At 36.2% G+C, this 118,855-nt stretch overlaps 1 protein-coding gene across 3 annotated transcripts; it reads right to left on the bottom strand.

The window, feature by feature from the left end:
- Nucleotides 1–2,121: 2,121 nt before the first annotated feature.
- GLS (glutaminase) lies at nucleotides 2,122–83,025 on the bottom strand (the record flags this gene model as incomplete). Of its 3 annotated transcripts, XM_081243255.1 has the most annotated exons (18): nucleotides 2,122–4,852; nucleotides 7,605–7,668; nucleotides 7,757–7,833; nucleotides 8,962–9,023; nucleotides 36,503–36,595; nucleotides 37,614–37,745; nucleotides 39,919–40,095; nucleotides 42,561–42,611; nucleotides 43,194–43,260; nucleotides 46,388–46,446; nucleotides 46,538–46,570; nucleotides 54,285–54,343; nucleotides 59,446–59,609; nucleotides 62,444–62,523; nucleotides 63,248–63,377; nucleotides 67,880–68,001; nucleotides 68,357–68,453; nucleotides 82,607–83,025. In XM_081243255.1, 18 exons carry the CDS (start codon nucleotides 83,023–83,025, stop codon nucleotides 4,696–4,698), a joined length of 2,043 nt encoding a protein of 680 aa, XP_081099381.1. In that variant the 3' UTR covers nucleotides 2,122–4,695. The 3 variants fall into 3 exon arrangements, with proteins under 3 accessions (XP_081099381.1, XP_081099382.1, XP_081099383.1); XM_081243256.1 differs by lacking the exons at nucleotides 2,122–4,852; nucleotides 7,605–7,668; nucleotides 7,757–7,833; nucleotides 8,962–9,023 and adding an exon at nucleotides 32,849–35,457; XM_081243257.1 differs by lacking the exons at nucleotides 2,122–4,852; nucleotides 7,605–7,668; nucleotides 7,757–7,833; nucleotides 8,962–9,023 and adding an exon at nucleotides 35,428–35,516.
- Nucleotides 83,026–118,855: the final 35,830 nt, after the last annotated feature.

Below are 118,855 nucleotides of genomic sequence, written 5' to 3'. Positions count from 1 at the left end.
ACAAATAATATTTAGTATATTTTAAAAGTTACTGGCATTATGTGTAGGTTTGATGTTTTTCTCATCTTTTCTTATGATTAAGCATAAAAATATATCAGTCCTTATTTTTAAATATGATTAATACCTTTTTCTAAGTGTTACCCTTTCTTACCCAGATTAAGATAGGTTGGTGGAAGAGATCAGAGGAAACATTATTGAAACAAGCTATAATGAGTACCATAAATAGCAAACAAACGAAAGTCCTTTGGTCTTGGTGACCACCAAAGCTGCCTCCAAATGCAGAAATAATTTGGCATTTATTCTAAAATGAATTTCAGTACTGCTATAATGCAAGTTTTTAATTTTAAAATACATGTAAAATGGGACTCTGTATTGTGTCCATAGCAGCATCTAAACTCCACACCTCCTTGATGAGGTGTGAGGTATTACTTTCTGAGAAGTTAACTACACCCACACAAAAAGCTGCCATTTTTTTCTCGAAAAATGTTATAAGCTAGAAAGCTGTGCCCTTCTCAAAGTAAAAGGCAGTGTGTGCTGGAAAAAAATAGTAAAATAAAAGAATTGCCAAGTTAGATGCAGGTCTGGCAGGTTAGACGCAACTGTTGTTTGATGAGCTATCAGGGAATAGTGGTATAAGCTTGAATTCTGGCCTCACAGCAAATATGACTGTTCTCACCTCCCTATCTGTAGTATTTACATCTAAGAAATATAAAGTTTCTTCATAACGAACATGAAGAGTTGCATTTCTCCAGGGAGCGAAGTAGATACTGCCCTGCCTAGCCGGTATGTTTGTATTTCTATATAATTGATCATTGTAAGAAGTCACCAAATAGATTCTGGCTAAGGGATGTTTGTGTGTTTTAAGAGTATTTCTGGTTTGGGGTTTTATAAGCCCTAGGACTCTTATGCACCACTCAGGACAAATTTCTTCCTTTTCAGGAAAGTGTCTTCTGAGATGGCAATAAATAGATTTTGCTATTTAGTTAGCATTCAGTGATGGAAGTCTATTTGTTGCCTGTAAGCTGAAATGGAATGTTAAGTCTTAACTGAACAAAGCACTCCTTTCACATCTGACTATCCCAGGAAAAAACTGGAGGTTGTTTTGAAAGCTCTGGTACCTACTTTTTGAACTGGGATGCTGTGCCCAGAGTAAGGGGTCCTTACTCAAGTGGCTTCTTTGGTTAGTTAACATTCATTCATTTATTAGTTCACAGATATATATTGAGCACCTGCCATGAGCCAGGCACTATTCTAGATGGTTGGGAAACGAAGTCGGTAAACTAAAACAGACAAAGATCTCTGCTTTGGTGGAACTTAAGATGTTCTGAGATACTGGATCATATGTTCTGGTACAAACATCTTACCTATTAAAACTTAAGAAAGCTTTTGTGAAGCAAACATAGCCAAAAGCTACAAATAATTTAAAGGGTATACAAAAATATACACAATTTCAAAGTAATGGCATTCATCTATGAAAGGGTGAGAAGATTAGAGATTTCAGATATCTCTTCCAGTTCTAAAATGTCAGTGATACAGACAAATAAACACATTTGACTGCTATAGCAAAGCAAATTACTTTGTGACAAACAACTTTGTTGAAAATGGACAGCCATGGTATACGTGGTGTTCGTGTACCTGCTCTGTGGTTAGAAAAACGTATGCTAACCCTAAACCAGAGGTTTCTGGCATTGGGAGTGAATGCCATTTCACACACCCATGGACCAGGTGGAAGCTGCCATTACTAGCTTGTCCTACGCAGACCCCAGTGTGGCAGCTCCACAAATAGATGTCAAGACTTTTGTGAAAATACCTTCTCTTCTCATTAAAGGAGGTTAGAACCCTCCTAGTGAAAGATTCAATGCAGCAAATATTTACTGAGCACCTCCTAACTGTAAGAGGATAGTGTTAGCTTCTAAGAGGACTAGACACATGCCTGCCTGTCTTCTCACCTTCAGGGATGAACTGCTTACAGAATTTTCATCTTAGTCATTGCGGTAGCCCCACTGGACACTGTGCATAGTACCTGGCCCACAGAAGGCATTAAAAATGCCTCGACATAGTCCCTGTGTTCAGTGGAGTTCCCAACCCAGTGATATAAGAGAAAACCTTAAAAAACATTTCCAGTTTTTTTTTGGATACATGTATTTATTAAGCTGTAAAAAGCAACACTACATAATTTCATTTAAAATAAATATTTTCCAATTTCAGAATACTTACAACTTACAGTTTTAAGATTAGATTCACTTTGGGAGGTTCTGGAAGCAAATACATTCATAGCTGTACAATCCCCAGGAAGAATCTAAATCCAACATCAGGTCATTCAGTCCCTGCCAGGCAGGTAACAGCATTAAATGGTTGATAGCTAATCCAGCTCTGCAGCTAAAGGGCAGTGTGGGGGCAGCAGTGGGGTACAGCACATTACACTCAAAGATGAGATGATAATTAGAACTGAGACCAGCAAAAACAACAGTGTATACAAAGCTTTAAATAAACACCACCATTATAGAGCTCTGTGGTACAGAAAAAGCACATATGATCCTGAAGCCAAAACAAAAAGGTCTTTGGAGTATACTGATGGCAGCAGTTAACAGCACAGTTAAAAGCATTTAAATCAAATGTTCTCATTATTATCTGCAGCCAACAGCAAACAGCCGGAACAGGAACCAGTGTGCAGTCATAACTAACCTCATGGGTAAATAAGGGCACATTTAACTAAACCACAAAGATTTCACAAAATAGTTATGATCTGAGAAAAGGTGAAAACTCTTTGTTCCCAAATAACAGTTAGAACCTCTTTTTATTAGAGAAAAGCCTCAAAATCATTGGTAATCTTTAAGCTGTGTAACTGAACCATCTTAATGTTTCATTTAAATCACACAGAGCAAGCTGCTGTTTGAGCAGTTATTTCAGTTGATTTCTATTAAAGAGTGTCTACCCCATAATATCTTTGGGAATAATGCTGTTCCTCTGCAGCGTTTTACAGATACCACCTGTCCACATGTCTTGGTAGATCCATGAGGCAGGAACACAGCAGCAGGGCTGGACACCCACCCACCATACTCCCCACAGAAGCACACACACGAGAATGGCTTCATGCCTGATGCAGCTCAGTTAAGGAACACCGGCCGTGTTCCACCAAAAGAACATGTCTAGGTTAATAAGGGGGCAATGGCTGAAGTCACTGATTTAGACTGGAAGCAATAATCAAAACACTTGGAGGCTGCTGGAGTGGGAAAGGAGCCATTAGGCATGATAAAGCTTGGAAGCAGAGTGTGTGCTGATAGAAAAGGGAAAAAAAAAAAGGAATTTGCTATATTAATGAAACAACCAGCATTCATGTAGTTGAGGATTCTGCACATTTCACTAAACACAGCTTCAAAGAAGTCCATTTGTGTGTGTATGTGCCTGTGTGTGTGCTTAATATCAGAAGTCCTTATTAACATACCCTTTTACCTCTGAGGTATGACAGGATAACGTATGTGTGCAGTTCCCCTCCAAGACAAACGACGGGTCTCGATTTAAAATGAAATGGCCTTTTCTTATTATTAAGCTCTAAAGTCCACAAAAAATATGTGGTAGGAAATCAGGAGAAAACTGGAGTGATCTAGTGATCCCTCAAATAGAACAAATATCTTGATGCAGACTTTTAATGACAGGTTTAAAAACAAATGTTATTTGTAGCAGTTCCCATACCTTCATAATAACTTTGGTAGCTTAGAGCACTTCTGAATTTATCTTTATCCTGAAAGCTGAAAAATATCTTCTTAAAGAGCTGAAGTAGCACATCCCTTCCTTTTATTGGCCGACAAATTTGACTAATTTGTACTTAGCTTAGTAATTTGTCTCTGGTTCATCTCCTATAGACAAATGGCATAGTTACAGCTCGGATGCCAGGTACTTGAGGCGTTTTCTGATTTATTGTGGAAAACATGAAAACTGCATAGTATGCCAGCACCCACTTTCCCAGCTAAAGGAAAGAGGCAAATAGCTAAACATCTGGGAAGAGAGGCTGGTCTACGGGGATACAGAAAAAGGAAATTATTTCAAAATTATTTTAACTACATTCACACATATGTTTTGATCACCAAACAAACATATCTTAAACAGATTCCCTGATAAAATCTAGTCAGAATTGGTCTATCCTACTAATAGTTATTAACTATTATAATTTTTAAAGTCACATCATGAAGCTAGGGTGATAGGAGATATTTCAGACACATAACAATAAGTGCATATAACTGTTGAAACACTCAAATAATATGTGAAGTCATGAAAATCACACTGCTTTGCTTCTAAAGGCAGCCTTGACCCATTTGGACAGACTGTACAACAGAGTTTTTAATTTATAAATGCATATCAGCAGATCATCACCATAAATTGAAAATTCACAAAATACACAAAAATAAATCACGAAGACCACACAGTTAAGCTAGCATTGGTAACTGTTTCTTTTACATCAAATTATACAATGTGCGAGGTAAATATTGCTCACATTATGGAGGGAGATTGTTTTATTTCTATTTTTTTCCCAAAGAGATCAGATTTGTCCTGTTGCACAATGAAGAAAACGCCAGTAACACTGACATGACAAACGTTGTAAAATATACATCACTACCAGATAGAAATACACATGTTCTTCATAATCATGTTCCACAATTAAATAGGTAAGTGATTTAAATCTTGGGCTTAAGACCATTATAACAGTCCATCAAGATTCTTATGGACGGTTTGGTTCTCCTTTCCATTGTCGGAATCTCCTTGAGGCGTGTACTGGACTTGGTATTCCTGCAGGATTTTAAATACATCATGGTGTCCGAAGTGCAGCGCTTCATCCATGGGAGTATTATTCCACCTAAACAAGTAGCACAGCATGGACTGGGTCATTAGATAATTTCTGTACAAAGATGATAATCCAGCATTCTTAGATTTTAAATGCCAGTTAAAGGGCCATTCAAATTTAGCTATTTAAGCAATATTACAAGTAATATGGAGAAATGCAGAAAGGGATTTATAATCCAAAAAGTGGTCTTGGAGACAACTTGGGATATGGGAAGGAAGAGAAAACTACCTTCTGCAAAAGGGTCTTGTTCACATTATCTAAGTGCTTATGAATGGGAAGCTCTAGTGTTGACAGATAAGATAGACTCGAGTATTTCTAAATTTTAATTTCATGGAAAGCCCAAAAGATCATTCTTTAAATAGAATGTTCAAAGAAAAGTCAGCTCTATAGCATCTATCACCCCAGCCTTTGGTAGAAAATTGGTGTTCTTGTCAATGTAAAATCACGGTAAATCTCCGAAGTCTGGTAATAACCACAATCTTATTAGGGCTCAGATATACTTTGGAGGAGCAAGACCGGCCTCAGAGGAACTGACATTTTCCTCATCTCTGGTAAGGATGGGACTCTAGGGGCTCCGCTGGACCACTGCACAACCGGAAGAACAACTGCCCTTTCCCTAGGAAGTGTGTCTCTGAGCTGTGCTCTTTCGAGTCATATAGATGAAGAAGACTGGAGATAAGAAGAAAGGAAGAGTTGCCAGCAGTGGTTGATCAGCTAATTAGCCTTTTGAAAGAGGAGCTGACACTGTAAATCACAACCCAAGTAAATGACAGAGCATGGTAATTAGTACTTCACAAACTATTAAGCTCTTCCCATCCACTCTATATCACTTAACTTCTCCATGGCTACCAGGCTCTCTGACTCCACTTTTTCACATGCCACTCTCACCAGCTTCTGGTTTTCCTTCTTTCTTTGTTCTTAACCTTTTACCTTCTCAGTGGGGCCCCAATATGGAACTCAAAGGTTTTTAAAACAATCTCATTTAAAAAATATTTTTGAATAAAGTTTGGTAACCTGTTCTTAATTTTTAAAATCAGGTAAGTAACATTTTACATGTTTCTCTGTGCTTCTCAAAAGACTGCTGAATTAAGTTGCTTTTTACTTCTACATTGGCCTTCATTAAGTTAGGGAGTCAGTGGCCTGAAACCGGGAGGTGGGGTGACTTTTCAATCATCTACAGCATATAATTATCTGTCTTTCTGGAAAAACTGAATGTTAACTGCAAGTTATCTTTTTTTTTTTACAACTCTTCTTTTCCGTGAAGTAATGCAAAATATCAGCTCTAAAGTATACACTAAATCTGCTCAAGGCTATTTTACAATTTGAGGTGACACTGATTCTATGAAATAGAGAAAGAAGACGCGTTGGTCTAGTTTACATTCTCAAATCATGAATACTCAGTTACCAAGTTAGTTACTGAGCTAACTTTTGCCTCTCAGATGGCTGTTTCTGCTTTCACATTCCTAGGGGCCAGTTTAAGGCAAAAACCAAAACAAAACATTTTGATCCTTAAACATGCAAAGCACAGTAAATATTTCCAGCCTGTAATAGCGTTTTACTTGGGATTATAAATACTGGGGGCAGGGGAAAACACTCTCTTCAGTTTCTTGCTCTAGAAAGAGCTGGTATGGGCATTGCATTTGAGGATAAAAGGGAGAATTGTCACCCTAACATGAGGTTTTAGAATATTGCCAATAAAGATCATGATTTTAGGTAATCAGAGTGTTACCATACTTACAAAATTGCTAACAGTTTTCAGACACTGATGTCATAACTTTTCTGCATATCTTGCAAGCTGAGCTAATAAAACCCAAACCAATAATTTAAAAAACAGTAAAACCTTACTAAAACAGAAAGATCTAATAGCTAGGGAATAATCAACTTGCTCCAAACTTAACTTCGTATAGTCCTCAAATACCCAAACTCCTAATCATAAATATCAAACCTCTCCCACCAAGTATTTTTTTTCCATTCTTCTAAACCTTTATTCTCATTACTCACTGACTCATCCAGTTATGTAACTCCAGTTATATAACATGCCAGTATATTAGTACAGGCTTTACTTTAAGCATATGTATATATGTAAGCTGCACTCTTACCCGCCCCCCCTTGACTATCCACTTTGTGAACAGTATTTTACCGCAGGATGAATGTCAGTTAGCCGTGTGGACCAGAAGGGAGAGGAGAGGAGACCATATTCCAGGCATATTTCTCCCACTCTATCTGGAGTGCCCTTCTCTTCTTTCTGTGCCCTCAAATCTCATCTCTTCCCCAAAGCACTGGTTAAAATTCAGCTTCCATGAAGCTTTCTAAAACTGACTCCAACCAAATCCAGGAATTTCAACAAACTCCAATATATTCATTTTAGAGGTCTGTAACAGTAATCTCCTTACACATATTTAATATGCCCCTGCAAATGTTTATCTTGTCTACCCTGTGTAGTCAAAAGGCCCATGAGGATAAAATTCCTATTTTATCTTTCCAGACACCAAGAATTGTTTGCTTCATACAATACAATGACAGACTAACCAAGAAAATTCTAAGAGAACTTCCTTAGGTAAGAAAGAGGATATAGGAGAGAGAATGATCTACTGAACAGAAACAAGGTTTTGTTGGTTGCCTTTATAAGGCTCCATAGCAAGTTTAATAACGACTCCAACATATACATAGTGAATTTAAATATACCACCATATAACTATTATAGCCCTGTATGATAAAACACTGGCTTGCCAATTATATGTTAGAAAGTAACTTAAGGGCCCACCTGTCCTTGGGAAAAGGATTTACTTTGCAGGCTTCCAGCAAAAATTTAACAACTTCAACATGACCTACATCGAAAACAAAACAAGCAGGTTTTAGTATTAAGTAGAAACTAAGTCTGAAAAAAAATAAATAAATGAGTGGTTCATATATTACCCTCTGCAGCAGCTACATGGAGTGCTGTTCTAGAATCGTAGTCTCGCTGTTCCATGTCCATGGCTGACAAAGCAAATCTGAAAATTTGTTAAGTATAGCTATTCATTATATAAAAAATTTAATTCACTCTTGTAACATTTCCTCCATCAGTTCAGTCTAAGGTCCTGTGAGAAATGTGTCATCCTTCACCAGGCTCACTAATGGGACACCCTGTTCAACCAGTACACAGGCACCTTGAGTAAATGCCACTTCACCGTTCTTCCTTAGCTTTGCTCTTTTTGGGTAAGAGGAAGTGTTCACCATCTCTCACAGAATTAAGCTTCATTACATTATTGTCCAAAACTCAAGAATGGTGGCACAACGATACCCTAAATTTGTGCCTTGGAAGGGCAAGAAACTAACAACTATACTAAAGTTAAATGTTTTCACTAAGGCTCCCATTCTTTAACATTTTACAGTCTACAGATTACAAGTACTAATCAGACTTTAAAATTTAAAAAATAAAGTGCACATTTTTATTGAAATAAAGGTATGTGAGTTTAAGGTATACAACATGTTGATTTGATCCATTTATGTATTGCAAGACGATTACCACTGTAGTGTTGGCAAACATTCATGTGACATAATTTTCATTTCTTTTTTGTCGTGAGAACAATTAAGATCTAGTCTCTTAACAGCTTTGAAGTTTATAATACAATACTGCTGATGCAAGTACTAATCACACTTTAAAATGAAGGTGGAAATTAAGCATAGACATTTTTCCACCTTAAAGTTCAGTTGCAACTCTCTACAAGAGACCTTATGTTAAGTATACAGTCCTATATGACCTTTCCAACACTGGGGATCTGCAGAACACCAAATACCCCTATTGCCCACTCCCCTCACCTCCAAAGATGGAGAGTGGTGGGTAGATGGGGATTGAAAAGTCATTGTCCAGTTCCAGTAAAACACTAATACCAATTAGCCACGTTAATTGAACAGTTACCACTTGGGAAAACAGAGGACTGGGCTTTTATAGGAGGTTGAAAAGGAAGGACTGTACAGCAAGACTAAGGCACTGGAAGTGGGAACTTAATATTACTTCGGATCATTTTTATTAGAGGGAAATGGAAGTGAGACTTTATTTAGCTTTAAAGTGGCCCTTTGCCCAGAAGCAACTTCATAAACATCTGTAAGCCATATGCTAACCCACCCTGCTAACATACCTTCGAAGTGCAGATACATCTCCAGTATACGCAGCAAACAAAAGGTTTATCACCGACTTTACCTGTGAAGAAAAGGAAGTTGAGGTATCCACAGGGGAAAATAAATACATAGAATGTACAACTGTCACCAGGTAAGTGATTTCCATGTGCTTTGAACACTTCAGCTGGGCCACACACACAAATTTATCGTAAGTATACTGCTGTAACCACAAAGAACAGGCGTGTGTGTTTTTCTTTTTAAATAGAGGATTATGAGGGGAAATCCAACAATAAAGAGACATGAGGGAAGGAATGGAATGGTATCAATTGGCACAAAAGAATGGAAACTTCTGACCTGTGAGACACACATAGTTGGGGCAACTGAAAATTGGAACCTTTCTCATTTAGTATGTCTCAGTGGTGGGAGCTGACTTGTATACTCATAAAATTCACATCATTTCATTATTAAAAACTAAGTCATGCTATATAAATGTCTAATCCCTGCCAACAATCCCTGTCCTCACCAATCACTGGCTTCTTTGGAAATCTTCAGAGACAACATTCAGTATTAATCATCTCAAACTAACTATACTTCAGTGAACTATACTTCACTGGAAAGGCAGTCTTCAGTTCAATGGCCAGGCAGTACAAACGGGGGCATTCTCAGAGCCTGTGACACTGCCTCGGCCCAAAAGGTGGATAAGCTCCCAAAATATTACGTCACTGACATTGAGTGCTCCAAGAATTCAAAGTGTATCTTCTTTTGGTATTATCCACTTTCTTGTCATTAATTAAGGAAGAGGCTAGTTACCCTAAAGGCCACTGGATTTTGGTCGGGTTTCATAAAGACTATCCAACCCTGTTTTTGAGAAACCAAACTATTGAACATACACTGTTTGTAAATACTTCATAAATCCCCACTTTTGTCTTAAACTTTGCAACTTCAACATTCATATTGATGATCCAACTGATATTGGACTCAATGGTAGAAAACAGTTTACCTGGAGGGATGGAAAGTAACCCAGCTATCCACAAACAAAGCCACAGCCCTGGAAGATCTAGATCTTAACCTGGACATTCTACCTTTCCACTACAGCTTCCCTTTCCCACAACCTGTGAACTTTTAAATGGAACTGGAACTAACCATTGCTGGACTTCCCTAATTCAGCATTTTCAGAATGTGTTCTGCAGAAACTAGTCTACAAAGGCGCCATGAAAAAAAGGGTTCCGTGGTCAGCTATTTTCTTAAAATATTAAATCCCCTTCTTGGAGATACAGAGCCTTTCGTGTGCACATGAAAAGTTCTGCAGTACAGGAACTTAACCAGCTGAGCACACCCCCCAAAGTTTACTGCTACTTACTCTTATTTTTGAGATCACTCCAAAGAGCCTTACTCTTAATCTTTCAGTCCATTAGCTTCCCTTTGGGCTACGCTTTACTACTCCTGCCCTGCACTCTGTCAATCTCCTACTAACCCCAAGTCAAGAACAGTTTTCTCAATGTGGGTAGGAGTTTAACAGAATCACCCAGAATGTTTTAAAAGTATATGTAAGCATCTCTCCTCCCATTTCTAGTCGTCCTAGTCCCACACCTCAGTTTGACACATTTTAGGGGATACAATATTTTGAAAAAAGTCTCCAGGTGATTTTGATATGCACTCTTCTGGGTTATGAACCATGGTTTCAGGTGCCCTTAACGTTTAAAAATTGGATAAATTTGGAATTCTCAATTCCCTTGTGCTCTTGGGCCCACAGAAAAACACGATGGGCTATTACAAATTATTCTCCATATTTGCAACTGGTCTCTCATCACGGCTTGACAACTTTTTCTCTTATTGGTTCCCTTTTATACTTTATTCAGACCTTTAATACCCCAAACATATGACCCCTCACCACAACTTACTAAGATGATAAATTGATTCCATCTCTCCTTCCTCCCATGCAAAATATCGGCTTCGAATACCTATTCTCTCTTCCTTTCCTCCTTTACTGGTTCCCTCATCTCTGCCTTAATACAGACACAACCATCCTATTTTGAAAAAATATATAACCCCATTGTTACCCCCTTTCAGTGCATGTTTTCTGACAGTAGTTTATATTTTTAATTCCCTGGAAGTTACCTTCATACCCACTATTACCTCTCAGTAGTACAAGAGCTTCAGCAGCCTTCCTTAGCCCTGATCCTTTCCGACCTCTCCACATGCCCCGCCCTCACTCCTTGTCTTCCATAATGCCGATTACCAGGGTCTTCCTCCTGTTGACTGCTTTGCAGAGTCATTTCCCACTTTCCACTGCCTGATGATACCCCAAAGGCAGTCTCCGTACTTCTTGTTTTTCAACATAATTTCCCTCAAAGGTTTCATATATCCCTTTGGGCAGAATGGCTTCCCAGTACACATCTTTAATCGACATCTATTCCTAGACCCTAATTCTGCGGCTCCACTTGCTTGTCATGCTGTCACTTCAAACTCAAACCACAGAGCGCAAACCTGTCTGTAGCCCCAGTGGCCTGGCCTCCAAAGATCATGTCCATCTGCCTACCTGACACTGCTCGAGTTAGAATGTGACTTCCAGCACCTTCCCTCACCCCAAGGTAGCTCCTCTTGCACAGTCCCTCATTCTGGGATGACACTACAGTTTATCCAGTTGCTGAGGCCAAAAACAGTCATGATCCAGGGCTGCTGCCTTTGATGGCACAGACTGAGCCCCCCACCAGGATGCCTGGCCAAGTAGGGGTGCTCAGCCCGTGCTCCTCTCACCTACCTCTGGTGCCCAGCGCCCAGGTGTGTCTACGGGAGGAAGGGAGCCCTCTTCACAGAAACGTGCTGAGAGGGTCTGCTTACACCAAGAGGCAGAACTAGCTTTTTCTAATTCACGCAAACCGACCGTCTAGACTCGGGGAGGATCCCTGCATTCTATTTCATACAACCCACATCTAGCTCAACACATTTGCTCCACCTCCAAAATATATTTGGAATCCCACCACTTACCACCTCCATTACTATCACCCTAGGCTCTGAGTCACCACCTTATCTCACCTGGCAGACTGCCTCCTAACTGTTCCACCTGTTCAACCCTGCTGCCACAGGGGTCTTTTGAAAACATAGACTGTGGCACTCCCAGTGACTTTCTGTGAAACCTAGAATAAAATCCAAGCTCCTTACCATGGCTCGCAGGACACTAAATGCTCTGTTCCCTGGCATCTCATTCCCCACCACTCTGCCCCTTGCGGCTCTCTCCAGGCAGGTGTGTCTTCTTGCTGGTCCTCGGGGCACTCAGGGCCTACACCTGCTGTGCTGCTGCCTGGGATGCTCTCTCCCCAGGTGGTGGGGAGGCTCCACTCCTCACTTCATTCAGGTCTCTACTCAAACGTAAGCTCACTGACTCTAAAACATTGCCCTCTTTTTCATTACTCCTCATCCCTTATCTTGCTTTTCTCTTCAGAGGACTTATCATTATCTGACATATATACACACACACACACACACACACACACACACACACGTTTCTTGTCTCCCCCACTAAACGTAAGGTCCAAGTGGGAAGAGACCTTGTCTTTTCTCTTCCCCACTATAGCCACAGTGCCTACCACACATAAGTACTCATTAAATATAGGTTGACTCAAATCAACACACTGTACAAGTTAAACTTACACACTGTTATATGTCAATTATATTTCAGTTAACAAGTGTTGACTAAATCAATATTCTCTCCAGAAGCATCAAATATTCAAATTGCTACCAGCATTTGGGGATTAAATTGTAATCATTATTAATTCTTCTACCTCCCTTGACTTTTACTTCTTCAAATATCATTACCACATTTATTCAATCCTCCTAACTGGTGCCTCTGCTTCTAGTCCTTCTTCCACCCTCCAAAACCTTCCCACATATGTCTAAGCATCTTCTCAAAACCTGATAAAATTTAAATTCATTAGCCTTGCATTCAAGATTCTTCAGTGTAAACCTCAACTTCAACAGAGTAAAAACTGGTCTCTCTCACTACCCTTGTTTTGTTTTTATCTTAGTACCTATGCTCCTTTCTTTGGAACATCTAGATTCCTAATCTAATCCTTCCCTTCCCGCAAGGGCTAGCTTGAAAGCCCCTTCCCCCAAGCATCCCATCCAGCATTCACTATCCACGTAGCTTGTTGTCAGTTACCCACATAGTGCTTTGTGGCAGCATGTGCCAAGGAGTCGTCAGTTACATACCTCCTGCTCCTACTAAACCACAGTGCATACTATTTATTTCCTGAAAGTACCTTTTCTCCACCCATTTCTCACGGCAGTGTTATTCTTAATCCCTTCTTTGTGAGCCCTACACCAATCTCTTAAATCAGAAGTCATCTCTATTACATTTGCCCCACTATGGCACTATCACATATGGTATATTTACTTGTGTTTCTTATCTCCCCGACTACTCAGGAGAAATCCAGAATTCTTATGTGCAAACCATTGATATATTAAGTACCCGTAGTTCTTACTCTTTAAAGTATATTATCCTTCTAAGCAATAAATCCTTGACCTATTTCAGTTACTGTATGCATGAACTACATCCCTTTTTAAAATTCTGTATTTAGACCAAGCAAGTTTGAAGATATTTTATTATATATCATATATACCACTTAGTCACTTAATTATTCAATATTTCCAAAGCTCTAAAAGAAAATTCCTTATTAATGAGACCCAAGAAAGGCTGATTTTAGGGTATAATCAATTTCTTGAGGGTATACTAACACTTTATTCACAAGCATGTTTCAGCTCACAGAGAAATATAAAATGTGTCATTCACTCCAAGACAGAAAAACACTAGGAGGCCAGCACACGCACAAAGCACCATTTAAAACTAAAACTACGAATGCCTCTTTACTCTAGCAAATAGCCACCTATATTTTTAAGGTTTGCATAAATCAAGAAATGAGCTATGAGTAGAATGCCAAGAAAGACAATGGAACAGTTGAACAGTTTGAGACAGCAGATGGAGTGTTATTTCACTTAGGGACAGTCCACTTCGTGGCCTGTTAAAAGAGTTCCATAAATACTCCTCACACTCACACACCCTCTGGAATGACTGCTATGACAAACCAAACTGAAGGAGAGGACAACCTATAAGATGACTCATCCAACTCCAAGCCAGCTGTTGCAAAGGATGTAGGTGTGCTAGCCACTGATCAAGCCTCATTCTCCTAATTTCCCAATGGATACTTGAGTTATATTAATTTTGAAATACCTGTCAAGAAGGCCAGGGTCCAGCAAACAGTGAGTTAACTAACAGTAGCTGCCAGAGGCATGGAGCCTGTGTTTTGATGAATCATTCCTCAGTACAAAGAAACAGAGCTTATACAGCAGAACAGTAGCCCATGTAAATCAAGGACTCTGAGGTTTAATGTATGTCTCTGCCTAGCAAAAAGAAACTTCACTTGGGCAGGTAGCCACTAAAAATTTATAAATTAAATGTTAAGTTCTCCTTTTATTTGCAGATTTTCCAGTACTACTAGATTTTCCTTATCAAATATCTTTATCGGAACCTGCCAGAACCAGACAACCTTATCTTAGTTTATTTGTACAAAGTTATGACAACAGTGGAACAAAAATCTAACAGTTCATATGAGTTCATTTAACGCTGGCATGCTTGGCATATCAAAATCATACTTGTTTTCCCAAAAAAGCTAGAAGCAGTTATAGATTCTACCAATTTTACAAGTCTAAAACATGACATTCCTCTCCAATCCTATCATTCTATTTATTTTGAGCCTGTTTAAAAGTTGAATTGTGTATCTTATGTATCTTTTGTATCTTCCTCCCAAATACCCCAATCCTGTACAAGTAGGAATTTTTAGAATTACATAAGCATATTACTTTGTATTTATAGTAATTTATAGTGATTGACCTTGAAAAATTCAACATAAAAAATTATATCTGTTTTTAAACATCTTTGACAGGCTTGCTGTAAAATATATTTATTACTACCACTAAGGTTAAAGGCCTTGGCTCAAGGTCATATAGCATATGAATTAGTAATGTAGCTGGGATACATTTCCAATTCTTAATAGATCTCAGACTGTATCCAAAGGATAGAAGTAAACTAAAAGACTAAATAGCAATTTAACTTTAATCCATAAAGATCCTTTGCCAAAATACTGGAAGGAAGGAAGGAAATATGGGAGGACAGGAGTGGAGAAGGTAGAGGAGGAGAGAGATGAGGGAGGGAGGGAGGGAGAGAGAGAGGGAGGGAAGATGGATATGTTGGCTTGACACTTTACTCCAAGTATTTTATTTCCAATTCTATTACCAGCTGCAAAACTGTGGTTTCCCTTGTTTTTCATCATTAGTTTCTGTCTTAGTACAAAGACTAATTCGTCCTTTTGGAAAGGCTTTAACGAAGAAGAGCAGGTAACTGAAAGCCATCCTTCTGTTCCTACCACGTCCAGTTTGACGTAAGCTGCTCTCTCATTTCTAGCTTCACCACAGTATCTGTTGCTGTGGAACGGATACTCTTCTCCATCTGTTAAATAAACCAGCATCACTCCAGATCCAATTCTGTTTTAAATGCTTACCTCCAACTTGGCCTTTTATAGCCTTTTAATGAAAATAACTTTTCAGCCTTCTTTCATAAATATTTTTCTTAAGGTCAGGTTAAAAAATACAAGCCTGTATAGTGTAGCTAAAGCAAAACTTTGAATTTCCAGCAAATGTAAATTAATCACTTGCCAACAAGGTTAGAAATATAAACCTGTACAACGTGTATGTGATCAAAGATATTCTCTCTTTCCCTTACTACTGAGTTTAACATTTGTATGGGTGTATAAAACAAAGTTATGATGAGACAGCCTGAGTATGAGGCCACATGTTCCTAAGCTTTCCAATGACTTATTCAGACACAATTATTAATATATGGTTGTCCTTCCATATCCGTGGTTTCCGCATATGGAATACAGAGGGCTGACTGTAAGCATCCTCGGATTTTAATATCTGTGGTAGGATAAGGAGGAATCCTGGAATCAATCTCCAAGGATACCGAGGGACGACTCTTGCTATATATAGACAAAACTAATCCAACTGACATGATCAGAGGATTAGAGAAAATCCTTTATAGGAGTAACAGTTCAGCAATTTCATGACCACATTTCCAAATTTCTACACAAATGCAGGAGGTTCTCATACTATAATTTTAGTAGAGAAGAATAAATCAAACAGTAAATTTTACTCTAAAAAGAGAGTATAGAAATTTCACTTACAAAACACAACCTCAAAATGGCAGCTCCAAACACTGCATTTTGCTCTCCGTCAGCTGTGATAAACTCTTAAGCATACCATTTTCAAAATTTCTCAATGAGTAGACTAATTTGTAATAAATTTACTTACTCTTAAACTAAGAAGTCACATATCAAAGAAATCTAACAACCCATGAAGACAAAATAATTAGGATTATATATCTTTTACAACAAAATAGCTAATATATAGCACCTACTCTCCCTGGACTGAACTAAGTGCTTTAAGTGTTGTTGTCCCTGTTATTATTCAAAGGAACCTGAGCAAGGTAATAGTGCTGCTAAGTGGCAGAATGAGGGCTCAGGCACAGTCTGTCTGACGCCAGGGTCAGTGTTCTTTCAACCTCTACTCAGTATCCACTGGGCCAAGAGATTTTAACAAAACCTGAGATGAGATTTCCTCACCAATATGGTACCAAGACTAAAATATGTTGTGATAGAAAATCAGAAAATAGCAATTAAGAAACAATTTATAGGGAAATCAGAGATACTAATTTTCCATTGAGGTGCTTTTTTTAATTGAAGAGAAAATAAGGGAACAAAACAAATCATTCAATTCAGCATATCAATACCAAAAAGGATAAAAAGAAAGTATCTTCATTCTTTATGTTTAAGTCTCTAAAAATGAAATACGAGTTTTGGGTTAATGTGAATAGAGCAAGTATGACTGCTACAGCATTGGCAGCAAATAAACTTCTTATCTCAGTGGCTCATATTATATCTGGTAAATGCCAATGAATGGTCTAAAGATACCAATGGGCTCATAAGCAACCCTCCTTTTATATCCGAGTATAAAAGTAGCTAACAACATATCTTTGTGTGGGCTGACAAACAGCACTCTAATTAAGAAGCAAGCAGCAAACAGGAGAAAAACAGAAATGAGCAGGGCAAAGGCAGCTATTCCTTTGAAGAACAAAAGTGCCTTTTCCATGTGGCAGACCTAAGAGTATTTGTACTGCACTGACAACTATCAAAGTTTTATTTATATTCACTATCTTCCTGGTTCTCTTCCTCTCTTATGCAAATAAATATTTATAAAACTCTATGAAGATCAGTTAACATTCGTGTTCAGATAGAAAACAAGGTGCCACACTTCTGGCACGATAAAGTGTCATGCTTATTTACAATTATTATTAACGAAAAAGACAAGTACACAAAACTCCAAAGAGTCAAAGAAACTAAAAGCAAAGAGTAAGAAGACAGGAAAAAAAATTGGTCACAAAATGCTTGTACATACTACTTTAAAAAAAATCAGGATCAGGGCCACTGGAATTACAAGATGCTATGCTGTGTGGTATAAATTAAAAATAAGGAAATACAAACAAGTTCCCTGAAAGAGATAGGGTGCTCTTTCTGATGAGAAACAAAACAAAGTTTTGGCAGCAATAGAGACAGAATTATTTCAATTTAAAGGACCCGTCTCTCCTTTGCACGCCCTGAATACTGCTACCACAACAAAGCAAGGCACATGTACATGACTATTCTACAGTTATTCCAACCACAATACATCCTTACTGATTGCTTTTAGGAAAAAAAAATCCCTTATTTTCATCGGTCTCCAGAGAGCCATACTTAAGTCTCTACCTTCTTTAATGTTCATTTCACAGTTCTACTGTGAAAACTCCAACATGTGTGCTTTATGGACAACACACAGAGAACAGGTACATTAACGATATGTTTCTCTAGTGCTATGTACTTTTCAAAACGCTTTCAAAGACGTTCTAATTTGATTACTATTCAAGTTATGAGAACATATTCCTCCCGCATATAATACAGGAAGCTGCTGGAGAATAGGATGTTTTTAAGACCCTCAAAAATAAAGCAACAGGGAATCCCCTGGCGGTCCAGTGGTTAAGAATCTGCGCTTCCACTGCAGGGGGCACGGGTTCGATCCCTGGTTAGGGAACTAGGATCCCACATGCTGTGTGGCGCAGACAAGAAAATAAAATAATAAAACACAACAATGGAAGAATTAAACAACAGAAAAAATATTTTTTAAAAAGTTAAAAAGTAAAGCAACATAACATTTTATATATACATAATTAGGCCTTATCATGAGACTGCTTACACCTATCTATATTTAAACATTTATAATTCTTATCAGTAATACTTTATTCTGTGAAGCAAGGAGGATGGACATGACAAAATTATACCCAAAATGCACTTGTTAGTGTAATCTGTATTAGTTGAAAATTCTTTAAGTAGAACCAGCTTCTAAAAGGGAAAAAGACCTTCTAGGTCTAAAAGACCCTAAAAGCATGCCTTCTATGTAGGAAGGGTCTAAAGTACATTCGAAAGCCTACTGTTAAAATCAATTTCTGGTAAATGCTCTAAAACCTCTTGCCTGACCTTCTGCAGTTCCTAAGCCCAAATTTGGGATACAGCCATAGGATACAGGGTGGGGTGGGAGTGGGAGGTACAACAGAACAGACTGCCAGGACCATAAATCTGTGGTTACCAACCTCAGTAGTATTCTAACCATGTCACCATGTTTCCCTCAGCTCTCTCTCCCACCCTCCAAGAACCAACATTTCCTATCTTCTCTATGCGCTGAAACCTCAGAGCCTCACTCCAACCCAACTCATTCTTAGCAGAAAGCCTTCTTTCATATTCTTCAGGAAAATGGAAACCAATGGACAGAAACTCTCTCAACCTCCTCCTACCATGTCTGCAAATCTACCTACCTGCCTGCTTGCCTCTCAATGACCTACTTTATTGGAGGAGATGCTCTTCCTTCTACCAAACCTAATCTTCCACTGTGCTGAGCTCCAGCTCTTCCCAGGGATCTCACTTTACTGGCCTTTCCTTCTTTACTTCTCTATCAGCTGCCCAACCTGCTCTACTCCAAATAGTTCTCTGACCTTTACATCTCAAAGCCAATAAAATATTCTTAGAAGGTGGGGAGGAAGTTACCAATACGGGCCACCAATATTGTATTTTCTGAGTGCAAACAATAAAAACAATCCTACCATCTACTATTATCATTTACGAAATAAAAAGACATTGTAACACCAAAAGAAAGAAAATTAGGAAGGACATCATGTAAATGGACACTCCTCATCTTACTTAACACTTATCTGCTTTGGTACAGATGACTGCTCAAAAATTCTTAAAATACTTTTTCTTTGACTTCTGATACTACACTATGCTGGATTTTCTCTTCTCTGGCCACTTTCCCCAAACAGAGCCCTACTACTCTATCTTACTTTCAAAATGGGAGTTCCTTAGGGTTCCTTCTCATTTCACACTGTCTCCTGGAGCAACCTCACATACCTCTCCACAGCTCTGAATCTACTCTTCCATGAGGACCACTCACACAATTCTATCTCCAGCTTGGACCAACCTCCTAAATCCTAGGCCTGTATCTGACACTTACTCAACATCACTACTTGGATATCTCACAAATACAGACATGCCAAAAGACGTTAGCTTTCACACACTGCTAATTGCCTACCCATTATCCATTTCCTACCCTGTTAGTATGGACTAACAGAATTTCTATTTGTTAGGGGTAGCAATAAGCCCAATTAAAAAATAGTTCCCTAGATTCCCTTCCATCTAGTCTGGCCAGTGTCAGATGGGTGTCTGGGAAACTTCTTCTACCTGATTTAGGTGTCACTCTTTCTTCAACTTTGACCATACAAGTGAGGCCAAAAGTGAAAAACCTATCTGGCAACTATAAGGTGGCAGGCATGAAGTCTAACATCCACACACTAAGGTTGGTCAGAGTAGAAAGCATACCTTACTGAGAGTACTAGTCCTGTATTATCTACCCCCAGACTTGTTATATTAGAAAAATAACCCCATTTGTCTAAACCACTGTCGATCAACCTCCTGATATCTAGAGTCAAACAGATCCCTAATTGTTACAACCAAAATTAATTTTTCTGTACTTCCAAAGTTTGCAGGAACAAACTGCCCTATTGTTCCTACTAAAAACATGGTAGTCAACTTGGTATCTCATTCTTTTTCACCCACCAAATACTATCAACAAGTGCTGCCAATTTCATCTCTTAAACACATATCTGTCTACTTTTCCCACCTCTAAATACCCTATTCTAAGCCACTACCACATCTCATTTCGGGCCCAGAACTTCAACTTTTGTCTCTAATCTGTTCCCACAGAGCAGTGTTTAAAGACCAAATCATGTCATTCCTCTTCTTAAAAGTCTTCAAGTTTCCAACTGCACTTTGAATTGTCCAGAACTCTTAATATGGCATATAAAACCCTACATAAATGTTTGCCAAACTGTGTTCAGAGAAGTACCTGCAGCAGAAACAACCTGGGATGCTTAATAAAAATGCAGATTTTAAAATCAATCTTCGGGGTTGGGCTTTAGGAATCTCCATTTTAAAATTAGGACACTAACAATTCAGATGTACATTAAAATATGAGAAGGCCTACCCTTACATAATGTGATCTTATCTCTAAGACTCATCCAGGGCCAATCTCTGTTCACCTTGCCTCACATTTGCTTTCTTTCACCTTCTGAAATGTACTAAACTCCTTCCTGTCCTGGTGCCTTTAAAACCAGACTATCCTATTAATCCTACTCTGCCCTTCCTCTAACTCATTCTAAATTTAACTATCCCCTTTCATGGAAAACTAACCATACCTCTTCATCCAGGTAAAATGAGGTCTTCGTGTTATACCCTCTCCTAGCACTCTACTCTGTACTTTTCATTTATTACCATCATATTTGATTAGTATTTTTTAAAGAGATAAAATATTAAAGATACAGTTAACTATTTCCCCTGCATCCACTCCCTTTCCTCCCAGAGGTAAACTTTACTGAAGACTGGAGTGCATGTTCTTATACTTTTAACTACATTGTGTATTTGTCTCAAAAAGTCTGTTATGGGTATATAAAGTGTCATATGGTATATATCATTTCACTTCCTTTATAGCAGTTAAAATGAACTAGATAGATCTACATGTATCAGTATGAGCAAATTACTTATCACCTTTTAATTATTTTAGTAATGATTTATTCCATATCTGCAACCCCCTCTAGAATGCAAACACCAGGAGCTGGATCATACTTGTCTCATTAACCACTGCATACATTAAGCACTCTGCAGTTTCTAGCACATAATAGGCAATAAATAAATAAACACTAGTTGAATGAAGAATTCATGAATGAATAATAAACAAGATAATGCTAAGGTTAGTTTATATAAAATCTGACTCTCTGCCAAATTAAATTAGCTAAATATCTTGAATTAATTCTGTTACATGCTGTTTAAACAAAAACTAATAAATACTGAGGGATAACTGGTTCTTAATAGAAAGAAAGAAAAATAATTTTAAAGGTTATATGTATTAACTTATATAAAAGGATCTAATTTTGGACATTCGTGGGGACCTACACATAGCAACAGAAAAGGAGAAAACACACACAAGAGGAAAACAAAATTCTTGGTATACAGAAGAGATGAAAAATTGTTTGGTAACTAAGTAAAACAGGGACTAACAATATTGAAGAGGAAACCTAGAGACTAGAAGAGTCTTAGCCACTTTCTTACAGCTACATAAGTGGGAAAGCAACTTCATAGAAAAAATGGACTACTTGACCACTTTTGTACTGTACTACATTATTATAAACGCAATTCTGGAAGAAAGGAGAACAGATGGAAAATGCGTACATTTACCACTCACCACCAGAATACAGACATTGGGAAAGGCAGAAGTTATTTTTAAAATAAACTTTAATAGCAAAATTCTTTTTTTTTTTTTTTTTTTTTTTTTTTTTGCGGTACGCAGGCCTCTCACTGTGGTGGCCTCTCCAGTTGCGGAGCACAGGCTCCGGACGCGCAGGCTCAGTGGCCATGGCTCACGGGCCCAGCCGCTCTGCAGCATGTGGGATCTTCCCAGACCGGGGCACGAACCCGTGTCCCCTGCATCGGCAGGCAGACTCTCAACCACTGCGCCACCAGGGAAGCCCCAGAATTGTTTCTTCATAGTCTAGTATACATGGCATATTTTTGTGATTTTTGCTTATATTTAAGTCAAACTAAAAATCAGATGTATAGAAGGACAACTGTAAATGTCTCTAAATGAGGACAGAATATTTCATTATTTCATCTTTTCATCACTGAATCATTCTAGTTTTGTTGGTTTCAAAAAAAAATGTATACTAAAAACAAGCGCAGGGGCTTCCCTGGTAGCACAGTAAGAATACACCTGCCAATGCAGGGGGACACGCGTTCGATCCCTGGCCTGGGAAGATCCCACATGCTGCAGAGCAACTAAGCCCATGTGCCACAACTACTGAGCCTGCACTCTAGACACTGTAAGCCACAACTAGTGAGCCCGCATGCCACAACTACTGAAGCCCGTGTGCCTAGAGCCCATGCTCTGCAACAAGAGAAGCCATGACAATGAGAAGCCCGAGCACCGCAAAGAAGAGTAGCCCCTGCTTGCCGCAACTAGAGAAAGCCTGTGTGCAGCAACAAAGACCCGACACAGCCAAAAATAAAAACAAATAAATTAATTAATTTTTTAAAAAGTGCAGATGTGAATAAAGACACATTCATTTTTGGATAATGAAGTTCCAGATCATAGAACTTTTATACATAAATAGGATTAATGAAAACCCCTAACTTTGAGTTCTGTGAAAAGTAAGGATTTATAAAGGTATTAATAAATTGAGTTTAGCTAATAGACATTTAGAGGAGACAAACAAAAGGACTGAAAAATGCATCTTCTGAATCTGGAAGGGGGGGAACTCTTCCAAACTCATTTTACAAGGCCACCATCACCCTGATACCAAAACCGGACAGATATCACAAAAAAAAGACAATCACATGTCAATATTCCTGATGAACATAGATGCAAAAATCCTCAACAAAATATCAGCAAAGCAAATTCAGCAATTCATTAAAAGGATCATACACCATGATCAAGTAGGATTTATTGCAGGGATGCAAGGATGGTTCAACATCCACAAATCAGTAAATGTGTTCCACCAAATTAACAAAATAAAGCATAAAAATCATATGATCATCTCAATAGATGCAGAAAAAGCATCTGACAAAATTCAACATCCATTTAGGATAAAAACTCTCAACAAAGTGGGCATAGAGGGAATGTATCTCAACATAATAAAGGCCATATATGACAAGTCCACAGCTAACACCACACTCAACAGTGAAAAGCTAAAAGCTTTTCTTCTAAGATCAGGAACAAAATAAGGATGCCCACTCACCATTTTTATTCAACATAGTATTGGAAGTCCTAGATAAAGCAATCAAGACAAGAAATAAAAGAAATCCAATTGGAAAGGAAAAAGTCAAACTGTCACTATTTGCAGATGACATGACATTATATATAGAAATTTAAAGGCTCCATCAGAAAACTGTTAGAATAACCGAATTCAGTAAAGTTGTAGGATACAAAATCAATATACAATAAGTCTGTTGCATTTATATACACTAATAACAAACTATCAAAAAAGAGAAATTAAGAAAACAATCTCATTTGCAATTGCATCAAAAAGAATAAAACACCTAGGAATAACTTTAACCAAGGAGGTGAAAGACCTGTATTGAAAACTACAAGGCATTAATGAAAGAAACTGAAGACAACACAAATAAACAAAAAAATATTCTGTGTTCATGAACTGGAATACTGTTAAAATGTCCATACTGCCCAAATTAATATACAGATTCAATGCAAGCCCTATAAAAATTACAATGGTATTTTTCACAGAAATAGAAAAAAAACCTAAAATTTGTACAGAACCACAAAAGACCCCAAATAACCACAGCAATCTTGAGAAAGAAAAACAACGCTGGAGGCATCACACTCCCTGATGTGAAATCATATTACAAAGCTACAGTAATTAAAACAGATGGTATTGGCATAAAAACAGATACAGAGATCAATGGACCAGAATAGCACCCAGATATAAACCCAAACATATATGGTCAATTAATTTACAACAAAGGAATCAAATACATACAATGGAGAAAGGACAGTCTCTTCAATAAAGTGTTGGGGAAACTGGACAGCCACATGCAAAAGAATGACACTGGACCACTATCATACACCATACACAAAAATTAACTAAAAATGGATTAAAAAACTTGAACCTAAGACCTAAAATCATAAAACTCCTAGAAAAAACATAAGCAGTAAGCTCCTTGACACAGATCTTGTGATGATATTTTTGAATCTGACACCAAAAGCAAAAGCAAAAATAAACAAGCAGGACTATATCAAACTAAAAAGCTTCTACACAGCAAAGGAAACCATCAACAAAATGAAAAGGCAACCTACTTAATGGGAGAAAACATTTGCAAATCATATGTCTGATAAGGGGCTAATATCCAAAATATGTAAAGAATTCATACAACTCAGCAACACAAAAAATAGTCCAATTAAAGAATGAGATCTAAATAGACATTTTTCCAGACATTCAGGCGGCCAACAGGTGCATGAAAATATGCTCTACATCATTATCGGGGAAATGCAAATCAAAACCACAGTGAGATATCATACCTGTTAGAATGGTTATTATCAAAAAGACTAGAAACAACAGGTGTTGGCAAGGATGCAGAGAAAAGGGAACACTTGTACACCGTTGGTGGGAATGTAAATTGGTGCAGCACTATGGAAAACAGTACGGAAGTTACTCAAAAAATTAAAAACAGAACTAACATATGATCCAGCAATTCCACTTCTGGGCATTTATTGAAGAAAATGAAAACACTAACTTGAAAAGATATATGCACCCCCATTTTCACTGCAGCATTATTTATAATAGTCAACATACAGAAACAAGGTGTCCCTCAATGGATGAACGGATAAAAAGTTGTGAGATACACACACAGGAATATTACTGAGCCATAAAAAAGAATGAAATCTTGCCATTAAGACAACATGGATGGACTTCAAGGGCATTGTACTACATGAAGTAAGGCACACAGAGAAAGACAAATACTATATGATCTCTCTCATATTTGGAATCTAAAAACAAGCTCATAGATACAGAGGACAGATTGGTGGCTGTAAGAGGTGGGAGTGGAGGGTGGGGAAAATGGGTGAAGAGCCACCAAACTGACTTCTAGAGCATTGAAGAGCCTACTCAGAATCAGGGAGAAACTTTGCAAATGGGCTATTATCACCAGTATCAGTTCTTAAAGAAGTTCTTTATTGTTTCCTATACTTAAAATATTGGCAAATTTAACATTCCAAAAAGATACACACTATTCTGTCAAGTGGTCCAGGTGGACCAAGAATCCAGCTAAAGAAGGCTTTTTCTTGGTTCGACAATTAGCTATGTAATGATACAGACTAAGTACCTAATTAGCCTTTTTTGGGGGTGCCTGCTTAACAAAGTTGGAGATTTCAAAATTATTAAGATAGAACAGTGACATAAGTTCATTTTTTGTAGATATAACACTATTTGAAATTATCTTATGTAGTTACTTATCTAGGCTGTTATTTTCTGTATTGACTCCTGGTATTTATGGCCTATGAGATCATGTCTCATGTGACCTTGCCCAGAACATAGAGTAGTTCCTGTCTTGTAGGTGCTCCAAATTGCTGCATAAAGGCAAATGAACAAATGAATAAACTTTTGCACCTATTTTGCACGTTATTTGTAAAACACTTTTAAACTTCTCTAGTAGTACTGCCTTCCTCCCTTTTCCTTGCATCTCTACAAAGGAAGTTGTCTAGGGCAAAATAAATTACAACACAGTCACTGGATTTGGCCCCAAGTCCTGTAAAACCTGTTTGTTTTTGTGCATTTGGTCCAGCAGCCAGCAAATACTTAATGAAGACAGCTAATTGTAGTTTTCTAATCAGGAGGGTGGCACACTATTACTTCATAGTCTGAACCAGACCTTTCTCTTTTCTCCTTTCTGCTGAAGATTTACAGTCAACATGCAGTTTAATGAGATGCTTTTAAAGTGAGCTTTAAAAAAAATTCATGTGTTTATGGACTCTTAGGCTTATATTTAGTCATCTATTTGGTAGGAGTGAGTGAACAGATAATTTTACTTTAATGTCAGGATTTGAAGGGCGAATTTTATTAACTTACCAAATTGGAAATATTTCTTTGAGATTATAAGAATTATAGTGAAAAATCAGTGGTAGATAGAGTCACTGTACAAAATTTCCTTTATCAATATTAGACTTGAGCCTTAAAACTTTATGTCAAACTCACTTGGCATTATGTACATCTACAGACAAGTGTCTATTATTGTTACTTACTGAAGAAAAGCTGACAGTGACATAAAAATGTTGGCTATTATTTTTTCTCTTGGTACATATTTAAAGACTTTTTGGTTACCACCCTTCATTTTATCCCTTCAACCTTCCAGGGATTGCTTAGTCAGTTATCAAACACCTGGCATTTTTTTCAAGCTTTATATCCTAAAGTTTTCTAGATGAGAAATGAAAAAAAGTAACTCACTGATTTACCATATTGAGTTGGCACAGGGTAACAAATTTGTGCCAATACTAAAGAATGGCATATTTCTGAACCTCTAGCTGAGTGGAATTAAGTGAGCCAAACATACAATTGATGAAACTGAAATTTTATCTAGGAGTCCCAAGGATGTTTAGATGCCAGTGTTACATATGGCACAGAAAACTCAGCCCCGTCAATCCTAGAGTTAGAGAATTGAGGCAGCTTCCGTTTCTACAGATTGTAACCATCACAGGGGGAGGAACCTTGCCTCTTAGAGCAGTGCAGCATCTCCAACACCTAACATACTGCCTGAACAGTGTGTGTGTGTGTGTGTGTGTGTGTGTGTGTGTGTGTGTAAATAGAAAAATAAAAAGAAAAGCAAAACAAAACTCAGAAATTCATGCCCACAGTATATCACACCAGGCTACCCACTCAGATCCTATGCCCAACGGCCAGCACTCATTGATGCTATGTAAGTCCAAAAAATACTAGGTAAACCAAAAGTTTCAATCTATTAAAAACTTCTGCAGAAGATCCCAAATTCTTAACTAACACAAAATTCTAAACCTCTCAATGGCAATGAACAAGAACTTTCACAAAGCAAAAACGGTAAAACACAATATGCAAACAGCAGCAGCTCTCTATCCAAAAGCCCCATATGTACAAGGTAAATGTACTAACATGCCAGTAAGTAGATCATTACATGACAAAGCCCAACATGTAAGGGATACCAAATAAACAACAGTGATGGTTCTGTGGCAGACATATATGGTGGATGTAAAATAAAATTGCACAACAGAGACAAAATAAAAATGAAAGCTTCTCCAGTTTTTATTACTTGGCTAAAAACACAGCAATTCGTTTTTTCTCCTTTGTTTCTCCTTTAGGTGAAAAAGAAAAAATGTCATACAATGACTGTTGTAACAGCATATTTTAGTTGAAACACTTCACAAATAGGTAATAGAAAGTTAAGCTCTACTTCCCTCCTTCTGAAAACCATTCTCTAAAGTTTCTCTTTTGGGTAAAAAGAGGAAACATTAAGGCAGAAATATTTTATTGGTTGATTAAAGAGGGTTAATAGTATCAGTCACCACAAGAATTTTAACAAAATCACTTGTCCTGCAACTTCAAAGGATGTCAATGAAGTTCCACTTTGCAGAAAATGTAACATTTATTCATTTCAATTCAAAGTAGAAACAGTATTATTTAGTTCATTTCTTTATTTAAGTTATAAATCTTGTGTATAGACCTGGACCCACAGATGCATGTATTCAAAGTTGATTGTAAAATAAATTACCAACAATAAGCTATATCATATTGAAAAAAAGTTTATACTTTAACACTTACGGATTTAAAAAAATATTTTAAATAGAAGTAGTGGCAAATGTCAACAACATTAAAAGATTTGGAAATGAACATATCAGCAATGTGAAGATTTGAAAATGAAAACCCATTTTACGAGCAACTTTGATATAATTTTTAAAGTTACCTCATTTTCAGCCAAAAATTAATTATGATAGCAAAGGGTGAAAAAGAAAGAATACTCAAGATTAACAGGTTTTGAGTTTTTCAATTAGGATCTTTAATTTTGAGGGACTATAAGAAAGAACAAAAAACAGACCTTGGATTGAGTTCAATAAATAATTTATATCACATCATTCATCTCTTTTAAATGGAAACAAGACTAAAGTTTTATGTTATCCCCTCAAAGGATGAATTGTAATGATCCTTAGCGATGATTCGTGAAAGGCATACACAAAATAATGAAAACTAATAATTCTAAGCTAAGGAAGAGTTTAACAAGAGGCTGAAGATCATGATTTTAATTTGGATCTTACAATGGAATGGCCCAAACATGAATAGTTATATTTGCATAACTGATGCTACTATTTCAGCATCATTCTAATTTTAATAGATACAAGGTGAAAGCAAGCAGAGCTTATTTGAACAAGAGCCAGTCACTTAAAAGTTCAGGTTCTCACCTATACAAACTTGTGGGGAGAAGAGCTTCTTAGGCAAGTTTAAGTTTTGAGAAGAAACTGGTACTTTTTTTAAAGAGTAAAAATATTTAAGTTTTAACATTTAAGTCAACTAAGTCTTTTAAAAATTAATGCATTTCAAGAACAGCAATATACATTTACTTCATGAATAAAAAATAAAAATCCCAGAACTATGAAAAAGATGGATGCTAAGGACAAGACACAATAGAGTAATAGACAAATACAGAGCCTTATTCTGAAGCCACTCAAAGATCCAAACATCTAAAATAAAAACAATGTGCTGGGAAAAGCTAACCTGAAAAGAAAAAAAAAAAAAATTTTTTTTTTGTTTTTTTTTGTTTAGAACTCCAATAATCTTTTGGTTACTTAAAATCTTTTTACTTATATATTTAGCCTAATCCCAAAGGAATTTAATTTAAAAAGCCAGTGGTGCAACATCTATTTTTAGAGTCACATTTCTGCTACTCTTCACTTTCTTTCAAAGGTTCTGGGGTAATGTTTTGGTTTTAGAACTACTGTATAATTGTGACATTCACTTCTAACTTTACTAGTCTTTATAAACATGGCATATAACTATATACTAGAAAAATACAATTAAGTAGTTTTAATAAACACTGATGGGATAATCAGTTTGCCAAATAACTTACAGTCATATTAACCAGTACTGCTAGTTATGCTTCTCAATAAAAAACCAACAAATAACTGTCCCCAAAAACATAAAATAAACCAACCCCATCAAAAAAGAGAAAATAAAAGTAAATACGTTAATTGAGAAAGCAAGGTGCTACCTGGAAAAGAGGGCTGGGAGGAATGGGAGTTTGCACCAGATAACCTTTAAGATTACTTCCCAGCTCAACCATGTGATTCTAATAAATTACAAGATTACGGTAAATGAAAGAACATCAAAGATCTAGAAAGCATGAACTATGTTTTAAAAATAAAACAAATTCTTCAACTGTTTACAGGATATGAATTAAAATTATAACTAAGGGTTCCAAGTGGAATTGCTAGGCCAAAGAGATTTTCATTATATAAACAAAAATCACCAGAAATATGAAACAGACATTTAAAACTGTCTCAGGTAAGAATTTTTCCTTTTAAAAGCTAAGCCCTCCAAATAGATAATTTTAATCATCTGATACATTAGGACTGAAAATATTTCAGCAAGGTAAATACTTGATGAAATAAAAATCATTATTTTTTATAATACTATATCCAGAAAAATCAGGTCCTCAGATATTAAAATTTGGCCTAAAAATAAGTATACCAAATTGTTCTCTACCACTGAGATTTTAACTAAAATGATTTCGAATTAGTAGATGAAATTTAGAGTTAGAAGTCTAATAATAACAACCACAGTGTTACGAGATCAACTGCCAGAATTTGTCATTTCATTACTCTTTTCTATGAGCCTCCATACTGGACTGCTTTCAGAATTCATCAAAGTACTTGGAATCAAGGATCATCACTTGTTCACTTTTTAATTTAACCAAAATGTAACAGTTCCCAATAAGAAGTGTTTTGTAATTTATGCCAAAAATACCACGGACACCACCAGAAAAGCAATGTGCTAAGTGCTAATTAGTAGCCTATTCATTTTAATTAAAGGTCAATGGATCAGGAAGCCATTATACAAGTTTTGATCAGTGCTGGTTTTACACATTTTACATATCTTAAAAATCTCTATAGCTACAACTTATTAAAATTACTAACAGATCTACAATCTACAAAACAGGTAAGGTTAACTAAGTCAACCTTAAAATAAATTTCCTTCCTTTCGTATGCTCACAATATAAATTTAGAAAGGAATGTTTTAAAACCACAGTAATAAAATCAGTTCATTAAATAAAGATTTATCAGTCTATTTAACTTTTTTTTTTTTTTGCGGTTCGTGGGCCTCTCACTGTTGTGGCCTCTCCCGTTGCGGAGCACAGGCTCCAGACGCGCAGGCCCAGCGGCCATGGCTCACGGGCCCATCCGCTCCACGTAATGTGGGATCCTCCTGGACCGGGGCATGAACCCATGTCCCCTGCATCGGCAGGCGGACTCCCAACCACTGCGCCACCAGGGAAGCCCTATTTAACAATTTAAAAAAAAGAAAAAAAAGGTACCTTTTCTATGACTATTTAAGTAGTTAAGGACTCTAAAAAAAGTCAAGTTTTGCCAGCTCTCTTTTATATTGGATAGATTTTTGCCCTAGATGACCTTATAGTAGTTTTAAAAGCAAAAAGTCCAGACTAAGTGTAATTTCTAAATTTCTTCAATGTGCATTGTATGGTATTCCCATTAATAAACTACTACTGGGTCAGAAAGAGGGAGAAGAGGAGAAAAAGAATCTCTCCTAGTCCAGTTAAATTCTTTCCATTTCTAAACAGTGTAGAAAACAAATGTTTTAACTGTGTTACAATCTGAAATAAAAGTGGTTGAATTTGACATACTTGAATGTATGTTCATGTGTAATTTTGGGCTTGAATTCCATGACAGTGAATGGACTAAAGTAACCTGAATAAATGTGAGTAAAAATCTGAGGGATGGGCCATGATGAATCATAACAAGCCCCATCTCCAACATCTAGTTTTAATTAAATATTATATTTAATATAAAATGGTAAAGAAGGAACTGAACAGAAAGCATGTTACTTTAAAAAAATAAAGCATTCTATCATTTTCAAGACCATCATGGAGAAAAACAAATTTTTACAAATGAATAGCGAAGACTCTTAAAACTAAAAATTGTGCACAATTTTTAGAATAAAACTATTCCATAAAGTAAACTGTTCAAACTAAGAAGTACATTATTTTAAGTTGAATACAATCCTTCAATATAAAAATTTTGGACACTACTTTAAAGTCAGCTTCCACATGAAATTTGATGTTCTTGCTTTCCCTTTTGTGGAGTTCTCCAATATCATTATTCTATTCTGACAGTGCTAGTAGTGAATGGGAGCAAAACAGAAACCACAAATCTTTAAAGGTAAATTGAACAAGTAAAATATGTTGTATTTTATAAATTCTGGGGCAGCAAAAATATTCAAAGTTCTCTTACGACAAAACCTGGAATAGATCGATGAACCATTTACACATGACATACTATGTAAAAATAATTGCTGTTGATTTTTAGGCTATGGATAATGGACACAGATAAATATAAAGATAGATAGATATCTATTAGATAAACACATAAACACATACAATGTATATAAATTATCAGGATACCGACTGACAATATCAGTCTATATCAGTGGTTCTTTCCACATACGTACATGCCTATGAAACTACACTGTCAGATCAAGCTCTGAGTTACCTCTCTGTTTCAAATGGATTAAAAACATCAACAACAAAAACAACCCCAAATGTGTCTTTAATAGCAAGTGATCACAAACTTACATATTGAATATACCATGACAATGGAACTGCCTATTTACTAATCCCAAAAGAACTTTATGAAAAAAGCCCACAGATAAATACAAATTCCTGTAAACAACAGTATTTCCCCTTCAAAGAGTTTTTAAAACTTCTACAGTATATTTGGGATGTCTTCTCTGGATATGAATGGAAGATTTCATCAAACAAAAACTTAAAGTACTGTATCTGACCTACAATGCATGTAACCTCATTATAATTTGGATCATGCTATGGAAATATACTAAGTTCCTTCTGAAAGTTAAATTCCTTAAAAAGTAGTTAGGGTGGATTTCAATATTACAGTTATTCTACTCAATATAGATTCTACTGAGAATGACAGTTCTATTCTAAAGCAATAATACTCCTTATTTGATTTTAGCAACATGTTATTCCTACTCTGGACAACAGGTAAAACAACAATTGCACAGTCAATCACTGATATTCTTCCTCAGAAAGCAGAAAGAACCTGCAAATGGGGTAGTGGGTTTTTTGGGGTTTTTTTAAGTTGTCAAATGGAAAAACAACGAAAAAAATTGGGAGAAAAGTCTTTATTCAAATACTTCTAGTACAACCAATAGAAAATGTCCTCCCCGCAAAAAAAAAACAAAACCCACCAACGCTATACTGCCTTAAAAAAAAAGAATCAAATGAAGCCCTTGAGTATTTCTATACTTTCTCTTCACAGCAGCCTCAGAATTAGCTAAAAATATAAAGCATTTAAATAATATCTTCACAAAGGATGACTTTTTAAGTTAAAATTTCAACTACTGTACTTAAACTGCTGAAGTTGCTTTCATAAAAAAAACCAATAAAATCAGCTTAAAATAAATTTATTGTACAATACAAAAAGTAGGTGTACTGGAAAATAAAAGGTACATTAATATACAAAGCAAATAAAAGAAAGCTAAATAACACAAATGGTTTAATCCAAACACTAAGATAAAATGCACAACATTTATGCTAAAAATAAAGTATTTCAGAAAGGATATGCATTTCAAATGAAATGTTAATGATGGAAAAAAAGGAAAAACAAATATGCTAACTTCAAAATGCTTGAATATCAAGAATCAGTAATGGCATAAAACATTAAATCCAACAATACTGGGTACTTTTCAAGAACTTTATTTGAAAAGATATTTAAAATACTGAAAGAATCAAAATAATGTCTTTCAATCTGGCAAAGGTTTTCCTTTTTTTTTTTTTTTAAATAAAGTTTGGGGGCCTATTCACAATATCTTCCCTCTTCTTCCATTTATACCTTCCTACAAAAATTTCTGGATGCTCACCCTTAACAAGATTCTATAAACAAAGTAGCTTAGGTAACCCTACTTCATTGGTAAGTGTGTATTTAAGCCTTACCAACATAGTAAGTGGCACAAATTAACATAATTTTGAAATCTATACAAATATGGACACAATATGACACATTAAGTTTCCATTTTATAAAGTAAAACCTACCTCCAAATGAAACAGTAAAATGTAACAATTAGAGCACAGGGGGGAAAAAAATAAAGCCTGTTTTGCAAACTATAAATTTAGACATTCAGTTCTCCAAAGCACAATAGCTCTGTGAAACTAATTCGAATGACACTGTTCAAAGGTATAGCAGAGGTAAGGCCTTCAGCCACACCATTCTCATGTAAATGGACAAACCAGAAGCATCCAGTTAGGATATGCATCTGTACATCAGAGGAACACTGAATTAGCCATAAAATCCTTGGTAATATCCTCTAAAACCTAACGTATAATTATTTAAATATATGTTTAATACTTCAGTTAGGCCAAAAGACTTTTGACCAAGTTTGGAAAGGAATTTCTTTTCCTAATATCATAGTTCCCAAACTCATATAATCAAGACTTTCTATATCTGTATTTGCACTAGCATCTAAATCATCCAGGAAAAAACTTTTTGCTACACTACAATTACTTTTATAGACTTTACCCTACCACATGTATGCCATGATACTAAGAAACTATCAAGTTCTCCTTCTGACCTCACTCCTGCTCTCCAAAATCTTGAAGCTGTGGGGGAACTGTGGGGAGAACCAGAGAGGTATACAGAGGAAGGAAGAAGTGTGAATAGGTCCTACACAATTTTACAATCACTTTGCCAAGACTGACTTTAAACATTGTGAAATATTTGAAATTAGGTTCTGTAGGTTGAACCTATAGTCCTTTTCTTAAAAACAAGTTTTGATTCTCAATATTGCATTTATATAACCGAACAAAAGGATTCAGATCTAACAGGCATTTTAGTAGCATACTAACTACCTTCAGACTGAATTCATTTCCTAAATACTCTAAACGAATTCAAATAAAACAAACTTTATGAGATGTTATTATAATTTATCATAAAAGATTCATTAGCATTTGTGAAATTATTAAAACCTAAAAACCAAGATTCACCATTCATACTTAAATATAACATGGAAAAAGTTACGTGGATATTATGAAAATAAAATTGTTCAGGTAAACATTTCACTTGAAGACACTCCCTGTTGCTCCTTCTGAGTAACCATTATAGCTTTTTAACAATGAAACATGTCATATTACATCTGAAATTCTTTGGCTGGAATGCTTTAATAACATAAGACACTCCTGTACATGACAATTCTGACAGAACAAAGGAGTTGCAAAGTGAAAAAGCAAAGACATTTTGAAGTGTTTTATAAAATTTTAAATAAATTTTTAAAACTTTAAAGCCAAAAAAAAAGTTAAAGCTAATCTATTACTAAAAATAGCATAATATCTTAAGCTAATTTTGTAATCTACTGCTATATTAAATAATTTGGATTTTATTATTAAGTCTTTTTATTTTTGTATTTAGCACAGAAATACTTTCTATTGCTACTAGAGACATCATGTCAGTTTTAAAACTGGAAAAGAAAAAAACAAAATGGATGAAATTTATGAGTTCAGTATGTGGGTTTCAGAACCAAGAAATTACAAATTTCTGTTACTATTTTAAAATGGGATTATCTGACTGCATATATAGTTAAAATTTTAATTACACTAAGAAAAAGTTTTAAGAAATTTTTCCTTTCATTTTTTAAAAATAAAGCAAATTTGCTTTATTTACTTATAAATACTTTTTAAAAGACTGACAAATTGACCTTTTTATCTATTAACTTTACACAAAGATTAAAAAAAAAAAGCTTTATGGCTCCAGCACCCAAGGTTGAGAACACAAAAAACTCAAATAAATATAGTATGCCAGAAAACTAAAGATGTTTGAAAGGTTAAATGAAGAACATTCTGAAACTAGAACCCATTTCTTTAGCTTTTCTCTCCCAGACTTTCCATTCTATATACTACAGTTGTAGAGATGTCCTCATTTGACTCAGGTGACACTTTTTTCCATACTGTCTCTTTTAAAGCAAGTTCTTGTTGGAGACTTTCATAGTCCAATGGTCCAAAGGAATGCTAGTTGTTCAAGCAACATACATAATTTATTAGTGCACTTGAGTGAAGAAAGGTCCAAGCTATAAAACGGTATTTTTCAATGAATGTTATTAAATCTGTTAACATTTTCACCCACCACCATCTGATGTTTTGCTCCATGTTACTCATGTTGATGCCCACGGAAATTTCTATTCTGTCGGCTTTGCATAATTCTCATATATTATCAGAAGTTACTTTGATTGGAACTAACGATAGGAAAATTTACTTAGTATGTGTTAAAATTTTTTTCTACTTAGAAGTGCTTCATACATATTAGTTTCAAGTCTAGTTAGGTAATTTTACTCTAAACATTTTCCATTTGGGATGCAAAGAAATTTAGATTCAAAACAAGTCCTTTACTGCAGTGAACAACAACGAAGACAAAAAAAAATCTTGTTCCTGGAATGTGAGCCCTGACTCCTTTAAAAAGGAGTATATATGTGCAAAAATATGAAGCCAAACACACTGATAATAAACAAATATTACCTTAAAATAACAGTGTCAGGAATATTGCATTAAATATTGCATTTCTACAGAAAAATCTTCATCTATGGTGACCTATAAAACTTACTATGAAGCTTTGTCAGGTCTCTCACTAATACTATAATCCTTTCCCATTTACATATCCATCCACATCAAAATAAACTTCAATTTAAGACTATAACTGACAAATATTAAGGGTAAAAACAGGCTTTCTCTTTATAGCATGTAGCACTTTCCAATTTGTCTTCTTTTAACAGAATCAATTTTTAAAAATATTGCTTAAAATAGCAGAAAAATGGGGGAAGGGAGAAACCCCTGCTCCTAGGCTAACCAGTTCCAATTTAAATAAAACAATAATATTTAATATCTATGTACTATCGGTCCAGGATGATAATGTCAACAATTTTTTCACACTCATTTGTTATTAGTAAAGATATGAGGCCACTAACAAACTAAACTAAGTTTTACTTAAACTGGTGAACCTCATTTTCTCTCTCTTAAAAAAAATTACATAGTAATCTAAATAAGAATTTTGCTTACTTACCCTTTGATCACCACCTTCTCTCCGAGGATCAAGTTTTTTTGCAAAGTGTCTCAAATTATCATAGTTATGGAAATTACACAGAGAAACAAGATCCTATAATTAAACAAAACAGGTATAAGAAACTGGCTAGTCACTGGCTATTGTTTTTTCACATTTTAATAAATTACACTAATACTGTCCAACTTAACTACTATCTCATGGAAAGGACCACTGCATGTTAATAAAGCAGCATGATGCGTCAAGAAGAGAACTGAAATCAGAATAAGAAGACGTGGGTTACAGATCTTGAAAACACTGCTTACTAGCCTGACCCTAGGGCTCCGCCACTCAAATTGTTTAACTGTCGTTTCCTGTAAAATGGGCATTATAATAATAGGCCACATGAAATAATTTTTCTATCAAATAACTATAAAGCTGCACAAAAATATAAAGAAATATTCTGGTTATAATCTATTTTAATCTATAAGGAAACCAATGTCACTCTCTAGTTTTTGTAAAATATGTAAAACTGAAAAATAAATTGGAATTTTAATTGAGAAAGTCTGCCGAAAAAATTATACTTAGTGCAGACTATAGGAAGTAGTAAATGTAAATAAAACCAGAAGATAAAATATTAGCAAGACTTGGGTAACAACAAAAAATACTGAACTAGTTAAGAGTAGTAATAATTTTAAATTGCAGTACTTATGTCCTCAAAAAAAAAAAAAAAGACTTTTAAAGGTAGTTTATGGATAAAGATATTCAACCATGCAGATTAAAGATGACAGTGTAAACTATAATAATCTTTCATTTATGTTGGGATTTAAATGACTTCTCCAAGTTTAGTATCTTTTGCTGAGCTTTCGGAAACTGAAAACTAATTATAACTATGAAAATTAAAATATGAGCATCAAACAAATGTAATTTGTAATTAGTGACGATGATTATATGGGAGCTGTGTGGTGGAGGCAATTTAAAGCTCCTTTATGAACATGTCCATGGCTACCGAGTAACTGACAGACTGGCAATGAGAGTGCCAACAATCAATAAACTCTGGAAATGAGTAAAAAAGTAGAATCATCAGATGGCTCAACTTACATGATCATTATTTTCATTAAGAAAATATGCTTACGTGACAGAAGTGAATTCCCTTAACACTGTTGCCCATCTTGTCCAGGGGAGGAGACCAGCACATCATGCCCATGACATTGGGGACAACTAAAAGAATGCCCCCAGCAACTCCAGATTTTGCAGGAAGACCAACCTGAAAATAATTTGAAAAAAATGGACATTCATGTTAACATTTTAAAATAAGAAAAGTTATGTCCAACAATAAGGGAACTGGTTAAAATATTATGGTATATACATCCATATAGAATTCCAACATGAAAAATGTTGTAGATATGTATTTATCAACATGTTTATAATATAGTAAATGAAAAGAGTTATAAAACAGTTGGGATATATTTAAATATAGGAAAAAATTTGAAAGATATACTCTAAGGAATTAAAGTAGATTACATCTAAATTGTGGGGCTATGCACATTTTTATTTTATTCTTTTTGACTATATTTTCTTATTGGTTTATAATAAACATGTATTGCTTTTAAGTATGAAGTGATTTTCAAAAAATATTTTATGACTAAAACAATGAGAAATTATCTCTTCTTAGAAGATTCTCTATTGTATACTGGCAGGGAAATTCTGAAGAATAGAAATAAGATGGTACTAATTCAAATTAATCCTCTTCAAAACATTTAAGCCTACATTATGTAAAATTTGACAACAATTATGATAAAAGACAAAATTAATGTCATCAGGGCAGTGTTCATTAATGGCTTACTAACCATTCAGACCTCTTACTAGTAAGAAGTAATCTTGCACAAAACAAAACAAAATAATCATCTGAATGGGACCTACCAATTTACAGGGAATACCAGGGACAAAGGAAGGGACGTAATAAGCAAAATCAAAACTCTAAGAAACTGTACAGGAAAAAATGACAAGAAAAAAGAGGTTAAGGGGGAGACTAAAGATTTAAAAAATAATAATAGAGACACAACCAACCACACTGTATGGCCCTTATTTATAACCCAAGTGAAACAAATTGTAAAATAATAATTAAGATAATACAGATAATCTGAATATTGACTAAATATTTTTTAAAATGTATTTTATTGAAGTACAGTTGATTTACAACGTTGTGTTATTTTCTGCTGTGCAGCAAAGTGATTCAATTATACATATATTCTTTTTCATATTCTTTTCCATTATTGACTAAATATTTTGATGATATTAAAGATTAAAATTCTTTTCAGATTTTTATACATAACAATGGTGCTGTGTATTTTTTAGAGTCCTTATCATTTAGAATTACATACTGAACTATGAAAAGGGTGGGGGAAGTAGATGTAATATAGATGAAACAAGATTGGTCATGTATTGATAATTACTGAAGTTGAGCGACGGGTAACTATTTATTTACTTTTATTGAAGTATAGTTAATTTACAATGTTGTGTTAGTTTCAGGTATACAGCAAAGTGATTCAGTTATACATACATATATATTTTTTTTATTTTTTAGATTCTTTTCCCTTATATGTTATTACAAAATATTGAGTAGAGTTCCCTGTGCTATATACAGTAGGTCCTGTTTGTTATCTATTTTAAATATAGTAGTGTGTATATGTTAATCCCAAACTCCTAATTTATGCCTCACCTCCTTCCCCTCTGGTAACCATAAGTTTGTTTTCTATGTCTGTGGATCTATTTCTGTTCTGTATATAACTTTTTCTTATATCATTTTTCTTTTAGATTCCACACATAAGTGATATCATATGATACTTGTCTTTCTCTAACTTTAAATGCATCTATTTTTCTATTTTTAAAATTTTCAAAATAAATTTTTAGGGCATTATGACTAGACTAGACATAGAATGAAACAAGAAAAGTCTATAACATTTCACAAGTGGCAAATGCAAAACAGAGCTTAAAGGAGTATATTTTTGTTAAGTTTTAACTTTAATATACTTTAAGTCCTTTAAAACACCTGTGGCTGTAACCAAAGATGTTAAACATCACAGTTATGCACTCCTGAATTTAAAGAATTCCTGAGGTATGTAATCACCATAATATTAAACATTAGCAACTAAAAGTAAAGTCTGTACTAAGCCTGTACAATGAAATGCCTTAAAAATAAGTGATAAGGTTCTATAAATTAAACTTCAAGTTCTTAAGAACATGTCGTAGACTGCTTAACTCTATTTCTTACCAATTCTGTAACAAATTAACCTTGAAAACAAGCCTCTCTCTCAAAAATTAATGTACAGCTCTAGAAGCAAAGTTCAAACTGTATTTTTTTTTTCAAACTGTATTTTTAAAGGAACTAGTCCAGACTAGTTTCCTGCCAGAGAAATTAAGATTAAACAATTACTTACATGGAAAGCAAACTGCCCCGAGAAATCATACATGCCACAGGAATGCATCAAACTGAGTGTATTTCGAACTGCTTCAGGACTCAGTACTCTTTCACCACTAATTGGGCAGAAGCCACCATTAGCCAATGTTGCCGCCATCACACTAGCTGATTCACAAGTTACTTCAATGGAGCATAGCTAAAAGGAAGAAAAAACTAAATTCTGAAAATTTAGGCTCACATTATTTTTAGTAGTACAGTTGACCTCTAAGATAATCTGTGTCATCTGGTATTTCATACAGATCTGAAATATTTCTTCCAAAGGGATAACTTGATGACATAGAAAGATTTAAATGTGAACAATGTTCTAGCCCCTTTAAGGTTTATCCTAATTTGCCCAGTTTTTCAGTCTTTTAATGGCAGACCTAAGATAGGAAGAGCCAGCTCCTAAGCACTAGGATTTGTAATTGCCTCATGTGATATTAATGTGATATTCAAATTTGCTTAAATAGTAATGCTTTCTGTAGGATAGACAAACATAATTATTTTTAACTCAACAGGGAAAAAAGAGCCGAGATCTATTTTTAAAATAAAGCAACGTTCATTAGTATTATGATAGCTAGCATCTACATGAGAAACTGTTACTTTAAGAAAAAATTTACTGACATCTTGCCTGTAACAAAGCTCAGCATCCCCATACGGCAACATGCAAAGGACTAAAGGAAAAAAATCTAAGACAGTTCTAGCCTACATGCTCTGTGTGCCTAAAACCAAAATGTTATATTTGAAACCATTTATTAACATTCAAATAGTTATTTGATATTGACTATGGGTGCTAGATATACTATAATGAATGAAAAAAGCGAAGTCCAGGTACACTGTAGGGTGAAATTTTTGCATTTCAATATAATCAAAATAATGGAAATAGTTTACCACACCAAACCCAAATTTACCCATAAAACTAAAACAATAAATAAATGCTCTGTTTTACTGTTCACTAACAGTAACCAAAACTGAGAGGAAAGTGGAAGAGAAGGAGAAGGTAGGAAGTAGGAAGAAAAAGACATGACAGTTCTCAACTTATAATTTCCTCTCTCATACCAAGATCTTTAAGAGGCACAAAGGGGGTTGGAAATAGCACTAAGGAACCTAACTAACTGCAGTGAATTTGAAAACTGATTAGGAGCCACTTTCTGACTGACTTCCACTTTTGCCTCTTTATGTTAAAACCCCTTCCCTATTCCTTCAAAACTACAGAATCTACTTATTATATGGACCCACATAGCAAAGACTTATAGTACAGGTGATTTAATTATAAAAGGCTTTCTAAGAGAAGTAAGATTTAAACTCCAATGACCAATTCCTACTTTATAATTAGTATTAACAGAAATTTTGTTTGTCATAAGGTGACACACTTCCAATTTGACAAATCGCAACTTAAGAGTACCCTCCTGGTAGCCTGACAGATGTTCAGTGAGATGCAGCCCTTCTCCAAAAGAGCAAGTACGTTTTCTATGGCTGTCTCTTGATTTTTGCCCTGAAGTATAGAAATTTCACAGTAGATTAGTAGCACCTAAGCTATGACAGCCAAAGTTAAATACGTGTACCAAAGGAAAAGAAACATTAACATATGGAAGAAATCCATATAGGCTAGGGAAAAAATAAGGGACACTGGATAAAAAGTAAATATGACACTGTATTTCATATAACATTTTATAGGTTCAAAGGAATTTCACATACATCTCATGTACTTGTCCAATGTAATGCAGGAAGTTAGGCCAAGCATATGCTACAGATAATGAAACCAGGGTTCAGTAACTGAAACTAAGTCACATGGCTAAAACGTAGCCAGGTTAGACTGATTTTCTATTGATAGTCTGGATTCCCAATTCATAGTTCTTCACAATGGGCAGGTGACAAACTGTGACCTAGACTTCCATCAAATCTACTCATTATCAACTTTCCTTATATATCCTTTACAATTACTAAAAGGTTACCTTAAAAAGTAAAGGCAGGCAATGTAAGGTAAAACAGAAATTAACAGTAATTAATTTTTTACTACGTAGCTTCACATTACAAACTCATCAGAAGCACCAATGGCATTAAATCTGTAAGAATGAATTGAACTGAAAATATGGGGGGAAAGGAGGGATGTCCAGGAAGGCTATCTTGAGTTCTATACCACAGAAGATTATGTAAATGGACCCCTCCCCCACGAATATGGAAAGCTACTCTAACTTTTTAGAAAATCCATTATGTGACATTGTAGAAATGAACTAAACAAACTGAGAAAATGCCACTTTAGAATGCTGAATATGAACCTTCTGATAAAGAAACAAGTAACTCCTTCAAACAAAATTTTAAAACTAAGAAAACAGAGCTCGGTTTATAATAAAGAGAAGCCAATTGCTGGAGCTGTACATTATTTTTCATACTTCTTAAATATAATATTTTTATAGAAAAAAACATTTTCCTGTTACATTCTGAGAGATCACTTTTTAGGAGATACAGACATGAGACTGCCTTTAACAAGGACATTTTTTCGAAAGTCAACGGGAAATGTATTTTCTCTCTGCCTAAAGCCAAGATTTCAGAGACATCTATATTCTGCAAAATGTGACACACCCATTTATGTACATAATTCATACAGTTAAAATAAATTACCTGGAAATAGAAGTCTAATATACCAACCATGTCTGTGCCTTCTGGAAAACACTGAAAAAATAGAAAGGCAATTAAAAATATAGGCACACAGCGAAAAAAAAATGCACACAAGTAAAAGATACATGGAGATTAAATTTAAAATATACACACGTTTCATTCTAATTGAGAACAAAATAGCACACAACCTATAAAAGGGTGCAAACATGAAATAATGAAGAATAAATCAAAATTACACCACATAATTATCTAGATTTCTAGATACTAGTTTAACTGGCAATGATAAACTGATTCATCATTCATGAACCAAGTTATTAGACCAGCCACTTAAAATTTAAAAATCAAGTGTAACCAGCAATAGCCAAGCATTATGCTTTTGAAAAATGGGCCAATCCTTAAGCAAAATTTGCATTACTATAACTAGTCAAATATTTGAATACTACCAAATACAAATTGCTTGAATATTAACACTTTGATGGTATTAACTCAAGAGTGTTTTGCAAAAACCTCTACACCTTAGTCATAGGTAGCTGCTTAAAAGCTATTGTTGAGTTTTATTATACTTCATGTACTTTAATAAAATTTTTTATTTAATAAATAAAAGAATAATTTGAAATAGAAACAGAATTTAAAAACCTTTTTTTCTTTTAAGTAATATCCTATTGCAAAATTTCGATCTCCACTTTCTCTTTCAGACTGAAACCTAAAAGAAAAAAAAACATTTGCTCCATTTATTTACTTTCTGTAAAAGCATGATTGTTCTGTAGGTTAATTTGTATAGCAAAGTGCAGTATAAAGAACACTGACCTAAGAGTCAAGGCTGCTGGGTTCCAGTCCCAGTTCTGTCAACAGGTTAGCTATGTGGCCTTGGGCAAGTCATTTAAGTAACAATTCTTTCTGCCTTAATTTTCTCAGCTGTAAAAGGACTGAAATGAACTAGGTCCTTCCTAGTCTTCATATTTTGTGAATAAAGAAGCTAATTTTTAAATTATCAAATATTCAACTGTTAAAATTTACTACTAATTACAGACTCTACTGACTCCCCCCAAAAGTACACTAAATCGTCAATTCCAACTGAGAGAATCTATGGAAATTTCACTGAGAGAGACATGAAATGGACCTTACAGCATTTGCTGGATTAATAAATTTCTGGGGGAAGCCTAGGAAGTGAAAAATATTATACAGCATGAACAAAGTTATAAAAAACAGGACTTCATTAAAGAATGGCAAATATTCTGATGTATCTCAGAAAACAGTTTCATGGAGAAGAGTGGAGAAATACCAAACCAACAAAGGAGACTAGGACCAAATTATCAAGACTGATAAATGCTAAAAAATGTAATGGCTACTGATTACCTACAAAATGAAAGCTTGAAGGCTTTCAAACAAGTTACCTTATCAGATCTACATTTTAGAAGGATAACTCTGACATCAGTTTGGGAAAAGGGAAAAAGAAAGGATGAATGATATTATTAGAAGACTACTGTAATGAGAGCTATAGGAAGCCTTAACTTAGGTAGTGATGACAGGAATGGAAGGAGCGGTATGATCAAACATGAGAGCAGTGGACAAGTCTTCCGACCTAATAGGAAAGAGGAGAAACGGGGTAAAGTTTGGTACAAAGCCTAGATTTCTAACGTAGTCTACAGAAAGGATGGCAATATCAACTGACATTGGGATCCTTAGGGCAACGAGCAGTTTAGTAAGGAAGAGAATGAGTTTTGATTTAGACAGATTTTATCTGTGGTACATTTGAGAGCTCAACCTATAAGAGTTCAGAAGGGGGACTTCCCTGGTGGCACAGTGGTTAAGAATCCGCCTACCAATGCAGGGGACATGGGTTTGAGCCCTGGTCCAGGAAGATCCCACATGCCGCAGAGCAACTAAGCCCATGCGCCACAATTACTGAGGCTGTGCTCTAGGGCCCGCGAGCCACAACTACTGAAGCCCAAATGCCTAGAGCCCATGCTCCACAACAAGAGAAGCCACCACAGTGAGAAGCCTGCACACTGGAACAAAGAGTAGCCCCTGTTCGCCACAACTAGAGAAAGCCTGCGCGCAGCAACAAAGACCCAACACAGCCAAAAATAAATAAATTTTAAAAAAAAGAGTTCAGAAGGCTGCTGCTAAAAGAGGAACTGTGTGTGACACTCTTCTTATTATTGATCAGGGGCGGACAGCTCCTTCTAACTGCACATTTTAATATTTCTATGGTCGGAAAAAAAATGCTGGATATGGAAAAGTTCTTGGAAATGAACTTGTCATACTTTAAAAAAAATCAATATAGTATAGATAAAGTACTAACAATTCAGCAGTGATCACAGTGCCTACCACATAGTTCTGTTCATCAAACACTGTGTTCAGTACTTACTATCCACTAGATAACAGGAATACAGAAATGAATTGGAAGATACTCTATCCAGGTCTTAAGGAAGTCAGAGTCTAATGGTGATGACGAGGCAAAAAGAGACAGAGAATCATAGAATAATTTCAATAAAATATGGTAATATGAGAGCACAGAAGGAAGGTGAGATGAGATTCATAAAAAACTTCCTGGAAAAGATCCTTAAGCTGATGAATAAAAGCTGGTAAGGCAGACAACGTGAAATACAAAGCATCACCTAGTTTAGTTTTCATGCCAAAACTGCTTAAGCTTTATCTAATCACAAGGAAACAATCAGACCTACTCAAAATAAGGAATGTCTACTACAGCCCATGGGCCAGATGTGGCCCATGCTTTTATAAATAAAGTTTTTTGGAACACAGCCTCATAGTGTTTATTGCTTGCTTTCCTACTGAAACAGTGGAATTGAATAGTTGCCACGGAGAACATATGGCCTCCAAGTACAAAATATTTACTATCTGGTCCTTCACAGAAAAAGTTAATTCCTGTTCTATAAGACAAATGGTTGGTACTCTTCGAAAAAAGCCAGTTAGTAAAATTTTAAAAAGGGTCTATCTAGGGTAGGGGGACTGTTCTATTTTAAAAAGACAAAAAAGACATAACAAACGTTATGCATGACACTGATTTGTTCCTGAAAAAAATAAAGGCCATAAAAGGCATTTATAGGACAGTTGAGGACACTTATATATTGATTAATATATTTTAAAATTAATGTTAATGTTCTTAATAAATGTGCTGCTGGCATTGTGATTATCAAGGAGAATGTCCTTATTCTTAGCATACACATGCTGAGTAATTTAAGGGTGAAGTAGCATGAGGTCTACAAGTTAATTTCAAACAGTTCAGGGAAAAAAAACCCCACATACATGTATATTTACACATATGTACATGTGTATGTATGTAGAGATACACACTTGTTTTAAACTGTCCATCTAAAGAGAGACAGGTTGAGAAAAAGCAAATGAGATAAAATATTAACCAGAAAATATAAGTGAAAGATATCCAGATTTTCATATTTTGTCTTTCAACTTTTCTGTAGATTTGCAAATTTCAAAATAAAAAGTCAGGGTAAAAATCAAGTTAGCCAGGCACAGAGAGATTATGAGAGGTAAGACAGTATTATAGGCAGAGAGAAAATTGAAAAAATGCCAGTCACTTAAGGTAAACTTAGGGTCTCTTCTAATTCTATTATTTCCCACAAGAAGTTTATCAAAACTAGTTAAAGCATTTTAAGTGTCCTCCCTCAGGTAATTTAGAAATCATACATTTCTCTCTAATGACCAAATTCTAATTATTTATTCACTGAAGTATACATACATGGAGTCACAAAACAGTATTTAAAATAAAATTCTATAATCTAGATTTTTAAAATTAATTTCAAGAGATCTGACCTATCATAAAAACCTAAATCATAAATCAGACTCACGTTGCATTACTGAATCCAACGTACTCATTACCAGCCATCTTATTCAAAAACTGCATTACCTATAAACCAAAATTAGAAAGTATTTTTAGTAATCAAAAAAAACAAACATAAAAAATGTAGCATGAAAACTGAATTCTATATTGTACTTACATAGTCAAATTTTTCAGCATTATTCACTCCTTGCTGCAAAGAAATGAGACATAAATATGTTAATATAGGGCCCCACCCCAGTTAAGCTTTAAGTGAATATAATATCAAAATTCCAAACTGCTATCATTATAATTAATATACTGCACATTAGTACTTTTAAATCTAGGAAATACTTCTAAGGTAATTTAATATTTACATAAGCTTTTTTTATATGTTCTTACATTAACACCCATATGTTGAGAATGGATCTGAATTACAAAGGGAATGCTTTATTTTAAGTATAACTTTTCCCAACCCAAAGTTACAGAAGTTTAAATATAAGCTCCTCAAACCCCCTTATCCTTCATAACACCACATAATCTGCTAGAATGTATGTTATTTATTTAATTTCACATTTTAAAAAAACTTAAAATAAAGTTTTACCCTTAGCAAAGAATTAGGTATATATAAATTATGGTTTTCAATTAAGAACAATCTACTTATATTTCTAAAATAAACTTAAACCAGTATCAGAGTTAGAAAATGAGTTATGTTGCAAAGCTATCTTTTACAATTCTAGTATATGTAAACATTCTGGATACATTTTACAAATGTAGAGAAAGCTCTACCTTTAATATCTCACTTGTTACAACAATACTTGAACTAAAAAAATTATATTTCATAGTCTAAAAAAATCAGCTACATTTGTATTTAGCATTATGCCAATTCAGAATATGGAAGATGTATTGTTTCATCACTTCTATTTCTGACATGTTAGCTACTGCAAATGTCAATAGGAAAAACCTATGTAATGTAGATCAGTTCAAGTAGCCAAATGGTTTCATTTTACCTCGGCGAAGTTTACAAAGCAGTAAGTTGTAGATCTGAAATCAAACGTATTAATTGGTGATATGCACCCAAAAGAAACAATACATCTCTAATTTTTAAAACAAGTTTAAAATGAAGTAATTTGACAACTAAAATTGTAAAAACGAAAATTTTTAACTTTACCCTCAAAAAACCCAAAACAATACACTTTAAAATTTTATTTGGTGGGGGGGGAACTTGTACCAGAGTATTATTTAATTGAATAAAGCCAGGTTCATTATCCACTTTACAAGTGGATTAGGATGTGGCTGATAATCTGTGAAATCCTACAAATCAACTTATTTGAGAAAGAATGTGCAATCATATACACAATCAGTAGCTGGAAAGAACACACTATTTCATCAAAATCAGGCATTAACAAAGTTTAAACAAGTTAAGAATAATTTAGCTACAACCATATAGTAATCACTATCTATGTATTTTCTCTAAAGCGTCCTCTGACATATTTTTAAGTTTTCTCTCTTTATAATACACCAGAAATCAAAATGTAGAAATGTAACTCCAAAGCTGTTCAATGAAAAATAATTAAAAGAAGAAATTACCAACTTCATTGAACTGTTGCAGTTGTCAAAATATTCCATAGATCCTAATGCTGTAAAATATGTAACAACATTTAAACCACAAAAACCTTTTTAACCTTTGAAAAAGCACAAAAAAACAACTCTTTTGGAAAAGGATGTCAGCATTTGCATTGGGATGTCACATGGATAATTACTGGTTATACAATTAATCAATGTAAAATAAACAAGTTATATTTGAACTTTCATTCTCTGACCTAAACTGTACCCTATAAAACTAATACAAATGTTCTTTGTTTAGCTGTCATGTTTAATTTTTAAAAAACCAAAAACCATCTCAACTCTTGACTATGGTCACATTCTTGGTCTACTTTGCAGCATACTAAATTAAAGTACAATTAGGTTTTACTTCTATGCTATTTTAAAGAAACAACTGGCATTTATCAATGTCTATCATATAACATTTTGGGTAAGCTACTTGAAATGTGCTGGCAGATTATGTAAATAGGCAAAATAAAATATTTGAATGATTGTGTTGACTCAAGAAAGTCTCTACTCAAAACTTCCCAATTTAAAGGTAAAAGTACTTGCTTAATGTTTCTTCTTATTATCTACCTAGAAAGAGCATTTAATTGAAATCAATAAAATATATTCCCCCCTGTAATCTCTTGGAAAGATTTCATGTACCCCAGGGATATGTGGGATTTAGTAATCATTATCAGATGTCACATCATTTTAATTTTGAAAAATTTACAGTATAAAGTTTATGTGCAAAGATATTAGAAAAAAACACACATACACATACCAAACAACCTAGAGTAAATGCCCCCAGCCCCTGCACCGCCCTGCCAAAGCAAAAACACAAACTGTTAAAAAAAAAAATCATCATTTCTCCAGTAGTGAGGTACAGAGGGGTGAAGGAACAGATGTTATGAAAACTGAAGCCAGGAATAGGTAGATGGGGGATGGTTATACTTTTCTGTTTATTTTGTGAATGTTTGAAATTTTTCATACAAAATTAAAGGAAAAATGTTTATTTGCTAATAATTTTGCACAGTAATTACAAAACTGTTCCTTTAGAATATTTTCTTCTTTTTTGAAATAGTAAATGATTTTTAATTAGTTCATGTATCAGTGGATATTTTCTATTGCTAGTATAGAAGTTTAAATTCTCTTACTATTCTAAATTTTTACAGATGTACAAGTTGAGAAATCCTGCTGACAATAGGTGAGTAGATGGAAATAGGAAAGACTTTGTTATGGCAATGTACACAATCCTTTACACATTTATCTCATTACATACAAAGGTCACACGGCAAAATATACCCTCAAAAATTACACTTAATGCTCTCATTAACTAACAACTTGATCAGATCCTCTTTCCATTTTGTTGAAACCAAAAATCTGGAAACAACCTGGTATATTAAGATTTGTTCCCAGTCACTACAGTGATTACAGTGATTCACATCCTCAATACCATGACCACAATATTTCAAAATGTTCTCTTTTGATGGTGCCCAAGACGTTTTTACAACCTGAAGCAGTGCACCACAGTAAAATTTAGGACATGAGAAGCATATACGTTTTGGAAAATGGGAGGAAACCTAGACCAAAGGCAGGTTAATTTTAAGAAAGGCACATATGCAAACAGATTTAGAAACTGATAGTCTTAAAACTATCAATGCCTCTTTATCTCTTGGAAAAATATTCCCATGCCCAGGGATATGTTTATTTCAGTTTTAAGTCACTGCACAAGTATTATTAGATATCACATTATTTTAATCTTAAAATTACAGTACTTTATATTAAGTATGGTAGGAAAACTTAAAGATAAACTGGACAAAATACAGTTACCAAAATTTCTAACCCATTTACCACATGACTTTTAAAAAGCAAACCATGTGGTTTGTTTGAAAAGGTTAGTAATCAGACCTTGAGATTAGAAAATTATACAAATTTATTTTTCTATAAGCATATCTATCAAGTTAAAGAATTTACATACCTTTGAGGAAAACTTTTATGAATGAAAATTTGATAAAGAAGCACTGAGTTTTAACACTGGCTATTAAAAGAATTAATAAGTATACTGGAGTAGTTTTATAACCTTTTTATACAATATACTCATGAACTGAATCATGTATTATACATCACAACACAGGTGAAAATATCACTATTAACAGGGACATGTGCCAATAAATTTAATATTAATGACTAATTTAAAGTCAATGCATTAATCACAGTTATTTTGTAAGTAAATCACTTGATTCCATTCATAAAGTATGGAGGTGTAGAAGCAAATTGAAAATTAGAAATCATAGAGGAAAAAGGTATAGAAGAAAGAGGCAAAAAGAGGTAACTAACAATGATTTTACAAAACACTTGGTTTAACCTCTCCAAAGAAAATGCTTTAAAGCTAAATAATACGTGAGAATTAATATAAATATTACAGGTGAAAAATGTTCTAAATCTAGTATTTTCATAGATTAGCCCTAAAAATAAAGTAACAAAAAAGGGTATTCTGTTGACAAATTACCCGCCTTTTGAGAAAAAAAACCCTCAAGCACATCAACTGATATGATCATGAAGAACTGATATAATCATGAAGTAAATAAGCCAATATAATCCTTTCTTATGAATGTTACCAAGTTCAAGGCATCATTCATTGCTCCCCAGAGCCACAAACTGCCTTAAAATGTGGCTTATAAGCATGTGTAACAGGTGATTGCTAACATAACCAAACTGAACATTACACACATATTAACTAAATTTGTCTTGATTTTTTAAAGGAGCATGATTAAATTATTTTTTTTAAAGATAGGAAAAAACCTCCAATATTTTAAATTCAAAAATACTTCTGATTAAAAAAAAAAATCAAGTCCTTCAAATGACAAAAACCAGAAACTACCATCAGAATAGACACAAACATAGAAGACAATGTGACTTACTCTTTATCTTAAAATTAAAAAGAGAAGTGTGACAATTATAATATGTTGTCCTCATTTTTCCACTCCAGCCCTCAAGTTATCAGAAGATCTTAACTTTTAAACTGAAACTAGGTGAGATTAAAAAATTAGGTAAGGATGCTGCTATTTCGTCCAGAGTAACTGTGCTTTCAAATTTATTTTTACTCTTTCCTTTAAATCAAGCAACCACATTATCATCATCAAATAAAATCAACTGCAGCAAAAAGTATTCCTTTAAGTTTAGCAGCTACCACAGAGAAAGAGAGAGGAAGTATAGTACCTTCGTGGTTTTTTAAATTATGTGCCTTTTAAGTACAAAAATGACATTTGTTTTTATGAAGGTATTTACCTATATAGTGTTTAAAATTTTAAATACTGGAGTTTTCCTACAAGTTTAGTAGTTAAGAAGTTATGCAACAGGTTCCTTCTGTCCAAACTCTCCTTTTTTACATAATCTGCTAATCCTTTTGAACATTTGCTCTGCCTCTTCCCCCACTTTCCTGAGGACCACCACCAATCCTACAAAATTATGAAATAAAGAGTCTTACTAAAGATTCTAGTAATTTGTGTGTGGGGGGGAGGGGGAATAACATGAGGGGAATGTTTTAATAGGTCATAATAAAGTTCTGAATTTTGAAAGAAAAAATAGGCTTAAGGTCATCAGCTAAAAGCTAAAAAACAGAATTCACATCTAATAGCCATGGTAAAATGGCCACACTTTGGGTACTCAAAGCGCAAGCTCCTTGAGAAGAAGCCTAGTTCCTTATGGATAGCTAGCACTGACTAATGTCCAAAGAATGACTGTATACACTCACTGAATATTAGATTGACTTTTAATCCAATAACTGGTATCTTCTGTAAAAGTTAAATTAGGACAATTTATATTGCCTTTTGGACAATATAACTATGCTAGGTAAAGACAAAATGTCATCAAGAGAAATAGCAAACATCTACATTAAAAATGGTAGACTGAATTTGAATGATTAGCAAACAGAAAATTGGGAGACTTAGCTCAAGACCAACTCTACTGCTGTTAGAACCTATCCAGTCTGTTTCCTCATCCTATCTATTTACAGAGTAAGAAGGCTGAACTTGAAAACTCCTTCAGCCATGGTTTTATTACCTCAATTTCAACTACCAATCCATCAATATTATGTGATCATATAATCTGCAGAGATCACAGATAGGTATTTATAAAAGTTTTGAATTCTTTTTTAGAAAGTCCAAGGAAAGTATTACATTCTGGGACAGTCAGTTTTACACAGAGGTATGTCAAGCTTATCCCTTCAAGATTTAGATGAACTTCATTAAAAAAAAAAAAAAAAAAAAAAAAAAAACCCAAACCAAAAAAACTCCCATAATTTGTGAAACAACTTCTAAAAATAAAACAAAAAAGGTCAAAGAAACTGACCTTAAATATGAACCATATCCCAAAGCCTCATTTCCAACTGTCAGTAAATTTACAATTTTTCTAAATTTAAAAACACTGATCAAATTTGTAAATACAAGATGACTTAGTTAAATGTTTGCACAGTTGGATGCAACCACACTTATGCTGTGTATGTGTGTTTTTTTAACTGTTTCTGAGTACTCATATTAATGTTGCTCATTGTATAGTTTATGGCTTGTGACTAAACATCATATCATGATGTGAAATGACCAGACATGCATTTCCCACATGCAGCATTTCAGTGTAGTATATTAAGCCCATGAATCATTAAACAAAAGATGTTTAACTGCATGCAGTTAAGCAAGACTTCTGTTAATCATTTACATATGCCCTTTCTTGAAAATACTATTGGTGTGCTATGTTAATCTTTTTCCAGTGTACGAGCTCTTAAACTGAGATCCATGGGTCTGTGAATTCCCTACAGTTTATATAAAATCATGGTATGTGAACATTTTTTCTGGGAAGACCCAAAAAAGGTTCAGAACCATTCTAGTGGTTTTCTCATCAAGCACGAATACACACATTTTATTATCATAACTTTCTTTACCTCTAACTTACTTGTTCAAATCTGAACAATTATTAATGAGACTTTTCTCTCATCACAGTATTTACTGAATTTCATTGTAAGGGTCCATTTACTGGTGTATACCCCACATTATACTGTAAGTTGTGGCATGACTGTGCCTAGTACATATTCATATTATTATTTTCTATAATAAACAGTAGTTTCTTTCACCTCAAACTGACAATTTTTCTCTTACGTAAAACAGTGACAACTAGATTATAGTGGGCAAACTGAAAATTTTCATAGCCTAAAATTAGTTACATTAAAAAATAATACTTGTCTATAATATCTCCATCACTAGAGTTACAAGGATTAAGTGGGCCAGTGCTTATGAAGCATTTGCTCTAAAATAACAACATATATATTCTTAGATAGTACTCTTCTATTGTAAAGGCTTTTCTCATGAATGAAGAAAAAAATTCATTAAAGTTAAGAGAGGATTTCTAGCATACAAATTAGACGAATTTTTATTAACTGGGCCAAGGGTATAATTTATATTCAAACATTCCTTGTGTAACCAGGGTATCCCATCTTCAGAAATGCATCTACAAAGGCACATAGCTATGTTTTTTTCAAGCATGGAATAGATGTGCACAGATTTACTGAAGAAAGCATATAAATGTTCCAAACACAAATGAAATATAATTGAATACCAATGAAACTTATAATTAGAAATTAAAATCTAAGCAGTATCACAGAATAGAACCATTTTCAAAAACTTATTTCAATACATTAGTGTTTCCAATTATTAAGGCAAACTAGACACTTAACAAAAGAAACAAAACACACCATGTAAACCAAAAAGTAGGAAAATAATATAACTTAATAACTGGAATAAGTCTTATTTAGTTATTACATGATTCAAGTAAAACAAATGAAACAAGTTCAAATGAAAATTGTGATTACAGCTCATGAAAGTATAAAGGACTTGAGAACAGTCAAGAGTAAATGTACTTTGTTTTAACACAAAGTACCAGAACATTTGTCCCTACATATGCTGATGACAAACATCAAACAGTAACATGCTGTTACTTCTGTTTACATCTGTTCATTCTAGAAGAGCCAAAAAAAAGAGAAAGAAAAAAATATTAAAACTTTAAGAAGAAAAACTTCTGTGACTACTGTTCAGAAGAGACTTCTTTTTGAATTTTTGCCAGATCTTCAGGTCAAGAGTAACTGTTGGAATTTATAATGTCATCTGTTTTTAATTTTGTCCTTGAAATTACATGATTTATTTTGAAATAAATAAAAATCCTAACCTTATGCCATACCATTAATTTAACACCAAAAGAAAACTTTTCACATTTCTACATAAATAAGATTCCTCTTTATGCCTTAGTATTTAAAATTTTTACTGGATTAAAAGGAAATGTCAACATTTTACCTTTATTAATGAAGTCACAACAATTGCTCCAGCATTTACCATAGGATTGTGTGGTTTATCTGAAAATATAAAAGCAATAGCATTACTTTAAGTAGCTGATATAATTTTCTGTGATGCACAGGTACTTCCCATGAACATACATCTATTTTCTTTATGTAAGCCATTGTTACAGTTCTTTTTGGGGGTCGGGGGTGGAGAGTGGAGGAGTGCATTAAAGTCAGTTACACATCAAACCAGTAACACACTTCTAAGAAGCTGCTATAATTATACAGGCAAACAAAGATTCAGGTACAGAAAGACAGTGAATAGTGCTATAAGAGCACATCCAAATTTCCTAACTCTGCCATTTGATCCTGGGCAAGTAACTGAACTTCACTGTGCCTCAATTTTCCCATCTGTAAACTGGGAGTAATAACAGCACCAATACCTCAGCAAGTCATAATACTTCAATGAATTAAAAAACATGAAATGCTTTGGCACAGCACTAAGCAATCAAATAATATTATTATTAAAAATCACCTTGGAAAAAGCATATCTAGTGTGGACCCAATTTTCCTTTTTTAAAGTATTTTATGTTTATGTATATACATATATATATGCAGAAAATGAAAACAGGTGATACACATAGGATAAAAAGATTACAGGGTATTTAAGTTGTATTCAGCATGCCTTCTATATTTCCTGACAATAAGGATGTATTTCTTGTATAATTACAAAATTACTTAAAATTTAAGTTCATCCAAAATCCTACCTCTTCTAATTCTTACAACAAATAGAATTTCAAATCTCAGCTGATTATACTGTCACTCATAGCACAGCACAAATGCCAAACACAAAACTCTTAGGGCTCTGAAAACATTTATTTGAAACCATAATTCCTAATCTGTTTGTGGTAGTAATTTACTTCTTTGGGAACAAGTTCTTATCTAACTTGACACATCTAGCAGAATTCATAAGTTATTGCTACATTATTAGTCTCCTTGAATTTTAAGCAAGCTACCTTCTGTGAGATGAGTCTACAGCTAAACAAGGAAATTCTTCAACTGTTGAAGAGTTACTATATGACCCAGCAATTCCACTCTCAGGTATGTAACGAAGAGAAATAAAAACATGTGTATACAAAAACTTGTACACAAATGTTCTCAGCAGTATTACTGATAATTGTCAAAAAGTGAAAAATAACCCACAACCCAAACATCCTGCCAAATGGTGAATGGGTAAACAAAATGTGGTACTATTATCCAAACAATGGAATATTATCCAGCAATAAAAAAATGAAGTATTGACATAAGCCACAACATGAAAGCACCTTGAAAACATTATGCTTAGTAAAACAGGCCAGTCATAAAGATCAAATATAATGACTCCATTTATATAAAGACCAAATATAATGATTCTGTTTATATGAAATGTCCAGAACAGGCAAATCCATAGAGACGGAAAGTAGATTACTAGTTTCCATGGGTAGAATAGAAATAGGTATTGACTACTAATATCCCTAATACCTAGGGTATCTTTTGGGAGTGATAGGTGTCCCCAGGGCTTCCCTGGTGGCGCAGTGGGTGAGAGTCCGCCTGCCAACGCAGGGGACACGGGTTCGTGCCCCTGTCTGGGAAGATCCCACGTGCCGTGGAGCGGCTGGGCCCGTGAGCCATGGCCGCTGAGCCTGCGCGTCCGGAGCCTGTACTCCGCAACGGGAGAGGCCACAACAGTGAGAGGCCCGCATACTGAGAAAAAAAAAAAAAAAAAGAAAAAAAAAAAAGTGTCCCCAAATTGACTGTGGTCATGGTTGTACAACTCTATGAATATACTAAAAGCCATTAAATTGTACATTTTGAATGAGTAAATTATGTAGTAGGTAAATTATATTTCAATAAAACTGTTAAAAATGTTTAATTAAAAAAATCAATAATGACAAAAAATTGGGTAACTTAACAGTACACCATTTTCCTCAATATAAGATCAACAATATGATTTACTAGCTAGCTATGCTTTAAATAGTGTACATTTTGGGTTACCCATGATAATGACAAGTTCCAAAAGTTAAAATAAAACAGTACAGGTATACTATTTAAATAGTACAGTCAGGATTTCACCTATTTCAAATTATGCTAAGGGAAGTCTGCTTTCTTTGAGATCACACAAAATGACAGTAACAGTTGTCACAGAAAAATACTACGCAACAAAAGGGAAGCCAAGAAACAAAAAATTTCCAGTATTATCTATGTAAAAGAAAAACCAAATGCAGACACAGAAATCAAAATATGGAAATCAGGGGCTTCCCTGGTGGCGCAGTGGTTGAGAGTCTGCCTGCCGATGCAGGGGACATGGGTTCGTGCCCCGGTCCGCGAGGACCCCACATGCCACGGAGCGGCTGGGCCCATGAGCCATGGCCGCTGAGCCTGTGCGTCTGGAGCCTGTGCTCCGCAACTGGAGAGGCCACAACAGTGAGAGGCCCGCGTACCGCAAAAAAAAAAAAAAAAAAAAAAAATTGGAAATCAGGCTGTGCTAAATTAGTTTACACTCGTATTTGTGTATATTCATGCATCTGTCCTTTCATTTTTTTTTTTTTTGGACGTTATCAGGTTTAGACTCTAGGGCCCTAGGAGGTAGCTAATGTGTGTATTCCAAATGGTACCACATAAACGTGGGCATTTACTATTTTCTAAATCATAAATATTCAGCAAATACTACATAAGCTACATTTAAGATCTTCCGAGAACACTAAAGCATTTCACGGCATGACAGAGCAATTTTCAGATGTAAGCACTGCTCACTCTGACTTTGGCTCAAAAGCCAGACATCTGAACACTTGGAAATACACCAGAGATATTAAAACACCAGCTTTACTGCATTATAAAACCTCAGTCTAAAAGTGGAAATCTCCTTTTCCACTCTGCTCTGCCATAGTCAGAAGGAAAGAACTGAAGGGTTCAGTTTAGAATTTTTAATTTAAAAAGAATTATGACAACAGAAATAACATAAGCTAATTAATAAAGGCTACTATCTGAAGTAATGACATATATTAGCTTAGTATGACAAAATGGACATATGAAATTTTGGGGCATGTTTTTAACTAGAATGCAAAAAATTGATTAATTTTTAACAAATATTTATTCTAAGGGAATAAAACAAGCAAAAAATGCTTCCATATTATACCAGAAAAAGCTTTTCAAACTAAGTATATGAACCTTACAAAGATGTGGTTCATGACTGAGGCTGATATTAAAAGAGTAACTACTATAATTTCTTTAGCTATTCATTATATTCAGATTAATGTTAATTTATCATCACAATCTTATAAAGTTAGGACAATATTAATATATTTATTTAATTTTATAATGCTAGGTAAACACACATGCACATACATACACAGAGTGTAGTTTCACCACAAATTACCCTTGAAATTTTCAATATAAAAAAGACCCACAGGGCTTCCCTGGTGGTGCAGTGGTTGAGAGTCCGCCTGCCGATGCAGGGGACACGGGTTCGTGCCCCGGTCTGGGAAGATCCCACGTGCCGCGGAGCGGCTGGGCCCGTGAGCCATGGCCGCTGAGCCTGCACGTCCGGAGCCTGTGCTCCGCAACGGGAGAGGCCACAGCAGTGAGAGGCCCGCGTAATGCAAAAAAAAAAAAAAAAAAAAAAAGACCCACAAACTCTTTTCTTGCTGGGGCTAATCTAAAACCAAGACTCTAGAGCACAGAACCTATGCAGAACTCAAGAAGGAGTGGTATGGTATAGTGACGCCTTCATTTTCCCATTTCCCAGATTCCTGGTATTGGCTCAGGCTTGGAAAAAGTCAAAGAATATCAAGGCAAAACCTCTTGTTAAACTTTATATTCAGTTATTACAAAACAGTGCTAAATTCCTGAGTTCTTATTGTGATTTTTTTTCTTATAGACTTAGTGTCAATAAAACGTACATGGCAAAAAAATGTATTACTTACAATGTTAAAGTCATTTACCCCAAGCCTATTTTATTTCTTACTAGTCAATTCACCAGAACCACCTAGTTTATTCAAGTTTGTATTTTTGGGAAAATAGTAATTTTTCTTATAAAATGTTTAATCTTGTGAGAACAAAAATATTCTTTCCATATTAAATCTAGATGTCAGTGAGTTTAATAAATAAGGTACTTCTACATATGATGTCCTTATTGAAGTTGCTAGTTTACAGTAATCTCCATAAAATCAAATGTAGCATCAGGATAGAAAGATTATGGTAAAATAAGTAAGAAAATGTAACTGCTCTCAAAACAAATAGAAAGAGAAGCATAAGAAAGTATCAGTCCTGTAACTTCATTTTAAAAATTCATAAAATAATACTGAGTATAAGGCATATTTTTTATTTTTCATCCAGCAGAAAGAAAAAATACAAAAGTATGTTTCTCACAACGATTACTGTAATCACTGGATTCCTTCACTCTTGTTTTCTTCAATTCTATTTTAACTTGTCACACAATGAGGAACCTAGCATATGCCTGAAAGATTAAAAAACAGAAACCAATCTATAGGTTGGTGTTTAGATTTAAAACCTCTATCAGATCAAAAGTACTAACTACCTTTGTCCTCCCCTTTTCTTTTGGATTCCTGTAAAGCAATAAGACTTGATAGTTATCCAACTATTTAACACAAGATATTTCCTTCAAATACTAAATGTTATGAAGGAGAAAAAACAAAACACCACCTCAACCAGGGCCACCATTAAAGCTTTTTGTTATGGAAGTTTTCAAATATATACAATATACAAAAGTAGAAAGAAAAGAATATAAGCATGCATGTACCCATCATTTAGCTTCAATGATTACCAACATACAGTAATAATCACATGCATCACTCCCAGCTACACTCCACTGAATTATCTTAAAGCAAATTCCAGACCCTGTGAGACTTTATAAGATATTCCCCTATAGGTGGTTATAAAGTGAAAATCTTACTTCCTGCCTCTGTCTTTTCTCTGGCCCACTTTCCAGTGGTATGAGAGGCCTAAAAAATCTGTTTTTTAAAGTAGGTTAACTATCTCTATGGGTTTCACAGAAATTCCATGACAAATGAAAAAGTATCAATGCTTTTAATTTTCTTCTTCTTCGAAAAAAAACTAGTTAGATTTACACAGGAAAATGAGGTATTTCTTCTTCCAAGTAACTTTTATATAATTCTTACCATCTTCATTTAAGAACAGTTTGTTGAACCTTAATCCACTTGGCTCTTTCCCAACATATCGATGCACATATTCTGTTCCAAGATCATTAACAGCAATGGCATATTTCAAAGGTTTTACACAGGATTGAAGGCAAAATGGAACTTTGGTATCTCCAATAGAATGCCTATTTCAAAGTAGATTTAAAAAATAATTAAGATCAACTGTGAAAAAATGTAACAATAACTGGAGCTGTTATTTACATGTTAATTCTAATTTATAATGGTTTTCCTATAATTCAACAGCAAGTTTACTTGGATACTGAAGAATAAATATAAGTATGTTTATTTTAAGAGGGATACTGCAATAAAAAGGCAAAGGCTTACAAGTACTCAGGTAATAGACTGGTTCAAAATTAGATAATAAGTAATGTAAAAAATTGCCTCTGAGGGCAAGAGGGTATGGCCCTCCTTACTCCTATCTGTATTCAATCATACAAAATGAACTAGCCCTTTTAGAAATTAGTCACAATTTTTTTTTACTCATAGCTTTAATCATGGCTAAACTGTGGTTAGTTTTTAAATGGAGCCCAGTTTATTCAATACCACTCTCTGAGACCCTGTCTATAAATGCCTCATCTTGTGAACCATATCTATGGACAATTTCAGCCCCATTAAAAGAAACAGCATCCAGTTTTATAAACCTGATAGAGCTGGCACTAATGGCAATCATTATCACCATGTAGATAAACAACAGAACAAACTAAGATGCAAATGAAATAGAGAATAGGTTTGAAAATGAAAAAACTGTGACTGGCCCCATTATAATGTAAGCTTCACAAGGGCAATGATCTTTGTTTTATTTGCTGAAGTATCCCAGGTGCCCCAAACAATGTTCCAACACATTACAGGCACTCATTTATTCAAGTGAAATTTATTCACAGTGAAACTGGGCACTACAATGACTACCCCTGGGCAAACAGGGGATTTAATGGAGACATCAGAAAGACACCTTACTTCTAAGTATATGATGGAATATAAATAAACATGTATATATATATATATATAAAATATATAATATTTTTCCTGTCAAATTTATGAATAACTTCTAAGTCAGACCATAACTTCAATTTGGCAATCATTCTGAAACCTGACAAAAGCCTGTCTTACTACCTTTGGATTTAAAAATACCTATGTTCTAGCCCAAAGTCAAGTTTCTTATCTCTAGATAAGAAAACTGAACTAAAAGAATCATCTCTACACACAAAGTATGTTTAAGAAGAAAAAACACATGTGCAATAATTAGGTGATAATAATTTCTTCCAAATATAAAAATTTCCACTACATGATAAACCATTTCCTCCAAATACAAAAAATAGGAATACCACTCCCTACTGGAATTTGCTCCGTAAGGATAAGCCATGTCTTTTCATGCATTTGTGTCTGTTCATAGCACCCGATATTTAATTCAACACACAAGTGTTTAGTACATTTCACAGGCCCAGATAAGCATAAAAGCCTGTCATAATGTAGAGAACAATGGACTGGAATTTAAGAGACCCAGGTGCTAGTTTCACCTCTGCCAGTTTTATACAAACTCTGAGCCTCAGATTCCTTATTATAAGAATGAATGAGCCAAACCACATGCCTTTTTTTTTTTTTTGCGGTATGTGGGCCTCTCACTGTTGTGGCCTCTCCCACTGCGGAGCACAGGCTCCGGACGCACAGGCCCAGCGGCCATGGCTCACGGGCCCAGCCGCTCTGCGGCATGTGGGATCCTCCCGGACCGGGGCACGAACCCGTCTCCCCTGCATCGGCAGGCGGACTCTCAACCACCGCGCCGCCAGGGAAGCCCCACATGCCTTTTTTAACTGTAAATATTTGAGAAAGATTAAGTAGTAAAAAATAAAAGGATCACTTACAATGAAGGCACTTAAGAGATACAAATTTTAATAAATGGGTGCAAAAGCTTTAACTGGGACATTATCTTGAAAAATAAAATCTAAAATTATATGGCTAAATGACTTGTAGTTTTAACAAAATTTAGGATAAAATTGTATCTCTGATATAAATTCATCAAGCTATATACACCTCGGAGTTATATATCTCATTTTATTTAAGTTATATTTTAATGAAAAAAAATAATTACCTTAGTAAAAGCAAAGAAAAAAACAGAAAGATTATACCTCTGAGCTAAAGTCTTCCAATGAGTAAAAAAATATTGATTTTTCTTTTTTTGGCATAATTTTTCTGACTGATAAAACCAAATTACAACATGATAAGAAATCTTATGTCTGACTCATAGCATAATAAAAAAGGTCATGCTTAAAAAAATATTTCAGAACTCTGTCCATTTTTCCAAGGGCCTCTCATAATTTACTTTTCTTTTAACTGACTTTTTAAATCAAATCATTCTCTTTGAAGTGCCCTCATATTGTTATCCTTTTTATAATTCTGCTGGATCATCAAATGTCAGTGGTTATGCCTGGAGTGTGAGTACATCACAAAGATCACCTTCATAGACTTCATGAAATCCTGTGTCTTTTGAAAATGACTGATGGGTAAGAGACTATATTAACATTATATTGCCTTAACTACCATGCTAATCATATAAGCAGCAAGAGGAACAAAGATAATGACAGGATAGGTAACCCATGTTAAGCCAGGAAAGGTGAACTAATTTTATTAGTGGTCAGTTCATTAGTGAATAATTTCATGTTCTGCCAAATCCACTTTTCCTAAGTAAATGTGTAACTGTAGTTCCTTGAACGGTAAGCATTCAAGTAACAAGACTACAACTGTGAATAAGATAGATGAAATGCCTCACAAAATTTAGTATAAGGTATTGTTTCAGTTGAGTTTTCTAACTTAAACTAAAATCTAAACTTCTTTACCTTCTTGAATTTTTGTCAGGTCAGGGGGCTAATTACTATTACAGAAGAGGCTCCTCTCTACCTCATGTTCAGTGTTATGCAAAATTTAAGGCTTAGAGTTGGTTTTGATGGATCTGAAATAAACTTACCTCTGTCCATCTACTGTACAAACGGACACACCCCACAAATCAGGACTGAACTTGGCTAACTGAGGAATATAATCTGCAACCTATCCAAAACAATGGAAAGAAATGAACAGATATAATATAGGCAAGTAGTATTTTCTACCAAAAAACTGATCTCAATTTAGCTTCTACCAATGAACAGTTATTTTATAGTACTCAGTGGCTTTGTAGTCTTTTATAACAATATTCATAAAAACTAAGGGCACAACAGACTTGAGGATTACAAGTGAAATCTAAGTGACTTCTCTCAGTCTCCATCACCTACTATGTTTTCCAATGCATTCTGTCTTCCTAAAAAAGCACAGTCTAAAAGAGGAACTAGGACTTGATTTTTTTTTTTAAGGGAAACAAAATTTCTTTAATCAGGGTCATGCTAATAGGGTTTCATTACCTAAAAACTTTCAATATGGAGAATAAATAAAATAGTGCTTATATTATGTAGAGGATTTTAAAAACTGGGAACATTTTATTTAATGTTCAAGGATATCATACCTGCAGAAATTCCCAGTAAGCTACTTTTTAATTAATTAAAAATTTAAAAGACATCTCAATCATTTGAAAATCAAAAAGAACTCTTAAGCTTAGATTTCTTTTTAGCCAAAATAACAATTAACTATCTGAAATATTTTAAAAGCACTTACTCCAGTGGCTCCACTTAAATTTCTTAATTAGCAAAACACAAAACTACACAATTTTACTCTCTACCTCAAGTTTAGTTGAATTTATTAAGTGATAGGCTTAGGAAAATATTCACATCAAAAACATTACCTTTCCTCCAGACTGCTTTTTAGCACTCTCATATAACTCATCAATGTGTGAAGTAAAAGACATAAAGTCAGGAATGACAAACTTTCTTCGAAAGGCTTGTGTCAACAAAACAATGTTGCTTTGAACACATCTGTGGAATATGAGAAAAAAATTAATAGACTGGGTACCTTTCAAATATTATTGCTTGCTAATAATAACAATATTAATCAGGAGAATATTCAAACAATAAAGAAGTTCAACATTTTAAACGACAAACTAAATTCTATAAATTATACTCTTTCTACATTATTTTCTTTCCTTCAAGCAGCCTTTCATGTAGCTGCTTGTAAGCTGCTGAACAAGTTAAAGAAATAAATTAGCCTAAAAACTGTGTCAAAGATTAAAACAGCAGAGCATTCCACCAGATTAAGTACCAAGACCATCTAAAAACAAGCTTTTCAGCCTACCAGAGTTGATAAGCATTCAGCATGATATTTGGTTAACAAAAATCAGACTTGAATATATAGTTGAGATCCTGTTTATTCTTCCATGAAATAACCTCAGACATATATCCTTTAATTTCTACGTATTACTAGTATTTCACAAAAAAATAAACATTTTGTATTTTAATATATTTTTCCTAAATTACATTTTGAAAAATTTGCATTTCTAAGCTAAAAAAAGGGGAAATAATACCAACTTCGTTTAGTCAGATTTGTCTCTTATATGAAATACTTATTAAAATGCTGATAAAAATAATGTATAACTTTAAAAACTATATATAGTATAATAATTTTATATTATTTGAATCACCAAAAATGTTAAATTACATTATTCTATTCACTGTAAGATGTGTATATACATTGTAGAATAAAATTGTTTCACTGTTAAAAATTATTTAAAAGATATGGTAAACCATCTGGATGGGAAAGCATGAAATCTAATGATTTGAACCAATATTCTACTTTGTTTTAAAAAGGATTCAAGCTAGAAAATCAATTTATTAACGTAACCTTAAAGAGTTTAAAAATAGGTAACAGCCAGCCATATACTCTAAACTCATCTTAAGAGAGTCTCAGAAACTTAGTAATAGAATAGTTAATTGATAGAGGAAGACATTTGCAGACCTGAGCATCAAGCCATAATACCAACTTAAGACTAAGCCCATAACAGACTAAAAAGTACTAAGTTTCAAGTACTATTTATCCTGCTTAACCCTCAAAACATGAACACTATGAGAAAATGATTTCCCCACTTTACAGATAAGAAAAATCTGTGTTTAACTTGCAAGTAAATAACATGCACTAATTATAAATGGAGAGTCGGAAAAGTAGACACTCTCGGTATTTCTTTTTCAATCCATGGTAAATGATAAATTTTTATATCTCAGTATCTTAATTCAAGTTGTTCTAAATTAAACATCAAATTAGAATTAAAAGCCAGCTATCACACTTTAACTATTAATAAAAATCCAGAATATATACTCACTTGGTCAACATAAAATTAAACACTGATTTAAAATAAGTTATTTTCAGTGATAAAGATGTGTTTCAGTTACAACATGAAAAAGTTACAGTCCTAATTTCCATTATTAATCTACAGACGTAGAAATAATTGACATCCAAGAGATAACAAATATTTACTTCAATAACCTTTGATAAATTTTGACAGTTTCAATGTTAATCTAATAAATACTTTTTGCCATTGACTTAATATTTAATATGCTCCAAACAGCAGTTCAACTTGCACGCGAGTTGCAAGTAATATATAACAAAAGACACATTTCTCAGCAGAAAGAAGTTAGGACAATTCCTGACCTTAAATCACTATATCTGTATCAAATCAAATCTACATGCCCCCTTTTTCAAGAAGTATTACATTAGAAAATATGAGGACTGCCAAACAAACATAAATTATTAACCTTACTATTTAACTACTGAAAATTAAACAGCACTTTTAAAAGGAGGCTTTATCATTAACAATATTGTACAGTCAGTGAAACTGGGATTTTTTTTTTGTTTTTGCTCTATCAGAAGGTGCTCATAAAGCTGTGCTAACAGCCTTCACTGGTGAATTACTATGGCCAACCAAGGCAATACCATTCAAAAGAGTGTCTAGCTGCACGCTGATGAACAAACTGTAATGTTTTTCTTGGGAGTTACTTTAATATAGATGTCATGAATCTAAGTAGAAAATCAGAAGGGATATAAAGCGACCTGAGGAGGAAGTGCTTATGCTTTTCAACAGTCACATCTTTCTCATGCTTTGTTCAGTTTTCTCATCTGTAAACTGGTAATAATAATTTTTCTTTCCTTCTTTACTTAAATGTTTAGGGTTAGCAACTGTAATGCACATCAATGTTTTATAAAGTATCTCACATATAATTTTTCATTAGTAAAATAACATAGTGGATAAGAATTTTTTAAGAAAAAGCAAATACAAAGACTACCACTCATTTCCTCCAAAACAAAAAAGATAAAAAAATTATGATCACACAAAAAAATACTTCTAATATTTATATGGCTAAAAATGCATGAATAAATAAGGTATTCCTTTTCAACACAAATTTTCTACTTCTATTGAGATTATTAGCATTAAAAACAATTGATTATCTAGATAGGTACAGGCAGTCTCCAACTTTCAAATAGACCATGCTCCAGAAAGTATGCATAGAACTTATCTTCCCATTCAGAAAAAATTCTACATATTAGTTGTTTCTCAGATTACCCTCAAAGGCTAAATATATTAAGCAACAGTGTATTTTAGGTAAAATATCAACACATTGACTTCAACCAAATCTTTCCACTTTCCTTTATAAATTACTTCTTTGGGAAGATGAATTCCATTGTACCCACCTGCATGGAGGTGAGATTATTTCTGGCAACACTAACTAGAAAACTTCTCATTTTGAAAACAGAGAAAAAACTTCTCTGAAGCAACCACCGTTCCAGGTGACCTTTAAAGGTTAATAGTCAGAGGTTTTGAATCACCTCATTCTAGGGATGAAAAGAGAAATCATATGCCTATAGATGTAAACTTTTCCACTGCTTGTTCACATATACCACTAAGCATTTGTCAAGTTGGGAACTGCCTATATTACAATCATCAATTTTTTTAAAAAATTGGATTAGTGTTTAAAATAATGCTAATTGTTATTTTTTAATATACTTATAGGTAGAAAATTTTATGATTGTTTCCTGGCTTCATACTCAGTGTATTTAAATTACTTTCAATTTCATATTTAAACAGAGCAATATGTTTATGAAGCACAAAAGAAACTTGACCAGTACTAAAAAGGTATAAAATACTGCTTTCACTTAGGAATTCCAAAGCAATTCCTTATACCCATTATCAACAGACCTACCTACCAACTCTCTGACAACTTCATTCTCAGATATACCAAAATAACTCCCCAGAAGGCAACACAATCAAGATACTTTGCACAGATAGTTCATGAACACTAAATAAAATAGTCTTTACTGCAAAGGCACAGCTAACTAGAAGTGATTTCCTTCCCTTCACAAAGAAACAGGCTCTGAAGATTCAAAATTCCTAACACCAATTCCAACATGGAACTGAAATCTGCACTTAATAACGTCGGCTGAGTTCACAGAATCAAGAACCTTGTGGTGAAAAGACAGAGACCTAAAATTGCCAGCAGTGCTTCACAGTATGCCAAGATACTTGGGAGGATCTCAGTTAAATACTTATACCTTCAGATGACTTAATATTCCAGGATATTCCCAGGAGACATCTAGAACAAATCATCTAGCCCCCAAAAGACAATAAAAGAAAAAATAAATAAAAATGCATACATACAAATAAACTTTCAAGGTAGATGCTGGAATTCTTTGGATCTATTCCAACCTAAGCCTATGGTCTGGAAAAAGCCAATATCTTACAGTAGTGTTTACAGTTTTATACTAGTTTTCATTTAATTTTAGTTGTAAAATACCATTTACCTCCTTGGGATCCATGACAAACTTGCTGTCTATTAAATCATTAAGCAATCAGACTAGTAGGAACACATTAATGAAGATAAATAATAAAGATATGCAAATATAAGAAAGTCAAAATAAATATTCTCATTCAACCAAATCAAGGCATACATGTCAAAAGTTAGCATTAAGTTTTTAAACATTATGAAAAAAACAAAAATAGCCAAAAGCCTATGTAGTAATATGTCTGAAGAGAGGAGAGAAGCAGACAACAGAGACATATAAAACCAGTGAATATAGGCTGCCTGAAGCCTTCTCATTTTATGGTGTCATCTAGAACACCTTGTAGGCAAGAACAGAGACCACGCTGAGAAAGGCTGCAAGATACGCAGATGAATTAAGAGATCAATTTAAACCATGACAGGACAAAGAGTGTGCTCTATTCAAACCGAATGCAGTCTCCAGGTACTATAAATTGGAAACATCCATGGCTACGTTTCCTCAGAACAGTTTCAAAGTATATTCTTAGCCCCAATGTATTACAGAACTTTAATGTGCACCAAGTTGTTCCAAACAATTTATGTTTTAAGTCCCCTCCCCCCTTTTTTTCAGTTACACAGGAAGCACTGGCCTTCAAAGATGCAATTTTGTTTTAAAAGAAAAATCACCATATAGCATAGCAAGTGACCATTAAAGGTTTGGCAGAAATTTTTACTTTTTAAAAAGATCTTTGTCTAACATGACACCATCTGATGTTGTTTGAAGAGTTAATCTTAACATATCCATACACTCTTTCAACCTGGGATCAGACGTTCGCAATCCTGTAGATTTGAGTGCCTGTTTTTAAAAAAATAAGACTTTGTAAATATATAGTGCAAATAAGGTATATGCTTATTCCAACTACAAGTTTTTAATTCCTGTATATAAAAACTTCTACACAAGACCTGAACATGTATATGGCATTTTAGTGTCACTAATACCCACTTTCTGGACAAGTTTCTCATTGTTTCTTTCATTTTCTTTCATTGATTACCTTGAAATGAGCATGATGAAAATTTGAAAATAAGAGAAACAGTGTCAGTCAGAATCTACAGGTCAGATGACCTTTAAGACTACATTTCAATATTACCATATTATTGATTCAGTATTACTGATTTTTAAAAAGTGAAGATAAAAAAATATAAAAACTTACTGTAATAAATTTATGAACAGGTATTTTCTCTTGTCCTTCTGCGATTGTATAGAATAGCAAATCTTCCAAGCTAGGTAACAGACCCTGCTTTATTTTACTAAAGGGGGAAAAAAGAAGAAAAAATTAACCCTTATGTGAACATTCAAGTGGATTTTAGCTATATCCATTTAAAAATAATCACTGAACCAGACTACAGTTGAGTTGATCTATGCATCAAGACCTACTATCATAATAAATGCTGATTTACCAAAATCAAACAGTATTACTGAAACCGCACTGAAAAACAAGTTTAAAAAATGATTCATTAATTAATACAGATATCTTTTAATCCCAAGTTTTAAAATCTTGAGTACTATTTCTAGTGGTGCTAATGCCTAGCCATCTGTTGCTAATACCTTCCTGTACAGCCTAATACAATCACCCAGTACTAATTATGGAGCCTAGCAAATGCTCAGGTAGAGTCAATACTTTGTTCTCTTGTTGTTATTGTTTTTTAATATGATGACTATACATATATATTGTTCAAATAGTTAACCTGATTGTAAATCTGGGGGAGAGAACAATTAAGTACTGGACAGTGAAGACTAGTGCATAAGTCCTTGAATCCTGGCTACAATACTTACTAGCTGAGTCACCTTGGATAAATTAATTAATCTTTCTGTTAATCAATTTCCTCATCTGAGAAAGGGAGATAATAGGGCCTACCTCACAGGGTTCTTGTGAGAATCAGTTGACTTAATACATTCAATATCTTTAGAGCACTACCTGGCAGTGAGTAAGTACTCAATTGTTGGTAGTTGCAGTTACTATTTCTAAAGTGACCTAGGTTTTTTCATGTACAGCTCAAATGCCACAAATCACAAAGACTGTTAGAATAAAAATTTTACCATAAAAATACATTAAAATCTAGTATAAAGTGCTATGATTAACCAAACTTTTAATCAAGAAAAATTTTTTCCTATCCATTGAAAAGCTTTCAGGTAAACAAACTATAATGAACCCATTTAACATCTTCTTTTTGGGGGGCTCTGAAACTGAAATGAACACATTTCAATATTCTGAACATCTATGACTGTCATAAGTATTATAGTGATGTTATAAGAATTTTAGATCTAGGGCAGACCAATCCCCTCTCCATCCATCACTATTTATTAAAATCAAAGGTAGAAATATATATGTGTGTATGTATAGAATGTGTATATATATAAAATCTCTGGAAAGACTTTACCTGTATTTCAAGAAAGAGAGAAAATTACAGAGTGGTCCATATATTTCTAACTTAAAAGACAACAGAATACAGTGTTGTTTCACAGAGCATGTACATTTACATATGGACATATAAAATTTCTCCTAAAAGACACATTAATGTTGGCATTAATATCATTTATACTTGTTTTCAAAGCTGTTACACCAACTTTTAGTTCTTAAAGTCAACCCTAAAGTATAGGAATTTCATACCAATGTTTAAAAAAAAACACTAACACATAGGATTATTGTAATTTAATGATATATCCCGGATATATAAATATTCCCTGAAACAATTCTGGCTCTTAAAGAACTTTTAAAAATGTATTTGGGATATTTTAATAATAAGAGTTAAAATTTATTGATCACTTTTGTTAAGTACTCTGCTGTTTTACACTCGTTCCAAGTTAATCCCTCCAATGATGTCATAACAGAAGGTACCATTATCCAAAATATAGTATGGCTCCTGGTACACAGCAGAAGCTCAATTTATTCATTATTTGTTAAAAACAATGACTAACTCTATCCCCATTTCACAGAGGCTCAGACAGGTCAACAAACTTCCCAAGACTGCAAAGTGGCAGAGATATAGTTAGAACCTCTGTTTCTCTGAATCCAGAGTCCAAACTATATACCACTACAGTTTTACTGGCTCTCAAACGTACTAGCTAGTTATTACTTTTATAAGGTACAATTTTTCTAGGTTTTACCCTGATCTAAAACCATTAAACAGGATTCAACAATACTGATGACTTAATATAATACATTTAAAGAAAAATTGAGCCAGCTGTCAAAAACAATCAGTGGAAAATAACATACCAATTATTTACAGAAAGTGGTTTGTCAAATAAACTTCAGATACTGGTAGTTTATCACTTTAAAAAACTGCAGAATAAGCTTTCTATGTATTTATCGCACTAGTAAATGGTATTTGTTTTGCCTAAAAGCTGTGTAAGTAACATAAAATATACACCTCTTTAGCTTATGGTACATAGGGCAAAAAAATTAAAATGACCATGTTTACTTCCACAGCTAGCAAAAAAAGGTAAATATTTACTTGCTTTTGGAGAAGAGACTAATTTTTATCCACAGGAGAGAGATTTAAGTCATCCCTCAAAAATATGCTCGCAAAATAAAATGTTCAAAATTGATTTAAAAAAAAGTACTACCAATCTCAGCATGTAAAAGCTCAGACTCTGATTTGAGAATGAGTTCACTTCAACAGCCTGGTGAACAAATGCACAGATTCTCCCCAAACAACACACAGAAATTATTCCAAAGGCCTTTCTTGGTATTACCCCCTTTTCTTTCCCCAAATTTAATATGGTTTTGTGGCAACGCGTCATGATAACACATTTTGCTCTTAAAATTCAAAAGCTAAAAATTATAGTTTTCAGACTATATAGTAACTAGGATATTCTTGAGAAGTATTTAAGTTTTAATGACAAAAAAAATAGACTATAACAGGCTTTCAAATTGTAGTATCAACAATTGTTGATAAGCCCTCAGATTCCCTAAGGAAAAACATGAATGGTTATGACACTCAGCAACTAAAATGGGACATACATAAAAGATTAGTAAATCCAAAGTACAGTCCTTGTTCCATACCTTTTTATTCCTTCCCTTTTATTCTCCCTCATTTTCTTTCTAATTTCTGCCTTTAAGATCTTTTCACTGCCATTTTGTTCCTTCTTTTACCCATTCCTTCTCCTGCTTTACCCTCACAAAATACCTGCCTACAACACAGAAATGATTTCTTTAAAAAAAAAAAAAAATCCCATGCATTTAACTGGCATCTATAACATGTAGAGCATTATAGTAGTCATTACTTACAGTCTAAAAGGGAAATAGAAGACATACATCATGAGGAATTACAAGAAAGAAACAATGGGATCCAATCACTGGAAAATTACTTCACTGTGGACTAATAAGGTAAAGTTTTAGGAGAGGTGGAATTAGAGCTAGACTTGAAAGATGGGTAGAAGCTGGAAATATGGCAACAGAAGAGGATTTCCGGCCAAGGAAACAAAATGACCACAGCAATGAAGGTAACCATTCACTGGGTATTCACAAAGAACAGCGAACTGTTAGAGCACAGTATATGTGAATTAAGGTGGCTGTTTCCACCCATGAGCTGTTAAAATATCTAATTTTCAGGGTTGAGAGAGACCTATATAAATCAACCAATAAATGAAGAGACTACCAAAAATTTACATGTGGAGTTTAAATTCAGGGGTAATTTCTGCAAACATGAAAAGAGACACTGTCTTTGATTACGGATCAACCAGTTTCCCAATACCAAAGGACAATTAAAACTCCTCAGTCTGATATTCAGTTTATAATTTGGCTTGGTACTATCTATTCTATCAAAATTTTCTAAGTAAAAAACTGTACTATCAAATGAAAGGAGGAAAATGAACTGCAAAATGAGAAGAGGAAAAGAAATGGAAACTAACTATATTGTCTTATTGTTAAATAACGTTTCATATTACTTGACCTTTCCAAACTATAAAGGCTGGAGTAGTGTCTGTCTTTTTTTTTTTTTTGTCAACTCCATGTAACTTAAATGCGTAATATAGTGTAATGTGGTAAACCTATTAGATAATCAAAAACTTTCAACTAGGTTAAAAAAAATGATGCTCACTGATAGAATAAAAAAGAATGCTTTGGTGTTTTTACTTATGTCTTCGTTTTAAAACAATGATCTTTAAAAAATATCTGGAGTTGTTTTTAAATCAGTTTATCATTTTGATTTTCAGAGTGATCTGATTGATAGAAAGTGTCCATCAACACCAGTAAATTAGCAGATTAAACCTGTGAGGTTGAAAGTTGAATTGATGGTGGCTGACCATATACCATTGTAAGTCGACAAAGTGATAAATTCTGCTCAATCTCTAAATCATTTTGCCCAAGGCTAATTATTGGGGAATTTAAAAACAAAATCTTACATCTTTTAAAGTTTTATTGTTAAAAAAGGACTTTCTGTTGTTTCATCTTATAACTTCATGTGATAAAGCAAAGTGGGTAAACTGTCCCCTATTTTACAGATAAGGACAGTCTCAAAGTCAAGCAATACGTATGTCCAATGTCACACAACTCTTAAGTGACTGGACCAGATTTAGTCCTAGAAAGCCAGTACTTGGTTCCTAATCCCAGATTCCTCCTGCTATGCCACACCGGCTGTGCTGAGTTGTTACACTCCATTTTAGGAGGAATACCTGGAGTTTATTCAGAATAATCAAAGATGAGACTCCTTACATATTCAAGAATTTCTAACCAAAATGCTAATAGGGGAATTACTTATGTTAGATGACTAAACTGTTATTCTGCCTTGTTGAAATTGTACCTTGTACAAAGCAAGGATGAGATTATATTAAATTAGTGCTGCTGTTTTGGCTGGACTTTATTTAAATTTATTCAAGAGCAAGTCAAAGTAAGAAGCACAAAAGCCAGCTTTACGTAAGGAAGTGGCCAGGTTGTCCACATCAGCTGATGGCAATTTGTCCATGTATAGAGCTTTAGAAGTCTAACCCAGGGGGACAGTCTGCCTGACTCCGATGGAAGAATGAGGACCTGGGCAGATCAAGTCCCTAAGGTCCAATTCTGTTAGTCCTTCCAACTTTGTACTCCTTCAGTCAAGTATCTGTTAACAACTCATTCTAGTTGTAAAAATACAGATGTGTGAACTCTGTTACTGCAATCACTTTGATATCACACTAGAGATGACTTCTTCAAAATAACTAAAATATATAGGTAGAAGTTAACAAAAGGCAGACCAGCTACACATAAGGAAAAACAAAACAACTCTGAAAATGGAATGGGCTGCCTTCAAAGGGACTAAATTCTCTTGTCAAGAAGTATTCAAGCAGAGATGAATTAACAACCTGTAGGGAGTATAACAGAAGAGAAAAAACCTGCAGCTGTGGAGATGGGTTTTTAAGGTCTCTTCGAATACTGAACCTAAAAAAGTAATCAATTCAATAAAGTACTTTATTATTCTCCTAATATTGGAAGAAAAAACACAATAAGTCCTAATATTGTATGAACTTGGTTAGGTCATTTAATACCTGTAGCCAGTTTATAAAATATGTAAAATGAGGTGGAACTAGATGTCTTTAAAGTCACTTCCAACTCTAATTCTCAGTTTTTGAGCTGCTCAAAATAGATGTCCTCCTAAACTCCTATACTAAAGATCATAAACTTTACTCACTCAGGACCTATGTAGACATAAAGGATCTATAGATACATATTTTACATATAAAGCTTAATTATCTGGGTTCTTTAAAAAAGTAACGGGAGTACTTAATACCACTGAACTGTACACTTAAAAACGGTCAAAATAGTAAATTTTATGTTACATTAATTTTACCGCAAATTTTTTTTAAAGCTAAGGGGAATTAGATATAAAGGTGAAAGTGAGGGAAAATAGCTAAAGTGGGGACATGGAGGCCAAGAACAAAATGTAGCAACTGATACAAGATACAAAAATCCACAGAAGAACAAGCCATTCAAAACAGAACCAATCAGAGTATGAGAGAACACCTTACACAAATAAATACATTTCAGTGCAGGGGCCACTAATAGCAAACTACCGCAATGGCCACAGGTTTTTGTAAATCAAGTTCTATTGCAAGACAGCCATGCCTACTCATTTACCTATTGTCTATGACTTCTTTACTACAACAGCTGATCTGAATAGTTTTAACAGACCAGATAGCTTGTGAAGCCAAAAATATGTACTATTTGACCCTTCAGAGAAAAAGTTTGCCAATACTTGTCTTAGAACATCACTGTATTTTAGCACAGTACAGTAGCACCCCCTTACAGTAAACCTAAGTTGAACAAGAAATGTTAAACTCTATATTTTATAATATAAATTTTAATATGGCAGAAAAATAGGCAACATTTTCTAAGGAGACTTATGCCAAAAACAGTTTAGAAATTAAAAAGTTTGATGTTTGAGGATAAAAGAGAATGCAACTGGATAATGCTGATAAACAGCTGTACAAATCCATTCATAATCTTTTTCATAACTTTTTTCAATGTGAGGATGCTTACTGTTATACATACTAGAAACAGGCTATTAGGATAGCAGACTAGGACAGCAGGGTAGAGATTTACAAATTTTAAATTTAACAGATGTGTTTTCTCTGATGACAGAAGTTATCATAATGAGAAATCGTAAAAGTAACTATAAGGAGGCAAGGAAAACCAACATCTATTCTCACAAACCACAACTGCTAACATCATTTTGGTTTATTTCCTTCTACTACTTTTTGTAAGCAACTGGAGATCAAACCGCATAGAAAATTTTGTATTATAACTTTTGACTTAACATTATATTTTCCTATATCCCTAAAAAGTATCTGTATTCATTTTATATTACTGAATAAGAAATTCTCATGTGGATGTACCATAACTGACTTAACCATTCCACTTATGTGGACCACAAGTTTTTCCCCACTTTTCTCTAATAAGCATAATACTGTGCTAAAAATATTAGTGAATAAATCTTTCTACACCTCAGTTTGTTTTGTTAGCCTAGATTCCTAAAAAGGTACAAATATAGTTAGTTTTTCTACAGTTTAAAACCTGTTCTTCAGAAAGTCTGTACTCTTTTAATAACTCCCACCAAGAATCTAAGTGCCTATGTCATTCAAAATATCCTCATCAAGGTGACAATTTAAAAATCTTCTTTTGAGGCCTATACCAGAAATTAGTAGGGGAAAAAAAAAAAGTCTAAATCCTGAAAGCTATCAATCTTTTGTTCATTATGCAACATTGATAGTTCATTGTTTTAAAATAGTACTTCCGGGCTTCCCTGGTGGCGCAGTGGTTGAGAGCCCGCCTGCCAATACAAGGGACACGGGTTCGTGCCCCGATCCGGGAGAATCCCACGTGCCGCGGAGCGGCTGGGCCCGTGAGCCATGGCCGCTGAGACTGCGCGTCCGGAGCCTGTGCTCCACAGTGGGAAGGGCCACAGCAGTGAGAGGCCCGTGTACCGCAAAAAACAAAAGAAAACAAAAAAATAGTACTTCCACTGTAAACATTTCTTTAGAAATCACCAACCAGAGAATACTTCCCAAAGGAAGCCAAGATTAACATTTTGCTTCTATTACACTGTAGGTGGTCAGAAAAATCACTAAGCACAGTTCTCAGTCCTATGCACCTGTGTTTCATAACCAAAGCAATTTTATACCTGAGTAGATTCCAGGATAAAATCATAGTAACAGCGTCTCTACCTGAAAGATATTTACCTTATTTAGAGATATCTATAATTAGATATATATCTGTTCACTTAGCTTTAAGCATTCCCCTTGGTATCAAATGACTTAACAAGTGAAATGGCACACAAAGGCAACTCCTTGGTTTATACAGGATTTGAAGACTGAGGTCCTTAAAAAATGCAAATCCTACAAGTAGACTTTCAGTTTCTACAGTCATAATTTTTCTTCACCTCAATGTCACAAGAAGGAAGTAGTGCAGCTTTTTACTGATTTTTTAAAACCTGAAGAAACCCACAAATATCTTCCAACAAATTTCTCTTCAAGGTGACTTTTATCTTTCTCAGACTAAAATTGTGTCCCCCCTCCCCCCACCCCCACTGTTCCCTACATACAAGACTTCACCAAAAAAGACTGAATTCTATTTGGTAGTCACTTCCTGAGTTAGTTGATTTTTAGGTAGGCAGACTTCTTTGTAAAAATGTAAAGCCTAGAAACAAGAAGCTGAAACTCAAGTAGACTAAACTTCAGGATCTCATTCATGCTCCTTCAATGAACTACATCTAAGTATTAATTAAGAGCATGCAGTTTATTACAGATTATGTCCAGATATTATCAATAGCTAAATAGATACATGTGGTTTAAAATAAACATTAGGGGCTTCCCTGGTGGCACAGTGGTTGAGAGTCCACCTGCTGATGCAGGGGACACGAGTTCGTGCCCCGGTCTGTGGAGCGGCTGGGCCCGTGAGCCATGGCCGCTGAGCCTACGCGTCCGGAGCCTGTGCTCCGCAACGGGAGAGGCCACAATAGTGAGAGGCCCACGTACCGCAAAAAAAATAAAATAAAATAAACATTAGGCAGCAAAAAAAAATTTTATGATGTATGTTATGGCTGGCCATTCAAGCAAAACTAAAACTCACTGATAACTGTAATCTAGAATAGAATTTTAATATTGAGGAAATCGCAAATAAGATGACTGAGGGGTTCACTGAGAAGCCCCACATCCAAAATTAAATATATTTTCTATCTTGATTTTAGTTTAAGTGAATTGTAAACATGTTCACTTTTACAAATTAAAAGCAAATGCATTATTAAAGGATCATAACAGAATTTGTCCCCTATTTCAACAAAGGTTCTTTCTATTCCAAAATATATTATCTATATTTCCCAAATACTGCTTCAACCTCATTATCAGTACTATTCTATACAAGAGACCTAATTCAATGTTGCTGAAATGCTTAAGTACTTAATCTTTGAAATTCAATTTGCACAGCATGTGGGGTAACGATTCTTTCCCCCTTGATTTCCATTGATCGTGACCACCTAGAGAGGTGGGATACGGAGGGTGGGAAGGAGGGAGACGCAAGAAGGAAGAGATATGGGAACATATGTATATGTATAACTGATTCACTTTGTTATAAAGCAGAAACTAACACACCATTGTAAAGCAATTATACTCCAATAAAGATGTAAAATAAATTTAAAAAAAAAGAATAAATATGAACTACCAAAATAAAATCATATTATCTGAAGCTAGCGGAAATCATTTTTGTTTGCACCTTCTCTTTTAATATATTTCTAACTATATAGATGAGCAAACATACAATTACTGCATCATGGGTATGCAGTTTTTAACAGATACTACCAAACTGCCTTCCAAAACAGTTGAATTTATACTTCCATCAGCAACGTAAGAGTTCCTATTTCCTATACCCTTGGCATCACTTAATTTAACATCTGCCAATCTGACAGGGGGAAAATGATCTTATTTTAATGAAATACTTTCAATATTGTATCCTGTATGAATTGCCTATTTTCTAAAGAGCATACACGTGCTGATACTTTCTCAGCATGGTCCTTCTTTCTCTTTCCCTTTCTAATTAAAAAATAAAATGCCCAAACAAAAAGTAACTTAAAAATACGTGCCCTCTTCCCCACCTGCCAACCCTTCCCAGAGATCCTTCACTAAGAATATACACTTCTGGGTTTTACAGAAATGAAGTGTGGCATTCTTGAGAGAAAAGGGACAGTGTGATAAAAACGTTCATGTTGGGCAATAATTGGCCTAAAATAAAGGTTAATCAAGAATCTCAAATGCTACACAGCACTGTTTGATATAATGCTCATCCCAGTCCATACTGGTTTTCTGGAAGGAGTGGTATTTTGAAATTAAAACTCTATAATTAATCTTGAAACAACATGCAAAATAGATTGAAATGAGACAAAAGAATGGGTATGGGGGTACAGATTTTAAATCTGAAGTCATCAGATATGTGGAGATAAATGAGAACAAAGCTTGGATGAAAGATGAACTATTATCTACACAAAGATTAGAGGATATGCCATGGAGAAGGTAGACAAGTAGGAAAGAAGCAAAGGCCTCTCAGCCTCAGGGTTTACCCAGTGAGCAAATCCAGAAAGAGCCACAGAACAAGAGAGAACAATTTAAAAAATGAAGAGATGCTATAAAGCACAGGAAGCTCAGCTCAGTACTCTGTGCCGACCTAGATGGGTGAGATGGGGGCGCTGGGCTGGGAGGGGATACAGGTATACGTATAGCTGATTCACTTCATTGTACAGCGAAAACTAACACAACATTGTGAAGCAATTATATTCCCAAAAAATACTACTAATAAAATAAAATCTGTGAGGAAAATAAAATAAAATAAAAAATGAAGAGAGCCATGCAAAGTGGTTTCCAAAGTGATGGAATAATAGTAACAAAATTAAATAAGAGCACTGCAGGGAAAACTGAGCAATGAACATTATATTTTTCTGTAAGATATTTAGGACAGTAGTAAAATCTTAACCTTAACCAGTGACCTAAACCAGAATTGAACTTGGTTGAAGGAGATGGCTAGGATGACAGTGGTTCAAAGAGCCTGACTATGAAAAAAGATAAGAAGATAACTCACTTACATCCTACCTCCTTCCAGAATATAATATGGTATGGTTAGTAAAATATAAAGTTAGACCAAGGGAAGGAGGAAAAGCAAATATCTCAGCCACATGAACTAATAAAATTGCTATGGTTAAGTATTAAATTCACTCTGAGCTTACTGGTAAGCAGGGCAAAAAAGTAAACAGTGCGTATCACATTTTCACAGAAGTACAACTATCTCTCAAGAGAAATTTTTTCTGGAAACCAAAAAAAAAAAAAAAAAAGAAATTTCTCATTTGAGCCTAAAATTCAAAGGCCAATGTCCTTATAAGGTTTTATAAAAAATGAAGCAATTTTTTAAAATGAGAAATTATAGCGTATTTAACAAATGCCAAATATTGTCCTAATAAGCCTTTTACAAAATGTTAACTCATTTAATTTTCACGTGGCTATTTCTTTTAATAATCCTCTATAGAACCTGGCAGAAACCTGAGGGCTGGCATTCCAGGTGGCTTGATGATTCAGGGATGACCTATGCTTTGGAAGCTGAGCATAAGAAAGGATAACAGGATCAGCTGGAACCTTACCTCCCAGAATAAGAGAAATGTTTACAACATAAAGTCAAAATGGATGAAGTCAGGGGAAGAAACCTACATTTAAAAACCAGATCATTCAGGAAATAAACCTTTAACCAGATTAAAAATTTTTTCACAATCTTGAGGCCAGTGCTCTTAATTTTATAATGTAATTTGGAGATAGCTGGGGTTCACTCTTGAAATCCTTGATTGAAAGCTCTCAGGTTTATCATATACCTAGATTGCTCCTAAACCCATCTAGCTATTGCTCTAAACTTTGGTGGCAAAAACAGACTCCTTTGAACTAAGGTAAACAAGGTTTTGTTATTGGCCATTCAAACTCCCAGGGCATCTGAGCAAATATTTGTTTTTTTAAAAAAATTTTTAAAGTTTATTTTATATATTTAATTATATTTAATACTTTTATTTATTTTAATATATTGAGGTTTTTTGGTTTTTTAAAACATCTTTATTGGATTATAATTGCTTTACAATGGTGTTAGTTTCTGCTTTATAACGAAGGAATCAGCTATACATATACATATATCCCCATATCTCCTCCCTCTTGCGTCTCCCTCCCACCCTCCCTATCCCACCCCTCTAGGTGGTCACAAAGCACCAAGCTCATCTCCCTGCGCTATGCGGCTGCTTCCCACTAGCTATCTGTTTTACATTTGGTAGTGTATATATGTCCATGCCACTCTCTCACTTTGTCCCAGCTTACTCTTCCCCCTCCCAGTGTCCTCAGGCCCATTCTCTACATCTGTATCTTTATTCCTGTCCTGGCCCTAGGTTCTTCAGAACTTTTTTTTTTTTTTAGATTCAATATATATGTGTTAGCTTACAGTATTTGTTTTTCTCTTTCTGACTTACTTCACTCTGCATGACAGACTCTAGGTCCATCCACCTCACTACAATAACTCAATTTCATTTCTTTTTATGGCTGAGTAATATTCCCTTCTATATATGTGCCACATCTTCTTTATCCATTCATCTGTCTATGGACACTTACGTTGCTTCCATGTCCTGGCTATTGTAAATAGAGCTGCAATGAACATTGTGATACATGACTCTTTGAATTATAGTTTTCTCAGGGTATATGACCAGTAGTGGGATTGAGCAAATATTCTTGAAGGATTCCCTCACTAAACAGGTTTTTTTTGGGGTGGCTGGGAGGGACAGGATGGGACATTTTTTATGTAGAGTTGTCAATAAGTATTAGACAAAATAGTGTTTCAAAGTTATTGCTAAGAAATGATTTCTTATTTTGACGGCAATGGAGCTAGAAGCTTCTGGGAAACGTGTAAATCTCAAAAGCAGCTCAATTTTCTATCCGACAGAAGGGGAGAAAGGAGGGATACAAGCGCCACTGAAGAGACAGAATGCAAGGCATATTTTCAATAGAAAGCTGTTCCCATCATATAACCTTTAAGGACAACTTCTAAATGCTAGTAACCTCATTTTTCAATTCTGGGCACCTGTACTTAAACTTGTTACATGCCTGATAATTCAGATGATAAGTAAGGTAAGTGAGTACCAAATGAAATTAAGCATACACATTCGAAGAACCTAGGGGCAAGACGGGAATAAAGACACAGATCTACTAGAGAATGGACTTGAGGATATGGGGAGGGGGAAGGGTAGGCTGTGACAAAGTGAGAGAGAGAGAGTGGCATGGACATATATACACTACCAAACGTAAAACAGATAGCTAGTGGGAAGCAGCTGCATAGCACAGGGAGATCAGCTCGGTGCTTTGTGACCACCTAGCGGGGTGGGATAGGGAGGGTGGGAGGGAGGGAGGGAGACGCACGAGGGAAGAGATATGGGAACATATGTATAACTGATTCACTTTGTTATAAAGCAGAAACTAACACACCATTGTAAAGCAATTATACTCCAATAAAGATGTTTAAAAAAAGCATACACATTCTAGTCTCTCAAGAACATTAAAGAGGTAGAAATTTGACAAAAGTCTAGCTTTTTAGAATGTGAACACATTTGAGTCATCCAGCTGAAGATGTTAAATGACCTGCCCACAGTCATAAAGCTACTTTGTGGCACAAAACCATTATCACAGGATATCACAAATTTTGCTCATCACCAAGTGATTTTTTTTTAAATAACATTTTTCAGTCTGGGAAAACAACTTTAGCTTGGAATGTTTTAGGAAGGTGCCAATTTCAATTACAGGAAACATTAAGCCAGGTCTGAGACTGAAAGTGTAAGAATCACACTTTCAGTTTGACTTAAGATACTATGGGGCTGGAAAAAGCAATATAAGTAGAAGGGAAGCAAAACAGGTCACATAACGTCAGTGCAAAATCAGAAAAATAGCAGGATATAAAGAAAGCAGGCAGGTAAATTTTTACCTACAGTGAGAAAAAGTTTGCGTCCATTTATATTACTCAAGACAAAATATCCAGGAAATTGCCTCACATACTGCACAGGAAAAACCAATTTTGTTTTAAAACTCAACTGCTGTGCGGAATAGATGAGTTAACACCCTACCACAATTTCTTTAAGCCGCAAACGCTACTTAACTCGGGTTTTTTCTGAGTTTGTGTTTTACCCGTCACATTTCACCTTGGCTATTTTGAGCTGTATTTTCAAAAATTCTCCCATCTTATGGAAGATGGTAGACAGGCCAAAGCTGGTCCTCGGTGCCAACAGGTGGTCTGTACTGCGTGCCCTGTCTTCTCGGCCACATGACCCTTTTCCTCCTAATCTCCTTTCAGAAACGTTATTTCCGGTGCCCCAGATGGCTCTACACACGCCTGAAGAAGCCACAACAGAAATATTCAGAATACTCTGCTACGTTAGGCTTCCAAAGAGACGGTGGCAGAGATCGAAGGAGGGCAGGCAGAGAGGAAACTCGAGCCTAGAAAAGCAGCGAGTCAGGAAGGCACACGCTTTGCCCATCGCCCGACTCCTTAATATCACTCGGTGATGTTCGTGGGGCACCACCCACCAAGAACTGGGCAGGCGGCCAGGCACTGCAGCCCGGAGCCGGGGCGCTGAGCACGCGGCGTGGGCCGGGCTACCACAGCTCCAGCGCGGGGGGGGTGGCAGACTGGTCCCTCCAGCCCCTTGACTGCTCCACCCGGCGGCGGGGAAGGGAAGTGAGGGCCGCGCGAGGGGCTCAGGCGGGGAAGGCGCGGGCGGGGCCGGGCCTAATCACATGGCGCAGACTGCGCAGGCCGCCCGGCATCTCTTTCTTTCTCCTTCTCGAACCTCCGCTCCCATCCCGCCCCACCGCAGGCCCCTCCCGGGCCCGGGCCCCACGCGGGACAAGGCCTCCTGCGCCTCGCGGAGACACTCACTTTTCGCCTGAAGCCACCAGCTCCTTGCCCTCGCTGTTGCCGAACCCGTCTGTCTCCCCCGGGCCGTCCTTGGGGCCTGACGCCGGCGGGGCCGCGGGCGGCGACGCCCCGGGCTGCGGCTGCTGCTGCGGCGGCGGCTGCTGCTGCTGCGGCGGCTGCTGCGTGTCCCCCTTGCCCAGCTCCTGCAGGATCTCCGAGGGGGAGCTGGACAGGCCCCTCACGAGGGGCCCCGCCGGCTGGCCGCCCCCGCCCCACCACGGGTAGAGCCGCGCGGCGGCCGCCGGGCCCGCTCGTCCCCCGCCCCGGGGGCGCAGGCACAGGGTGGCGAGGGGCTGCGCCCGCCTCAGAACCGCGCAGGCGGCGGCGGGCGGGCGAAGGAGCAGGTCCCGCAGCATCGCGGAGCCTCGCAGCCGCATCATGCCGCCGGGTCCGTCAGTGCCCGCTCAACAGGGGAGGATGCTCCGGACGTGGGCGGCCGCTCTCCTCCGGCAACTTGATCTCCGGCGGGACGGCCAGAGGGCAAAAGAGGGCAGGGACAGTGAGGTGGGTGTGGTTCCGGCTGCGGCTCCCACAGGCGATGCCGCTGCTTCTGAGGCTGCCCGCGGGTACTTCTCACACCGCGGAGGACTCCGCACTGAGGCTGAGGCGCAGGGGCGGGCCCGAGACATTCGGCGCTCACCCTCCCGGGGGCGGGAGGACGCCGGCGGCCGCCCCCTTCGCCTGCTCCGATTAGCTCAGATCCCCGACCTCGCTTCTGATTGGTGACTGGAGCAGTCAAATTTCTCTCGGCGCCCGGTGCGCGGAGAGTCGTGCGGAGGACTGGCGGGGGACTGGGAGGAGGAGTCAAACTGACGTGTGAGGCAGGGGGGCCAGGCAGGGCTCCGGAGTAGCCCCTTCCCTCTCGCTTCGTCAGCACCGGGAGTGCCCTCGTTGGGAACTGAGGCCTTAGCGGTCTCGTCATTTACGAAGCGGATGGGCTCCTGGACTCTGGGGCCTCGAACTGTTTCGGAGACTGATTGGCAAGAGCCCCTGCCGCCCAGGGGCCGGCGGTCAGGGGGCTTGGCCGGGGCTGGAGTTTGGCCGTCGGAGCTCGGCTGGTCAAAGCTTGCCGCTGGTCCCCGGCTATCCGGTAAGGGCGTGTGGCGACGCCTCTGAGGGCCGCGGACCCGCGGCGGCAGCCCCAGACAAGCTTGTCCCTCTCCCAAATGTTACGTTTACTTGAAACTTTCCATGGTTGGCGACTGCCCAGATGTGAAGTGTTTTGGAAAAAATGAGCAAAATCCTTTCAGCTATGCGACTTAGCCATTTGGAGGATTGGAGTTCGGGGGACCGCAAAGAGAGAGAGGGAAATTCCAGAACACGACAGCTTTCCTTTTTAAAAATTGCTTTTTAAAATGCAAAATTGTAGACACTCTCCTACTTTAAAGCTGCTTCATCGTTGTAAAATAGAAGCATACGGGTACTGGTTCTCTAAATCGTTTTCAGCCTAGTATCACTTTATCCATTTATCCATTTGGACCTGAGGAAGAGTTACAAGGAAGTGATAAACTCTGAATTTTTCTTTGAGCCTACATGTACAGTCCACTCCACGCCAAAAAAACAAACAAAAAACCGAAAAACACAGACTTTAGATGATATCCTGAAGCAATTAGGTTTAAATACATGGATTCACAAAGGTTACTGGGATAATTTTTATGAAACGGGAAGGGTGTGTGTGTCAGGTGCATCGTTAACTGATCATCAGATTTAGTAATCATCTTAAAATATTGCACTAGATTAGTAATTAGGAAATCTGGTTGGACCTACAGGTTATGTGACCTTTGGCATGTCACAGGCTTGCCGTGTTTAAGTTTTTTCTATCTACTCTTTAACCAGAAGAACATGGAAAAAGCTGTATGTGTGGAGCACTTAACCCCATTTTTTTAAGTGAAGACAATTGCAAATTATTTAGAGGGCTTTTATTACTACTTAATGTTAGCTGTCACTAAAATTTGATAAGAGTCAAAGTAACAATATATTCAAGAAAAGGAACATTAAGTTTTGGAGGAAAGGTGACATACTACGTCTGCCTAACGTTTCCAGTCTGACTTATCAAAGACATAAACCTGAATATTGTTCCATCTCTTAGGTATAACTAGTTAAAGGACTGCCTCCTTTCTCTCAGCCACATCCAAGCTATTGACAAATCCAATTATTATTTTCCTCCTGCTTTTTCTCTTAGTTTCTCTAATTTTCCTATGAAAATGCTTTCCAGTGTTTAAGGGTTTAAATACTTTATAGTATACTTAACAAATGTAGAAAGTAAACCTAGTAAAAGATATTTTTTTAGAGTTTCTACTTTCAAGGATGAGCTGGTGAGAATGGACTGATGTTACTCCTGACATTTAGAAGAACTTTGAGCCCGCTGAAATTTAACCCCTTGTTTGAGAAGACCAATACAAAGTTAGCAAATTGAAACTACTATAAATTGAATTAAAATGTGACTCAATGCTTTAATTTGATTATTTTCTTCATCTTATATAATTTTTTAAATCTTTATTGATTTTTTAAATCAAATACAATTTTGGAACTATGAGTTGGAGTTAATTACTATTTCCATTAGGTTAATTATTCACCTATTGAGTCATATAATCATATAAAATAAAGTCTATCACTGTACAAGCATTTTATACACATACAATAGTCTACCAAAATTCCTACAAATAGAAAATGGCTCTTCAGATTAACTTGTGGCTAGGTTGTCAGAGCTGCTCTTAGACTTCCTCTTTGCTACTAGATATGTGCAGCTATCCTACAATAGGTTGGGGTCTCATAGCCATTCAGAAGGTAGTCAATCATAGAAAGGAAAAATTGGAATTTTTGCACTTTCTATTTATTCTAACTAGAAGAACAGTTCCTGAGCTTCTGTGTTCTTTTGAAGATTAGAAAAGGCTAATGTTTCAAGATGGTAATGTAACCTATATATAAGTTCCAGATCTTGCCCTTCATAAAAACTAAAAGGGTATTATCACAAAAACTAAATAGAAAATAATTCTCCTTTGACTAACAGCTTAAAAGAGTTGCCTACGTTTTTTAGGTTTGTTGGTTTGTTTGAAATTCTTCTATTTAGAGAATACTACTCCTTCCCTTTCTTTTCTTGGTTTCCTGCTTTAACTGGCCAATTTCCTAGCCTCGCTGATAAACCCTGCCAAACATAACTTATTTTTCCAAAGCTGAATTTAGATCTTTATTAAAGTATTATAAATCCCTCATCTATAAAATGGGGACAATATTGGTATCATATCTCATAGGGTTGTTGTATTAAATGAATCAATACATGTAAATCACTTGGAACAATGCTAGTTGCACTCTATAAGTGTTAGCTATAATTATTATTTTTCCATGAGTGAATAAATTTTGTTGTGCAATGTGATTAGTTGCCACATCTATTATTGAAAAGGAAAACTGGGAATTGTTTTAAACCATCTAATCATAAAATAGCATTTAAGAAGAAGCTAGCTCCCTAAAATGAGATCATTTTCTTCATTTTTAGAAAACAAACCAATAATTTCCAAAGTATCTTAAAACAGAGAGAGACTGCTGCAAAGACAGTCAGATTAAGCAAAGCTGGGCTCAGTGCCCAACGTACAAGCTACTTACAAATAACTAAAAAAAAAGTAGTAAACAAAGAATTGCTAGACCAAAAAAAAAAAAAAAACTGGCCTGAATATACGTCACATACAATTAAAGCTAAAAATCTATCCTTTGCCATCTATGTAAAGTAAAATGAACTTCTGTTCCTTGTAACATCACACAAAAATGGCAAGAGAGATTTTAATCACATCTGAAGAGACTATTTGCATGGTCTCATTTAAAATACTAACTATATTAAATTCTTTTTGAGGGTCCCCTGATGGCTGGGATGGAAGTGCAGTGGTAATCAGTCATTTTTCTTCATTCAGAGTGATATGGTAAAGATTTCAGTTAGTTCAGTTTATAAATTAATATTGTTTAGACTTAGATCACAGTTACATGCATGGGGCCTCCAGATATTTATTGATTTTTCAAAGTGATTTTAATTTCTTATTTTTTTGTAGATTCATGGAAAATATTAAATTGGGCTAAATCCCATCCTAGATATCAGAAGGTCTTACTTGTATATTAGCAAAACCTAAAAAAGTTTTGATTTTACAAGAATCCTAAAAGTCAAAAGGATACCTATTTGACTATGAAAACAACTTCTGTGGTAGATTGTATTACTGTTCCCAAATATTTTTGTCCCTCTCAATGGGAGGTCTTTACTTCCTCACCTTGTTGAATGGCAGGCTTGGCCTTATGCCTTTGTTCAACAAAATGTGAATGGAAGTAATGTAGGCCACTGCTGAGCAGATAATGTGAATCATCACTTGGTTCTATCATCTCTCTTTTCCTTTTGGTACATGAACAGCAGGTTCCAAAGAGGGGATGATTCCTTTACCTGGGTCCCAGATTGATGGAACAAAGCTGAAGATGACTGTGATTGACAAACAACATGAAGAGAAATAAAGCTTACTGTAAGTAATTTCAACTTGGGCATTATTACCATAGAATGACTTAGGTTGACTGATATATCATCCAACTTGAATGAAAATTTGGCAACCATGAGACTAATATTGATAACAAAGAGTATTTGAGAACTCTGAAAGATAGGCAGTCATCTAGAGCAGTGGCCCCCAACCTTTTTGGCACTAGGGACTGGTTTCTTGGAAGACAGTTTTTCCATGTGTGCGGGGTGGGGGTGGGGGGGAAGGTTCAGGCAGTAATGTGAACGATGGAGAGTGATGGGGGGCGGCAGATGAAGTTTCGCTTGCTCACCTGCCACTCACCTCCTGTGCGGCCTGGTTCCTAACAGGCTGTGGACCAGTACCTGTCTGCAGCCTGCGGGTTTGGGACCCCTGCTCTAGAGCAGTTGAAACTGAGAACCACTGAGAAGACAGTCAGAATAGGCATATTCAGAATAGGCATTCTCTTTCAGGGATGATTAAAACCAAAGTTCAGCTAGGAGATGTTTGATATATATATATATTTGGACACTTTGGGGAAAATTAACAGTGGTTTGAAGTATGAGCTCCATATCAATTATGCTATGTTGGTTTTATGCTCTGAAATCTAATGTTGGTTCCACATCTGAAATTTGTCACATTTTCTAAGCCCTGGAAAAGAAAAATGAATCTGGACTTTTGTCACTTTATGCTCATCAAATGGTAAGATCATATTACCACTTTGGAAAACAATTACTGAACTCTGCTGAAATCATTATTTATGGAGCTAAATCCAAAATTCAGACATTTGGGAAAAAAGCATCAGAGTCCACAGCAATGTATTTTGATGTTCTGGGGTGAAGAAAAATCAGTATTCATTCTCTGTAAAGAGCAGGTTCCTTCAAATTGTCTTTACTTTTCAAGCATCTGACATTTACAGTTAGCATGTGAGTCCCTCTGTCTAATTATAAGTCACAAGAGGCAACTCTACAAAAGAGGTTGACTTGTGATAGTGCTGCTTCTCATAGTGACAACACCATGTGGTATGTTCTGATGCAGAGCTTTATTCATATGCACCCCAGATAGTACAACAAACGAACGGTGTGACGTATGAAAAAAATCTCTGTAGAAACAATCTAAACGTTTATCAGTAGGAGAATGGATTAAAATAATGTGATATTTCTACATAATGAGATAAAATATATTATTTAAAATGAATGATCCCCAGTATCATGTATTAAAGTGGATAAGTTTCAAAAACAAATTACAGATGGATATGTATTTTATGATACCATGATTATAAAATTGTAAAACGTGCAAAACAATATATTATTTATAGATGTATACATATATGGTTTCAAAAGTTTCAAATGTGCATAAGAATGATAAACATCTAATTCAGTGCAGTGGTTATTATCTCTGGGTATGTAAAATGGGGAATGGGATTGAAGAAATGTACAAAGAGCTTCAACTGTAATGAATGAACTGTCTGTAATGACTGAATTTTTAATTTAATTTTATTTATTTTTGGCTGCTTTGGATCTTCGTTGCTGTGCTCAGGCCTTCTCTAGTTGGAACGAGTGGGGGCTACTCTTTGTTGTGGTGCGCAGGCTTCTCTCATTGCGGTGGCTTATCTTGCTGCAGAGCATGGGCTCTAGGCTCGCCGACTTCAGTAGCTGTGGCATGTGGGCTCAGTAGTTGTGGCTTGCAGGCCCTAGGGTGCAGGCTCAGTAGTTGTGGCGCACAGGCTTAGCTGATCCTCAGCATATGGGATGTTCCCAGACCAGGGCTCAAACCCGTGTCCCCTGCATCGGCAGGCAGGTTCTTAACCACTGTGCCACCAGGGAAGTCCCTGTAATGACTGAATTTTTAAATAATAATTTTTAAAATCTGAAGTGAATATGGTAGCACGATAATTGATACACAGGTGTTTGTTATATTCTCTTTTTCTCTGCGGTTGAAATATTTCCTAATTAAAGAAATGAAGCTTTGTTAGAATGTTGAAAGCCATTACTTTTCTCTAAAAATTATAAGTGTAGAAAATATTATAAATCCAATATTCAATTTTTAATGTTTCCTTTTAAACCTTTTTTAATTTTGCCTAACCAATGCTGGGTGATACAAGTAGTAGGCATATATTTACCTTGTAAATGTAGTTCAGGTGTGCAACCAACAAACAATATCCTTGAACTAAAGGCTTTACAAAAGGTACAAATGACTCATATTTAACTGAAAAACCTATATAAAAAATTATCTGGTTCTTGACTATATCAAACATAAATATGAAAGCAATTCTTTAATTAATACAATATGAATAAAAGTACAACCTTTTTTCCTTTGAATTTAAAGAAGTTATTTATCTTTGTAACATTCCTGTTGGGGACAGGTGTTAATTGTTAAATTTTATGGCTATAGAAATTATAAGTTAATAAGATAACAGAGCTAATTAATAATAGAGTTGGCAAAGACATGCCCTCCAGCAAGATGTGGCCCTTGCCCTCATTTCTTTTGAACCATTGAAGAAGTGCCTACAAGAGATATGCTCATTGGTGCAAAAACACCACATGGCTCTCAAAAATCTTTAAGAGTAATTTCCCCAGTGAGAGTCTCCGTAAGTAACTTGAGTAAAGCAGACCAGGTTAATATGTTAGGGAATGATGAAGCCCAGTAAGGTGGAATCGGAATGCTCTGTGTAAAGGGGCAGTAGTTAATCCACTCCAGCGAATTTTAGCTAAGTGGAACGCAGGCACATTTAGATAAACCTTCGGATTCTTTAAGATAATATAGAAATATGATTTTAAGAAATAAACAAAATTATCTGACTTTTAAATGCAGCTCATTTGATTTTCTTTTAACACTGTGCTAGTCAAACAAAACATCTACAAGAATAATTTGGTGCATGGGCCATCATGTTTCCAACTCTGCCCAGAACAATCAGATGATGATAGCAATATAACATTTTTGAGGTTTATCCCTGGAGCAGATTCTACTCCAGACCATTAGTCCTAGCCAGCCATGGAAATTCCATTTCCCTTGAAATTGCTGCAGCTATCTTAGTACCAGGAGAGAGCCAGCCTTAAGGCAAACCCAACACACCAAGGCCAACAGAGTGGAGAGATAGAAAGAATCTGGAATCTCCATGACATTCATGGGCTACTGACTCAACCAACTCTGATGCCTTCCCTCCTTAGTTACATGTGATACATTTCTTTAGTCTTTAAACCATCTTGGATCTGGGTTTCCATTAAGACAACCTGACTGATTGAAAATCACATTATAGAAGACTCTTTCCCTGTGTTTATCTTTCTCTTTACCCTGAGTGCAATTTATCAAACCTTTGTCTCTCTCATTTTTTAACCCCACTAAATTATATTATCTATGTTTTAACCTATTTACATATTATATGACTCCCCCAATTGTGTGGGGGATATATATGATACCCTTACATGATTTAAAATAAAGGGATGGAGTTAGAGATACAGTAAGCATTAAGGAGCCTGCCCCAACCTTCAGTTTGGATCCTGAATCACTTCTATAACTCTAGATTTGCTTCCCTTCTATCCCAGCAAAAAATACTGAGACATATTAAGACAACCAAGTTTACCTTTTTGCTAAACTAGACTTCTCTACCTGTTTCTGATTGGTTAGTGTTTGAACCTTAACTTGCTGTTATTTATTCTTGCCAAAATGATCAGTTTTCCTTGGCTTAACCAACTTTCCTCCTTGGAGTCTTCCCTTATACCATTCTTATCACCTTATATGTCCTAAGCCCCTTTCTCTATCCATCAAAATTCCACTGACCCTTCAAGGTCCCCATCTTATATCTTCATGGTGCTCTCCAATTTCTTACATAATAGCCTTTTGCCTCATAACAAGCCATTTGAGATGGGCAGGTACATACAGTCTTATTTTGCAGGTGAGAAAATTGACACAAACTTTAAATAATCTGTTCAACATTCTAGTGACTTGCCTTAAAAGTACCACATATTTCTTGACTCTACCCTTACTATTACCCCTTACCATTCCCATCTGGATATACCTTCTGTTTCCTAAGAACTCAGCTCAAATATTGTCTCCTCTTCAAAGCCTTCCTTGACCTCTCTGGGAAGAGTTTAAGGGTTCTTTGACTCTATATCAGGGCTTATTTGGTAATATCTTCATTTATTCCCATACTCTAATTATTCATGTTCACGTCTGTCCCAACTGGACAGGATAATTTAAATTTTTTAGCTTTCAACATATCCACTATCATTTTGAATAATATCATTTTCAATAACATAATTGAGGCTGTTTAATATAACATAAGAGTTTATTAACTAGAAAATAAAAGAAATATATTAGAACAAATAAAACTTTCACAATTTTATTTGAATCTTGAGTAAATTCCTTCCCTATTATATTATACAAAAAGGAGGATGCTTATTAAAAATTCAAACTGCAAAAGGACTTTATAAGCACCCTGTTTTTTAGTGACTGTCTACCTGTGCCAACCACCGTACGGGAGCTTAGATTACACAGATGAATAAGACATACTCTTTTGGTCTAAGGAGGTAGATGAAACACAGACACATAAAGTCCTAATTAAAATACAGTATTCTGGATGCCATAAATATTATGTATATTCAATGGATAAAGATGATATAAAATAAGTTCTTTCAGGGAGATTATGGAATATTCTAGAAAGTAGGTGATAGTTGCCAGATAGAAACTCAGGTGTAAGAGGTTAACAAGGGCATTCTGTCAAGAACAAAAAAGAGTGAAGTTAAATGGTAGGTTCAGGGAATTACCAGAGCAATCTGGTGTGGTATTATTAACACTCTCCACTAAATATTTCCAGTCTCCTCCTGTGTAGGACTGCACGTCCCTGCTCCCTAGAAGTTGGATGTATCCATGCAGCTTGCTTTGGCCAGGGAAATGTGATTATAAGCTTTAAAAGCCAATGCATAATTTTTTACTATCTCTTTCCCTATGCCATTCTAACTATTAATGCTTAAAGCTGGTGGCTGCTGTCTACCTAGGTCTCTGAGTTCAGAGAAAGAAACTGTTACTTTAAGCTTCTCTGCTTTTGGGGCTGCCCTTTCCTGACTGATCCATCTAATATGAGAGGAAGGTAGGAGAAAGAGCATTGGATCATAGAGAAGCCAGTCCTACTGGCAGCACATAGAAAGGTCAGCCTATAAAATGACCATTTACCTAAAAGTGTTTGCACAAAATATTTGAATCAGTGAATTCCTGTAAACATATTTTATGCTTTTTCAGTTAAATTCCACTTCTGACTAGCTGTTCTTATTTCCACAACTAACTCTGAAGCTGACAAATGTAATTTGAATCAAGAAATAGGTGTCTTCATAATCCATCTTTACTTAATCTCACAGTTACATAATAACTGACTTACTCCCATCAGTGTTCCAGATGCAGAAAAAAGAATCCAGAGGCATCTGCCACCTTGATATATATTAGCTACACTTGGTGATTAGGACTGGATGCTAGTACATTTCTACTGCAAGAGGCATGGTACAAAGGAAAATGCTTACAATTTCGGAGGGGGACAGGCTTATGTATTAATTCCAGCATGGCATAGTGCCTTCACACGGTATTGTCTTCATGGATTTTACCTCCCAGCTAAAAGTGATTCATTTTAACAGGGGTTTGTAGAAATAATGTCTTAATCCAACAGAGTGACTAAAATAGTGAGAACTTGACATCTCGTGATAGGCAAAAACAGGAGGACTTTGTGTTAGTTAGCACGTGAGCTTTGCTAACATACTACCTGAAAGGAGGAACTAAGAAGATAATATATACTGTATAGGTAAGTTTATAGGCAGAGAAAATGAGGTCTAAAGAGGTCTAGATGTGAAGGAGTATCCTAAGCTGTAAGCACGTAAGGCCAAGGGCCCATGAATAGGTTGGGATACACATCTTAATACACCAGAAACACTAAGAGGAAAACCAAAGGGAGAGGATGGGGAAAAAAGACAATGACTCTGGAGATAAACTGAGTTTCCTTCATAATGTTGTTTTTCCTAAGTAATTTGTGACATAGGCCAAAGGAAATGCCTCAAGTGTTTATACTTGGGATCTGCCCAAATATTGAGAGGAAAATCAAGTCCTTGTACAGTAAGAAATACAATAAATAAATTTGAAGTCTAACTTTGAAGTCTAAATTTGTGGTTCTTTATTAAAAAGTGTAAAAATGTATATGGGTCTCTAAAGTCTTTCTGAACTGAGAGTCAGGCAAGTAGAATTTAGCTTGAGCCATTGCATCCCTGGTGGACCTAGGAAGTCCCTTGATCTTCCAGTGCCTCAGTTGCCTCGTGGGAACATTAACCTAAGTGACCTTAAATGTGCCGCCTGGGTCCGAACTGTGATTCTGAGCACTGGTTACAAGCAGTTGTGGCTTTTATCTAGAGATTATTAGTCACTTACTGATGAAATCTCATGTCTATTTTTTTTTCCAACAGATATTATGGGAGTTGCAGGTGATACGTTATAAATATCAAACAAGGTTACAGAATGTTTCAAGTCCAGTCACCAGACAAAAGTTATAAGGAGCCTAGCATATAGCAGTTTTGCAAGAGCAATGAAGGGTTCACACACCTTTTGCTTAATAATCAAAGATTTTGAAAGGAATGGTATGAGAAGGGACAAAGGCTTACACAGCTAAGAACCTCAGGGCCTGGGTAGGAACTTGTCCCACTGTGCGGAACAGTGTCCCTGTAACCTGGTTGGTACAACTTCAATCTCGATGGATTTTCCCTCAGTGGTAGACATTATCAGAATGTAAAGGCAATTATATTCAAGGGTAATCATGTACTGTGTAGCCGGCTGACATTCACACTCATGGCAGGGGGCTCTGTAGTCACTCAGTGTGCACGTGCTCACTGTCATTAGAGGCAGCTGTTGGCTCTAAGAGCCCTGCAGACTCCTCTAACAGTCTCCAGGACAGTATTTTGGTGCAAACCTTAGTGTGTGCTTTCAGAGAATCATTAGCGAAAGGAGATAACCAGAAGTAAATAGAAAGCAGGTGGACTGGTACAAATGGTGTTGCAAAAATACTTTTCAAGTCAATTACTGTAGGCTTTTTTTTTTTTGTACTTTTTAAGGGGATGGGATATCTAGGCTCCACTTATCTCTAAATAATAAAACTTTTCACTCCTAGCAACCACTTCCTGGAAAACAACCTGACAAAAAGATCAAAACAGTGAAAAGAGGTCTTTCGCATATTTAACAATGATAAGAGAGGTTTTAAGAGCAAAATGCTATAATAGCTCCAATCATACGGCTATATCCACTATCTCTCAGATGAACAGCCAGGGTCAGGAATACCCTTCTGAAAAAAAAACATGTATTAACCTTTCTGTGATCACTGCATTCTGGATATGACTATCAACTACCTACAGAATTTTATGAGAAAACAATCATTGGATTTTATCGGCTGTAAAGTAAGCCCTATGCATTCACTGCACAATAATAAAACAAATTGCACTCATTTCCTTGCTTCTCCCTGTGCTATGCTGGGCAGTTTATAATCTCAAAGGGCCTCTCAGTTCCCTTACTTGTAACATGAAGATGCTAACACCCACTTTGGGGGGCTGTTGTGAGAATTAAGTGAGTAATGCATGTGTATTGTTCAGGGACAGGCCCATGCAGAAATTCAACAGATGTTAGCTCCTTGTCCCTTGCAGTTCATTTCTATCCAGAAGCCAGAGTGATCTCCTTAAGCTATAAATCAGATCATGTTACTCTCCAGCTTAAAACCATTAATGGCTTCCCACTACCCTTAGGATAAAATTAAAAATTTGCATCTTCCTTAGAAGGCCTCCCTGGCTCTACCTAAATTGTAGCTGCATCTTCAGCCGGTCTCCCACTGAGGTTTATGCTCTGGCCTCAACTGCCTTTTTTCAGGTCTTCAAATAAGCCAGACCTATCTCATGGCTCCTGCATGGTAGTAGTACAAGGGGAGAGTTGGGGGGCTTTATCTTCTAATATTCTATTCATCAAGCCCATCGTTTCTTTGACGTGAACAATTGATATTTTAAAAATCCATGTAAAATGCTATGCAAAAACAGCTTGTAGCCCACCACTCAGAGTCAAATCGCTGCCTCTAAGGCCCTCCTAAATTGTAATTTGGGAACTGTCACTGCTTCTGCACGTGCTGTTCCCTCTGCCTGAAACCCTCACCTTTCCTCTTTGTTGCTGGTGAAATCTTACTCTTTAGGTCTCAGCTTAAATGTCACCTAGTCAAATATGCTTGCTTGTTAACAACTCTCATAGCTCCTGTTCTTTTCTTTCAAGAAAATGGATAATCCTATGTGACTATTTCTCTCCTACTGGACTCTAAGGTTCATAAGGGCCAGGATAGCACGGTTGCTTCATTCAAGGCCATAGTCTGACATAGAGAAGGGATGTGGGAAATGCTTTTTGCTGACGTTAAAGATTTACTAACTAATAAAGTCCACCCAAAGGTATAGCAGAAGGTCTGACCCTGACATGAAAAATTGAAGAGCATTACTCCAGCCAGCCTGACGTCAAATTTTGAGGGTCCTTCTTGAGTCAACATGCAGGAGCAGAAGAGAAAGCAAATGCCTCCATCAAAGCCTGTACCTTTGTATCCTGGGCTCTTTCTACTTCCTCTTTAACTCACTTCCTTTCTTCCATCCTGTTCACTGCACTTCAACAGACAGTTCTGGAGCAAAACTAAACTTTATGTAGAAAGAGGGATTTGAGAAGGAAGAAGTGCAGAGGCCACCAACTATGAACAGAAGAGATAAGCCACGAGTACTGCCTCAAGGCATTCCTTTTCCCGAGCTCTCAGCAGAAAAGACCCTGCCAGGTATATCTTTGTACCTTGCTTCTAGTCTGTGTCACATGTGCTTTGGATCATTTATCAATGAGCTAAGCTACCTGTTTTAGTTTCCTGAGTTGTGCTTTTGCATCGGTCTCTGAAGAGAAGTAGTAATATCCTTTTCTGTTTGGATTCCAGATTTGGCCCCATGTTTGTTTTAGTCATGATAGCACACATTATAGCCTTCCACCTCTTCCAACAACTCAGGATGCTTTTATAGGAGACCCTGTCTTCCCTCCCTTCCTTCCATGATACTTAATGATATGTCCCTAAGTGCCAAAGACAGTGCTAGGTACTACCCCTTCTGCATTCTCTGGCCTTGGCAGTCTATCTAGATTGACAGTCTCTCCTGCATTTTCTTATCCATTTTGAGTCTTCCCTCCTATCTAGCTTTGATTTTTCTTTAAGGTTCCTCTCCCCAGCCTGGTCTCACATCATCCTTTAGACTATCCCTGTTTGGAAACTCCCAATGTGGAAGGTAGGTCCCAGGGAAGTTCTTGGAGAGATTTCCATGTCTGTGTTTAAATATATATTACTACTTAACCACCCGGTCTGAGGCTCCTCTGAGTGAGGACCCGAGGCCCTTCCTCTGAAGTATGAGAACACAGTGGCATCTGCTTTGTCAGGGCCCTTTGTGTTTTAAGTTTGCTCAGAATTTCTATCCTTCCATTAGTTGAGATGGCCACATATTCTGGTCTTTGTCTCCAAAATTCTACTGTGTGTCTTGCCTACTGAATAAGATAAACAGAATCAGAACAGTCATGGTGTCAATGATCTATTTTTTATACTGTATTTCATTTGCTTTCTTTGCCCCCTTCACTCCAACTTTCTATGGCAGTTTTCCCTCACTACATTAAAAATAGCTTTCTGGAAACTTTCATGGAAATTCTTGTGTATAATAGTGTGAATTTAAGAAATCATCTTCCAGGCAGATATCTTTAAGTTTTATCTTTACAGAGTTTAAGATTTTGGCATTCAGCTGCTTAAACCCCTATAAAGAAATTTCATCGCATAGTGTCTTTGTCTCCGCTAAAAATCACGCCCCAGAAGATCTGTCTGTTCCACCCATAAGTGAGCCTTGCCCTGTCCCGATGTTCCAAACCCTCCCCTTCGGGTTCTAACAGTCACCTCAGTTCTCAGGGCACATTCCTCCTCTGCCCCTATTTACAGAAACTACCCACTTCAGTCCTAATCTTGTGAAACCAAGCAAACTGTCCAGGAGATGAGAAGAGGGAGAGACCATAGTCTGTAGCCTGTGGTTTTATTTAGTTAGCAAAGACTAACTTCAGAAAGTTGTCAGTGCTTCTAGTCACACATTTTCTACACTTTGGCACAACCCCTCATCTTGCAGGAGCGTCAGTAGGCAGAAAAGAGGCCAAGAAATCTCTCCATACTGTGCCTAAACACCATGGATTCAGATGTATTGTGTCTAGTCCAAAAAAGTACAGAAGTGTAGAATCATAGAGGTGAGAAGGCAGGGACTTGAGAAATATAGCCCACTCCCCTATCTGTTTGTTAATCCCTCTAACATTCCTCAAATTGGCCATCCAGCCACAGTTTTAAGAAAAAGATTTTAAAAATAATAATGAGCCTAATTCTAAAACCCTAATCAGTATTTCTCAAAGAATACTTTGCAGACAGCCTGCATCAGAATCACCTGGGTGCTACTGATGGGTCCTTGGGCTCTACCCTAGTTGGACAGAATCCTAGACTCTGGGGGCGGGGTGCAGGAGGAGTCTGTACCCCCAGGTGTTTCTTGTGCATGCTAAAGTCTGAGACCCTGCATTCTAACAGGGATCTGCCAAGGCAGATTTACCAGGGCTGGAGAAAGACTTTTTGTGCCTTGAGTGGAGCAGTCCGTGCCTGCAGGCATTTTCACAAGAATGTGGTAAAACAGCTGCTACAAACCTACCCTCAACACTTTTTTCCACATCACACTCAGGGCAGCCAAGAGCGGTTATGAAGCTGGCAGATGCATAGGTTTCTACTTCCCGATGAAGATGAGGAAAAGAAGCCATTCCCTGTACCAAGGAGAGGGAGACTGAGCGGAATATTAACATCGCACTTAGTGCTGGCAATCATGTTCCAGGCCCTCTGGCAGTATATCTAGGCAACCATACTAAGGGAAAAGGTTTGAACATTAATGACAGTCTGGAGAAACTGTGATTTATAAGGAAGCATAAGTAAATGCATCTAGGCCATGTGGAGCATATCATAGTTTGTTCAAAAACCCAGAACACAGGAAGCGAAAAGGAAAACTATGAAAGTAATTTAGCTACAATTCAAAGTATAGCAAAACAAGCCTTAATAGTTTAACCATTTCAACAAAACAGCATATTTTTAGAACAAGGAGGGCAGTGCAGCTCTCCCTACGGAGGAGGCCCATGTTGAGCATTCCAGAAAACCACGGAGCCTCTGAGCTCAGTATACAAGGGTCGGCTGTGTTGAAAATGCAAGAGCTAGAAATGACACATACCAAGCAGATGACCAAAAACTGACCAAAAGCTAACCAAGAGAGAACAGAGAAATCCATTCTTCTTTCTCCTAGAGAGGAAAAAGTGTCACACTACACCTCTCTTAACCTCCTTCCACCTCCCTCCCCGAAGAAAGAGCATTAGACAAGGAATCAGAAAACCTAGATTCTAATCCTGGCTCTGCTACTCTATGATTTTAACCACCAAATTTAATATTCCCAGCTCTTCATTTCTTCACCTAGATGTAATAGAGTATCTTGGCTAGAATGTACTTTAAAATTTGTGAACTTTTTTGTGTGTGTTTTTGGTTTCTACAAATAAATATTCATTCATCTTTCATGTAAACAGTTTCTTTGTTTTAGGAAGAAAAAAACCAGAATGGTTTCTTTTAGTTACACAAAAAAAGAGCAAGTACTGTTAACCTGAATGGGACATTAAACACTATGGTTTGGTAAGGGAAATGGCTGATTGTGTAGCCTCAGGCTAGATTTCTATCTCCAAGTCCGCTGTGTGAGTGTGTGTGTTCACGTTTACTTGTATTTCAGTGGTAGGGAAAGAAAACATTTTTCTTGGAAGCATATAAACAGAATAGGGAACACACAGAGAATGCTGCTTCTCCCTTCTGTTGAGACAAGTTTTTGTTTAAAGGTGATAGAGGAAGAAATTCTATTTTGAGAGACACTGGGTGCTAGCAATGGGGGTCTTAGAGACCAGTTGACTGTAGAGGGGGGCTTTCTCCTACCTTCCATGGCTCTGCTGGGTAAAGGCAGAATTAGGAGTGGCATCCCTGACATGCAGCATACTTAACAGTCTTTAGCAGTAGTGGCAGTTTTCTTAAGGAAGCTTCAGTTGCAGTGGACATTGGCAAGAGGGAACCCAAATAGGAGAGGAGAGACTTGATTTGTCTCTCCATGTAAGGCACCCTGGTCGATGACTCTCAGAAAATAACAGGGAGAAGATTTTCAAGTTGGTAGGAGTAGTGTGTGAAGTACAGCTATCATACAAGAGTTGTATTGGTGGCATTCAAGGTAAGCTTTGTATAGGCTAAGCAGCGCTGCTCAATATACACTGGCTGGCCTGCTGTGCAGAGATGCCTGAAGAGAATTAGGCCCTGGGGACAGGATTATTTGACACCCAGATATGATGGTTTTGCTCATCTTACATAACTTGCTTGCCTCTGGGAATCTGGGGAGCCAACATATAAATCCTGTGATCATCCCATCATCATAGGATTAACTCCTCCTTAAATTCTACTAGTTGCTGCCTTGTTACTTCCTCTGTTATAGCCCATTTAATAATGAATGGAATGACCTGTGGCCCTTTCCTCCACTAGAGGGCAGAGGCTTGTCTTATGGAAGCCCCTATCTCCTGGTGCAATGCCTCACTCCTACCAGGCACTCAATAAATAAACCCAGGTCTTAGAGACCTAGATTTGCAGTTCGGTGCCATGTTATCCCAAACAAATTACTAACCTCTCGAAGATCCAGCTTCTTTATTTGAAAATGTTGATAATAATGCTTGTGCCATGAGGTTGATTTAATAATCAAATGAAATAATGGTCATCTTGTGTCTGGCACACAATAAATGCATTATGATTTCTTGTTATTAACAATCAGAGTTTGTTGAATTGAATATGGTTCAGGGGAAGAATCACCAAGAGCTATGGCTATCACACTAGAAGAAAGGAATGAATGTTTTTCAACTCATCCACTCCTTCGAGGGCCTTCTATGGGCTAAGCACTGTGCTCAGGCACTGGAGATAGAATAATATCAACATGGCCCCTGCATTCCTGAACTCGAAGTAGAGTCACTTTATTTTTCTATGTTGGTATCCGACCAACACTTGGACCATTAGAGAAGAAATACAATTGACTTTCTTATCCACATAACCAACAATTTAACCACCTATATCACACCAAATCAGCAGCATTATGTCCCAAATGTCCAATATTTAAAGTGGAAGCCAATCTTAATCCTTAGTTCGGAAATAATCATTAATATTGTGAGAACATGTCCATTTTCTCAAAAGCCATGTCCCTACCTTCCATCCTCTCAAAGCTACCACAGATATTATATATTTTACTTTTAAATAAGCTGTTTAAAATTTATTTTCCATATGATTTTCTTGTCAGTCAAGTTCTTTGAGCATTATTTAATAAAATAGCACTATTGCTATTCACGAGCCTTCTACACATATATCTTACCTAAATGAAAACAAAAGGACTTTACTCCTCCAGTGAAACTCTTTATGGCCCCTGAAACTTTGAGCTACCCACCATAAACTGGGAATGCATTTTGCTATGATGTTATATAGTGCTTATCCTTACACACATCTTTAAACCATTTAATCCTAAGATTGTGAAAAATTAATGACAGTAATAGACTTATTAAAACTGTGTCCAGTGAGAAATTTTTTTTTTTAAAAATCTATATTTTAGTGGGTTACCATGGCATTTGAGACAATGGTACTTCCATTCTTATTTTTCCTTATGTACTGATTCTTTAAAAATGATCTTTTGAATGAGACCAAATGCGACTCCAACAGTAGTTAGATGAAATTCTGAAGTTATGTTCCCCCCAAGGGAATAGTTTCTTCCAGGGATGCTGTCACAATATTAGAAAGATCAATGTCAAAGCACCGAACGACTCCTCACTAAGATGCCATCCGAAGAAAGCCCTGATTTTCAGAAAAACTTCCCATCCTTTTAGTCTGAATTCCTGACTCACGTTAAGAGAGTCGACTGGCATTAGTCTGAGGATATTGAAGGGAAAGTTCATGTCAGCTTTTGCCCATTCACACACCCTATTCCTGAACAGAGATATGGTCGCTGGAGGTCCAAGGCAAGTCGACCCCTTGGAGGATGTGGCTGTTGGAGCATGTTGTGTTTCCCATTAGAGAAGGTTCTAACGGACTCTAAAAAGGGTTGGCTAAAAGTTCTCACCAAGGTTGTTCCACACATTTGGAAATGTGTAGGAGGCATGTTGGCTGTCACAGTGACTGGGCAGGTGGGGTGGCAGGGGATATCCTTTTGGAATTTAGTGGGTTGAGACCAGGGATGCTAAAATATCCTGCCATGTATAATACCATTTTATAAAACAAAGAATTGTCCTGCCCCAAATGCCACTTTCATCCCTTTTTTTGAGAAATAAATTTTCTTCCAGTAGGAACTGTGGAAAACTGGCCTGGGCTTATTGAAACAGAGAATGCTACAAAGGTGGGGAAGAAACCACCTGCCTCTCACAGATTTTGGTAAGCATGCTATTAGGAACTCTTCTAAGCAATGCAAACACTTAGCCCATTTCTTTTTTCCCAGCCCTCCTCAGGACAGGAGAACAATGTTGGCAGGCCCTCAAATGATGTATTTGATGGACACAAGAAGATTGATCAATCATGCATGTGGAAATCCCCACCATTAGAGTCATTTCTATGCATTTAGATATTGTCTCTAAAAAAAAGAGAGTAAAATGTAAATATGTTACTCAAAAGGATAAAATTAGGACATACCTTAGCATGGATTAATTTACCAAATTAGCTAGTTGGCATTTTGGCAAATAGTCCTTAAGAAAATAGATTATAAGCAAGTGATTTTGATACAGCTGTATTAAAAGAAGGAATTGGAATGCAGAGAATTTCCAGAGCTGAGCCATGAGACCTCTGAGAGATCAGGAGAGGCTACTGGGTGCCTCAAATAGAGATCAAAACATAGAAGACAGCTTAAACAATTTTGCCCATATTCTACCCATACTGTTGCTGCTATAAGCTTTCTGAAAATAAATATTTCAATGCCAAAATAACCTTATTTGAGGGCAGAAACAGTATCTTTTCTTTGCTTAATTTTACAGTGCTTTGTACAATGAACACAATAAAATTTGACACTTAAGGAATAAAAAATAATGTGTCTTAGACTGGCTTGCTGGAAAGCTATCAAATTCCAGGTTCAAGAAAATATACGCCCACACAAAGTTTTGTTTTGTGTTTTAAGTTCACAGTACAATTTTTATGAACCTGAGCATACAAGCTGCTTTCTTTAAGCATGAGGAATGCTTCCAGGTGTTTCAGAGCAAATTGAAACTGGATAAAAGTGAAGTGGACTTTAAACTCCACATCAGCACTCTATATTTGAAAAGATTAGGCCACTTTCTCTTATTTTATGTAGAATCACAAATTTTAAGATTTGAAACAATGTAAATGAAAATAATCCTGTCGAAATAATAAATGACCGGGGTTTACCCTGGAAGTTGGTGTTTTTCTCGGGTAAGACAATAATAGTAAAACTAACAAGAAGTTATTCTTTTTTTTTTTTATCGATGGAGTATATTCTTTTATTTATTTATTTATTTATTTATTTATGGCTGTGTTGGGTCTTCGTTGCTGTGCGCAGGCTTTCTCTAGTTGCAGCAATTGGGGGCTACTCTTTGTTGCAGTGCGCAGGCTTCTCATTGCAGTGGCTTCTCTTGTTGCAGAGCACGGGTTCTAGGCACGCAGGCTTCAGTAGTTGTGGCTCGCAGGCTCAGTAGTTGTGGCTCATGGGCTCTAGAGCGCAGGCTCTGTAGTTGTGGCGCACGGGATTAGTTGCTCCGCGGCATGCGGGATCTTCCCGGACCAGGGCTCGAACCTGTGTCCCCTGCATTGCCAGGCGGCTCAAGAAGTTATTCTTAAAATTCTTAAAATGTTAAATGCAAATGTAAATGAGACATGAGTATTCTGTTTTATTTAACATATTACATCTCAAATGTTCTTAAAGTACACTCTCGAAGTAGATCTTAAGCCCCGTGTTAAAAAATCTATTGCTATAGTTTATTGTAAACCCAAAATATATACCTGGAAGTCTTAAAAAATATGCTCTTGAATTCTGTACATGTGAGAAAATTGTAAAGAAGACCCTTGATTGAGTGCAGAGTATCAGCACTGCCAACTGTCACTCTCCTTAATGTTTTTAGTTTTAAAGGTACACATTTGGATCCAGGGACACAGCCTATGCAATCTTTCCACAAATTGAATAAAGGTGCCTGTTTATAGGGGCAGATGAAGTCTCCCCCACCCCGCAGAGAATGAATTTTGATAAGCGAAATTGGGTCTGGATTTCAGTTCCCCTAGCTGTTCCATCAAGTGTCTGCCTAACACTCACACTAAAAATCTGTTTGTGTGGCTGCCCTACTCACATCTCATAGTCTTAAGTCTTCTCACCTCTAAGGTCCATCTGCATTTTCTGTTAATCTTTATTTTTGCCTAGACTCTTTGTTGACCCCTTAGTCTTCTTTTCCTGTTTCCTTTCTATTCCTTCCTACACTCACCTCTCCCGCATCCTGCTTTCTTAGGGAGAGACTTCCACAGAGCCAGAGGAGACTGATGACATTTGATGTCAGGAACTGTGGTATTTCACCTGGGGGTTCCCAGCACCTGGCATGTAGGTGGCATGATGTACCCCATTCATGTTTGATGGATGAATAAATGAACACATATGAGGGTATCCCACTAGTTAAGCAATCCAAGTTCCCATCATTTGATTAGTGGAAAATCCAATATTAAAACCCTGAAAAGAGGTAATTTCTATACCTGTGGAAGGATTTCAACTTCCACATTGGCTCCCCTTGACTCCTCTTCCAGACAACCTCCCCCATCAGACTAGTCCTAATACTAACCTGTGAAGAAAAAATTTTAGTCAAACCTGCTGGGGGCAAAAATCCTACTTAATATTTTTAAACTTAAGAAATTATGTTTGGTTTATCTGCCTGTTGAGAATATCTGGACTGCATTATGGCAATAATGCATTAGTGCCTCACTGCATTAGTGGCAACAATGAAATGTTGACTGCGAGGTTTCCTCTTCAATTCTCTGGGGCCAATTGAAAATGTTTTACACATTTAAAATTAGCTTTCATTCAATTTCAAAATGTTTCTCCTATCTCAAACACATATCAATTTCTTTCTTTTTCAGTTTAGTGTTAGTAACAAAATAACTTAAAATGTCTGTAGATCAGATGAAACAATGATAATAACAACAGAATGATATAGGGATACTTTTACGCGTGTTACACTGAAAGAAGAAAAATGAATATTTCAGAATTTCATTTTTCTGACAGTGGTAAATTCCAGTATTCAGGGCTCTGAGCCCCACGTACTTTCTCTGTTTGGGAACTGTACTAATGAGGTTGACTCAAAAGTACATCATGATCATTAAAAGATTTTCTTCTGAATCTACTTCACTTTTAATACAAACCTGCCTCCATATACTCTAGTGTCAAGAAGTCATTGGTTATGAGTGATGTCAGTTAATAAATATAGAAGAAATAATAGAAACAGAAAATTACCATTTGGCAGTCATCACTATAATAATTTATTTAGGGAGGGGTGTGTGTGTGTGTGTGTGTGTGTGTATGTGTGTAAAGGGAGAGAGAGAAAGACTGCAAACGTAGCAAAATGTTAACAACTGTTGAATTTAGGTGAAGAGTATATGGGTACTCTTATTTTTCATTCAACTCTTTTATAGGTTTGAAAATAATAAGTTTGAAGAGAAGGTAGTTGATTAGAAATTTTATATGGAGCTTGGGACTGTGAACTAGGGCCCAAAATACAAAATTTGGTCTATAAAATGCTCTTTTTTTAACCCGCTAAACCAAGGATAATATAACAAGGTGACAAGCCTGAGTCACTGGGCCTCTAAGTTTTGGGTGAAATTGAGAGATATGTCATCTTGAAAACAGAATCAAATTTTGTTTTCATTCATTCAGCAAATGATTTTTGAATCCCTATCATATGCCAATATGTTCTTTGTGCTACAGAAACAGCTGTCAACAAAACAGAAAGGTCCGGCTCTTAGCTCACACTGCGTGGAGGTAGAAACATCAACAAACACATAAACAAAGAAATGAACAAAGTAATTTTAGAGAATGGTAACCATGGAGAACATCAAACATGATGTGATAGTGGGTGACCAAGGTGGAGGAGTGTTACCTCTGACTGCAGGCTTGAGCCGGCAACATTAAACTGAGGCCTGGGATGACACAAAGGACATGCCACACAAAGAACTCTCAAGGCAGAGGGAGAACAAATGAGAGACATACACAAGCTTAGTGTATTTCAGTAGCTGCAATGAGGTGAGTGTGGCCAGAGCAAGGAAGAGGGAGGAAGAGGCCCAATAGGGAGTTGTGCAACAGGAAGCCTCTGGAGGATTTTCAGTGGGGGAGTCATGTGACCTGATGGGCTTGCTGGGTGGAGAATGTGATGAAGAGGGCAAAAAGTGGAATTAGGAACACTAGTTAGAAAGCTATTGCTGAGGCCCCAGGTGAGAGATGATAGTGGAGTAGACTCAGGTCCCAGGGATGGAAATGGAGAAAGGTGGACAGACATTTTGAAGTATGAGTCAGTATGGATCGGATATTAGAGGAAAAGAAGAATAAAGATGAACAATATAAATGAAATATCCAAACCAGTTTCAAGGCTTGATCAACGAAAGGTACAGTCACGACAATTTTAGTTCTACTAGAAGAATGAATTGGATTTGAAGAGCTGGTATTTTATCTTAACAGGAGTGATCCCCTGGGGGACAGGTCCAAGCAGAGCAGAAAAGGGTGAACTACAGTAGACATCCTGCAAGGAATCCTATGAGCTAGGCTGACCTCTGCCTTTCCCAGTCCTTGACGGTGCTGAGAAAAGGATGGAGGACCCAGGGAGATAGTGCAAAATCCTCCATCACATTGGTCCACCTGTCTCATTTTGATACCTCACTGACATGAAGAGCTGTTTGATATTTTGAATTTCCAAAGAGATTATGTTATTTTCCTAATTTTTTCCATTTAAATGTACAGATTTTTCCAGAAACTGGAAGGCTTCCCAGATTCTGGAAATCAAGATTTTTGAGTATCTCAGCAATAACTTTTGGATACTAGCTTTGCCCACAGAACTTGTTTATGACACATCATCATATTTTACCCTATTATGAGATGGCATGTTTCCATTTCCTTATGCATTTAAAAGTGGAAAGAGCGGGAGGAGTAATTAGTAGTTCCGAGCAATACTAACAAAATGTGTTTTGCTATGGCTTCATTTTGAAATCCCTAAATGTATGATTACAAATTAATATAATGCAAGAGAAACTTTATTTGTTTGATCAAAAATCTAACTAAGGGCTTCCCTGGTGGCTCAGTGGTTGAGAGTCCGCCTGCTGATGCAGGGGACACGGGTTTGTGCCCTGGTCCGGGAAGATCCCACATTCTGCGGAGCGGCTGGGCCCGTGAGCCATGGCCGCTGAGCCTGCGTGTCCGGAGCCTGTGCTCCGCAACGGGAGAGGCCACAACAGTGAGAGGCCCGCGTACCACAAAAAAAAAAAAAAAAAATCTAACTAAGAAACATTCTAGATAGAAAGGACTGATTATTCCACTTTTAAAATCCTGAACCATTCTCTCTTACTTTATAGCACTCAAGTTTTAAGTTTGGTTATGGTGGAACTGATAGAGATTGTATTTAGAAGTCCATATTTTAAGGTTCAGCTTGCTTATTCAATTATTGATCAATGAAAGATTCCAAATGACAAGGGAATCCTATGGTCTAGTATATTTCAGAGTCTATGTCTTTCTATAAAGTTAAGACCACATAATTGGCAGAATTTTAAGGACTCATTAACTCTTATTAGTAGTATCATTATTGTTATTTTATAGCAGCTTTTTTGTGATATAATTTACATACCATATAATTCTCCTATTTAAAGTGTGTAATTCAGTTTTTTAGCATATGTCACAGAATTGTGCAACCACCACCCCAATCAACTTTAGAATGTTTTCAACACCCCAAAAGGAAACTCCATTACCCCTAACATTCCCTAAGCCCTCATTATGGATTTTTTTTCAATTTTTTATTGTGGTAAAATACACATAACATAAAATTTGTCATCTTAACTATTTTTAAATGTACAGTTCAGTGGTATTAAGTGGTACTGTTATGCATCCATCACAACGTATCCACTCCAGAGTTTTTTTCATCTGTGAAACTGAAACTCTATATCCATTTGGCAATAACCCTCCATTCCCCCCTTATCCCATCCCCCAGCAACCACAATTCCATTTTCTGTCTTTATGATTTTGACTTCCTTAAGTACTTCATGTAAGTGAAATACAACATTTGTCCTTTTGTGGCTGGCTTATTTCCCTTAATGTAACATCCTCAAATTTCATCTACATTGTAGCATATGTCAGAATTTCCTTTCTTTTTAAAGTTGACTGATGAAGGACTTATTGTATCATTTGCTATTTGTTTTCTATATGCTTTCTGGCTTTTTTGTCTCTCATTTTCTGCATTTCTGTCTTCTTTTGTGTTTAGTTTTTTTTTGTAGTGAAATGTTTAAATTCCTTCCTCATTTTCTTTTGTGTGTATTCTGTATCATTTTATTTATAGTTACCATGGGAATTACATTTAATATTCCAAAGTTATAACACTCAATTTTTTAAAATTAATTTATTTTATTTTTTGGCTGTGTTGAGTCTTCGTTGCTGTGCGTGAGCTTTCTCTAGTTGCGGCGAGAGGGGGCTACTCTTCGTTGCGGTGCGCAGGCTTCTCATTGCGGTGGCCTCTCTTGGTGTGGAGCATGGGCTCCAGGCACACGGGCTTCAGCAGATGTGTCGCGCAGGCTTCAGTAGTTGTGGCGCACGGGCTTAGCTACTCTGTGGCATGTGGGATCCTCCCGGACCAGGGCTTGAACCCGTATCCCCTGCATTGGCAGGCAGATTCTTAACCACTGTGCCACCAGGGAAGCCCAACACTCAAATTTGTATTTATGCCTCTTAACTTCAATAACATATAGAAGTTCTGCTCCTGGGCTTCCCTGGTAGTGCAGTGGTTAAGAATCCACCTGCTAATATAAGGGACACAGGTTTGAACCCTGGTCCGGGAAGATACCACATGCCGCAGAGCAACTAAGCCCATGCGCCACAACTACTGAGCTTGTGCTCTGGAGCCCATGAGCCACAACTACTGAGCCCACGTGCCACAACTACTGAAGCCTGTGTGCCTAGAGCCCATGCTCTGCAGCAAGAGAAGCCACCGCAATGAGAAGCCTGCGTGCTGCAATGAAGAGTAGCCCCTGCTCACCACAACTAGAGAAAGCCTGCACGCAGCAAGGAAGACCTAACACAGCCAATACATTAATTAATTAATTTTTTAAAAAAGCAGCTCTGCTCCTATGCATCTCCATTCCTACTGCTTTTAGTTGTTGATGTCACAAAATTACATCTTTATACATTGTGTGTCCAAACCATAAAATAATTTGTAAGTTATTAGTCTCTTGAACAATGCAGAAAAAAGGGGAGTTACAAACATTGTAGCAAAAACACTAGCTTTTATAATTGCCCATGTATTTACTTTTATTGAGATCTTTATTTATTCACATGGCTTCAAGTTACTGCCTAGTGTTCCTTCATTTCAATCTGCAGAACTCCCTAGAGAGTTTCTTGCAGGACAGGTCCAGTGGTCATGAACTCCTTCAGCTTTTGTTTATCTGGGAATGTCTTAATTTCTTCCTCACTTTTGAAGGATTCTTGGTTGACTTTGTTTTTTCTTTTATACCACTGAATATATTAGCCCACTGCCTTCTGGCTCCAAAGTTTCTGATGAGAAATCTGCTAGTAATCTGATTGAGGATCCCTTTTATGTGAAAAATTCCTTCTCTCTTGCTGCTTTCAAGAATCTCTTTGCCTTTGGTGTTTGACAGTTTGATTACAGTGTGTCTCAGTGTGTGCTCCTTTGAGTTCATCCTGCTTGAGTTTCATTGAAGTTTTGAATATTTATATTCATGACTTTTATCAAATATGGAAGGTTTTTGTCCCTTATTTCTTTAAACATTCTCTCTACCCCTTTTGCTCTCTCTTCTCCTTCTGGGACTTCCACTGTCTATGTGCTGGTCTGCTTGATGGTATCCTACAGGTCCCTTATGTTCTGTTCACTTTTCTTCAATCTTTTACTTTATGTTCCTCAGGCTCAATAATTTCCATTATCCTATTTTGAGTTTGCTGATTCTTTTTTCCACCTGCTCAAATCTGCTTTTGAGTCCCTAGAGTGAGTCTTTCATTTCAGTTATTATACTTTTCAGCTCCAGAATTTTGCTTTCTTTTTAGGTTTTCCATCTCTTTATTGATATTTTCATTTTTTTTCATGTGTTTTCTTGACTTCCTCTATGTCTTCCTTTAATTCTTTCAGCATCTTTAAGACAGTTGTTTTTTCTTTCTTTTTCTTTCCTTCTTTCTTTTTGTTGAAATATAGTTGATTTACAATATTACATTAGTTTCATGTGTACAACATAGTGATTCATAGTGAAATAGTGATTTTTGTAGATTGTACTCCATTTAAAGTACTCTGGGAACTTCCCTGGCAGTCCAGTGGTTGGGACTTCACCTTCCAACACAGAGGGTACAGGTTTGATCCCTGATCGGGAACTTAAGATCCCACATGCCTCCCACATGCCTCGGGGCCAAAAAACCAAAACATAAAAAGAGAAGCAATATTTTAACAAATTCAATAAAGACTTTAAAAATGGTCCACATCAAAAAATCTTTAAAAAAATAATAAAGTTATTATAAAATATTGGCTATGTTCCCTGTGCTGTACAATATATCCTGGGAGCTTATTTATTTATTTAACATCTTTATTGGAGTATAATTGCTTTACAATGTTGTGTCAGTTTCTACTGTATAACAAAGTATATCAGCTATATGTATACATATATCCCCATATCCCCTCCCTCTTGCGTCTCCCTCCCACCCTCCCTATCCCACCCCTCTAGGTGGTCACAAAGTAGCTTATTTATTTTATACATGCTAGTTTGTACCTCCTAGTCCCCTACCCCTATGTCACCCCTTCCCTCTGACCTCTTCCAGCTGGTAACCTCTGTATCTATGAGTGTTTGCTGTTTTATTATATTCATTAATTTGTTTTATTTTTTAGATTCCACATATAAGTGGTAACATACAGTATTTGTCTTTCTCTGTCTGACTTATTTCACTTAGCATAATACCTTCCAGGTCCATCCATGTTGTTGCAAATGGCAAATTTTCATTCTTTTTAAATGGATGAGTAATATTCCATTGTATATATATACCATATCTTCTTTAACGATTCATTTGTTGGTAGACAAGTAGGTTGCTTCTCTATCTTGGCTATTGTAAATAATGATGCTACAAACATTGAGGTGTATGTATCTTTTCTTTTTTTAAAAAATATATCCACTCTTTTAGATTCTATTCCCATATAGGTCATTACAGAGTATTGATTAGAGTTCTCTGTGCTATACAGTAGGTTCTTATTAGTTATCTATTTTATATATAGTAATGTATATATGCCAATCCCAATCTCCCAATGTATCTCTCCCCCCACCGTTGCTCCCTTGGTAACCATAAGTTTGTTTTCTACATCTGTTGCTCTATTTCAGTTTTGTAAATAGGTTCATTTGTACTATTTTTTTTAGATTCCACATATATGTGATATCAAATGATATTTGTCTTTCTCTGTCTGACTTACTTCACTCAGTATAACCATTTCTAGGTCCATCCATGTCGCTGCAAATGACATTGTTTTGTTCTTTTTTTATGGCTGAGTAATATTCCATTGTGTGTGTGACATATATATATATATACACACACACATATCTTTTCATATCAGTGTTTTTCTTTTCTTTGGATATATACCCAGGAGTGGAATTGCTGGATCATATGGTAGTTCTATTTTTAGTTTTTGAGGAGCCTCCATACTGTGTTCTATAGTGGCTGCACCAATTTACATTCCCATCAACAGTGTACAAGGGTTCCCTTTTCCCCATATCCTTGCTGACATTTGTTATTTGTCATCTTTTTGATGATAGCCTTTCTGACAACCATGAGATGATATCTTATTGTGGTTTTGATTTGCATGTTTCTGATGATTAGCAGTATTGAGTTTCTTTTTATGTGCCTGTTGGCCACCTATCTGTCTTCTTTGGAAAAATGTCTATTCAGGTCTATGACCACTTTTTAATTGGGTTGTTTGTTTGTTTGTTTTTTAAAGTACTTGAGTATCTTTTTTTTAAATTTATTTATTTATTTATTATTTTTGGCTGCGTTGGGTCTTCATTGCTGAGCACGGACTTTCTCTAGTTGCAGCGAGCAGGGGCTACTCCTCGTTGCAGTGTGCGGGCTTCTCATTGCAGTGGCTTCTCTTGTTGCAGAGTACGGGCTCTAGGCATGCGGGCTTCAATAGTTGTGGCATGCGGGCTCAGTAGTTGTGCCTTATTGACTCTAGAGCACAGGCTCAATAGTTGTGGTGCACGGGCTTAGTTGCTCCATGGCATGTGGGATCTTCCCGGACCAGGGATTGAGCCTGTGTCCCCTGCATTGGCAGGTGGATTCTTAACCACTGTGCCACCAGGGAAGTCTGGGTTGTTTGTTTTTTTGATACTGAATTGTATGAGCTACTTATATATTTTGGATATTAACCCTTTATCTCTCATATAACTTGCAAATATTTGTTACCATTCAATAGGTTGTTCTTTTATTTTGTTGATGTTTTCCTTTGCTGTGCAAAAGCTTTTAAGTTTAATTAGGCCCCACTTTTTTATTTTTGCTTTTGTTTCCTTTGCCTGAGGAGACAGATCCAAAAAAAAAATTGCTATAATTTATGTCAAAGAATGTATTGCCGAGATTGGTACAAGATGGTGGACTAGAAAGACGTGCTCTTACTCCCTCTTACAAGAACACCAGAATCACAACTGCTGAACAACCATCAACAGGAAGACACGGGAACTCACCAAAAAAGATACCCAACAAACAAAGACAAAGGAGACGCCACAATGAGACAGGAGGAGGGTCACAATCACAGTAAAATCGAATCCCATAACTGCTGGGTGGGTGACTCACAAACTGGAGAACACTTATACCACAGAAGTCCACACACCGGAATGAAAATTCTGAGCCCTACACCAGGTTTCCCAACCTGGGGGACCGGCAACGGGAGGAGGAATTCCTAGAGAAACAGACTTTGAAGGCTAGTGGGACTTGATTGCAGGGCAATGACAGGACTGGGGTAAACAGAGACTCCACTCTTGGAGGGCACACACAAAGTAGTGTGCTCAATGGGGCCCATGGGAAGGAGCAGTGACCCCATAGGAGACTGAAGCAGACCTACCTGCTAGTGTTGGAGGGTCTCCTGCAGAGGCGGGGGGTGGCTGTGTGTCACCGTGAGGACAAGGACACTGGCAGCAGAAGTTGTGGGAAGTACCCCTGGGCGTGAGCCCTCCCAGAGTCGGCCATTAGCCCCACCAAAGAGCCTGGGTAGGCTCCAGTGTTGAGTCGCCTCAGGCCAACCAACCAACAGGGAGGGAACCCAGCCCCACCCATCAGCAGACAAGTGGATTAAAGTTTTACTGAGCTCTGCCAACCAAAGCAACAGCCAGCTCTACCCACCACCAGTCCTTCCCATCAGGAAACTTGCACAAGCCTCTTAGATAGCCTCATCCACCAGAGGGCAGACAGCAGAAGCAAGAAGAACTACAATCCTGCAGCCTGTGGAACAAAAACCACATTCAAAGAAAGATAGACAAGATGAAAAGGCAGAGGGCTATGTACCAGATGAAGGAACAAGATAAAACCCCACAAAAACAACTAAATGAAATGGAGATAGGCAACCTTCCAGAAAAAGAATTCAAAATAATGATAGTGAAGATGATCCAGGACCTCGGAAAAAGAATGGAGGCAAAGATCGAGAAGATGCAAGAAATGTTTAACAAAGATCTAGAAGAATTAAAGAACAAACAGAGATGAACAATACAATAACTGCAATGAAAACTACATTAGAAGGAATCAATAGCAGAATAACTGAGGCAGAAGAACGGATAAGTGACCTGGAAGACAGAATGGTGGAATTCACTGCTGTGGAACAGAATAAAGAAAGAAAAAATGAAAAGAAATGAAGACAGCCTAAGAGACCACTGGGACAACATTAAACGCAACAACATTCGCATTATAGGGGTCCCAGAAGGAGAAGAGAGAGAGAAAGGACCAGAGAAAATATTTGAAGAGATTATAGTCGAAAACTTCCCTAACACAGGAAAGGAAATAGCCACCCAAGTCCAGGAAGCGCAGAGAGTCCCATACAGGATAAACCCAAGGAGAAACACGCCAACACACATAGTAATCAAACTGGCAAAAGTTAAAGACAAAGAAAAATTATTGAAATCAGCAAGGGAAAAATGAAAAATAATAAACAAGGGAACTCCGATAAGGTTAACAGCCGATTTCTCAGCAGAAACTCTACAAGCCAGAAGGGAGTGACATGATATACTTAAAGTGATGAAAGGGAACAACCTACAACCAAGATTACTCTACCCGGCAAGGATCTCATTCAGATTCGATGGAGAAGTCAAAAGCTTTACAGACAAGCAAAAGCTAAGAGAATTCAGCACCACCAAACCAGCTCTACAACAAATGCTAAAGTAACTTCTCTAAGTGGGAAACACAAGAGAAGAAAAGGAACTACAAAAACAAACCCAAAACAATTTAGAAAATGGTCACAGGAACATACATATTGATAATTACCTTAAACATGAATGGATTAAATGCTCCAACCAAAAGACACAGTCTTGCCGAATGGATACAAAAACAAGACCCATATATATGCTGTCTACAAGAGGCCCACTTCAGACCTAGGGACACATACAGACTGAAAGTGAGGGGATGGAAAAACTGATTCCATGCAAATGGAAATCACAAGAAAGCTGGAGTAGCTATACTCATATCAGATAAAATAGACTTTAAAATAAAGAATGTTACAAGAGACAAGGAAGGACACTACATAATGATCAAGGGATCAATCCAAGAAAAAGATATAACAATTATAAATATATATGTACGCAACACAGGAGCACCTCAATACATAAGGCAACTGCTAACAGCTATAAAAGAGGAAATCGACAGTAACACAATAATAGTGGGAGACTTTAACACCTCACTTACACAAATGGACATATCATCCAAAATGAAAATAAATAAGGAAACAGAAGCTTTAAATGACACAATAGACCAGATAGATTTAATTGATGTTTATAGGACATTCCATCCAAAAACCACAGATTACACTTTCTTCTCAAGAGCGCACAGAACATTCTCCAGGATAGATCACACCTTGGGTCACAAATCAAGCCTTGGAAAATTTAAGAAAATTGAAATCATATCAAGCGTCTTTTCTGACCACAATGCTATGAGGTTAGAAATGAATTACAGGGGAAAAAACGTAAAAAACACAAACACATGGAGGCTAAACAATATGTTACTAAATAACCAAGAGATCACTGAAGAAATCAAAGAGGAATTCAAAAAATACCTAGAGACAAATGACAATGAGAACACGATAATCCAAAATCTATGGGATGCAACAAAAGCAGTTCTAAGAGGGAAATTTATAGCTATGCAAGCCTACCTCAAGAAACAAGAAAAATCTCAAGTAAACAATCTAACCTTACACCTAAAGGAACTAGAGAAAGAAGAATAAACAAAACCCAAAGTTAGCAGAAGGAAAGAAATCATAAAGATCAGAGCAGAAATAAATGAAATAGAAACAAAGAAAACAATAGCAAAGATCAATAAAACTAAAAGGTGGTTCTTTGAAAAGATAAACAAAATTGATAAACCATTACATTAGCCAGACTCATCAAGAAAAAGAGGGAGAGGACTCAAATCAATACAATTAGAAATGAAAAAGGAGAAGTTATAAGAGACACTGCAGAAATACAAAGCATCCTAAGAGACTACTACAAGCAATTCTATGCCAATAAAATGGACAACCTGGAAGAAATGGACAAATTCTTAGAACGGTATAACCTTCCAAGACTGAAACAGGAAGAAACAGAAAATATGAACAGACCAATCACAAGTAATGAAATTGAACCTGGGATTAAAAATCTTCCAGCAAACAAAAGTCCAGGACCAGATGGCTTCACAGGTGAATTCTATCAAACATTTAGAGAAGAGCTAAAACCCATCCTTCTCAAACTCTTCCAAAAATTGCAGAGGAAGGAACACTCCCAAACTCATTCTATGAGGCCACCATCACCCTGATACCAAAACCAGACAAAGATACTACCAAAAAAGAAAATTACAGGCCAATATCACTGTTGAATATAGATGCAAAAATCCTCAACAAAATACTAGCAAACAGAATCCAGCAACACATTAAAAGGATCATACACCATGATCAAGTGGGATTTACCCCAGGGATGCAAAGATTCTTCAATATACACAAATCAATCAGTGTGATACACCATATTAACAAATTGAAAAATAAAAACCATATGATCATCTCAGTAGATTCAGAAAAAGCTTTTGACAAAATTCAACACCCATTTATGATAAAAACTCTCCAGAAAGTGGGCACAGTGGGAACCTACCTCAACATAATAAAGGCCATATACGACAAACCCACATAAACATCATTCTCAATGGTGAAAAACTGAAAGCATTTCCTCTCAGATCAGGAAAGAGACAAGGAAGTCCACTCTCACCACTATTATTCAACATAGTTTTGGAAGTCCTAGCCACGGCAATCAGAGAAGAAAAAGAAATGAAAGGAACAAATTGGAAAAGAAGAAGTAAAACTGTTAACTGTTTGCAGATGACATGATAATATACATAGAGAATCCTAAAGATGCCACCATAAAACTACTAGAGCTAAGCAATGAATTTGGTAAAGTTGCAGGATACAAAATTAATGCACAGAAATCTCTTGCATTCCTATACACTAATGATGAAAAATCTGAAAGAGAAATTAAGGAAACACTCCCATTTACCACTGCAACAAAAAGAATAAAATACCTAGGAATAAACCTACCTAGGGAGACAAAAGACCTGTATGCAGAAAACTATAAGACACACTGTTGAAAGAAATTAAAGATGATACCAACAGGTGAAGGGATATTCCATGTTCTTAGTTTGGAAGAATCAATATTGTGAAAATGACTATACTACCCAAAGCAATCTACAGATTCAATGCAATCCCTATCAAATTACCATTGGCATTTTTTACAGAACTAGGACAAAAAATCTTAAAATTTGTATGGAGACACAAAAGACCCTGAATAGCCAAAGCAGTGTTGAGGGAAAGAAACGGAGCTGGAGGAATCAGACTCCCTGACTTCAGAATATACTACAAAGCTACAGTAATCAAGACAATATGGTACTAGCACCAAAACAGAAATATAGATCAATGGAACAGGCTAGAAAGCCCAGAGATAAACCCATGCACCTATGGTCAGCTACTCTATGACAAAGGAGGCAAGGATATACAATAGAGAAAAGATAGTCTCTTCAATATGTGGTGCTGGGAAAACTAGACAGCTACATGTAAAAGTATGAAATTAGAACACTCCCTAACACCATACACAAAAATAAACTCAAAATGTGTTAGAGACCTAAATAAATGTAAGACCGGGCACTATAAAACTCTTAGAGGAAAACATAGGCAGAACACTCTTTGACATAAATCACAGCAAGATCTTTTTTGATCCACCTCCTAGGGTAATGGAAATAAAAACAAAAATAAATCATAAAAAGGAACAAAATTGGGTCATTTCTAGAGATGTGGATGAATCTGGAGTCTGTCATACAGAGTGAAGTAAGTCAGAAAGACAAAAACAAATATCGTGTATTAACGCATATATGTGGAACCTAGATAAATGGTACAGATGAACCGGTTTGCAGGGCAGAAATAGAGACACAGATGTAGAGAACAAACGTATGGACACCAAGAGGGGAAAGCCGTGGGGAGTGAGGGTGCTGGTGTGATGAATTGGGAGATTGGGATTGACATGTATACACTGATGTGTATAAAATGGATGACTAATAAGAACCTGCTGTATAAAAAAATTAAATAAATAATAAATAAATAAAAGACAAAAGAGTGTATTGCCTATGTTTTCTTCTAGGAGTTGTATGGTTTTCAGTCTTACATTTAGGTCCTTAATCCTTTTTGAGTGTATTTTTGTATGTGGTGTGAAAAAATACTCTAATTTCATTCTTTTACATTTAGATATCCCATTTTCCCGGTGCCACTTATTAAAAGACTTTCTTTTCCTCATTGTATATTCTTGCATATTTTTTTGTAGATTAATTGACCGTAAGTGCATGGATTTATTTCTAGGCTGTCTATTCTGTTCAGTTGAGCTTATTGTCTGTTTTATGCCAGTACCATACTGTTTTGATGACTGTAGCTTTGTAGTATAGTCTGAATTCAGGGAACATGTTACCTCCAGCTTTGTTCTTTTTTCTCAAGATTGTTTTGGCAGTTTGGGGTCTGGGAGGTGGGGAATGATAGCTGCTACTGCGCTAAGAGCTGAAAATTTCCAAAATTAACCAAAATTTACCATCCACGCCTTCCCCTGGAAGTTGTAAATCTTCAAAGGACTCCAGAATTTCAAAATTGTTGCATCAGACAGATTCCATGAGTGCAATTTTCGTCTAGCTGGAGAGACATTCCTAGAGCTTCCTACTCTGCCGTCTTCCCCAAAGACTCACTAACTTTTGACTAAAAGTCTCTTTCACTATGAGGATCTTGTTCATCTGCATCCTAATTGTTAAACCATCAGGATTAGAAAAACAGCCATCTTAGGCCTCCAAAGCATTTTCCAAACTGTAATATTTTGTATAGTTTTCTACACTTTGTTTTTATCATATGTATTATTTTGATTCTTCACAATAACCTGGGGGAAGTAGTAAGGGCAAATATTGTTATCCCTATGTCATAATCAAGAAAATTAAGCCCTAGGGTAGGAGTAAATATTAATGACTACTCAGTGAGCGACAGAGTAACAATTCGAACCAAACTTTTTTCACTCAAAGCTAGAGCTCTGTCTGCCACCCCAAACTACCTCTATAGAGCAATAGTACCTTCTCTATGAAATCAGAAAGTTTGGGTCTGAATAGTGAGCACAGTCTAAAAAGAAATATACTCACCATCAAAGCTATCACTGGCCTTGGAAACCATCACTAGCTCTCTCTGCATGTTCTGATTGTGAGTGAACTCACACAAGAGTGAGAAGAAGGCAAAAAGGAAGAGGATGCTATCTTTCTAATCTCCTCCAGCAGTTTTTTCCACTTGCTAGAGAGAGAATGAGATAGGTAAGAAGTTAGGAAACTGTCTAAGCAAACTCCTCAAGACAGCTGTGCAATTCTTGCTTTTACTTCAAACTAAGAGAATGATCAGATGCCAAATTGGTATGAAGTAACAAAATATATAGCCTCTCTAGGAGGACCCTGATTCCTTCTGGATGTGGATTTAGGATGAATATCCAAATTTCTGTTTCAGTGAGAGGATAAGAACAGCGTTAGAATAAGGTAATTTAAAGTAGTTCAGCATTAGTGAAAAACATAAAATTATACCTAAAATTTGGTCATTTAAAAATACGTTGATCTCTGTATTAATTTTC

This window comes from Mesoplodon bidens (assembly GCF_964165515.1).
Source record: "Mesoplodon bidens genome assembly, chromosome: 8".
NCBI classification, from domain to species: Eukaryota; Metazoa; Chordata; class Mammalia; order Artiodactyla; family Ziphiidae; genus Mesoplodon; species Mesoplodon bidens.
Note: the sequence above shows the minus strand (reverse complement) of the source record. Positions and strands in the feature narration are given on the sequence as shown.